Source organism: Melopsittacus undulatus, chromosome 5 (assembly GCF_012275295.1).
Source record: "Melopsittacus undulatus isolate bMelUnd1 chromosome 5, bMelUnd1.mat.Z, whole genome shotgun sequence".
Taxonomy (NCBI): Eukaryota; Metazoa; Chordata; class Aves; order Psittaciformes; family Psittaculidae; genus Melopsittacus; species Melopsittacus undulatus.
The window spans coordinates 47,250,601-47,370,097 of NC_047531.1; the positions used below are offsets into that span (position 1 = coordinate 47,250,601).

The following is a 119,497-nucleotide window of genomic DNA, read 5'->3' on the forward strand; positions in this document are numbered from 1 at the left end:
AGTGGAAGTCACAAAGAGAATAAATTCTTACATGTTGCATGAGAATCAATGACCAAGTGAAGATATCCAAGCTAGGAGCTTGCTGAGGGAAGGGCCCCAGTGCACATTTAATGGTTATTGTTCCAGTTTGGTATGCTGTCAAGCCAGCCAAACTGCAGATGGGTATCAGCCAGACGATCACTGTCTGTATAGTTTGGGCTCTGGGTGGACATAGGCAGAGGGACAGTGGGTACAAATTTATAGGAACTCACACTGCAGTCTTTCTGCTGCTCACTGTGACAACTTGCTTTCTAAATTCCCTAGAATACATTTTATTAAAGTAAAAATAAACAAAACCCCTACATACATCTGGTTTATGGAAAAAGAGAAAAAAGCAAGCACTGGGAAAGGGAATGAAAGAACACAGAGAAAAAGATTTTGTGACTAAGTGCTGGCTCAGAATTGTGAACAAAGGAACTGTTTCCTGCTGTTTCATTCCTGTTTGGTCCAAGAAAAGAGGGTTTCATGTACCTTCTTGTAAATAAAGCAGGGCTGCAGTAAGCAAATACAGGGCTCCATTATTAGCTTTTTTTTTTTTTGCCTCCTAAAGGAAACAGTCCTCAGAACATTTAAATTTGGCTAACTGTGCAAGTCAGAAAGGGATAATAGCTTTGTGAAGTGAACCAAAATGATCCCGACATTGCACAGACCTGGTGTATGTGCATTATCTTAACACTCCACTTGTGTTTATTTCATATGTGTTGTCACATCAGAGCTCTGACAAGGCTGGAGCTGAGTTTCCATTCCCCTGGAAACACTTAACCCTCCCAAGACTGACAGCTATGTCCAAATGAAAAGAGATGAGCCTAAACATCCTCTCCCATCCTCTCGACCTTTCCCTGTGCCTGCTGTCTCCTCCCACCCCACATTACAACTTCTAAGCTCTCCTGTCTTCCACTGGCATCCAAACTGCAGTACTGATGGCTCCAGAGCATTAAACTGGAGTCTAGGAAATTCCCAATTGCACTTTCAACTGTGAAATGTTAATGGCTAAAAACCTTTGGGTTCATTGACTTTCCCTTCTGATTTTGAACTTCCAAGAAAACAGATTTGTCTCTCCTAACATATAAAGTCTGTTCTCCCCCCACCCCATTTTGGTCTTGGTTTGGTTTTTTATAAATTGAAATTAAAATGGTCATCTAGCTAATGGTTTCTGGGGTCTGGGCTTTAGAAAAGCAGCATCCCAGATGAGAGATAAAGGTTGTGATAAGATTAAGACTGGCATCCTCTTTAGTACCCTGACTCTGAGGTTTCTGCTCTTGTCTCACCGTCTTCCCTAGTTGCCCAAGAGATTTTTTGACCTTCACCCTCACTGTGATGAAGAAGATTTCTGATGCAGAGAAAGAAAACTGTATATATCGAGTGCATCATGACACAATCCAAAAAGGAGTCACAGATTGGTTTGTTTTCTAAGTTGTCAATAACCTCGCCCAAATTTCCAGCTCCAAAACACTGATAACCTCATCTCAGATTTCAGATGTGCTTTGCCTGACTGATGCACTGGACACTGCCTGGTGACTTAAGTGTTAAGGAAGTTTCCTTTATTGAATTATATTCTCACTCTGTCCCTATCATCGTTCCCTGCCCCACACCCCCTCAGGATTTTATAACCTCCATGCTCTATTTTGGCTGGTGATGTCAGAGGCAGAGCAGTTACCATGGAGAAGAAAGGGACAGACTTCACTGAGATGGACACAAACATAGCCTAAATCTACGGCAAGCTTTGTGATTCATCAGCCAAATTGCGTGTCATCATTAATGGCTTGCAAAAGGGGTCATCAGTAATTTTTCATTTTAATGTATGTGGTGTTGGAGGAGTTTATTGAAAACTTCGTGAACGCCTGGCTGATGTTTACATCAGAAGAAGCCACAACACATGTTATTAATGAATAAGTGGGACAATATCAGGCACCATCTCAAGAATGGTTACAAGAACATGGCTTTAGAAACCAAGCTGGGGGGCTGGAGCTTTTCACTGAAAGCAAACACAATTACTCATTGCATACTAAGATCAATGTTGTAATGATGCACAGATAATGCAAGAAGCTCCTTAAATGGTGAGTAGAGAGCAAACCCAATGGCACTAGGTTGTACAAAGGCCATCTCCATGAGGATGCACTGATGCATTTTTAAATATTTCTGCTTTTCTTTCTGTTGTTAAGTTCATTTCTAATGCTTGGCTTACTTTTCTAATATTGCTTGTAATATGAAACATTCCACTCCTGCATAGCCCTCTTTTCTCAACAGCTCTTTAAACTTCTTCCTCATCCATTGCTCTAGGAACATTCTCATAAGGTGAAAGTTTCACAGTAGTCTTTGCTTGCATGAACGGGTAAGCTCAGTACCACGCAAGGCTATAGGAATATCAACTGGCTACAGAACACTGACATCCCATAAATTCACTGACCAAGTAAGTGTTTAAGATCACTGGAAAATCCTGTGTGTTACCTGGATTTGGGAAAAGCAGCTCAGAAACACCAAGAAACCCTTTTTTGGTCATAGAATTCAGCACTGAGATGCGCTGCAAAAATGTTCTATGAAAATAACTTTGCACGTTATTTCTTAGGAATAGGAAATATTCTCAGCTTATGAATACTGAATAATAATAACAACAGAGTTCAGAGTTATTTGTTTTCTCTGTTTCCTTTACGGCTGGGAGGTTTTTATCCTCATCACAAGGCTGCTGCGAGTATTTCTCTCTCTAGCATGCTAATAAAGAGGCTAAATTGAAACACCAAATTCAGTTCACAATCCAACACATGCAGAACAGCAACCAGTTCACTTGCCTATAATTTTTCAATGTTCTGAAAACTGTCAAATATAAAAATGCAGTTAAAATGACAGCAGTAACAACTCTCTGAATCTTGGTGAAAAATGCTCATTATTGCAGAGTCAAACTTCTCACTGAGGTGTGGTAGTAGCTATAACTGGGTTCTCCAGTGATTGTTAAACACAATCACCCAGAAGCATCTCCCAGCTCAGGAATTGCTGTAACCACTGATTTTTGGAAGGGTCCTCATGAGGCAAGACTACTCAGGATTTACCCTGCATGCTGTACTCTTCCTTATGCATGCAGAACTCTCTGCTGGAAGAGGCAAAGGGAAGATGGATCTTGGGCTACTTTTACCTTATTTCCACTGACACAAATCACATGATCCTCACCTGGAAATCATGATTCTTGTTTCTGTCACCACATTGGATGCACACAGGGAGAAGTATGGGTCTGCTAACAGGTATCCTTTTCATCTTGCAGCTCACTGCTATGAGTGCAACTGCTCTTTGACAGCTTATGTAGTTGTAATTGTGGTCATGGCTTCAGGATCCAGGATCCCAGAGAGCATTCTTCCATGAATATGGCTGTGCTGAGACTAGGATCAGTGCTGTTCCTAAAGACAGAGCAAGCACAATACACCAGTGAAAAGGGCTGAGAATCGTTGTCTGGAAGCTGCTACAACACTAGCATTAATATTACGATTATTTTTAGACAGTTTCACTCCATTTAATATTCAATACCAGCATCTTTTTAAGTCTGTGAGATTCATATTTGAGAACATTAATTTACAGGGTCAGTGTCATTCCTCTGCTAAATCTGGGGTTCTGCAATGTGGTAACACTTCCTTTTCCCTAAAGGTCCTGATCCTTCTCAACTGCACTTGTCCTCCACCATGAAAGAGTGAGTCCTGCTCAGGCAAGAAAGCATCATAGTATCCTTCAGAAACACATCCCATTCTGCTAGGGTAGAGAAAGGCAAAAGAACACCTTAATGAAATAATGAAAGACTCCCAGTTGTGCTGTAGTACAAAAGAATGTCTTGTTCTTTTTGAGATCCATGTGGGAAGCTTAAAATGAATTAGTTTGTTTTATGGATTTTTAACTTCACAGTCAAACAACCCCATGTATAACAAATCATCAGAATGGGGGATCCTGCCACAAATCTGCAGTTCAAAGACAAGAAATACATCTTTTTCCCCATTTATTTCCTTTTCTGATCCCCCATCTTCCAGCTAAGGGAGCACTCCTGCAGGGTGCTTTTTATTAAGCAAAACCCATTTGTTTTGATGTCTGGAACTCGGGGAAGCAGGAGTAAACATTCCCAGTGAAGCACCAATGTAAATCTATTTAACGACCTGAGTCTGCAATGACCAAACCACATCTTGTTCTCAAAAGCCACTCATATAACCAGACTGAGAGTGCACAGAGACTGTCTGGGAGCTGTTTTCAGAAGAAGAAGAAATGTTCTGTTCTGTTATCAGGGATGTCCCAGGAATATCCTGCTGAGAGGATGTTGTTTCCAAAGGGTGTCCTAAGTGCGTGCTTATGGAATGACCCTCTGTGCAAACTGGGAGAGACCTGGGATGCAGTATGGCAAAACACTTGTGGAAAGCCATATGAATTTTCCTTTAGCATGTTTAGAGAAGATCTGTTTTCTTCCTCCCAAGATGAATGTCATCACCAGTTTTAATTTCTGGTTTTGATGGAAAATGGGAAATCAAAAAGGATTTTTTTCTTTCTGAAATCCCAACATTTTTCTTTTCTCAATGACGAAGAAAACATTTGGAAGATGAAGGTTTGGAAAGAAAACCCCTGTTGTTTTCAGTTTGCTGACCAAGTTTGCCTACCAACAATTCAAAGACCCTTGCCTGTGCCCCCTTCATCCCATTTCTGCTGAAATCCACTCTCCTCAGGGTTAGATGTCACTGCCTGAAGCCTCTCATAGCAATGGCTCCCAAGATGATAGATTTGCAGTTGCCTCAAAACAAATCATCTGAAGACGGTCACTGCTACATGTCACAGCCTGCAGGCTCACCACAAATTGCCTTTAGCAAATCAAGTATAACCGACCTTTTTCTGAGTCATTTATTCCAGCGTACCTGTCGCTGCATGTTCCACTCTGCAGTACTGCAGGTGCATCCTGACAACCTCAGTACTTAGAGATAATGCTTCCCTCCTCCTTTCTGATTCCAGGTATTTATCAATATGCTTGCATCTCTTTCTGCTGCATTCTGCACGTTCCCCTGGACATGGGAGCTATTCTGCCACTGCCTTTGCACAACAATAGTGCTTTTGAGCTCAGGGCTGGGTGAAAACCAGTCCCAAGAGGAGGTGTTGGCCCTCCTTTCTTTTGGGATGGGAGGTATGTTGAACCCATTTTACCATTGAATCTCACATTGGCTGTTAGAAAACAGTCAAATGTGAAACCCAGATGAGAGCAGGGTCAAGCTAGAGGTCCTCAGGGATGCACACAAGAAGCAGGAGTGTAGCCTGCATTCTCCTGGGGCCCAAAAAAGGCTCTGCTGTAATTGCAAGGAGATGGTCTGTATCTAGTCCTACTACCTCTACCTGTGGATATCCTACCAGGGATATCATAGCATGCCTTACTGGAGAACAGATAGATACAGCTTTTAGGTGGAGAGCAGGTGTTCAGCAGTAGCCCATATCTCCTGGTAACCAATGTCCTTGTGTCTGAGGACTGGAGGTCCTTTGGTGCAGCGGACACCAGAGAGAAAGCATGTTCTTCAATGGCAGGATGTGCTTATCTTGATGGATGCTGCCACATTTTCCAACTTGGCCAAGCATGTGGCTGGCCAGCAGCTGGCATCTACTTACTGTGAGCATGCTGCCTCACTGGTGTCTCCTCTGCTTCCTCCCATAACAACACCACTCTTGTGCCCTTAGCTACTGTCTTTTCCTCTGGCATCTCTGCCATGTCCCATCCCTGATCTTCCTCCTTGATGTAGGATCCCCATGACCTTTCTCGTATTTCTGTCTGTGTAATTTGTGGCAACCACTAGCACCAAGCACCTAATCTCTCATCTGCCCTTCCTCCTTCTTTCTGGAACTGTCATCGATACTGCCTTCCCCTGTGTCCCATGGGTGCCAAAATCCGGTCTGACCTTCAACTCCCTTGTCCTTCTCCTCCTTCCCTGGCCTGATCATTAATTCCCACAGCTTCCAGGGGTGACAGGAACCTGTGGATTGGGGCTGGTTCTGCTCATGTGTACACACACTATAAATAGAGATTTGTGCCAACTGCTGAGACCAGAAAGCAGGGATTCATCCAGCCATGATCCCCTTTTTACAAAACAGATAAAGTGTGGTGAGAAATTGCAGCCAATCTCCTATTTTGGGATGTGGTAAAATGCAAGTCACTGGTTATTTATGCTGGTAGTGTTTTCAGCCAGCAGTTCTCAGGGGTCTTTGGGAACAAGAAGCTACAGTTTCCTTCAGCTGAGGAGCTAATGATTTATAACTTATAGATGAGTGCACACACACAAACTCTTGCGTGTACCAAAAGTGGCAAAACCCAAGCAACGCACCAAAACTGCAGGCAATCATATAGTCACACCTGCAGAAACCTTACTTAGAGTAGGACAGTGAGGAACTGTCAGAGGTAATGGCATGAGACCATCTCCACAAATCCACATCACCAGGCTTTGTCCTACAAGGCAGATACAGTCATTGCTAATCAGGTCCCCTCTGGACAGAGTGAGTCAACGCTGAGCAATAAATTATTAGGAAAACAACCACCATGGATCCACTGGGACTTCTCCAAGAAACCATTTCTGCTTCATTCCCACCGATCCAGCTTTACTCATCCCTACTAATGCAAGCTACACCCTCCCGGGAAAATACTAACACAGCATGAAACCAACCTTCACTCCTTATCTGAACACCCAACACAGACCCCACTCCCTGAAAGCCACTGGGGCAGGGTGACTGGTGCAGGCTGGGGTACACACCATCTACCTTCAGTGTCCTGTCCATCCTGTGATAACTGTGATACTCTTGTGCCATGCACAATAACAAAAATAACAAAACAAAATCGTGGGCAGGGATATACTTTAATTTCTGTAAATGGTGCTTGCCAGAAAAAGGTTTTTCCTTTTTAATTCTATAGAATTAAATTGAGAAGAGGCTTCTTTCCCTCTAAGTCTATTAAGTATGGGTCTCAGAAACATATTTAGTCCTCAGGGGGCAAAATAAAGCTCCTGAATGGGATTGCTGTAGGCTTGAGCACAAGCAAGTGCTCTTCTAGTAAACTGGAACAATCCCAAAGGTACTGATGATTATGGATCTGATAGAGTTTCTTACTCATGTAATTGTGGGATTAATCTTCAGGAAAACTACCATGGACATCAAACAAGTTCAGATCAAGGGCTCCATTTCAAGTAAATATTTTAAGTGACCTCATGTCCTTTCCATTTCTTCTTGCAGCCTTCTCCAGATCCCATGTTCATCTGCTGCTAAGTACTGTAACTTTCTATACATTGGCATGGCTCTGCACAAACAGTAGGTAAGAAGCAGAAATTAGACAGAGTAGCAGAGGACACTCCTATGAGGGACAAAGCTCATAGCCCTGTGGTCCCAAATAGCATTAGGAGGGCATCACTGCAAAGAGGAACCTGGCACCAGGCATGGAGCTGGTTCTCTCCCTTGAGTCTGCTGCAGATGTCAAGGCCAAGAGAACAGGCAGGTAGGGGACTGAAGGCTGTGGAGCTGTGGCTGAGCAGAGTGTGTCCTTATGAAACAGTCACTGCATCTCTCCGCTTGCCTCCTTGGAGCCAGCTGCGTGTTTTGTCTAAGGCCAATGTCTCATTTGAGCTGCTTGAGAAGAGGCACTGAGGAGCCCTTATTGTAAACGCCATACAGAAACACAAAGGAGAGAGCCCAGAGTAAAATATATTTCCATAATAAAACTGTCAAGGGGAAATGAGAGACTACAAACCTTTGCAACGCCAAGTAATTAAGTTAAGAACAGTGACGCCCTCCCCAAAGCACTTGGGATAAACCGTCTCCTCCATACTCTAATTGGAGATGAGCAGTTCAGGGTGAGATGTACATGTGGGGTATGTATCACCAGGGAGTAGGTGACCTAGGGAAGAGAGCCCAGGAGCTGCAGGGGTTGGGTACGTGGCTTGAGCTCCTGCCAAGGAGCACAGAAATCCCTGCTCCCCTGTGGGCTTCCCGATGCTCATTCCACAATCTCTCCAAATTAGGTCACTCCTATACAGCCTGCAAGTAACAGCAGCCAGCACTGGACCACCCAGGGCAACGGGGAGGAGGCTAACAAAGATGCAGCAGAAGGACAGTTGACATGATGCAAGGGTGGGTTGGGCAATAGAAGCATACACTCCAGTGGATGAGGGAAAACAAAAGGTCTTCATGGATGGTGGTAGAATATGATTTCTGAGCTGTGGCCCAGCCTAGGGTGGGAAGCCCTCATGGCATGATGCTTTGTGCAGGTACCCAGACCAGGCTTGCACATGGGGGTCCATTGGTGGCCTCGCTGCACCCACAGCATGGTGGGTCCCCAGTGGAGGTGTTTTCCTGCCATCAGAGAGCTGACTCTCCCAAAGGTGTTGGTTGGCTCTGCCCAGCTGAGAAAGCTGCCCCGCATGCTCAGCTCTCAGTAAGAGTTCAATGGCATGGTATGAAATGTGGTGTCAGGCCCCGGATTATTTCTCAGTTAAATACTAAGAATACCCGTCCTCCTATGAGCCATTTGGGACTCAGTCTTCTCAGGAGTCGACCGGTGGTTGCTTTCCATCTCACAGCCCTTTTCCTACCCATACTGCTTTTAACAGAGGGCTGGCTGCCTGAGGCAGCAAAGAATAACAGCAACAACCCACTGAAATACAGTTTTCCTCTCTCCTCCGGCTCTTTCCAGATTCTCAGGCCACAGGGAATCCTACCAAGTAGATGCCATATGAGAATAAAGGACTTTCTAGAGGAAATGGTGAGGAGCTCAAGCTCTGTACGTTCTTACAGACTCTTATAAGAGCTTGGTTCACCTTTAGGTTTGCAAAGACAGTCTGTCCAACAGGCACAGGTTTACCCTCAGGCTGGTTATTCCTCTTCCTCACTACAATTAGGAGAAAATGGAGAAAAATCCTAATGGAGAAAAATCATATTTGTCTCAGCTCACGGAGCTGAACAAAACAAGCTGTGGTCCCTGAAAGCCACTCACACACTTTAGGACTCAAAGGAAAGGCATGGATTACTGTGGGACTAGGAAAAAGGTTCATGTTTTTGAACAAATCACCTGCTGTCTCCAGCCCAGACACTGTGGAATGAGAGTGCACCAAATGAAACAGCGGATAAAATGCAGATGTGGAAACCAAGACAACCAAGAACCGATGGACTTTGTAACCCCAACAGATCAATACCAGAGCGGGCAGCCCAGAAAAACCCGCAGTCTCAAATAGTCCTCTGTTGGATTGAGAGCAGGAGCTACTTTCATTTCAGAAGTGCCGGAGCCGCTCACACGCCAGGTATAAAACATAAACACCAGACACTTGGCGCTGTGCAGCTACCTGACAAGGGCATTAAGTTGGTTGGACTTGCTTGAAGCACAGTCTTTTTATATTTTCAAAACACCAAGTTCCGTGCAAGTATTCCAGTTGCCATGGCAACGCGGTACATTTGTTCCTGGTGTCATTTCCCATCACAATTAGTTGGGCTTTTTCTTTTTTTCCCCTCCTAGAACTTTACCCAACTTCAAAACTTTGGTTGCTGAGGCAACGTCTCCCTTTAAAGGGAAGCCATCGGCTGTGCCCATCTGTGCTGAGGCAAGGGCTTGTCTTTGAAGACCGGCATGCTATGGCAAGGGAGGAGGTGTGAGGGAGCCTGAAAAGACACCCAGGGAAGCAGAGGGAGAGGAAGGAACTGTGCTGCAGAGGGGCAACACACGCCCTCGCATGAGGCAGGTGGGACAGGCTCCGAGTGGGAGGCTCCAGGCTTAGCATCAGTGAGCGAATGTGCCACATTACATCACCGGGCATATTAAATGCAGTCTCGGTGAGAAAACGCACTGCCTTCAATGCATCCTGTGCGGATCACATGGAGATGCATAGTCCTCACAAGACCTCTACAGGAAAGGAATTTGTCACTGGGCTTGTTTGACACAAGAAGTGACCGAGGTAGAGAGAGCTTGAATGAAATACTGAAGGTCACGTAGTAAATTAGTGGCTGATACAGGACTAAGCCCCTGGAGGTGTTGTGTTTCATTCGTAAGATCATCATTCCTCTGATGTTTAATTTACACTCAAACAGAAACCCATTTACCTTCTGCAGGGAAGCACTGCAATCACTTTTTCTCTCGCTAACATATTACAGTCCTCACCTCTGCTATTTGTCAATGTATTTGGCTGAAACACACTGAAGCAGGGACTCCTTTCTTTCCAGACAGTGAGGCTCAGATCCACATTCTTCCTGAAATCCTGCTGCAATAAACGTGATAGCCACCAACAATCATAACAGCTCTGAGCTGCTCTTTAATTGGGGTCATTCACACTTTCCTCTTGCCTGAAAGCATGGAAGGGACACAGCACCACCATCACTTGCCTGGCTATGAGTTCTAGCCAACTCATTAACACAGTGAGCAGCTTTGGGATGCAATAGAGTGTAGCATCTAGCAGAAAGAGCAGATGGGCTGTGGAGGGGGCCCCAGAGGGGTGGCTGGGTTAGCACTGAGCAGGAGCTGAGGAAATGCACAGGATGAGGCCATGCACACACCACAGGAAATGGGCACAGGGCAAGGATGAGAACAGGCAAGGGGCAAGGAGGGGACACTAGCATGGAGGTTAGCATGGCACACTGCTGCTTCTAGTGCAGGGGCTGAGAGTGGAACCTGGGAAATCAACGCTAGGAAGACTATCCTGCCACAAATTAGTATTAATTGCATGAAGAGGGAAATTAGCTTTCATTTCATTAAAGTTGCTGAGGAGACATAATTGAAGCAGCAGCAAATATAGATCAGCCAGGCAAAACTCTTCAGGGAGGATTTATTCACCATGGAGCAAGGGTGTTCCACACAAAGGGCGGGGATTCAGCCCACCGGGAGAGGAAGGATTGCAGCAGAAGAAAGGTGGGAAACCAAAAAAAAGCTATCAACAGAAGGAAAGGGGCATCATGGAGGTGAAGAGTCATGACACACGTTTGTCTGCCTTTTAAAGAGCAGAGGAGAGTTCAGGAGGATTAAAACATACTGTGGATGTGGCATTTGTAAGATGAAGGAAATCCTCATGAGCAGAGCCTGGGACTGAAGAAGCTGGATTTCATTCATGCTTCTTCGCTGTTAACCCTTGGGCACCTTGGACCGAGCCATGCTCTTCTTCTGTGCCCCATCTCCCTCCTCTGCAAGAGAGATGACCAGACTCCTCCACCACCAAAGGATCTGAAAGGGTAGATGTGTTACTGATTGCAAGGTGCCAAATCACTGCTGGGACTAGGAACCAGTTTAGAACTGAGGAGTCAGATTGCACAGGCATGGGTTACACAAAATCTCTCTCCTCCTGCCTCTCAGCAGCCCCTGTTAGCCTTGTATTCCTGCTGCTTCCACCAGCACCCATTGATATTCTCACATGGACTGCCTGCATGTCACTTGAACATGAGGGAGCCCACAAAAGTGACCAGAAACATCAGAGACACTAGCTTATTTAGAGCAATTTGGGCTGTACAGATTACACCTACCTCTTGCTGCTCACTGTGGAACACACAACAGAACCACTCGCATCCTTTCTTATGTAATCAGGTGGTAAACCTGCTTAAAACAGGTCAAAACAAATGTTTAAAACAAATTACCACTTCAGTAGGGGTTCTTCAAAGCCCTAGGTTATTGCAGTGCTTGTGAGCCAGCGTCCTTCCCAGCCTGGAGATGTGCACAGTAGGTGCTACTGAAAAGCAATGCTAATGAGTAGATACAAGGCTGGTACCAGGTATTGCTTGAGTGGGGGGCATGACTGATTCATTAAGCCAGCTCACCATGTCTCCACTTCGCAGCCTGTGTCTCAGCGCCCCAGTTCCACAGTGACGGTGACTCTGATGCCTGCCTATGGGTCACTGAATATTAGACTTTGATTTCTTTCCATTTCAGCGGTTCATAGCTGACTGCGTAAGCAGTCAGATACAAACCCATTGCCTGGATCACCACCTGCCTGTTCCGAATCTGGGTCACTGTGGCATTTAAAAACACAAACAGCCAACACAGCCCTGCCAGGCAGAGGTAAAGAAGGAAAGCAAACGTGGAGTGCTCTTGATGTCAAAAGAGAAACAGACAGACACAGGAGGCAGCAGGCATTGTCTTTTTCCTACATTTGATTGTCCTTGATGCTTCCTTCCCACAGGCATTGAATTTTAACTGCCTCTTCCACATTGATGGAAAAATGTCTTATGGTGATTGCATATCTGGCAGGGAACTCCCCAGTGACTGCAGCCTCCGCATCCCTGGACACTATTCTGCCCAAATGACCACAAAAGCAGCCTGAGGAGCAGCTCTCATGGTGCTAGCATTCCTCTGGTGATTTCCAGGGATTGCCCAAGTCCCTGGACTTCCCTTGCCTGGGCACTGACTACATTGAGGATTTTCCCTCAGTGGTCCAGGATGTCCAATAGCTTTGGCAACCCCACCTTATATCTAGCAGCATTTGCTGAGGTTATGAGACCCCAAGACACTCTCCCCTGAGCAATGCAGGATGTCCCAGGCACACAGATGAACCAGATGAAGGAGGCCTATAGCTCCTGATATACTCCAGCAGACAGCACAGTTTGAAGAAACTCTCAGGACCATCTTCCTGCTTGCTGATCCCAGTGTGAGGAGAGCAAGTCCTCTCCCATGCTCAGGCATCTGAGAATTGCCTGGGAGACTCTTATTCCCAAAGACAGGACATTCAGCAGCTGCTGGATGGCCCAGCAAACAAACAAGCAGCTTCTGCAAAACGTATCTGGACATCAGCCATATTAACCATGAGTGTTGCTCTCCCCCGTGGATACAACAGCTGCCCATTGGAATAAACAGGAAACCATTTTATCCTCTGAGGAGCAAGAAAGGTTAAGGGGTCATGACTGTAAATTGTTTGTCTCTGGGTTTGGGGCATGCAGCATGAGCCACAAACAAATAGGTCTTCTGCTTTTTCTCATAGAGCAGGGGGTCAAATGCTGGGCTTCTCCTTCTGAGCTGGTTCTCTGACCTAATGCTACCCTTTTCCCAGTGCAAGAGACAAAAGAGGAGAAGTCCTGGTTTCTCCATTGAAGTTTTGGAAAGCTGGACTCACAAGGATGGCAAACCTTCCTGTCTGGTGACAGTCTCTGCACTCCTGGTCAGACCATCAAACACCTCCTCATGGTGAAACACAGCTAGAAGATAACTGATAATGTTGTATGTGTACCTTATACTGATGCAAGGGTTTAGGATAGTGCTATTATATGTATGCTAGAAGACCTGTCAACTGCCACTCTAAAGACCTTATAAATACCTTGACCACTGTGTGTTCAACTCCTAGTGATATACTGAAGTTCATCTTTATGATCATTTGTGACAGAGTCCACACAGTACCAGGTGCAGTTTGAGACCTGACAGGCTCCATCAAGTGAAGGCTTTCCAGAAAGGAAAGATGCCTACGTCCCTATTTATAGATGCCTATTTATACTGCAGAGGTGCTGGATGCTGACGAGGACACAGCATGTGGCCAGCTGTGGATAGACCTGCTTTCCGCTCAGCAAGCATCTCATGGGTACATTGATCAAGGCAGGCAGGATAATGCTCCTGCTTTCATTCTGAAGAAGGCCAACAGCATCCCAGCCTGTACCAGCAATAGTGTGGCAGCAGGGCCAGGACTGTGATGATGCCCCTGTACTGGGCACTGGTGAGGCTGCACCTTGAATCTTGTGATCAGTTCTGGGCCTCTCACTACAAGAGAGACATTGAGGTGCTGGAGTGGGTCCAGAGAAGGGCAATGATGCTGGTGAAGGGTCTGGAGCACAAGTGTGATGGGGAATGGCTGGAGAAATTGGAGAAGAGAAGGCTCAGCAAGGACCTCATCGCTCTCTACAACGGCCTGAAAGGAGGATGGAGAGAGGTGGGGGTCAGTCTCTTCTCCCTGTTCTTCCCAATAAGACAAGAGGAAATGGCCTCAAGCTGTGCGAGGGGAGGTTCAGATTGGATATTGGGAACAATTTGTTCACAGAGAGGGTGCTCAGGCATTGGAACAGGCATTGGAAGAGGCATTGGAACGCCCAGGGAATGGTGGAATCACCGTCCCTGGAAGTGTTCACAAACCATGTAGATGAGTCCCTCAGTGCCGTGGGTTAGTGGTGGCCTTGGCAGTGCTGGGATAATGGTTGGACTTGATGATCTTAAAGGTCTTTTCCAACCTGGTTGATCCTATGAGGATCCAAAAGTCTGTGGTGCAAAAGACATATAAATCAGTGTTGCCTGGAATTTCTGGCCAGAGTTCTATGTGCTTTCTGGCCAGATTTACCACACAGGAAATCAGGATACAGGCCATTAGTTAGGCTTTCTAAAGGACTTGAAACTCGGTGTGAGACAGCCCTGCTCAGCAGACCACATCACAGGCACCCAGACCCATGGCACATGCACCATCCTGCAGGGTGATGTTATGGCAGCATGGCATTGCTGCACTATGGTCTTCCCCTCCAGACTTCTCCCTTCATCTCTTGGCACTGGCCAGAGCAAAGCACAAGGATTTCTTTGCATCTGGGAGATCACTTCTCAGTCTGGCGAACCTCTAGAACATGTTAGTGTCACTTGTATCAGCAGGTTAACTCTGACACTGCTATTGGGCTGCTGTTGTGTCAGGTACTACACAAAATGGTGGTAAGAGGCTATCTGCGCTCCAAAAAGGTTATTATCCAGAGCAGGCAAGAGGAAGACACTTGCTCAGCTGGCCCAGTAACTCAGTAGCAGAGAGGGGAAAGGAGCTGAGGCTTCCTTCGTCTGGGGTTGGCTCTTGGTGGATCAGCTCAGATCGTTTCTCACGTTGCCCTTATCTGCATATTCTATTAGCCCTTGTTTATCTCACACCCTTGAGCAACAGCCCTCAGGACTCTGCAGTTCGGCTTTGTTTTATTTTATGGGGGAAGTGACACAACATGCTCAGAGGTTAGGTTGCTGCATTGCAACAGCCCTCATCCTACACGGAGGTGGAAGAGATCCAAGCAGTGCAGATGTGATGACTCAGTTTTGCTGGATTTTACAATAGTGGAGCTCCAGTGACATTCCCACAGCGGCATTCTAATAAGCTTGGTGTACAAGAAGAGAATCAAACCTAGTGAAGCTGCCTCAAAATTAGCACCTAAAGCAAGCCTTCACCAAAGCCCTCCTCCTCCAATGCAGCACTGCAGCACACAAGGAAGGACGTGCACATCTCCCCAGTTTGAGACACCTTTGATGCAAAAACACCTGCTCAATCTAGTTGTCCTGACCCATTTTTGTAGTCAACAGAGAGAAAACAAATGCAGTTAGGGCACAGCTTGACTGGCTTCTTTTGAACTTTTAGTTTGGATAAAACAAAAGTGCTCACTTGCCTGTGGAAGACACAGAGAGTACCTTGCTCAAGACACAGCTCTTGATGCCTGGTCAGATGAACCCCAACCTAGCCCTCTCCTGGAGAACCAAAAAGGCTGGGAAGAGCCCAGTGCACTGAGTTTCTTTTGAGTGAGAAACTCCCTTCCTCTCACACAGATCTCATGCAGAATTACATGTAATCTGCAAGTTCTCTAGGGGATAATTCACTGGGGCAAGAGGTGGGTGGCTCCTATACCAGCCCAAGCTTTGAATCAAAGGCACCTGAGCATCCCTGGCAGCTGCCTGGCTTGGGGTGGTTACACTTCTCCAACTGTACTTCCCAAGAGGACAAGCAAAGGTTGGGGAATGGGCTTCCTGTGCCAGTGACATAGCACTAAGGTAAGGGACAAGGCCAAGTGGTAGGCTAGGTAAAGGAACGCTGTGCTGCTCAGATGGGAAGTGGCCAAGTCTGGCTGGTTTTGCTCTCTCTCTTAGCATCAGATTTGAGAACAGTGTTTTTGGTCATCTAAGGAGACTCTGTCCCAAATCTCAGCAAGCAAGAATCTCAGGAATGACAAAAAAGACACCTTCACCAGGAGGATGACCAATCCTTTACCCAGTATCTATCATTTGAGGAAATATCTGGTCACCTTCAGCAGGGGGACCATCAATCTTTTATCAAGTAGGTATCGCCAAGCATCCACCCAACTGAGAGCTGCTGTTCCTCACAAAGTTTCCACCTGCAGTGCAACATTCAAAACAAGCTATTAGTAATCAATGATCTCGAGTTCCAAGATAGTACAAGTTTCGCACATCAACACATTTCTTCTGATAAAGCTGCATACATTAGCTGCTAAATAATGTTGTTTGAAACTATACGTACGCTTACATAACCTTGTACCATATAATCAACACATTTCATAATACGAAGAGATCAATCATTCTGATCCCTGTCACAGAATTATACCTCTGCTATTTCATACCATGAAAACAACGAAAAATAACCCAACAAAAAGGATTTCCAACCTCCACACCTGCCGACACCCAGCACAGCTCCATGTACTGCGAGATGCTGGTTCCTTTCAAGCCTGTGAGAACCACATCACCACCTCTGGCAGACAGGAACTGACATCCAGCCATGAGCTTCTGCTCCAGCACAGAGCAAAGATCATGGAGAAAGCTGGGGGTATGTCTGTGGAGGGAAGGGTAGGGAACAAGAGGAGTGACGGAAACAGAGCCCTTGGCACTGTGTTTCCCTCCCCAGGACACTCTCTCCCTATCCAGCTCTTCTCCACTGCTGGGTTTTCTTACCAAGCCTGGGAACAGAGCTCCTAGCCTCCTCCAGAAGCAGCATTAAGAGCAGGCTGTGGGTACCGATTCCATATCTCACATCCCTATTTGTTTGCTGTTGCTGCACCTCTGGAAGAAAGACCGTAGATAGACAAGTACTGTCAGCATCTCCAAAGCAAGGACAGAGGTACTGTGGAAAGGTGGTAGGGGTGAGAGACCTGTAGGATTCGTTGCTACCATGCTACATGGGATGTGGCATGACACCATGCTGCTGCTTTGGGGCTGTGTTGACACTGCCCTAATGGGTCACCTCCTGATGCTGCAATATCAATATCAGGGAGGTTGTGAATGCTCCATCCCTGGCAGTGTTCAAGGCCAGGTTGGATGAAGCGTTGGGTGATATGGTTTAGTGTGAGGTGTCCCTGCCCATGGCAGGGGGGTTGGAACTAGATGACCTTAAGGTCCTTTCTAAACCTAACTATTCTATGATTCTATGATCAAATGCTTGATCAGGAGCACAGAAGCTTGTGAGAGGGGCAGGATGCTTTCAAAATGGACATTGACAGCTGTGGGAATTTCAGTCTCCAGGTGAGAATGTTGCCCTGTTATTTCCACATTCACTTATTCCTCCTCCATGGAGCAGCAGCTGACGGCAGCTGCATCCTTCTCTTATTCCAGCCCTGCCTCCCAATCAGGAAGCAGTTTGGGGAGAGATAGCATCTCATTTTCTTTATAAAGGGAAAAGAAGGGTGCCTGCTTTTGCCCCAGCATCGCCGGCTCCAAGAAGCACTGTGAGGTGCTTGGCACCTGTAGAAATACAGGGCAATAAAATTACTGGGGTGAGCTTTCTGGAGACTTATCCCTGCCTATCCTATGGAAGGCTTTGTGCCAGCCTCCTCTCCCCTCCAGCCCTCCACAAAAGTCAGTTCCTCTTGAAAAAACTGGAGGATAAAGAGCAGGATGCTGTTTCTCCAATATGCAATCACTCTCACCAGGGCCACCACTGCACCAGCCCCTCCCAACAGACCCCAAACCTTATAACCACCTCCAGCCACGTCAGTTCACTGTGCACCTCTCAGAACACTCAGACCAAAGCAGAGGGATGCTGTTGAACCCCACAGGTGTTGCAGTGGAACACAACCCTTGTGTGACATCTGCCAGGCTGGGTGCACCCTTCATCCCACCACCCAGCCCAAAGGGACCCCTTGGTTTCCCCTCTTTAAGGAGAAGGGAGCTCTGTGCACAGCCTCAGCCCAGCATCCTCAGTGCTCTGGTACCCTCTGCTGGCCCTGAACGTTTCTTTGCTAATGAAGCCTCTCCTGGGATCTTTCTCAGCCTGAAGGTCACTTGCAGACAGGGAGTGTTTTCACTTGCCTGCAGTGCCACACACTGCACTGTCTTCAGAATACCCTACCAGTGCTCTCACACATGCAAGCTGGCCCTGAGAGGACAAGGCCAAGGACCTACTCACACCTCACCTCTTCAGTGCCAACACTTCTTTGCTAGCAGTGACAAAAACTTGCAGCCTGACAAGTGCAAGGTCACACAGCAAACACAGAAGGGCAAGTGGCTGCAAAAGTCCACCCGGGGCTGACAGCCTAGAAAGGCTCCTAGCAAGTGGGAAACCCCTCCCCTGTGGCTATTGGCATAAGGAGGTGATAGAGCCTAGCTGGAGGAGAGTACACAGCTCTTGGGCATCACTCCATATTCCCATCCTCACTGGGGGAATCAGGGGGCTCTGCTGCTGCCTCCAGCAAGGCTTTCATGCAGCCCTTTACACTGCAGGGTAAAGCATTTGCTGCTGTAGCCCCTAGAGAGGAGGGATAAGCTAAAAGCAACTCTGAAGCAGGCAACAGCAGGGCATTTCCTTCACTGCTGCTGGCAGATAGGTAAGATGGCAGCAGCCTCCACGCAGTGATCAAGTAAGGTGCCTCTGAACCACTGAGCTCAGAAGGGCAGCCTGCACCAACAGGATTTATGCCTTTACAGACAGATCAAACACTGAGTGAGAAATCAGTTTCCGCCTTCCAGGCTGCTGGTGCTGCCCATAAGGCTATGCCCTGCCTCAAGGGGAGTCCCCAAGGTGAGCACTGGCCAACACAGGGTGAGCAGGCGGGATGCCTTTGCAACCAAAATCCTGCCCCACCTTTGAAGGTGAAAGTGAATATACCCTGGGCTACAAATAAGTTTTTATTTTAATACAAACTAAAAGCTTTTGGAGTTCAAAGAAACATCAGAGTGTACAGGGGAACCCTGACCACACCAAACCCTGCTTCAAGTGTGACAGGCTGTTTGGCTCCCCAAGGAAAAGCTTCTTCCAGGAGCCCCACAGGGCACTGTGCCCACACTTGGGCAGGCATCAGGCACCAGTGCTTCCCTCCCAGCATGTGGGATGGGGAGGTCACTTGATGCGGTAGAGGACTTTGCGTTGCATGCGGTGCTGGATCTCCCCACGCCGCATCATCAGCTGCAGCACCTTGTAGATGGCATGTTCTGGGTATTTCTGGAAAAGGAGAGAGGAGGGGAAGATGAGCCGGCAGGAAAAGCTCACCAGCACCCACAGGATGCTGCAGCCTGCCTGAAGCCTGGCTATGCCTCCCTGGAGGGATGCAGGACCCAGCAGCACCATGTGCTGATGCTCCCTTTTCACTATTCCAGTCTGATCACAGCCAGTGTCACACATCAAACAGTTCTGGTTTCAAGGGTAGGATCTCAGCCTTGGGGAACAGACTTCACTCCCCTGAGCAGCAGTCCGGGGTCCCTGGTTTCACAGCCCAACCACGCAGTCCCTGGCCTACCTGCCGCATGAAGTCTTGGACTATGCTGTGCTCCGACACCTGAGAGCCGATGGCGAAGCGGCGTTTGAGCTGCTTCTCTATGCGGGACAGCATCTCTTGGTCCTCCTGTGTTGTGAAGCCTTCTGCCCCTGGAAGGAAAGGCTGTGTGAGCTCTCTGTGGTACCCAGCTGTCACTCTTGAAGCCAGTGTGCCCATCTCCTGTGTCTCCCACCACATCTGCATGTTTCCAAGACTTGAGAGAACCCAGGAGCAAACCCACAATCAAAGGTGGTGAAGCTCCAAAGACACAGATGAACGTGGAGCAGACTGCTGGAGCTCCTTTCAAACCCTTTGTGCCACACTGCCCCTCAAGGAAACTGCCTCCAGCCCCACAGGGAAAGATGTTAGAGGACAAACAGGCTGGGGAATCACCTCCAGCAGTAGACTATAGCCTTTGGACCACAAAGAGCAAGACCATCCCTCCCTTGCTCATGACAGGTGGAGACCCTTGGTGTCATTTGCCATTGTGAGCCACAGCCCCTTGGCCATGATGGTGCCTTGCTGCCACAAGCATTCATAGAATCACAGAATAACAGGTTGGAAGGGACTTCAAGGATCACCTGGCCCAACCTTTCTTGGGAAAAGCACAAATTGCTTTGCCTTTGCTCAAAATATAGGTCCAGCGTGTGACTGGGGGTGGCTGGTAGCACTCCCTGCCCCCGGTCCAGGGGGGGGGAAGGGGAGCTCATCTCTCCTTGTCCTCAACAGCCAGGCCCAACATGTCCCTCCTGCACAGCTCATCTCCCCCTCACCTGCCAGGCTGCCCGACATGGCTGCATCAAGCGTGGACACCTGGAAGAGCCTCAAGGCCTCCTCAACATCTGCCTCCATGGCGAAGGGCTGAAGCTTCATCTTAGCCAAGGACTCAGCAATGCGCACGACGGCCTCCAGTTGCCTACAGCCAAAGATGTTCCGTTTCCTACTGGAGCTCCCAGGGGTCTCCTCCTTCCCCCCCGACACCCTGCCCACCACATCACCAGCTCCCTGGGCAGCACCACAGCGTTGCCCTGTTCAGAGAGCTCCCCCAGTACCCAGCACCCCACTAATCCACTTCCTGGGATACCCCAGGTGAGTCCCAGCGATACAACCCCAACCCTGAGGGTTCTGGTAGGACAAGGAGGGCAGTGTTGCTCACCGCACAGTGATGGGGATGCTGGAGCGGCGGTCGCTCTCCTGCTCGTGCTGGCGAGTGCCGCTCCGCATCAGGATGTAGCGGTTCTTCAGCTTCTCTGCCGCTGCCGCTGACAGCCGAGGGCCACATTTCCTGCAAGGTGGGATGGGAGCTGGAAGACAGCAGCACCACAGAGGGTTCCCCTGTGCAGGGGGTTCCCCGGGCACCCCTCGCTTCTTTGGTCCACGCTGTGGCACTGTTGCGAGCTGCTCTCGCTTCTCTTTTCTCAAGGCAGGCATTAAATAAGTTCATGCAGACAGAGTGCTTGCAAGCACAATTTGCTCCTCACCACTGCCTCCCACCGTGCAGCCCGGGCACTGCCAAGAAGTCACTCACATCCGACAGAAGGAGATGAGCTTCTTCAGCTTGTTCAGCTCAATCTCACCCTCCACGGCCTGGGTCTGCGTCAAGGCGCTCACATGTAAGGACATCACGTGCTTGGCCAGTGTCTACAAGAGCAGAAGTCAGGCAGGCAGCAGGAACCACGATCCCTCCCCCTCCCCAAAAAGCAGTACACCATGAGACCCAGCAGCACCCATACAGCCTGACCCACCATGTCTCGCTGTTCATTGTGCACATCCTTGACGATGAAGATCATGTCAAATCTGGACAGAATGGTGGGCATAAAATCAATGTTCTCCTCACCCTTGGTCTCATCCCAGCGCCCAAAGACAGAGTTGGCAGCTGCCAGCACTGAGCAGCGGGAGTTGAGTGTGGTTGTGATTCCTGCCTGTGGGCGGAAGGAGAAATGGATGGGGTCAAGACCACAGCCATCTCACAGCAGGGCTAGAAGGCTATTAAATCATAGTGAAAAGTCCAAAGCAGACTGCGAGGACTCATCTTCAACCACTTTTATTTAAATAAAACCCAGTTGTTCTGTAATGGCTCCTCCTTGGAGCGCAGTCAGCACAGGAACTACATCGGGCTGGACCCACAGGGCCTTCTGGAGGACTGGCTTCAGCTGACACTCGAGCACTGACTAGTTTCACTTAAAACCTCAGGTCAAGGGCAGGGACACACAAGACCCCACCCCATGTTTGCAATCTGAGCCAGAAACTGGGTGGCTGGGGCTCAGTCTCCTTGGGCAGCCTTGGTGGCAAAGCCCTGGGTACACAGGTAGCAGAGGCAAGAGGGACAGCAGAGGCAAGAGGGACAGCAGAGGCAGGTGCTGTTATCAGGGACTCAATAGCTAAGGGGTGAAACAGAGGAATCAGGAGGGAGCAGAGGTGCTACCAAAAGAAGTTGAGCAATAGTGATTAAGAGAAACTGTGATTTGAGAGATCAGGCACCAGGATGCCAGGCAGCCTCTGTAGAAGGGGTAGAGGAAAAGGAGGAAAAGAAGTGACTTTAGGCTCTGACATCAGTATAACTACTAAATCTGGAGCAGAAGACAGGCAGAGCAAAAGTAGCTCATTTCAGTCCTGCTGATGCTATCTGAGAGAAGACAACCCAAAGCCTACAGGTAGGGCTGAGAGGTCTCAGATCAAACAGTGACCATCAAAACCACCACCTGGACTCTGAAATGGCAAAAGTCTGGCAAAAGATGCATGACTATTGTCTCTCAGAATCCCACTCACAGCTCACCTTAGCTATGGAGATGGTCTGCTGCTCCATGGCCTCGTGAATGGCCACACGGTCATCCTCCCGCATCTTCCCATCCAAAGTGGGAGAAATGAGGTGAGGAGAAAAAGAAGTCAGCTTCAGTCACCTCCACCAGACCCCAGATACACACCCACTGATGCTGCCCCCCGAGGCGAAGCTCTGTGAGGACTTCTGCCCAAGAGCTCAGGGTGTAACCACAATTCCCTTGCAGCCCCATCCCCTGCCTTTCCCCTGCAGCTCTGGGCTCACCCAGGAGAAGCTGTCAGCCCCAGGACTCTCCCTCACAGGCAGTGTCTACCTTGTCGAACTCATCAATGCACACCACTCCTCCATCCGCCAGCACCATGGCTCCCCCCTCCATGAAGAAATTCCTGGAGGTAGGGTCCCGGACCACTGAGGCTGTCAAACCAGCAGCGCTGCTGCCCTTCCCAGAGGTGTACACCTAGTGGCATGTGGGACAAGGAAAGGGACAGCACATCAGCTGCTGCGGGACCCAGGAGCCCACTGCTCCAGCTAGAGGACAAAGCACCCCCAGCACCACAAAATCCAGCGGAAACACAAGGATCTCCAGGAAAACCCCTCAGCACATACAGGAAGCCGACAGCAGTGTATAGAGCCAGGCTATTGCCTAGCCCCAGGCCTCGGAACAAGCAGCTGTGATGCACCAGAGGGCTTGCAGACACACAAACACAAGTATTAAGTACAGAACAGGGAGTGATTCATTGTTTGGTGGTCTGCTGTATTAGGTTTGTTTCCCTCCGGAGGCAACAATGCAGTCAGAGGCTGAGTTTAATAGAGACTACAAGGAAACACAGATGAAAATATAATTTCATGCCTGGGCTCAGCCTGGAGTACCGTGCCTGAGATGCAGTCAACTTCATTTGTCCTGACCAGCCAGCATCTCCACTGATCAAATCTCAACAATAAACAACAGCACCAGTCACGTCTTTGGACGTCTGCAAATAGTCTGGCTCAGATCATAATGAAAGGCAACACCTGCTTCCTCTTCCCTCCTTTGTCCTGCACCCTGCACCCCATCTCTTCCAAGCCAGCACCAGAATTAACAGTTTACACCCCTGCCCAGGAAGCTGTGAATGTATGGGCAGGTATCTGCTGTGACCATGGTTTGGTCTTCCACGCTATGCAAGGAGCAAAAGGAAGAAACAAGTTGTGCTACAAGAGGGTCTCTCAAACCACCTACCCCAATGGGTGAACACTTCTCAACAAACTTCAGCAGCTGGGACTTGGCCGTGCCGGGGTCACCCAGCATCAGTAAGTTGATGTCTCCTCTGCGGGTCAGCCCATCCGGGAGCCTGGAGTGACAGCATGGGAGGAAGAGAGGGAGGGGAGATGGAGAGCCTTGATTTTGATAACCAAGCCCTGCTGATAACCAAGTGTCAGAAGACCATACGAGGGCTTTGTGCCATGAATGACACCCCTGCCACCACTCTCTCCAGCAGGCTGACTTCTCCCCACCTCTTGCGGGAGCCTCCAAACAAGAGGCAGGCAATGGCTTTCTTGATGTCGGTGCTGCCATAGATGGAGGGCGCGATGCTCTTGGCGATGGTCTCGTAGATGTTGGGCATGGCAGCAAGGTGACGAAGTTCCTCCTCCTCTTGAGGGGTTACCAAGCCAGCAAAGCTGTGTCCTGCACACAATGTTTGTGTGATGCAACAGTGAACAAATGGATGTTCTTTAAAGTAAATTACATTACTCCCCCCAAACACCCACTACCACCAAAACCCCTTCTTGAGATCATGCCAGTGGTGAAGGGTGGAGAGGGCAGGCAGTTGCTATCCCAACAAGGCAGGCTGTGTCCTTAGAGGCTAGTAGGGAAAAACAAGGATCTTGGCCTAAGCAGCTCTGGAGGAACCAGAGGGAGAATTACAGTCAGGACAATGTTTTCAGTACATAGCTCAAATTTAACCATCACTGCAGCCTGGATCCTCAGGGGTGGCTTAGCAGATTCCCACTAAGATCAATACGATAAAAGCAACTTAAATACCCTGAAGGACTCAGGCTGAAGCCTCCTCATTTAATATCACTGAGAAAAAGTGATATGACTACAGAGCATCCAGGGCAACTTAAACCCTTGAATCGGCTTGAACCTTCTGCTATACAAGCACCAGAGAAGGACCCAGTCTGTGACTGCATACAGTGCATGGTGAGGGACCACTGTGTTCAGAGAGGGGGGCTCTCCCAGCACCACACAGACCAGATGGGCACTAAAAGCAGCCCTCACCTGATCCTTCCGTGTCCACCTGGATGCCCACCACACGGATATAGGCGCTTCGGATGCCCACACCCACATTGTCACGGCCTTTGTTCTTGCTATGGGCAGATTTCTTGATGGAGTAGATGCCCATGACAGTGACCTTGTTCCCTGGGACAACTTTGTCACAGAGGTACCTAAGAGGAGGAAAGGGAAAGCAGAGAAGATGGCAGTGGGGGAAAGGATGGCCCCAGCAGGGTGAGGGTGGGGAGACTGCACTGGTACCTGTCACAGTAGAGCTGCAAGTGCCGGGGCATCTCCCCATGTGGCACAGCATCCGGAGACTCCTGCAGCTTCAGCACCTGGAAGTCCACGCACTTGCACTTATCTGGCATGATGAAATACGGGTCCAGCGGGCACTTTGGGCGGCCAGCTTGTTCTCTGTGCAGAGACACCAATGAGGGGAGGTTGCTGGCACTCCACAACCACCCTATGAGCACCCCTGAAGAGGGGACAGTGGTGACAAGAGCCCAGAGCAGCCACCCCTCCAAGCAGTGCCCACCAGGTGAAAAGGGCAGTCACATAAGGCTGAAGCAAAGGTTCACCAAGCCCTCTGTGTTGCCTTCAACAGCTGCCAAAAGCATGCACAACAACAAGCCAAAGACAGGCTGATATTTGTCTGAGTGCTTCCCCTGTCTCACCCCTGTCCCCTGCTAGCTAAAAGCAGGGAGGAAGGTAATTCGTTAATTACACAGAAGGTAACAGTATAGATTCAGTGACACAGCAGGGCATTTTTCTTTATAACCTCATGCACGAAACAAATGTTAAGTGGTTTCTAGTGAGAGAGCAATTAGCAATGTGACAAAGCTGCCATCAACCTTCCAGTCTCTCGAGACATATCTGCCTTGCTGAACTACAAGCTCTTTGAGACAAAAAGAACCTCCACGCCCTGTTACCATCTCAGTACATTACTACTGATGCCTGACCCCATGCAGGGCTTTCAGGGAAGGTAACAGGAGAGTGCAGATGCTCTTGTGCAGTCAAGGATCAGCAGCAAGGTGCTGTACAGACCACATACAAGAATGATCCCTATTCCAAAGGCCTCTCAAGCTGCATTAGAGTTAAGGCACAGAAAATAAATACTGGCAGGCATGAGCTTTAAGACATAACACAACAGGACTGGCTGGTATGAGAGCGGCAGCATAGCAGCAGCTCAATGCTCATGGGTCAAATGGACATCAAGAGCTATAAAGCAGGCTTTGATGGTTAGTAGCAAAGCCTTACTACAGATGGTAATGCGAGTCCCTGAGGAGGGGGAATGTGGAAGCAAGAAGTTTGTTTGAAAAAGATAAGAACTTAATAGGAAGTTAGGCCAGCAGCTCAGCACAGCATTATGGGGCAGCTGTTGGCAGGAATGAACCTTTAGGTACAACAGACAAAATGCACTAAAGATAAAAGGAACTCTCTGGACAACTTGCAGCACTGGTCATGTAGTGTCACCACCAGCATGACCACAGACAGCTGCTGGAGTTAAAACTTGTCAGTTTTAACTCCAGCAACTGGTTACAGCAAATGCCACGGGTACCCACAGGCACAAGGTCAACACGAAGGGAGGAGGCAGAGAGCAGTGCAGATGCTCCTGCATTATGCATCACAGAGCTGACTCTGCAGCACACATGGGATGGAAGGGAAGCAGGAGGAACGGGTGCAGTCTTTTTTAGCCCCCCCCCAGCCTGCCACACGCATCTCCTTGTTGGTCCTTACGTGTTGCATTTCCTGGGGAGAGCATAGCCCTCGAGGCCCGGGCGCACTGCAATGTTGGTGATGGTGTTGCGGCAGCTGCGGCACTGGATGGCTATTCTGGTGGCCTTGGGTCTCACAGGGGTTGCCGCTATTACAATCCCAGGGATCTTCACAAGGTGGGACATCTGGTCAGACTGAAAGGAAAAAGGTGAAGGGAAGGTGAGAAAGCCATCACTGGAGGATGGATGGGAAACTGAAGAAGTTAAAGAAACACAGTTCTTAGCTACAATTCCTGCACTTATGGGACTATGGTATCAGAACAAAAATGCCTGCACAATGTCAGTCTTCTGCTCTACAGCAGTAAAGGAATATTGCATGACTTAAGCCTGTGGATTTCGAAGCAGTACAGAAACAGGACAAAACACTGTGTAGAACATCACTAACAGCAATAATGTCCCTGCAACAGAAGCCAGCAATAAGTCCTTTGTAGTCACATTTAAGTTGCAGAGTATCCCTGCTTGTAAATTAGCGCACAACCCACATCCTGAACTATGTGCTCAAGTATCAAAAGCTTCCCTGCAATCACATCCCCACATAAGCAAGCTTTGCCACTCAGCTCAGTGTGGCAGCCCATTCCCCTCACCTTCAGGCTGCGGATGCTGGCTGCGTTGGCATCTGATTTCAACATCACTTGGATGTCTTGAAGAGTTTCCTCCCCTAAAGGACGAGGACGAGTGACTTCATCTGCGACTTCTTTTGCTGCTTCTTCAAACTACAGAGGTAACAACTAGGCTGTTACAGGTGTACTACAGTGTATCGTCAGGGCTGCTCTCCTGATGTGACAATGTCAGCACACCAGATTGCCCATCTCCCTCCTTACCAGCTGCAGGTGCTCTGCTGGCTGCTTGTACAGATAGTCAGCAAGATCTTCATCAAAGCTGGCCAAGTCTTCCATCTCCACCTCCACCCAGTACTGACTCAGGTTATAGTGCCGTTTAAGCTCATCCCTGGAAGGCAGTAAACTGTAAAGCTTGGCAGTGCAGAAACAACAGTTACCCGCAGCAACCTTATGACAAGCAGGCAGCAGAGAAGGCAGGTTCTGCACGGAGCCCTTGCTTTGGAAAGCAAACAGGAACAACCAGAAGAATGTAGGGGGACCTGAGCAAATCTCTCATGTAAAACCACTTTGAAATGTGACATAAGACAGGGACACCAGTGCTTACAGTGACTAATTGTTCACTAGAGTTACATGACCAGATAGACAACTAGAAAACTTCCACAGAGGATAACCTATTATACCTAAAATATGACTTTAAAGAATGAAGTAATAGCACAGCAGGCAATAATCTCTAAAAAGCCCAGGGTCCATGAAATTCAGAGATGAAAGGCCTGTCCCAGCCCTTGCATGACACATCTCCATGTTCTCTCACAGTTGTGTCTCCAAACTGCATAGGCAAAGAGATGGCCAACGCACTTTCATAGCCTCCAACGGAGCATACGGACAGCGCTGCACTGTTTTGAATGGATACAGACAATGGATACTAGACCAGCAAGCACTAGAACTTGAAGACAGACCTTGAATTTCATAGCTACATGCAGGCGTGGCAGTGCAGCTCCCTCTATTGCTACCTGTGCCACTTGCTAGCTGCCTAACAATGTGGCAGAACACCAGACCTCAGTTTTCCTAAAAGACTACATGGGAACATTTCCTATGCTGACAAAGAGCTATTTATGGTCTATGGGAAGAGAAAAGCTGACACATGTCACTGTATATCTGAGGTGCACACAGCAGGAGGGAAGTTAACAGCAGGCTGGGTGTCCCAAGAGGAGCGGCACCAAAGGAGAAAAGGGGTCAGGAGCACCTGTATTTGAAGGTGAAACCCGTCCGGTCCGTGCCCACCCGGTACTGCCGCAGGAACTCCTTGAACCGCCTCTGCAGCTGCGACTTCCGAATCTGCCCGTCGTCCGCAGACCCATCGCCCCCGAAACTGTCGCTGTAGTAAATGCCGGGCTCGTCAAAGCCGGACATGGCGACTGCTGCTGCCCTGAGGGGGGCGAGAGCCCACGATTAGCACCAAATACCCCCTTCTTCTTCTCCACCTCCTCCTCCCTCCCCTCCCCGCACCAAATGCCCCAGGGGATACCCTCCTCCCGACTCCACTGCCCCCGCCCTCCCCATGCCTCCCATGGCGCCCCGATCCCGAGCCGCACCTCGCTGATCGACAGAGCCGCCACCGACTTTTTCGCGGCAAAAGCAACTCGCGGCGGAAACGAAACCTCAGCCCCGCCGCTGTCGCCGCACACTCCGATTGGCCGGCCAGCAGAGCGCCGCCGCGGATTGGATCCCGCCCGTTCTCCCGCCCCGCCCCAAGGGGAAGAGCGCGGCCTTCCTCTGCCGCTGATTGGCCAGGGCACTCAGCCCTCTGCCTGCCCGGAGTAGTTTGGCGCGAAATCTGGGAGAGAAGGGCGGGGAGAAGCGAAATGGCGGGTGGGTGGGACCATCGTGGCGGTGATGGGAGGGGGGGAACGGGTGAAACCATTGCGACCGGAGGGAGCAGTTGGGTGCCCCCAGGCGGCCGGTGCGGCCATGGCCATGGGGGACAGAGCAGAGGCGAAACCTGCTGTGTGCGGTGGGAAGCACTGTGAGGGAATCACAGAGTCACAGGCTGGTTTGGGTTGGAAGGGACCTTAGAACTCATCCGGTTCCAACCCCCTGCCACAGGCAGGGACACCTTCCACCAGACCAGGTTGCTCCAAGCCCTGTCCAGTCTGGCCTTGAACACTGCCAGGGATGGGGCAGCCACAGGTTCTCTGGGCACCCTGTGCCAGCACCTCAGCACCCTCATAGTGAAGAATTTCTTCCCTATATCTAATGTAAAAGTCCCTCTGTCAGGTTAAAGCCATGCCCCTTGTCCTCTCACTACCTCCCCTCGTAACAAGTCCCTCTCCAGATTTCTTGTAGACCCCCCTTAGGCACTGGAAACTGCTCTAAAGTCTCCCTGGAGCCTTCTCTTCTCCAGGTTGAACAAGCCCAGCTCTCTCAGCCTGTCTTCATAAGAGAAAGCATCTTCATGTCCCACCTCTGGACTCGCTCTAGCAAATCGATGTCCTTTATCTATTCATAAAGATCATAGGCAAGTACAAGCAAAACTTTAGTCTTTGAAGACTTCTTTAGGCTCAGTGTGGAGTCCTTTAGTGTGTGACAGCATAATGACAGTGAGGTACTCAAAACACCATACCTCTTCTGCCATGAGCAGGGAGGGGATGATGTCAGTCTGAACCCAGATTTCCTAACCTCGAGGTCAAAGTTGCAATCCCTTTGGTTAGTGGAGGGAAGCTGAGTGCATTGGTAGAGTGCATTTCTGAGTGCATGGGCATTTGCTTGCATGTTTGGGATGTTTAGTTATTCAGCACGGTTGAACATCATGACTTGGTTGGGGTTGGTTAAAGGGACTGGATAGGCTGAACTTTGAGTAAGTTCTTATATTTAAATAGCTATCAAGCCACATGCCTGCTTTTCAAACATCTGACTATCTTTTTAGGAGCTATTTTTTCTACCAGGGGTTTCAGATGGGCCCAAGTAGAGAAGTGTTAAAGAGGATTTGGAAGGAATATAGAGCCTGAGAATACCCACCTGAATCAGCCCCTCTTTCCCACTGCTTATTCTCAGCATGACCTGCGCTCTGATGCTTGCTCTCTGAGCAGGTTCAGTGCTGGTCGTTAAAACAGATCATTAGGCATGTATGTCTTTGGAATTAAGGTCACAGCCGGAACAGGCAGTATCATGGAGACTGGTTGATCATGGAGGCTTTCTGGTAGAAAGAGTGGAAAGGCCTCTAAGGTGATAGATAATGGCCTTGTGGGTACCTGCACTGCAACCTCTCCTGCAGTGACTCCTGTGTTAGAAAACCCTCCAAAGCACATAGGTCCTATGGCTGTAAGAGTGGCTGGCCACAAAGCCATCCATCCAGAGCTGCCTCAGCAAAAGGGAAGGGAAAAACCTGTATGCATGGGCTGCTCCAGCAGTACTGTGTGTTTGGAGTGTCTTTAGCAATGTTGTGTGTGTGTGCTGAGACCTGGGAGGAAATTGGGTTGGTTTATTACCTAGGTGAGGGCATATGGTTGTGTGCTTGATGCATCCCATTTAGCTGCCTCATAGGATCGAAGCCGAACGTGTATTTCATTTCTGGGTGGTGAAAACACACTTGCTTTTCTGATGCTTGCAAAGGCAGTCTGGGAATGGAGCCCTTAGCTGGTAGTGGTCAGGGAGATCTGTCCTGGTTGAGGGTCCCCTCACCTATTGCTTTTAATAGCTCTTTCATATGCCTTCAATCCCTTAAAAATCCTTTGTACGCTCACAGACTTTTGTGCCATTTCTAGAAATAGAGAGCAGCGTGTAGGAGCTGCGAAACCTGCCCCAGCTTCTAACAGGTTATTGATAGCACCAAGTGGGAGAAGAGTCAGATTCTGATGATAGCTCCCACTTTTGTCTACTGTCATGGCTGTGGAGGCAGCAGCCCTGAAAAACTTGAAGGACAAAAGACACCTTCTTTCTTCCCAGGTAAGGCTTAAATAATAGGAAATACCAGGCCTGAAGAGTTTAAATTGAAGTTTATTATGTGTATAAATTACATCACCAGACAAGATAATGACAGTGTATCTTCAACAACCGTATTCTGCTTCTCTTTTAAAAACCAAAAATGATTGGAAAAAGGAATTAACAAAAGACCTATTCGTGTCATATAAAACAGTCTATAGCCCATGGGAGCCATGCGGCTCCACAGGAAAAGTGATCACAGTGTTATCTAACAGTATAAAACATCAAGCAAACAGAGCTCCAGGGAGCTTCATGTTTCTCAGGAGAGACAGATGTCAAAGCTGAGTTTCTGATCCTGTAAAAGTTTTTGCAGGCACTCTGTAAAGCAACAACAATTCTTGGCCATTGTTTTTAGCCCTTTCTACCCTTTGGTGATAAAGTTAGTCTCTGAGAAGAGCTCACACCAAGCACGAGGGAGACTTTGCCTGAACCCCCCTTACAGCACTCTGATTCTGGGGAGAAAATGTCTCCTAATATTAGTGGCAGAGCCGAGATCACAGTACCCAGTAGGGGAATTTCTTTCACAAAGACTGGGGAAGGTGGATTAGTTCAGGATGAGGGAAGGCACAAAGAGAAGGTGAAGCTCCTGGTCCATCACATGGCAAATAAGCCCACGGCAACTGTCATGGCTAGGAAGCTGAGTGCCAGGATCCACCGCACCAGGGGAGTGGTGGGCATCATGTCTGTGTGCCTCCTGTTTGTCCTCTCACTTTCTTTCCCAGGTGCTGGACCTAGATCAAATAGGGAGGGAAAAGAAAGGCACATGAGAAGAGGCTGAGGGAAGATGCTGCTGGTATGCCCACGCTTGCTGTCCCAGTGCTGGAGCTGCCAAGGGGAAGAGGAGGAAGGCCAGAGCCCACTTGGGCTGGGGGAAACAGCAGCAGCTGGTTCTGCTCTCCTGGGGTAGGGGAAGAAGGGAAGCAGCAGACCTGATGTGGAAACCACAAAGGCTCACAACTGCTCTGCATGCACATGAGTACCAACTTGTCTCCTTACAGCCATATAAATGCACTGCTGAGCTCCATCAAATCCCTGGTGTGTGCAAAAGATGGTCAAATACTTAAGCTGGTTTCTGTCCTACTTCTCACTGTTTAGTTGGTTAGGCATCTAATGGCCTTAAACAGTCCTCAGCACTCCAGACAATTTTCCCAGAATGGGACACCTCATCCAACACCAAACTTTTCAGAAAAATCGTACTTTTATGAGTGTGTTGGGAAAGGAGCAGCACAGTTTTGCAGAGAACTTTTACTGCCTTTCCCAAAGAAGTTGCTTTAAGCTTCGTTGCCTACAGATGCGCAGGATGAGGTTTGCTTCTCATTCTTTGCCATGGGAAAATGATGGCTTAGTCCAGCATGCACTGAAAGATTTCCCTTTTGGTTTCAGAATGGTCATAAGGGCTTCTTTATTTGAATCACATGTTATCAGGGAAACCACTCTCCTCTGTAAACACCTGAGCCTGCTCCTCACCCAGTAACAAGTCTGACTGTGTAAAGGGATTGCTTTGCTTGCTCAGGCTTTGCCCAGTTTGGGACTGACCCTTGTCAGGACTGGACCTTTCTCAGCTTTGCAGAACTGGTGGGCAGCCTGTTCATCCCCACTTCCCAGCTGGCTGCATTTCATCATCTGGATATAACCACAGCACATCTTCAGGAGAGTTTTAAGTGAATACTTGTAGAAGGTAGGAAAATCACAAGAAGGAGATTTAGTCTGAAAGGACAGGCCACTGGATAGGGCTGTGTGTCCAGAACGTTCTGTGAGCATCACAGCACCACAGCTGATCTGCTGGGTCCAAAAATCGCTGTCTCTGCTTCTGTGAACTCAAGGCTGGTTTTGACTGTGGTCAAAAGTCACCTTAAGCTCATTAAAACCTAACAGGAGGAGAGGGCAGTCTCTTCTTGTCAAGTTCCCTTATTGACTGGTTTTCTGGAGAGCCCACATGTGTCATCCTTGTTCTGACATGTCTAGAAACAGCTTTGCACACACAGTGCCTATCCTTGCACTACCTACTGATGGCTGGGGAAGACAGGACAAGCTCCTTTCTCAGTGGCTTTTACAAACAAGAACAGAGGGAGGGAGGAGAACAAAACCACAAGGGGCAATGTTAAACCCCTGCCCTTGGCAGTGTCTTACCGTGCTCGTGTGATTTGTTAATGTTTCTTGTGCGAAGTTCTGCCTTCAGCTGCGGAGGGTGACCGTTTTCCTGGCCCTTAGACACCAGCTCCTGCAGTGCCTCAAACACCTGAGAAGAAGGAACACTGTCTCATTATGTGGCCTCCTCTTTGTCTGCCCCTTTGCCCCTTGCCCCTGCCCTAGCCACTTTAGGATCTAGACGAAGACGCAACTCAGTCCAACTCTGGCGCTTTTTGCACAGCACATAATCTTCCTTTGGGATTAAGAGCATAGCTTTCAAACTCCTTGTTCACTTTACAGGTTCTCCCTGAAGCTTCCAGCTCCTTCCTTCTGATGGGAAGGAAAGCAAGGTACCTGTGCATCTGGTCAGCATTCACAGAGGACCTGTGGATCAGTACTACAGAAGTAGGACAGATAGGTGGTGATCCCTGCTCCAAGTATAAGCCTTTAATGGCACATGGAAAAGGCTAAGTTCAAACTTTAAGGGAGAGAGAACAGCTTTTCAGATACTAGGCTCCCAGGCTGGACAAGTGTAGCCATCCAGCCCTGACTAGCTTGCTGTAATCCACACCTTCCCATAAACTCCACAGCAGAAGTACCAGCTTTGCCTTTCCCCTGTGGCTATTATCTTATTTCACAGAGGGTGTGGGCAGGCAGGGCTGGATGTTTGTTACTCACTTGTATATTTAGCAAGAATGCTTTCTTGGCCTCCTCCAAGACTCTCTTCTTAGTGGCAAGATCCATCTCAAGGGCATTCATGCGGGAGCAGTAGAGCTGCTTGAACTTGGTGGCGTTGGAGACCCCATCGAAGGTGAAGAAAGCCAGCCCTTCCCCAGTGCTGGGCAGCTGGAGGGCCTTTTGGGCAATTTTCTTCAGCACCTGCCCCCCAGAGAGGTCTCCCAAATAGCGAGTGTAGGCATGGGCCACCAGGAGCTCTGGGTGGTTCTTGCCTACGTAGTGGAGCCTCTCAACGTATTTCCAAGTAGCATCAGGACATGGGATCTCATCCCTCCAGTTGCTACCATAGAAGTACTCCAGGTCTTGCTCCAGGGCAGCTTTCCGATGCAGCTCCGCTGGAAAGTACACGGGGGCATAAACTGGGTTGTCCTTGTTCTGTTCAATCTCTTCCTCCAGAGCAGAGTAGATGAAGTACAAGGATGCCGTAACCAGCTGAAAGAGAATGAAGAGGTGAGCTGTGGGTGTGTATATATGTCTTCTTCAGGTTTTAGGGACAAATCCTGCTAATGAAGAAGTTACTTATGAGCAACCCCAGTATGAGCCATGCACATCTGTGATTTATAGGTTTCCCATGTGTAAAACACAGCTTCAAGGTGCAGTAAGACACAATTCAGCCCTTCCCCTCCTGCTTGAGGCAGCATCAGGTAAGACCTACGTCCTTTCCAGCAGTCTTACCTGCTCTTAAAAGGTAACTTCACCATCAAGTTAAAGGCAGCTTGATGTAATGGAAACAAGAGCCCTGTTAAATCATGCCTGGTCTATTCTCTTCATCCCCTTGTTCAATAGAGAGGGTTATTCCCAAAGGTATATTTTCTACTGCATTGTTCAAATCTGAATGCTTTAGGATGTGGCTTCCCTTTGCATGGCCTTGTAAGATGATGACACACCCTATTTGTTTTTCAACATACTTGTCCTGTTGGCATCCCACCATCCTGGGAACTGAGGCACCATGCTCTCCTCATTCACACTTGCAAGAGGGGTTGCCCCAAGGAGACCAGATAAAAGGGGGCTGGAAGCACAGCCTGCCTCTGAAAGATGTCTTTGTGGAGGAGCACTGTCAGGCTGTGTTCTCCTTTCTATTTTGAAACCATTGTTGTTGTTGTTTTTCCCAGCTTACGCGATGCTTTCTTCCATCTGCCAGCTTTCCCACGTGGTGTAAGACAATCTAGCTGTGTACTTTCCTGTCCTGGGCATTCTGTTTTCAGGAGCTGTGTTCATATTTATACCTACACCACCCCTTCCTGACCCTGGAATTCCCTATCAGCTGCAAAGGGTGAAACACTGAGGTCTTGCAGTGAGTCAGGTTTGGGCAGGGGAGGGTTACATGGATGATGACAAGAGAGAAAGCAGGTCACTCTCCCACAAAGCAATCAGTTCTGCAGTAAAAGAGTTACCCTTTCAACTTGTTCCCACTGTGACAGCAAACAGGACTTTGATAAGCACACAGGCAGTGGCTTGGTTGGATATTTGGAAACAAATATTCAGATTCTGAGTCACGTATCAGGGCAGATACATGCGTGTGCCAAGAGAGTCAACAAAAATAGAGGATTTTAAACAGTAACGTGGTAGCCAGCTTACTGGGAAAGAATCAAACTACGGGAACACAGCCTAACAAATGGAGAAAATATAACATGCGTGTCTGCTTTCAGAGGCAGGTAGAGTTCTACTGGGAAACTTGGCTTCGGAAAGCTGTCATTACTTTTTCAAACCCACGTCACACCTCACTCCCCCGACAGCATGTAAATGTCTGCTACGGAATGGAGCTGTATTCCTGAGGGCCTGGTGTTTTATGTTCTTGCCAGCCTGTCTCAAAGTTCACTACCTAACCAGCGGTGCATTCCTAACAGCAGGAAGTCAGCACCTTAGATTACATTTGTGCCTGACCAAGTATCTTGAATGTGACCTGTCAGAAATAAGTTGTCTTTTTCCCACTCTGGTGGATTTATTTGCCAAGGAACAATTCAAACAACAAAGTAATTAAGACACAGGTTGGATCACCAGCTGTTACTTCCAAGACCACGCGTCACATCCTGTAGCCTCCCAGGAATTTCTGGCCCAGGTGTGTGCTTTGGTTTTGCTCATGGCTTTGTTATGTGGCTCAGATGCCAGGAAACAAGCACGTAGCCAGGTTAGGTGCAGACTAATATCTGCAAATGTTTTTTATCTCAGGAATACCAACAGGCTCCTACCTGTTAGTGTCAGACATGGTTTGCTCAAGTTCAGTCTGCCTTTGAGGTGTTACTGTTCATGAGCTCAGTTCTGGTATAACCCAAGTGACAACTGAAACATCACGAAGCTCAGTGCCAGAGATGATCCCCACATTCTTGCCATTCCACCATTATTTCTTGCTGTGGCTGCTTTGAGGGTTGCAAATTTAATATTCTCCCTCTTTTTGGCATTTCAGCCACTCAAGTATCTGCACACAGTCGTATCTCCATTAAGTACCATTGCCAGTAATTAACATGCAGGCTTTTATGAAGAAAAAGAAAAGCAACTGCATCAATCTCATCAACCTCTTTGTCTTTTCATCCTGCCTCAGCTTGGCTGTCCATGCTGATATGCACTATCCTGCCCCCCCTCCTGCAAGAGAGATCTCAGGGTGCTGGAGAAGATGAAGAGCATGCTTTGCACAGGAGATGCTGATACCAGACAGCTGTAATGCACAGGACTTCCTTCCTTGTGCCATCCCCATCCTCCCCCTGCACACTCTGTGTGATCTAACAGTGTATTTCCCGGCAAGGAAATCCCATTCCCAAGCAATGCTGCTATAAAATACCTTAAACTCGTGGAGAGACACCTGCCCTTTCTGAAAGTTCTTCATGAACGGTGTGTTCTCTGCCTGCTCGTGCACCTCCTTGGTAGCTTCCTTCAACAGTTCTGACAGGTCCTTGGACATGCTGGGAAGAGCAGCAAAACAGATGTCAGTGCTGTTGCTCTCCTCTGGCTAAACAGATCTTAGCTCTTTATGAGAGAAAAGAGTGAATAAGAGGATGGCAGAAATAGGAGCAGAGCATTCCCGAGAACCACGGATAGAAACCCGCATCCCAAACACTGTCCTGAGCAAGGAAAACTGACAGACTCCATCCAGAGGTGAAAGCAGGAGCATGCCATTCGCCACAGAGCAGAAACAAGAACAGCATGTCTAAAAGCAACGGAGAAACATAATACTCTTCCGGCAAAGAATTCCCTCTCGCTCCCGTCCCGCTCTCACCTTTCAGAGCTGTGCATCCCGGAAGTTTCCATGTTTATCCAAGTCGTTTCGCTCCTCCGCTTCCCTGCTCGCTTGTGCTTTCCTCCTTCCTTTGCTTCTGCTCCCAGGCTAGTGAAGCTCTGAGCTGGGCAGCCCAGCTCCTGCATCCAGCTTTATACTGGCAAGCCACGTGAGCAGCCAAACCACTGACCTCAGCGTGAGTACAAACTTCTTGCAACACAACTGCACTGCACTTCCCTTCCCAGCGTGGCTGGCAGCCTCCCCCCCGCCTGCAATCCCAAGGGACCAGAAGGAAGTCACATGATTCGCCTTGATAACTAAGCACAAACACAAGAGGATGTCCAGCAACTTCTCCTTCGAGGGTGCCTGTCTCTGTAACCCTTTCAGCGCAGTGCTCACGGCAGGCACAGCCCCAGTGCTGCAAGAGGTGTTTATTGTGCTGGGGACGGATGGGTTGGGCAACCAGGGCTAGTGCCTGAGGCAGGGAGAGTAGTCTCTTCTCCCTGTGTTTGAATTGAGTCCTATGGGATTTCACCCTGCCTGGGGAGCTAATGCAGCACAACTTGGGTATAAACATCTTACTCCCCATGACTGTACCTATTTATATTCAGAGAGTCAGGTAACATGGTATTTGTGGGTCATGGGATGGGGAGCACTACAGGTTAGGGAGCATGGCAGGGAGCACAGGAAGGACCCTGGGGCATGTACCTGTTGTGGGGACCGAGGGTAATGTGGCTGCAGTGGCACATACATGCACCAGCTCTAGTCTGCAAGCGCTAGAACTGCCCTTGCACAGTGCTGAGCACTGGGGAGTAAACCCTGTCACGTCACACAGAGACAGCATGGGTATGCCAGCACTGATGCACAGTAAAAGGCTTCCCAAACTTTCTTCCACATAGGCATAAATACCATCTGTGTTGTGTGGCCTGTGACCTGTGCGTTACCACTGCTGTGTGCAGGGTGATTTAGAATAACACTCCCAGAAGGCTGGGGTAACTGGTGCACTGAAAAAAATATCATACAAGGCTTGGGGGACACTGAGGAAGTCTGCAGAGACTTTTAAGGGTAAGTAATATCTCTGGTTTGGGGGTTGAACAAGGTACTTCTGCCCATAGCTGGCTGCTCTGCTGTTTTGTCTGGTGGTCTACAAGGCAGCAAGCGGATGAAGTGGGACCCTTCTTTTCCAGCTGTAGCTGTCCTGGGAGCAGCTGTACTTGGGAAAAGTACTTGGGAAAAGTTTTGTGCTCAACCCAAAGAGCTGGGCACTTAAAGCCACCATTCCCTTGATGCTGCGGGTGTCAGAAAGCCCTGTGCTGCAGCTGTGCAGGGTGGGGAGGCACAGCCTGGGGAGGAGGGAGAAGGACTGGGTCATCCTCTGTCCATCTGTCCCCATGCTCCTTGCACGTCTCCCTGTGACTGCACCTACACATGAACATAACTGGGTTAGGTGCTCCAGGATAGAAAGCTGTCCTGAAGGAAATATGCTTCCACACTTGTTTTTGCAGCTCTGGCAGACATCTGGCATGCAGTGCAGTGCTCAGGAAGGATTACTCAGCGCTTCCACCCTGACTCAGCCACACTTTTCCTGTCTTGCCTTGTCTTTTAAAGCACCAGTGCACACTAGCAAAAGCTATCACGTTCCACTCTTACCCCCATTTCATTGCAGGCAACTTGCTGCTGGCCTGCTTGCTTTTCTGTAAGGTAAAATAAATATATCAGGGCTGCACAGCAAGTACCTCTGGAAAACATTGATGCCATTTTTGGCCGCAGGGATGGCCACGAATGAACGTTTCCCTCTGGCATTGCTCCTTAAAGCTGACATTTTCTGTTCTTTTCAGTGAGTCCTACTCTGACACGGGAAGCTGAAGCACAGATTGAACTTGTTGCTCTGCTGGAGGGAAGTAGGAAATATATGAGAATATGAAAATGAATATATTATTCGTTGTATGAGATAATATGAAAATAAACCCAACCCTCCAGTCCTGTCTTTCACCTTTGTTATGCAGCTCTGGTAACACACCCAGTTCGTCCCCAAGGACTTTTCTGGTTGCTTTCAGGCCACTGCTTTTGTCCTCTGCCTGCCTCATTCCAAGAGGCTGCATGCTTGGAGGCCCTGTAAAGGAAGCATCCAAAAGGTCCTCCCTCTTCCTTCCCATCCAGGGTTATAGTACATGGGTGATGGTGTGTAGTCATGTCACTGCCTTTCCAGGTAAGATAATTATTCCCAGGAAGAAGTCCAGGCTTCTAACCTCTGTACATGGAGCCAGTTTACCCAGTTCTGGATCTTGTTGGGGCTTTACCTTCTCCTGGGCTGCTCACAAGAGATGAGGTCCCCACTGCAGCTCACCTCTGCTGTGAGCTTTTCCATAGGCACAGGCAAGCAAGCTGTTCTCCATCACTAGTTTATGCTGCCTCAACTCAGCTGATCAGGGTCACTTGGGATGGAGCAGCTGTGAGATGGGACCCAGTTTTCATAAAAGGCCCAAATGCCCTACAGCAAGATGGAAGGAGAACTGAAAGTGAGGTGTCATCATCTTTGCAGTCACTGGCTTGGGGCGTTTCTGGCTCCATCCAGTGCTTTGCAGAGAGGACTTGTATTGCTTCTCCTGTGCTGTTGCTACGTGCCGTGGGGAACATTAATAACGCTGAGTGTGCCAACATGCAGGCAGAGATTTGTGAGGACCCACCTCTTCCATGAACAGAACTTGGGAAGCTGGCACCAGAGGGTGATGCACAGGGAAGGAGGTGTGTGCTTTTACTGGAGGCAGCACACCGGTTCCCAGAGCAGCTCACTCCATGGAAAGCAGAGGCCAGCCCGCACCCAGGTCACTAGGGGATTCTGCTGGAATCTCATCCAAGCATCAGGCCTGTGGTCTCCACTGTACCTGCCAGAAGTCCTGCCACCTCCCACTCTTGCAGTGAGCTGTGGCTGTGTGGTGCCAGAAGTATTCATTGTGAGGGTGATGCCCCTGGGCATTTTCCTCGGGTATTTCTAGCAAAACTGAATGAAATAGCCTCAGGTGGGATATTTGTCGTTGTTCCTGCTGAGCTTTAAAGCCTCTGCACTACCAGAACTGAGGAAATACTTTATCAAGAAATGGTGTAAATCAATAGTTAACAACAACAGAAAGTTATTGAGGAGTCGGTTGGGGTAGGAAAGTGGGGGATTTTCTCCTCTTTATACAGTTAACAGCCTGTTCTGCCAATAGATCTGTGGTTACACAGGCAGTAACGGAGTGCAAAGTCAGCTCTCCTGAGCCCCCTGGAAAGCACTGACTGCTCCATGCTGGGCTCCAGCAGGCAGCTTCCTCTGCTTCTCCCTTTGGAATGCATCATCCGGTGAAACGAGCCTTTACCAGCAGGCTGGGAGGGGTTAATGCCTGTCTCGGACCATGACACAGCAAAACGCAGCTGCCCGGATTGCACATGGAAAGCTGACTCAGTAACTGGGAATTGCTGTGTAATCGCAGGGAAGGGGAAAAAAAGAAGTTGTGATGACCGCTTTAATAACTTGCTGAAGAAGGGAATCGGTGCTGGAGTATCCGGGGATACACTGTAGGTTAATTCATGTTTACCAAAGGGAGATTGCCCGGCCCTGGCAGAACTGACTGTGCTCACTGTGGTCAGTATCAAACAATCCACGTCTGGATCAACGGTAGAGGTGGAAAAAGGAAGGTCAGGAGTTCAGTGCACTGGAACACCTAACAGGAAGGGTCCTCCAGCCTGGCACTCCTGGTGCCATGGCTGTGCTGGGCAAACCCCATACATGGGAACCTGGAGACAGCCTGGTGGGAGATGGAGGTGCAGGGAAATTGATCAGGCATAAACGAGCCACCTTGATAGAAATAGGAGATGCAGATTACATGTTTCTATGGACATATGGATATATGTGTGCTGCAGCACATGGGAGATTTAGATTAGACATCAGGAAGAAGTTCTTCCTTGTGAGGGTGGTGGCCTTGAAGCCTTGATGGGGGCAGGGATCAACCGGTGCCCTGCTGAGAACTGGCTTTGGGAGCAAAGGGGGGTGTGTGGAAGGTGTGTTTGATTTTAGTGAACAAAAACCGCATTTGTGCAAATGTTTCAGCCTGTGCCTCCTCCTTTGTGTCAGTGTTACAGCCGTGTAAAACAAAGTCCTGGCTGTGAGACAGGACGGACTGGGAGGACTTGGGTTTGAAAATCACATGTGTGCAGTAAGGAGGACTTTGTACCACAGCTTACAGGGAAGAGGAAGAGATGGAGCTGGACACCAGGGTTTGCAAAGGGAATGAGACCCCAACCCCCTCCCCCCCACTTCAAGGCTCCCAAACCACCCCTGCTTGCTTCCCTGCCCTGGAGGTATAGAGTCACTCTCTTCCTCCTCCTGCATGGAGCTGTTTCTGGAGATTTCTCCCATTGTCCCAAGAAGCGGGACCAGGTCCAAGAGCAGCAGCTGCAATCAGCGCGCAGGAAACCGCCCCTTCATAAACAGCCTCATGTGGACCTTGCTCTGCCGTGACTCAGCAAAACAGCCCCCGACACAGCACGGAACCCTTACTCAGCACTGCGGGACGGCCCGCGCTGACCCTGACTCAGCAGGACGCCCACGCTGGGGAAGGAGTGACTCAGCGTTAGTGGGGTCTGGGGGCTCATGCAAGAGTGGGGGTGCTATGCAGGACGTGCAGCATCACCAGCAGCAGCAAAACACTGCCAGCCCCTTGTAGCTGCACCCGGCAGGCTGGGAAAGCTGGTGTTCCAGGCTGGGAAAGCTGTACTCCTCACTGACATGGGGACAGGGAGGGAACTGTGGTTATCTGCACTGGAACCAGGACAGTCATCCCTCCATAGAGGGAATCAAGTGAAGGAACACTGCTCTCTGGGTGCTGTATGGGCACCTGGCTTTGCCTGTCGTATCTCCAAATCCAGACGATAAGAGGGTGTGGGAATGAGTTTATTTTAGAGGCTGGCATGCAGGGAGTGCCGAATTTAAGTGGTTTACCCAAGGCCACACAGCATGTCTGTGGCACAGCCTGTGACCTTCCCTTCTCCCTCCCTTTATCATTGCCAAAGATAGCACCTGGCAGGCGGCACTGTATATACTTCCCCCCCACACACACTGCTGTTCTGAATGGGTGACGGCTACATGCTACCAAGAAGACCTAAGCCAAAGAAAGGTTATTATCAAGGGCAGGTATTTCTTCATTTAGGGGCAGAGTGGGCTCAGTGTTGGAGAGCCCAGTGCAACACAGTGACTGCAGCCACTAGTGCAAAAGAGCAAGAACATCCTCCTCCCCTTTTTGGGAAGGCTTTCCCTGGCATCCTGGGCACTGAGGAGCCAGGGTTGTCATCAGTGTGTGGCACAGATCTCCGTCCCCTGCACACTGCCTAACACAGTGGGACATTGAGACCATGGATGTGGTTCTTAACTTAATAATCATAGACTGGTTTGGGTTGGAAGGGACCTTAGAGCTCACCCAGTTCCAACCCCCTGCCATGGGCAGGGACACCTTCCACCAGACCAGGTTGCTCCAAGCCCTGTCCAGTCTGGCCTTGAACACTGCCAGGGATGGGGCAGCCACAGCTTTGGGCAACCTGTGCCAGTTGTTCCACCACTGATATCTCATAGGGAAGAATTTCTTCCTAATCTAAATCTCTCCTCTTCCAGTTTAAATCCATTCCCCCTTGTTCTATCCCTACCTGCCCCTGTAAAAAGTCTCTCTTCAGATTTCTTGTAGGCCCTCTTTAGGCACTGGAAGCTGCTCTAAGGTCTCTCTCTTCGCCAGGCTGAACAAGCACAGCTCTCTCAGCCTGTCTCCAGAGCAGAGGTGCTCCAGCCCTCGGAGCATCCTCCTGGCTTCCTTCTCTGCACTCACTAACAGTCACTAACAAGAGCATCTGGGCAACATGGGATTGGAATTAAAGCCTTCATCTGCCTGCTGGGGGCAGTCTGACAGAGGTAATAGGGATTTAAGGTGCGTGGAATGGGGTGAGCACCCCCTTATCTCTGCTGGTGACTGATGGTGGGAATTGCTGCACTGAAGGCAGAGGGGATGGCAGAGGCACTGCAGGCAGAGGATCACCCACACCCTGTGGACTGAAATCGTGCGAAGGAGCTCAGAGAAACTGGCATCTCCCTCCCTCTGAGGCTGTTCTGGTATTTAAGGCCTGTTTTTTTTTCTGGTCAAGGAGCTAAAAATACCACTGAAGTGCCTCACAGCAGCTTTCATAAACACAGATCTTCCTGCCGCTCTGTGCCGCCAAAAGAGCCTCCCCTAAAACCACAGGAAAGCTGTGTCCTTGCCTCACCCTACTCTCAAATACACCTAGTGCCTGATCCATGATTTGCTGCCAGGATTGTCCAGGAGAACACAGTGCCTGAAGATGGGAACATGCAGCTTCTCTGTGCTGGGTGGGATTACCAATTCTGAGCCCTTCTCCCTGGTTCTGTCCTTGCCAGGGCTTTTAAAACACTCCAGCATCCCCCAGCCAGGGGTCTCAGCAAAGACCATGGTCCAGCCCTGCAGAAACAGGGTTGAAGGCAGCACAGAATCAACTTCTGCACTTATGGAGTGATCCTGTCCCCTCTCACCCATCTCCATCCCTCTGACCGCTGGTGATCCCATTGGGATGGGGAAGTGAATCTGCCCACTCGTGCAGTGTGAACCTGCTGTGGTTACTGTGCACCCTCGCACACAAAGGATGTTGCAAGGACAATGGCAGGTCGGGAAGGGGAAGCTTTTGGTTCCAAGTACGTGTCTTTTGAGTCTCCATCACTGACACAAAGCAACAGAGACACTTGTTCACACAACACATGGCAGAGCTGCTGTGCGGGATGCTGTGGGTGCCCGAAAAGTGAGGGGAAAGCAGCCAAGTTAACAAAAGAGGAATCTCCCCAGAGCTACCAACCACCTTGGCATCAACCTGGTACAAGAGGTCACCTCTGTCTGCATGGTCTGGAAATGTCTTCATAAGGACAATAGAAAACCCAGACTGGCTGTCAACAACTCGTGGTTGTGACCACTGGCCACCTCCATTTGCTCGCTTCCAAGCACTGGGGTATCCACTTTTCCTGTCACATCTTTGCACGTTTTCCTAGCCTTCCTTTTTTTGTCTTTCTTCTCTTCTTGTGCTTCCATTTACTTATGCCCCCACAAGGGTAAATATAAGTTACCTACAGGAACAGTTTCCTTTCTCACAACCCCTCTCTCTGCTGCCCACTGGGTCCCCACCATACATCCCTTCACAGCATCTCTATCTGCCCTAAGCAGAACCACTAACAGTGATCTGAAGGGAAGTGGAAGTGGCTTTAATCCCATTTAGTGAAGGAAGGGAGAATTTCATTACCCGTATTAAGCTCTGAGGGAGTTTTGACATGGCAGAGCAGTATGAAAGTCCTGTGGGATGGAGAAAAGCCTTCCCAGACACTGCTGTGCTGATTTGTGAGATGATGCTGTGGGAAATCAGGAGGTATTTTTGTTAACTGCTCTTTAAAGCAAACGAAATCATATGCTATTTGGAGGCTGGTAGTAGGTAAAAGAGAAACTTGCATATTTTTGCCTCTAAGAACGCTGGTGTGCCAAAACCCACAGAACCCAAACATCATGGAAATTCACATTAACTTTCAGCATATATTTGATCTTTAGAGACGTGAAGCAACTCTGACCCAGTCCACAGAAGTTACGCCTTCCTTCAGCTTACATAGAAACAACTATTTTGGGTCATGCAAAAGAGCTGCTCGGGTCAGGATCCTGTTCCCAGCGTGGTTATTAATGGATATTTGGAGGCAGCGCAAGCACTCCTTCCCGTGCGGCCCCTGTGCAGTCCCAGTGCATGAATCCATGCTCTGGAGTGGTCGCTGTGTGAGCCCAAACTGCACTGGGATAATGGTCTCAGCATAATACTTGGAATGAGGAAAAGCTTTGTTTTGTTTTGCTTTGCTTTGTTTCCAGTGGTTGCACAGCGTGCTGAGCGGATCATTGCGATGCCAGCGGCTGTCCGCTGCAGTGGAGCTGGAGCTGGAGCTGGGTGTGTGAGGGACCACAGCCATCTGGTGGTCAGCAGCCAGCACGCAGCGTTTGTTCTTAGAACAGCAAGATGAGAAAAGGCTTTATAAAGGGGAAAGTGTGTAAAGGAGTTCTTTGTAATGCTGTCATCTTATTTTTTCCGCAGTCATAAAGCAGCTTTTGCTAGTGCCAAACGCCTGGCCTCTGCTTACAATAATCCCTTGCAGAGCTGGCAGGTTGGTTGTTTTTCCCCCAAGGTCCTCCTCAAAAGAAACCTTGCAATATGATCCAAGCTATCACCGGTATAACCTATAACAAGCATGCCAGTACTAATTTGGGCATGGAAAGATTCCATGGAGAGCATCCTTGTCCCCATTTTCATGTTTTCAGGTGTGTCATCCCTGTAGGACAATCTCTGCCCTGGGAGTCCCATAGGCTGGCTGTGTGGTGGGGAGGCCATGGGCTCGCTTGGAGGGACATGGATTTTCACTCCCTCGTCATCTCTTAAACCGACCCCACTTGGCAGCCACCAAAACCACTTCCCACATGTTCTCCCAGGACAGAAATAGCGGCGAGCCCATTCCCCTGTGCTCAGGTCTTCCTTGGAGATCGTCCCATCTCAGCTTTGCCAGCTCCTTTGCTGGCTGTTTGGGAAGGGAGGAAGCAAGGTGAGGGTGGAGAAAGGGTGCTTGATTTTCAGAGGTAGCCACAGGCAATTCACAGAGGGAGCTGGAGACACCGAGAACTTGAAGTGCTCTCTGAGGCATGAACTGGTGTTCAAAACATGGTGTGAATAGGCTGGTGTCCTTAGCAAATGCTGACTGGGCACCAGAAGCCCTCCCTTCCCAGCAGTCCAAGTCCAGGCCCTGACAAGAAGGTCTGGGTGTCAGAGACCTTGCTCCAGAGGCCATTCTGGCCCCACAGTTGCAAACCCCTCCAGCCTGGGCACCATCATGCCTCTGCTCTTGCTGCTTCTCTTGTAGGAGGTCCAGGAGGGAAGAGCATTTGGCCCCTTTGCCTTTTCTTCTTTGTTCTGTTTGTTGGGACTGGAAAGAGGGAAGCTGTAGAGGAAGCCCTCAGACCCTCGTGTCTTAGCTCACAGTCCCATCTCACCGGAGGGACCAGGCCTGGGGGGATGCTGTGCTGCCTGTAGCTCATGGGTCCTCATGGTCCCCTGACTTCGAGTGTCCTCCTGCGGGCCACATTCCCAGCACAGAGCCTTTGGTGCAAGCCCTGCGTGCTCTGGCTGGGCCAGGGGGGTACCTGCTCCCCAAGGGAGCTGTGTTCTGTCCTGGGCTTGCTGCAGGGGTGGCAGCAGAGGCCAGAGCCAGCGCTGTGTGTGCAAATCCAGCCTCTCCACCCAGGTTTCACTTCAGCATCTGCTGGGACAGGGATGCTTTGGAGGTTAAAAACAAAGATGATATTTCAGGAAGCTGTGAGCATGGTAAAAATGGACTTGTGACAGAGGTCTGCAGCTTTGCCAACCCAGTATTTACCTGTGCTTGCTGCATGAAACCCTCATAGAATCATAGAATGGTTTGGGTTGGAAAGGACCTTCAGATCATCTGGTTCCAATCCCTCTGCCATGGGCAGACACAGCTCATACAGCTGGTAAGGCAGGAGCTTGTGGCTCTTAGGCTGTTCCGCTCAGAAAGTGCTGTGCGTGCTTCATTCCATCTAAACCCTTCCTAGGTGAGGAACATGGGGTACCGTCCTGCTGCAGAACTGGCTGTGGGAGTAGCTCAGAGATGAAGCCACGACTGTTCAGTTTCAGGTAATCTCCAGCAGAGGCCTCTGCTGGGGCAGGACAGGCGGCTTTTAAGCTGGTTAGGCTGGGCTTTCCCCTCACCACCACCTCCAGAAGACAGCACGCAGACACACAATACCACCTGGTTCAGAAAGGAGGAAGGATCTCCCTGGTTCCTCACAGAGGCATTGGGAATACAATAGAATTGGAAATGGTGATTCATTTTTCCAGAGGACAAGATGTCCAAGGACAGTATGTGCTGTCTGGCTGGGAAAGCTGAAGTCACAAAGCCCTTTCCTGCCCCACAACTGCTTACAAAGGAGGAAACCCAGCACCATGCTCTTTCCAGCGCTGCTGCCACCAGCTGCAGACCAGCTTTGCTAATAGCTCATATCCTCAGGCATCAGCCTGCCTGAGGTTGGTGCAGCTGAGTACAGGCCTGGGGGAGAGGGAGGTGCTCATGTTTGAACAGAGGAGCTGTGGCTGCTCCATCCCTGGCAGTGTTCAAGGCCGGGTTGGACGGGGCTTGGAGCAACCTGGTCTAGTGGAAGGTGTCCCTGCCCATGGCAGGGGGTTGGAACTGGATGAGCTTTGAGGTTCTTTGCAACCCAAACCATTCTATGATTCTGTGATAATTTAACTCCTTCCTACAAGCCTAGGGTTCAAATGACAGTTTCAAGCTGTCCAACCTTCTTTTAAGAATCTTTCCTCCAGCTCCCATTCAACTGGACAAGGATGGCATGGGGACAACTGAGGACACCCTGTGGATACCAGGAAGCCCTTTCATAGCAACTGTATTTCTTGCATGTCTTTAAGTGACTTATGGGCTGCAGGGGGCGTATTTGGATCTGGTCACAAGGCAGAAAGGAGGGAGGTAGGTCGCCCTCTTGCTATTTTGGGATGGGCTGTAGTCACCCCACCAGTGAGCACCTGCCTTGGCTCGCAGCACCCTTGGGCCCCACACCATGCCTCTTCTCAGCACCACAGTGCCCTGGCCTTCTCATGGAGAGCAAATGTGGGTGCATGGTTGCACCCCTCCTCTCCCACACCAGGTCCTCCTGTCCCCACCACCAGCACTGAGAACACACACAGATCTCCAAGGGAGGCTCAAGACTTTGCTCCTTTAATGTGCAATAAAAAAGGCAACCCTCCTGAGCTTGACAAGAAACCCCACAAGCAGGAGCCCTGCGCCTGGCATCCTCCTCCCTGGCTGCCTTTATCATGGGGCAGCATGTGTGGTTACTCAGAAAGGTTCTCCTCCCCACGAGCAAAGGAGCTCCCGGCTGCTGCAGGGCTGCTTTGCTGGCATGAGATGACTGATGTCTCACTTCACCTCTGTGCCCACCAGCTGGACAAGTGATCCCAGCAACAATGTGGAGTAACAGTGTTGATGGAAGGGCCTCCTGCTTTAGGGAGCAGCACACACAGCTACCCTAAGGGAGTCTATAGCACTGGCCAGATCAGAGGCTCAGTGAGACGCCCCACACCATAGCATGATGTGGTGGAAGGCATCAGTGGATGTGAGAGAGGGAGGTGGGGTCTCACTGCGGAAAGAAGGGAGAAAAGTATAATAATGGGGGAATTAAATTAACTGCAAAGAGTTTGCTGAAGGCACATCCTACTCCACAGCAGACAGCCCTTCAGACAGCTGACAGCCTGGGGTACCGCTTGCAGCCCAAGCCCTGTGTGCAGCGAGGGCTTTGGTAACTGGCTGTCATGCAATAGAAACATTCTGGCTGTGGGCAGGATTATGAGTAAAATAATGGAGAGGAGGAGGAGAGGAAGAGAAGGGGTTGTGAGTGGGAAGGTGTTGCATACCACAAGCACTTGTGCAAGAGACTAGAGCGACAGGGCCCCTCTAACATTAGTGTTCCTCCTCTGCCACCTGTAATGCTTTGCATCCCCATGCTTTCCTGTTCTAACACTGTCAGGCAGGAGGGTGGACGGATGCGGGGAGGAAAGAGGCAGGCAGGAATGATTTCAGCCTCTCCTGCTTCTTGGGCAAGAGCTCTATCTACCCCACTGGAGAGGAGGATGGGCAGCTTCTTCGGCTTTGCCCACACTGTACCAAAAGAAAAGCCCACTGAACTCCCACACTCTCTAGCAGCTTTGAAACCCCCCTTCACAAGTACACTGTGTGGCATCCCTAAACACAATAAAGATTATCTGAAATCTTAAAGCAGCTTAAAAATAAAAACAACTCAAAGGGAAAACAGGAAGAGAGTGGAGGAAGGGGACAGAGTCCTTCCCCTGCTGGCCCCTGGTCAGAGGCAAGCAAAACAGCACACACAGCCTCTTGCTCCACAGCACACCAGTCCATAGCATTCACAAGGCAAACATAGCATCATCTTCCTTTGCTTGCTTCCGATGATGTCTGGCAGCAGGAGGGGAGACGGATGTCCCTGCCGAGGAGCTGGACAAAGTGGGCAGCCGGTCCGCAACTTTTGCTCGCTCTTCCAGGAACTTGTCAAACTCTGGGCAAGAGAAGAGCAGAGCATTAGAAAAGAGGGAGGTTTGTGGAAGAAACAAGGTTCTGCCAGGAACAGCTGGGGAAAAGGGTTGGCTTGTAAGTCTTACCTTCGCTAGTGACACCTTTTGCATCCTCTGACTCTCCCTAGGGAAGAAAGAGAAGGGCACGATTAGAAGCAAGGTAGACAAAGGCATCTCTATGTCTACATGGAGGCAGACAGGACAGCAATCCCCCTGCTTCGGCAGTACAGACATGTTAGAGTGGCCTTGAGCCTGATTCACTAGCTATGACTCCCAGAAGGCTCACTATACTGGTGTGGTATCCCAGACCCTATGTCCCTGGCCTTTCCTCCCCTGCTCCCTCTGAGCCAATTCAGCAGTGCCAACGCTGTTGTACAGTGCCTAAAATCCAGCCCTGCAGACAACTCTGGCAAGACTTCTGACTCCAGGGCAGCAGCCCCTCACTTACCACATCAGTGGAGAGCCACTTTTCTATGTCTTCCATGAAATTGGCTTGGGGAACCGGCACCTAGGACAGAAGGAAAAAGAGCTATGAGGCCAAGAAAAGAGGGGATGTTCCAGGAAACCCACCCTGCAAAAAGAAAACCCAACCCAAAAGCTAACTTTGTTCCACTGTTCAATCTGCTGAGGCCCTTCCCATTCTAGCCAGTGCCACTGCAAAGCTGTCCCAGCTACAAATGCCACCGCTCACCTGCTTCCTCTGCTTCATCCACACCCAAACACTTACAGCTTTCAGAATACATGCCAGTAAAAGCATCTGGGGTTTGGTGGCTGGCTCTGGGGTGTTAAGACTGGACCAGGCTTCCCATTGTGGCGAGGACTCACTAGGTGGAAGTCAGCTGCTTGTGTTAGGCAGCCAGAGAACAAGAGGTGTGCTTTTTCCCACACCTCTTCCCTTCTACAAACCAGTGACAAGCTGGTATCAAAGTCTATGAAGCTGAAGATACTGGATGTGCCAGGTCTGGCACACAATAAGGGGGAAAGACATCTGCCAAGAAGTGATTCCCATGGAGCACAGCAAAAAGACATCTTCCTAGTGGACAGAGATAACCTTGGAAGAAATCAAGTCTGATTCCAAACCCCAGATCCTTTTTCCTGCCACGAGCTCCTGAACAAAGCTGAGCAATGAGCAGCCCTTGACAGAGGCTCCACAAGCAGAAGCATGAGAGAGTTTGTGGGTAGTTATTTATTAGTGTCCCAGTACGTATAGCTCCCTTGATCTCAGGAGAACAGCAAGACCAAGAAAAAGAGCAATGCCTTCTTAACAAGGACAGGCAGTTTTCCCCAAACCAGGAAGCAGATAATTACCACAGCTGGCAGACGGATGAATGGGGATAGAAGAGGATGTGGGAGATTAGGGAAGTTTCGAAGCAAACTGGCTTTTTCTACCCAGAAAGGAAGTCTTTGGGGTAGAAGTACATTCAAGCCAACTGGACAGCATGTGTGGAAACTTCCTAAAGCAGACATCAGTTTGGGCAGTGCCCATTTCAGGAAGACAGGCTAACAAGTTTTGGAACTGGGAATGTGTCACATAACTGCAGGAATTCCTGTGCTGAAAGACCGAATTCAACAGCCAGAAGGCTCTAGCAATTTAGAGGAGGCCTTGAACAGGGTAAAAGCCAGAATGTTTTCCTCCAAATGGGGCAGCTCATTGTGAGCAGGAGAGGATGCAAAGGAAATGAATGGCAGCACGATGCCAGCAGCTTCCTCATGATAACACCAGCTACTGCCTCTGCCCCAGACACCCACCTCGAAACAGGCCATCCTCTAACTCAGAGTGGCACATGCTCTCTTGGCCTCAGAGCTCCTATGCTTTTTTCTTACAGTCATGTTTCCTTGAGGAAGAACTGAAACTCTGCCTGCTTCCTTCCCAACCCTGGTCTACTACTGGCCCAGACCAGGGTTGCTCCTTTTCAGTATGCAGCCTCTGCTGATGTTTGCTGTGCATCCTCATGTGCTGTGCCAGTGCCACTTCTAGTTGAGCAGCCCCAGCTTCCTTCCTCCTTCCTCCCTGCTGGCACTCCATGATCTCACCATTCCTTGCCGCATCATCCACTTAGTCAGCTGGGCTCCATCACTAGAGGCACCAGACTCCCCCTGCTTGAGAGACAGTCTGCACTGAAAGCTGCTATTGCAGAAGGTGAGGGAGAGAGAAGGCAGTGGGTTTAGGGGAGGGGAAAGAAAACACTAGTGCTGGTGGCCTACTTCTCTGTTTGCAGAGAGAAGGCAACTGGATTTGGAAACCTGCTGAAGTGGGGTAAAACATACATTTCCAGGTGGAAATTTCCCTGCAGATATAAGGAGGCCATCCTGTTACTGGCTAAGTCAATCCCAGACTTTCCATAGTTCCCCATCTCTGGGGTTTAAAGAATAAGGCATATAGCCTAGGTAGGAAATGCAGGTTGGTATAGACTGAGAGTCAGTTCTAGTACCAGTCAGTATAACATCAGTCAAGTTAAACACTTGAAGCTTTCCAAACAGCACATTTATTGCATTGGTGAGCAAGGAGAATACTTTTATTTCCAGTGGTACACTAAAAGCTCTGTGGCCACTTACCGTTCCTGTGTTCTGCTGCCGGGCATCCAGGGCACCAGCCAGTCCTTTGGAGGCTTGAGGATCTTCGTACTTCACCCTGAAAGCATGAAGTTAGATAAAATACAGGCTGATAAGATGCCTGAGTGAAGAGCAGGAACTCCTAAACATATATATTCTGTGCTTCTGACTGCACAACCTTTCAGTTCTCATCATTCTGCTCCCAAGAGCTTCTAGAAAGGTGTGCAAAACCCCCACCAGAGCTGAAGCCCATCACAAAACAGACTAAGCTACTCACTGTAATATCACAGTGGAATACCACAGCACAGCACTGGCACATGACAGGAGGACAACAAGGCAATATATGAAAACAACCATCCAACAGACTAAACCACAGACTTACAGAGCTAGGTGCATCAGTCATGACACTCATCTTCTCTGGGGTTGACTACAGAAGAGAGATAACTAACACAGACTGACCAGAATATTACAGCTACTTTAGAAAGGATTAGAGCAACAAGCCCCTGCATACTTGCCTACCTTCACAGACACAGACATAGCTCAAAAACAGTTCTTTAACTGATACTACTCAAGAACTCACTGGTCTATGCTACCTATATAGGATGTGAGACTGGATGATCAGAAGAGCCTAGTGTTGCTCCAAGATCTCAAAATTACAGCAACCCTTTTCCACACACAGGCATAATCTCCCTCACCCCATTTCTGTGTCCCCTCTAGGCTCTATCACACATGCTAACACCACACGTCACCATTTGATCCAAGCAGAGTGGAGAAAACAGTCTGTCCATGCTGGGAGAATGGAGCCTCTCCCAGAAACTCTCCGCAAGTCTCCTCTGCAGCTGCTCCCAGGACCCTTTCTGCAGATCCAGCAGACCATCAAGTGGAGCTGTTTCTGTTGGGAGCCACGGGCTTGGGCCACTGGCGCTCAAACTTCTCAAAGAAGTGCTCATCAGTGAAGGGGCCACTGTGGACAATTGCATCAAGGATGAAGTACAACGCTGCTATCATGCCACTGATGAGGAAGAATGGCAGGAAAGGCTTGAGGTGCTTCAAGCACTGCTTTGCTGAGACACACATGAAGCTTAGGGTGGGTCAGGAACAAACCCCAGCACCCCTGCCTGTGTCTTCTGCCAGCACGTCCTGTTTGGGAACAGCAGGGCAATGAGTCTGTTCAGATGCACTAAGAGCAGAGGCTGGGGAGTGAAATGTGAAGCCTGAGCCAGTCAGAGTAGAGGCTACTTGGCAGCAGTGCAAGTGAAGGCAGATGGAGGGCAGTGAGGAATAAATAGAAGATGTCTCGTTACTTGTGCAGAGATCATAAGCCTCAGTCTGTTAAGGATTGCGCCACATCAGAGAGGATATGATTCCAGCCATGTCCAGATCTCCCCCAGGCTCTAGCATTGAGCTCATACTAGTGGCTCAGATTTCAGGCCAAGACTGGGTGCTGTTGTGACCACTGATTTTGTCCTAGACTTCCTCTGTCCTCAGGCAGCACACCCCACAGTAAAAGTGGTGGGGAAACCCAGGGGCAAAACACATGAAGATGTGTGTCAGACAGGAACTTCCCCATCACTTTTACCAGAAACAGTCTGAGGAAGGATAATGAAAGGAGACATCCTTAAGAGATCTTAACTTGCTACTGTCCAGCTGCAGAAAAAGGCACTCCTGTGGACAGAGATCAGGAGCACAGGTCTTTGGGAGCTGGGGGCAGCTCTGTGCCTGTGGGCTTCACTGCTTGGAAACTGAAAGAGCGCAGTGGATGATTCTGACAGGCAAAACAGCACAAGGCCTCAGTCTCTCAAGCCAAAGAGACCAGAGAGCACAGCTCTTGTTGGTTCCTCCCAGAACAAGGATTCAGGAATCCACTCTTCACAGCAGAGACCTCTTCAGTCAAGGACCTTCAGTTCAACAGTACTATGGAGACCCAGATCTGAGTGCTTTACACCAGGTCTAAAACACATTATGGAGGAAGAAACGTCAGTCCCACTTACCAACAGGGAAGCTGAGGCACAGAGCAGTGCCCTGCCTTGCAAGCCACAACTGGCTGCATACTTCCTGCTCTCCAGTTCAATATTCTGTCTGTTAGGCTGCACTGATATTCAGCAATTCCCAAATTCAACATCAGCTCAGTCAGAGCACATGAGTTCAGAGACCGAGAAGAAAACTCAGCAAGTCCCACTCTACACCTTCATCACCAGACACTGAGTCTCCCTAGCATATGTCTCCAGACACAGAGAACCATTTTGCTCTCTGTGTGCCCAGGTGAAGGGGAGATGATGACAGCATGCAGAAGGACTGGGAACACAGAGGTCATCCTACAAACACTGTGCATCAGAAGAATGCATTTCTGTTGCATCCTTCTGTCTCCCAGGAGCTGGGTCACAGCCCCAGTTGCCTGAGTGCCCTTTGCCAGAAGGCAGGACAGGACCAAGCAGGCTGCTACACTCACTCTCTGCGCTGCTCAGCCAGCGAGCTGCCACGGGTCAGGGCAAACATGTCAAATTCTTCTTCCAGCTTGCCAGAGGTGTCGAGGGAGTGCAGCCCTGTGCTTACACTGCTTGAGCCCAGGTCTGTGGGAGAGAGAGCAGGGTGAGCAGGCAGCACAGAGCACTCAACAGGGGCCTGTGGGCTTAGAGGGTACTGGGTGGAAAGCAAGCATCAGAACTGGCTACACTGCTCTAGGCCCACTCTGCTGTATGCATATGTGTAGTGTTGGAACAGAAGCAGTTTCTCTGTATGCTGAGCAGATATTTTTAGCTTAATCTCAGGAGGCAGCAGCAGCAATTTTCTGTACTGATGCTGAAGGCCAGATATTCCTGACCATTTAAGACAACTCAGAGGGAATTGCTCCATAACCTGTGGAAGAGAATAACCTGTGCTTCTGGGCAAGCATCTTTGAGACAGGTGAGTGGATTTTCATGACTCAGGCATCATCTGAAAAACCATGACTTCAAAAATATCTCAACTGGCTTTGTAGAAAGTCCTGCCAATTTTCTGGAGCTGCAGCCAAAGCTTTACTGAATGTGTTTACAGCTAGCAAGAGCTTCAGGCAGTGCTATGTAGGCTGTTGGTATGTCTTGAAGAACCCTCAGGATTTCTCAGGCTGTCACATCCTGGGTCCTGAGCCCAAGACGTTCATGGCTGCCTTTCCCACACAGCTTAGCTCCTTTTCTTCTCCCAGACCTCAGCGGTCAGCCTGACACCACACAGCAAGAGAGGCAACTGCACTGCTGCTTGGCACTGCAGAGGGAGCAACTTTCTCCCCTGCTCTCCTGGAAGGCCCAATACTTAGCCACAGCCTAACACTGTGTCATGACCTGCACAGCATCAGGTGGATGCTGAGACATATGCTTGTGTGCCTTGGGGCATATACAAGTTTCTTCATGAGTTTATTAGTTGACAATACACCCTATTTCTCTAGGTTATTTTGTGAATGTGGCTAAATAATCTGGGGAGGTGATTCAAGGGCATGAAAGGATCCCCACAGCAGCACAGGAGGATTGGGGGGAAAACTGCACGGTAACTTACTCATTCCAGCCAGCTGAGAAGAGAGGTTGTTGGTGACTTCAGGCTGCCTCACTGCAGAAGGAGTACTGGGTCCCAGGTCAATCAGGCTACTCTCTGTCTCATTTGGTGCCTTTGAAGGGGAAAAAAAGCAGCAAGATGACAGGGAGTTTCTGAAGTTTGGACACCCTGACTCTTCAGTCCTAGCTCATTGACACTGCAGAAGGAAGCCATTCTCTACCCATCAGAAGATACCAGTTGTGAAGCCTCTCCTTGTGAAAAAGTGAACAGTGATCAGAGAGAATGGGCTAGGAATAGTGTCCCAGGGCAGAGTATGCCATGGTAGCTAGCCTCCCAGCTCTGCTGGATTCCAGAAAGTGGGGTAGATGCTTGCTGATTCAAAGGACAGGGCAATGCTCAGAGGACAAAGGGAGGTTCATATGGGAATTGGTCTTCTCAATGTTCAACACCAGAAAATCATAACTGCTGCTGATCTTCTCTTGCTCTTTGGGTGAGAGGAAGGCTCCCAGTGTTAGGGAGGGAAAGGCCTGAAGTGGGAACAGCAGTGTCCTGCACACCAGCATGGCCTGGTACAGCTGGGCTGGGAGAGAACAAGGGCAGATTGAACTTTTCTCCAATTCAGCAGGATACTGCCCAACCTGCAAGATGTAAACTGAGCTGCACAGAAGGGCAGTTGCTCCAAGTTACCTTTACTGGCTGTCCTGTCCGGAGGCGCTCAAACCTGCAAGAAAGATGACAGGATGTGTTTCAGTAGCATCTACTTGTTCACCCCCAACCAAAGAGATTTCTCATAAAGGCTTGGCACAGCCTGCCCCTTGCTACATACTAGGAAAGGAGGACCATGGCTTAGGGCCCAATTCTCCCCCAATACCAAAGACACCATAACAAGACCCTCAGAGTTGGTGTCTCCTGAGAAATGGTGTGAGGAAACTTCTGTGATCCTCCAGAGCTACTTTTAACCAAAATGGCTGAAACCCAGCTCTCCATCCAGATGCAGGGACTAACTTCTCCAGACTCCATCCTAGCTTAATAGATGGGTTTGATGAAATGGAAATAAAAAGAAAGGAGTGCTGATCCTCACCTGGAAAAGTCCTGTCTGTCCCTGTCTGCCTCAGAGCTAGAAACCCAGCTCTTTCCATGCAGTTCCTTCCTTCTTCTGGATTATGCTACAAGGACATCTTTATATTCCACCAGTAACTTACACAACAGTTTTTAAGGGATAGGAATAAATCAGCAAAAACTGGCCTTGTTCTCAAAGATGGATGATACAGACTGATACATCTTGAGTATTACACTCATGGGCAGATGAAAAGAGTGGGATAGAAGGTCATCAGAGGGGAGTAAACTCTTGTGGAAGATCAAAAGGAGAATGGATGACTCAGGGAAGTACAGACCAGTCAGTCTCACCTCTGTGCCTGGCAAAATCTGGGAGCAGATTCTCTTGGAAGGCATGCTAGGGCACATGAAAAACAACAAGGTGCTTGGTGACAGCCAGCATGGCTTCACTAGGGGGAAATCCTGCCTAACCATTTTGGTGGCCTTCTATGACGGGACTACATTTCTGATGGACAGGGGTGGAGCAGTTGACGTCATCTACCTGGACTTGTGCAAAGCGTTCGACACTGTCCCACATGACATCCTTGTCTCTAAATTGGAGAGACATCAATTTGATAGGTGGACCACTCAGTGGATAAAGAACTGGCTGGATGGCCACACACAAAGGGTTGTGGTCAACAGTTCAATGTCTGGCTGGAGATCAGTAACGAGTGGTGTCCCTCAGGGATAAGTGTTTAATATCTTTGTCGGTGACATGGACAGTGGGATTGAGTGCGCCCTCAGCAAGTTTGCCGATGACACTAAGCTGTGTGGTTGGGTTGATACACTGGAGGGAAGGAATGCCATTCAGAGGGACCTTGACATGCTTGTGAAGTGGGCTGATGCCAACCTCATGAAGTTTAACCATGCCAAGTGCAAGGTCCTACACTTGGGTCGGAGCAATCCCAGGCACAGCTACAGGTTGGGCAGAGAAGAGATTCAGAGCAGCCTCGCGGAGAAGGACTTGGGGGTGTTGGTCGATGAGAAAATGAACAAGAGACGGCTTCAGAGTGTGCTCACAGCCCAGAAAGCCAACCGTATCCTGGGCTGCATCAAGAGAAGTGTGACCAGCAGGTCAAAGGAGGTGATCCTGCCCTTCTACTCTGCTCTCATGAGACCTCACTTGGAGTATTGTGTGCAGTTCTGGTGTCCTCAACATAAAAAGGACATGGAACTGTTGGAACAAGTTCAGAGGAGGCCACGAGGATGATCAGGGGACTGGAGCACCTCCCATATGAAGACAGGCTGAGAAAGTTGGGTTTGTTCAGTCTGGAGAAGAGAAGGCTGCGTGGAGACCTCATAGCAGCATTCCAGTATCTGAAGGGGGCCTATAGGAATGACGGGGAGGGACTATTCATTAGGGACTGTAGTGATAGGACAAGGGGTAATGGGTTGAAACTTAAACAGCAGAGGTTTAGACTTGATATAAGGAAGAAATTCTTCACTGTTAGGGTGGTGAGGTACTGGAATGGGTTGCCCAGGGAGGTAGTGAATGCTCCATCCCTGGCAGTGTTCAAGACCAGGTTGGATGAAGCCTTGGGTGGCATGGTTTAGTGTGAGGTGTCCCTGTCCATGGCAGGGAGGTTGGAACTAGATGATCTTAAGGTCCTTTCCAACCCTAACTTTCTATGATTCTATAAAGTAGAGGAAGGAAGAGAGGTACCTTTCATGGCGTAGAAACATGTTGTTGAGGTTGTCATTGATGAGGAGCAGCTCCTCAGTGAGTTGTTCATGGAGAACACGGGGAATCAGCTCCAGAACACGCAGCTGCATGGCTCTGCATGTCCGATTCAGCTCCTGCTCACACCAAGGAGAAGTTACCACAAAGGTCAAGCTAAGGCTGAACACACTCACAGGTTTGGAAGTCTGACTGGGACAGAGCTCAAAAGCTACTGGGGTCTGTCAGCAAGTGTTGATGGGCAACAGGTACTGGTGTGAGATGTAAACTGAGTTTAAGCTTTACAGACCATACCTGTATGCTTCTTGTGTAACATTTCACCCAGAAAGAAAGGCCCTTAGGAACTACAAATCCCCATATGAGATGATTCTAGCCTCAACAGTGCGACTTCCCTTGTCTGTTAAAACTCCACTTTCCCCATTTCTCCCTTATACCATCATTCCCTGATAAGCCCCACACTAAACTCTCCAGTTGTTCCCCACGTCTATCATGTGTCATGCCTCAGTCCATCCAGTCATTGCTAAATCAAGCTGCATGTGCCAGCCATCCACCCTGCCAGTGTTCCTTACTTGCAGCAGCTCCAGGTCAGAAGGCTCAGCCTGGGTAGGTACCAGCTCCGTCAACATCTCTGACATGACCTTCATGTTCCCATTCACCACTTCCAACTCACTGCGCAGCTTCCCAACCTGCAAAAGGGAGGGCAAATGACAGCTCTGCCTGAGAAGACAAGGAAGATAGCTAAGGAAACTCTGAATGGCAGTGCACCGCTTGTGTGCATGTGTTCACAGAGCCAAGCAGGCACTGGGGAGCTCTTTTGTTACTATTAAGTTTAGCTCTCAGGAGCTCCTGGCAGAAGGAGCTCCATTATTTACCATCAAGTTCATTTGCTGGTTACAGATGTCAAGCCCTCACCTGAGATCTTAGGGCACTAGCCTAACCTTGATTTTTAATAACCATCACAGGCTGCTGTTATGATTCAGATTTCTCCCCAGCTAGCACCTCCTGTGTGGCAGGCATTCAAATAATTTCATTTCCAAAGCAGCGTAAAAGGCGGAAGGGAGAAATGAATTCCTATTCAAAAGGCAAGCCTTGGCCAAGTGTGCAGTTGAAGCTTTATCCCTCTGGTTTCACAAGCTACTAATGAGTGTCTTGAGAATGGTTTCTACCCTCTGTTCTGCAACATACCAACAGCTGGAGGTTTGAAGTCATATGAAGTCAGGGTGAGGAAGAAGAAAAGAGGATGGGAAACAAGTGAGAAAGCCCCGGCCTTCAGAAACCACATAGCCAGATAGGGTTCATTCATATTAAGTCAGCAGTAAGGCAAGATAAAGATGATAAGGAGGCATCTACTGAACAAGCTTTTGCTATACAGCACTCCAAAGACCTCACTCAAAACCTCTGTGTCTCAGTTCCTCACTTCCCTGTAGCCAGATCTTCCCTCTACCTGCCAGCAGCCCTGTCTTAGGAAAATATAACCACTCAATGTCTGTGGCATCCCAGCTCACCACTGTGGCCGCAACAGAGCTCTGGGGAGCTCTTGAGGGACTATCCGTTAGAGGAATGGCTCCGTGAGGACAGAGACTGAGGAAGGACCAAGACAGCAGTCCCAGAACAGTGTTTATGAAACAGCCCCCAAATGCAGGGAGAGTCAATAACACCATGAGGATCGTGTCCAACTCACCTGTTCTGGTGTGGGTGTGATGGGCGCATCACTGGACGTGCTTCTCCCGGCGGGCAGCGTGACAGGATGGAGGATGGACTCTATCTGCTGAGGGGAGTTGACCACAGGGGAGTTCTGTCCAGACTGGGAGTCAGAGCTGTACACAGTCTACACACAGAGGTAGGAAAAGTCACAGGCAGATTTTAGACACTCACAGCTGACAGGACAGTGGAATTAGCAGAGAAATGTTGATGGCAACTATCCATCTACTTTCAAAAGGTCTTTCAACAAAGAGGCTGTCCTGAAGCTTCTCACTCCCCAGAAGCCCTCTAAATTCAAGTTATAGTTCCTGAAGTCCCCCTCATAGCTCCAGAATAACAGTTGCCCTACACCCTTCTCTTCAGCAATGTTCCCATACCCTCTGTGGTGTGTGGATTGGTGACAGCATGTCCAGATCAGTCATGGGAAACTCCAGGCCTTTCCGTCTCAGGTCTTCATACACAGCAACAACACCAGTCAAGTCCGGTGAGCTGCGGAAGGCATCTGCCCAGGACTAGGGAGAAGGAGACAGTACAGCCCAATATGATTTATAGGAGTCTTCTGTGCAAACACCTAAAGACAAACACTGTCTGAACTGGCACAGATACTCATGCTTCTTGTCTCACCTGGATGAGGGTCAGCACCTTGTCATGCACTATGGCAGGTGGATTGTTCTTCGGCAGGATTGTTCTTACCAGGACACCTTCTACAAAGTCCTGGCTGGACACAAGGACGTGGAAGCGATGGCCACAGTTTTTGACGCATGTCTCCAGGACCTTCAAAAGCAATGAAGCATTAACTATAGACTTCTGTGTATGTATGCGTGTTTGCCTTGGTTTTAGGCACCTGTGTCTTTTCCAGCAGCATACCACAGAGCTGAGAAAGAGCCCTGACCACTCACCGTCAATGCCAGCATAACTTCATGGAAGTTCTTATTCCCTACAATTCTCTTCTTAATGGCTCGGAAGGCATCCTTGGGCCTGAAGGAGAAATCGAAGAAAGATCATCAGAAGGCTGAGACCCACCCACAGAGAGGCAAATCAGAACAGCCACTGGCTCTGGATGACTCAGGAGGTGAGCTTCCCCACCATGTTTTCAGGACAGCCTGAAGCAATGTCTAGCAAAGCAGCTTCTGCCCCTGGTTCTGCAAGAGGGGGTCCTGCTAATGAGTGCTGTTACTGAAATTGGAGGCCTCTGTGCTGATGTCTGCAACAACTCAGGGTGTTGAGGAGGCCAGGAGTGTACTGGCCTGCAGGACAGCATGGTTGCTATGGATGGGCACTAGCAGGCCAATGGGACAGCGGTGATGCCAAGACAGTACAGCTGTGTTATCAGGTACTCAAAACTGAAACAAGTGGCCACAGCTTGGGACTGAGGACTGTGGACAGAGTCAGGTGTATTTGCACTGTGAGGATAGCATAGAAAAGAATTGAGCAAAGATGTTTGGCTTTGTTCTCATACAACTGTGAAGCTGAAAAAGGGGCTTGCTAACTAGCAAGGAAACTTGCTAGTTTCCTCCTGGGCAAGGGTGAACCCTACATTTTTTATTGCACATAGCATCTTCCTTTTTCAATGCTGCTCTTTACATCTCCACTGTGACAAGGAGCAGCCCCCCTTGAATTCACTTGCAAATCCACAGCTAACAAGTCCATCAGATTTCTGAATGTCTTTCCATAGGGAAAGTGGGACAAGGCTTCCCCCACCCACTTTGCATATGTCTGAGTGACTATACATGGAAGTACCTGAGAAATGAACCCCAGCAGGACTTGCACACTCAGAAGACTGAATAGCAGCCTGAGATTTTCCTCTCTCCTCAGTCACCAGCCTGCAGATTTTTACATTCCCACAGGAAAGAAAGAGAGGGGTATGAAGGAGGAATAAACTGAAGTGGAAGAATTGTACATATGCCTTTGGAAGATGCGAGGCAGCCTGGCTTGAACTGAGGTTTTCCTGGGGACCCTGATGGACTGTTTGAATGGCTCCCAGCTCTCACAAAGATAATGGGGAAGTATCTGCTGTGACAGCTTTGCTGTCTCTCTAGGTCTCCCAGCAGAATCTTGTCTAAGGGACTGTTGGGAAAGCGAGCTTATTACCTCCACCAGTGCATGCTGCCACTGCAGTCTAGGGATGCAATGTTACAGGGTGTGCTGGGACCTGCTGCTGGATGTGCACCAGCTCCCTTACCCTTCTTCAGTCTCGTTAATGATGTCGCAGATCTCCATGTTGAGAGCCCAGTCCTCACTCCGCAGGGACCCATCAGTAGCTCTCTCTGGAAAACATAAACCAAGACAGAGCAAGGCTGAGAGCAGCCCTGGCACTCACAGGCTGCTCTTCACCTGTCGGAATACCCCAGAGCACAGCCTTCCTCTCCCTGGCTTCCATCATAAGAGGCAAGGAGGTAAATGCAGCTGCAAAGTCCGGGTCCCTAAGTGCTCCCCACTAGGTGTCACTACCGCAAAGCACATCCTGGCCCGTGTTGGCAAGGGTGGCTGTTCAAATTAGCCCATGCCACTCATGCTACCAACACACACACACTGTGTGATCCCTGGTGTCCCACACTTGAAGGAAAGGGGCTCAGCATGGCTTCAGCTCCACAACTGGAGAAAAGAGGGCTTATTTGTTTTGTTGCTGCAGGGCCAGAAACTGTGAGTTTAGTCGGCTTACACTGACACAGATCTAATGCCAATGGCACCACTCTTGCTTTGCACCAAATTAGGGAGACAAATCAACCCCCTTATTTGTACATGGGCCCTACAAAACCAAAACAAGCAAACAAACAGCCAAAGCAGGGCTCTCTCTTGTTTCACATTTACACCTCTTCCCTGAACTTCTGGCCTCTGGGGATTATGGACACAAGTGGACTGCAGGCTGATGCTGGAGCAATACTGTTTCAGCTTTGATTGTGTCCCCTTTAATTAGGAATTCCTCAGTCAACCCTGATGTTATTCAAGGCAGAGATTTGGGAAATGAGCAGCTATTACTGAGAGCACCAGCGTCTCCACCCTATAATCAGCCATGCCTTGGCCCCAGCCACATTGACTGACTGATGGATGCCTTCAGGGGCACCACCAGAGGCTGGGGAAGAGAGAACCTCCAGTGAGGGAGGCAGGGCCCAGGCACTCTCTAGACCACTGGAAAACATAGACATGCAGCAGATGGCAAACAGAGGACAAGAACCGTCCATCATAGCTCTCCCATCCTACAAAATGCCTGACCTAGCACCGGGGCAAGAGAATTAGAACTAGCCAGACCGGTTTAGCACCTACCAGGTGCTCTTCCAAAGAGCTCAGACTCAACAAGGTACTTAAAGAAGTGCCTGCATTTCCAAAACTGCTCTCCCTGCAAAACCTGGAGCTGGCCCTGGCTGCAGTGGGTCTTCTACCCCTTCAGAGAGGCCCTTCCTCTGCAGAGCTGCCTTTTGCTGCTTCTGACCAGGTAGCTAATGATCCCTTTGTGGGGATGAAATGAAATGCCCATTCAAACAGTAATGGGATAGGACCAAAACATAGAAGAAGATTTTTTAACTCCTGCCTGGGTAAGCACATCCTGTCCTGTTTCTAAGGGCCAGGCAGAGAGCTATTCACAGCACTGTGCAATGCAGCCTCTTACACATCTGTCCCTCCCGCAGATTATACATCACAGCATAAAATTACCTATCTGTCCCTTATCACAATCCAACTGCCACCTTTTCTGTTGGCTGCAGGATGTATTGACTGCACTGTGACTACACTGATTACATTGTGGCCACAGCCAGATACAAGAGGGCAAACAAGGGAAAGAGAGGGGCAGAACCTTCTTGAGTCTCTTTCACCTTTCTCAAGGTCTGGCTACTACTGTGATATCCTGAAGGCCCCTTGATTCAGCTGACCTTTTCTCACTTTGAGTATTAATTTTATGCAGGAATCCTGGCCTCTTGCAGAGCTAAGTTTCCTCAGTGAGGCACAGGGGGTAGCATCACATCGGGTGATGTGGTGGAGAATATATCCAGGGCAGTGGGCTATAGGGGAGCATATCTGAAGGAGACCTATAAGGTGGCAGAGAGGGACTTTCTATCAGGGATTGTAGTGATAGGACAAGGGGTAATGGGTTCTAACTTAAACAGGGGAAGTTGAGGTTAGATAAAAGGAGGAAGTTCTTTACTGTGAGGGTGGTGAGGCACTGGAATGGGTTGCCCAGGGAGGTTGTGAATGCTCCATCCCTGGCAGTGTTCAAGGCCGGGTTGGATGAAGCCTTGGTTGATATGGTTTAGTGTGAGGTGTCCCTGCCCATGGCAGGGGGATTGGAACTAGATGATCTCAAGGTCCTTTCCAACCCTAACTATTCTATGTTTCTATTCTATGCCTAGAATAATGAATGTGTGAAGTTGTTGCAAAGCATAGGGTTAAATATTTTCTGTCAGGGCTCCTTTGGGATCAGGACTCCATACAGTAGCAGAGCTCCAGGTTCCCTCCTGCTCTGGGACACCACCTGGCCAGGGGAGGCTGATGCGGGTCAGGTTGGTGTGATGGATTTGTGATGATCAGAAAGCCACTTGTGCTCTCATCTGACATCTCCTGATCATGACACATGTTGGTTTGAACCCCAGCCTAGCCAGAGGTTTCCCTGTACTGTTTGCTGCCTCTGGCAGTGAAGCACACAAATCAATCACACAGGGAATGCTCTGTTGAAAGGAAGTCCACATCCACTCTTCTCACCCCTGAAGAAATACATTACATATTACAGGAAAAATCCGACAATGCAGGAACGGGGCTGAGCCTGCTGGGAAGCTCTGAACTACAGGACAAACCAAGGATGAAACAAAACCTGCCTTTAACCATCAAGTCCTTGCTGTTCAAGTCTCCCCAACCTTCCTTGTGCTCATTTTCACCACACACAAACGCAAACTGAATCTACAAACACCCTTCCTCACTTCCCTGTGTTTGGTGGCACTCTGTAACCCACTCCCCACTACCCCCCCTTGTCCTCCAAACATACAGTCCTGCCGAGGTCAGACCACAGGTTTGCTTTTCAGGCAGGAATGCAAATAAACTATGCATGCTCTGCACCTGGTGGCCACTTAAGGGAAAATGGGGCTTCCTCAGAGGTGACACACACTGCGCTGCTGTTACCCTACAGCGCTGTGGTCATCCTGTTACTGTCATCCCTGTTCACAGGCTGGTCAATTAGGAACTGCAGGAAAGCAGCAAACCTGCACAGCAGAGACTCAAAAATACAAGCTAGAAGTGCAGTATTAGGGCACATGGAAAGCAGGAGCATGTTTCAATGACCATGGGGCATTTTCAAGGACAAAATGCTTGAATTTACCCAATATAGATTAAGACCTGGCCTAGCTAGCCTTGGGAGAGCTGGAGCTAATGCCCCTCAAATCCTCCTTGCTTGCTTGCTGTCCAAGCCTACTAAGATATGTTGGTGTTTTCCCTGAAATCCTGAACTTTACCCTTTTACTAATGCCTGCAGAAGGAAGGAAACAAAGTCTATTCATTAATCACATGAAGGATCAGGGTGGCTGGCCCCATTTCATCAGCTGTAATTAGCACATGAGCCCTCATGAAACCTGAGCCTGGGATGGCTGGGGACAGCAGCAAGTCCCTAAAACCAGAGAGCGCAGGAGGCAGGGCACGGCTGCCCACCCAGTGCTTTGCCTTGTGGGGCTCATCAGGCAGCCTCTACTTATGTGTGCAAACGAGAACTCCCCAGGGAGGAGGTTATCAGAGAGCTTATGAATGCCATCTCTCTCCAAGCCTGAAACCAAGTGGCTGTTGAATGTACAGGAGGCCCTTCCTGGGGCCACTTCAAAGCCACATTGTTTTGGCAGCCAGTGTGGCTCTCCGGGTGTGACAGCACTGGGGTTTGTCTGATTCCAGTCTGCTGCCTCACAAATTGCTCGGATTGCCCCAGGACCGCTGGGGACTGTGGTACAGGTTGTCCCAGAGCATCAGCTCTTTCCCTGCCTGGCATTTGATGTGATCCTGCTGACTGTAACTGGGTTATAAAAGTTAGGTGAGATCATAAGATAAGAACTCTGAGCGGGGCACAACTGACACAGCAGGGCTGTACTTTGTGCTGAGTGAATGTCACAGCTTTGCTTCTTGAGTTTATTGTTTCTGCCCTTGTGACAAGAGCGAGCTTGCTGTGGGACTGGCAATCCCACCCAGCTGTGCCTGCAGCATCACACTCACACTACAGTCAATAGCCTGGAGAAGTACAGGAGATAGGAACAGAAGATCCTGTTCCCTTTGCTCCCCATCACAGATCTGAAGCATGCATAACCAGCCAGGTGCTGTTCAGAAGCCTCTGACGTGCTCTGCCATAGCTTATCAGAGGCTGCCTGTCCCTCCTTCATGTCAAGCCCTTAACCAGCATTCCCTACAGTGCTCTGTCTCGCTGGCTTTCCATTCCTCAGCAAAGCACCAAGCATCTTCTCACCCATTTCAGGTGTTTGAGGGCACAAGCATTTTATTGCACGAGACAGTACAGGTTCAGCACAAAGTAACACAACAGTCCTTTCTCCCAACCTTCATTCAGTTCGTACTCTCCTGGGTCCAAATCAGCTTCCCATACAAAGAAGTCTCCTTCCTAAGCCTTGTGCTTTTGCTTGAGGAAACTTCAGCACCAGCTCAGTCAGGACTCCACCATTTAGCTGTCTTGCTCCTCCAAAGACAGAGGTGACAATGTGCTTCTAGAGAGAACAGAGATATGGCTCCAGACATAATTAGAGGATGGTGATGGACACAGGCTTGTGCTGCTGACATAGTGCTGTGGGTATTTGGGTCTCTGAACTTCTCTTGCTCCTTTCCTGTGACTCAGCTCATACTCCTGAGTATCAAAACAACCCCTCAGTTGCTGCCTTTGCCCTTTATCCTCCAGACAGAGTGGTGACAGCAAACAAGGCAGTACCCTTTTGAGAAGCAGTACCTTGCAGGGACCCATCTGGTTGTAATGAGAGCAGAGCGTTACTGACAACAGTTGCTGCCCACCAGCTCCCAAGGTCCCAACTCACAGATGGGTGCAAAGACACCTGTAAGCTCAGATCCAAATGGCTATTGGGATTTTTCTGGCATATTGTGCTGTATGTGCCCCTCTTCCTCACCCATGACCCTCTCTTACCTGCTCCCTCTCTACAGTCTCAACTTTTCCTGGTTCTCATGCTTAAAGTAACCCCCAACCATTAAAAAATCCTCTTCATCTCTGTGCTTACACCGTTACTTCTCTCTCTTGCTTGCCCTCACTCATTGAAATAATCCGTCTCTGTCCCTTTTGGTATTGCTGTAATTGCTAGTTATTCCAGACTTCCAGGGTCAGGAGAGAGCATTGCTGGTTTCCTCTCCATTCTCTCACTCAGAGCACCACCTTGAAATTAGACTTTCCATTTTGAAGTTTCTCTTTGCTCCTGGCTTGAGAAGGAGTAGATTTCCCTTGGGGGGGGGGGGGGGGGGGGGGGGGAAGGAGGAAGGGGGAAATCCAAACAATGATGCTGCAGCACCCTTTGGAAAACTTCCCACGGGCCAGAAGTACACTGTTTTAAAAAAACCCCACATACTCAAAAAACAAATACCAAAAATTATCCAAACAAACAAGTCTGTATTCATCTTACTTGGGAAATCACAGTCCAAAACCAGAACAGAGGCAGCTTTTGTGACTAAACCTCAGTACTGAGTGTAAGAAGTTAGAAAACCTACTCCTATGCAACTGTCTCATTCTGTGACTGATCATTGAGATTACCTGAGCATCGGTTTCCTTATCAGCAAAATAAATAGGACTTACTAGATTAACACTGATGAAGGAATTTGAGAACATCGCTGCAGTGTGCCACAGAGGATTGCATTTTTTGTTCCTCAGCCTTCACCTAAAGCTATTTTAGTCTTTATGTGCTCCATCAGGCATACATAACTTTGTCAAAGTCATTTACAAGGACACAGACAGCCCAAAGCAGAAGTGCTGTGCAAGTTTGGTGATCAGGCTCATGGGTTCAACATGCAGCTGTCACAGACCTACCAAACAAGTTTGGGTAAGTCATCTCTGTGTCCCAAATTAAACAGAGAAGATAGCATTTATCCATGTCCCCAGGATGTTGATAGGTGATGTTCAAAGGGAGAAAAACATCCATATTTTCAGTCTCCAGCTCTTTCATGTCTCCATACTGAGTTCCTTTCTCACTTTCTCCACCCCTTTGGACTCCCATAACCTAAAGTAACCCAAATCATCAACATCTCTCTACTGTCATACCTCTGATACTAACAACTTGAAAATCCTCTCTGACAACACTCTTGAAATACTTTTTTATTCTTTTCTGTTGTTTTTCTGTTGTTGTTGTTGCTTTAAAAACCCTTCTTTAACTGAAGCAAAGCCCAGAGGGAACCCACTTGCAATCTGTATTGATCAGAAGATTCAGAGGACAAGAAGGGATCTATGACAACTAAAGACAACTTCAGATTGCCTCTACTCAAACAGAAACATATCTGATGCAGTCACCGAGGGAATCAAAGAGCATTCATTCTGGAAAAGGAGAGACAGCTTGGCCTGGAAAGCATGATGAAACACGTGACATTCATCTGGGGAGATGTTAAAGATCATCTGAGGTTTTTGTTACAGGAAAACTTCCCTGGGGATCCTTCCCCGGGGATCCTTCCCCCACCTTGCTATAGTGTGTCTCACCCAACTCTCCCAACACTAGAGAGTGGCACACCACAGTGTCCCTGACCCATCATTTGGACAGAGCTCTTGGGGAGCCTCTAAAATAAGTGACACTTATAAAAGCATTACCTAAAGCAGATGCTTGCTCCCTTCCCACCCCAGTGCAGCAGCCTGTTCACCCATGCAGGAACACCAGAACCTACTGAATCAGGGACAAGATATTCACAGCGAGGAACAGAGGTCTGCATAAGCAACAAGAAACAAGATTAAGCAAGTGCATGCATTCATATACAGCTATTGCACGACTTGGAGAGTTTAAATGGGCAACATCGAAACACCCTTCAAGCACAACTTGCATGCACTTAGACAATGGGAGGAAAGATTCTGAGTATTTTAAGTGCTGCATCTCTATTTTGAGATCTGTGTAGCTGTTGACGCTCTTGTGCTTTCTAAGTATAGCATCTCTTTGCTCCACTTTATCAGGCTGTGCCCTTCTCCTGTGTTCATCTAGCTTACCTGAGCACAGGGACTAAGACACAGGCTGGACTCCTGATGATGATCCCATTGCTGGAGCTGGGAGCCCCATGAAGACGCCCGTAGCACAGGAGAGGTGTGCTCCACAGAGCCAGCGTTACCCACCCCTAGTCCCAGACGCCCATGCTGGGAGGTTCAGTGTGGGCAGCCCACCCCGGGGTGCCTGCATAGCTCAGGTGAGGAACACCGTTTGGGTGAGCTGCAGTGCTCCGGCAGCCCCCAGCTCGGTGATAGCCACCACCGACCACCCTGTCACCTCAGGGAGAGCAAACGCTATTCCCGCCTAGAATGCGACAGCAGCTCCCCCCGTGCCCCCCGATAGGACCCGGCGCCTTCCGCGAAGCCCCCGGCCGGGCATGGCCTCAAGCCAATCGCGGGCCTCGGCTCTACTGCAGGGGGGCGTGGTTCCAACAACGGGGCCGCGGCCCCTTTAAGTGCGGAAACTTCACCTCGCCACCTCAAGACCCCCTCGCGCCCGGATTGGCTGGAGGGGCCGCCGGCGGCACCGCCTCGGGCTGCGCATCCCCTATTGGTCTGAAGCACGCGTCAATCAGAGCGGGGTTCTCCCCTGATTGGCCCACTCCCCCCTCGGTCACGCCGCGAAGGCGGGTGCCGACGCTTCCCAGAGGAAGGGGTCCGGCGGGCGGGAGAGCACCCCCGGGGGCAGGGGCTCGGGAGAGCGGGGGGAGGGCGGAGGGGGCTCGGGGCCGCGGGGCTTACCGATGCGCTGCCCCACGGGCGAGCTGAAGGGGTTCCCCAGGAGAAAGTCCATCGCCGCCGCGCCGCGATCAGCTGACGCCGCCGCTGCTGCTCACGTGATCCGCGCTGCAGGCCGGGGCGGGCCCCTCAATGGGCCCCGCGGTGACGCCAGCGGCCGCCGCCCGGGTCCCGCACTGCCGCTCCCAGGGACGGGAGGGTCCGGCTGCCGAGGCACGCCCCTGTGCGGATGAGCCTGTGCTGATGGGTTAGGTTCCGTAACGCTGCGTTGGGGCGTACCGGCGCAACGGGTACGGGCTGGCAAGCGGGGCACCGCCTTCCGAGACGCCCTGCCTATGGAGCCACCGCCCCGCCCAAGTTGAAGCTGCAGCCGAGACACCCGGGCCCGGGAAACGGAGGGGGCTGCTGGTACCGGCGCACACGACCACACACGCGCACATTCGCTTGTGGTACCCTGTAGTGTACTCAACGCCGCGAACCCGAGCTGAGGCACGGTAGCACGGGAAGGAAAAGCCGCGGTGCCATGTGCAGTGTTTGGTGCCGGGTCTCCCTTCGGCAAGGTCCTCGTACAGCGGCAGTCCTGGAGCGGTGTTCTGACTGGTGCTCCTGGAAATGGAACAGCTTGCCTGCAAACTGAGTTTAAAGTTTAATTGGGATGCGTTGTGCTGAGGTACAGTAAATATTAGTAGTAACAACAACTGGCGAAAACACAGTGAATTCCAGAAATGAATGACAATACTCCAAATGTTACAAAAGAAAATTATATTGTAAGTACAGTACAAAAAAAAAAAACAACAAAACCAAAGTGTCTTTGTACAAGTGTAATCTGGATCAAACAGCAAGGAAATAACAAAAATATAAAAACCAAGTCTTGTCAAAGTTTTCCCTCTAGTAACAAATACCACAAGATACAGATTATACAAAGTGTACAAATTGCAATAAAAATACAATACACCAGGGTTGTGTGTGTGTATTTCATTTGTCAAAGAGGTTTGCTGTACAGATGACACAGCTAAAGCTGATCCCTTTCTGTTCCTTAGAGAACAGGTCTGTACCTTCACCAGAATGCTCTGTTGTGAAGGGCTGGAAACAGCCAGTGATTTTGTGTTGCTCCCAACAGCAGATGCTTTAGGACAGGCCTGGATCCGCAGTAGGATTGGGACTGCCTCCCTCCTGGGCCCTTCCCAATTCCAGGCTTACTGTGATTAGTCATTGTTAAAACATGTATGCTCTGGTGTGAAGCTTGAATTGAGAACGTGTACGGTGGTCTGAGAACCTTCTGCCTCCTCCACTGACTGAGAAAACCTAACACTGCACTGAGAAAAGCTCTGTAAGAGACAGACTACCTTGTACAGGCACAGCTGAGGAATACGTGGCAAAGAGGAATGGGAGGAAAAACCCTCCTGCACACCTGAGGATTTAATTTAAATGTGATCTGGGGCTTAGCCACAATGAGGAACAGCTTACTTTCAACTGCCTTGAAAAACAGAAGCTAGACTTCAGGCTGAAAGTAAAAAAGTGTTCCTCTCATTTAAAAACTTCTATAAGGCTGGAACGGCTACAGTTTCAGTTGTTCTACCTACCTTCACAAGGTAGCCTGTTTCTGTAAATGCTTTAAAACCTTCCTGGTGGTTTCCCTTGGCTTACTACTACACATATAGCTGATTCCTGCAGGAAGTGGGGTGAGGCAAACTTGATTTGTATTTTCCGCACACTGTTGGTGGAGGGAGGGATTTTTGCTTTTAAATTATGTGCATATATATATACACACATATATATAGAGAAATATACAGGATAAATTAAAATCTGTTACAGATATTGGTAAAAGTTAAATACATATGATGTGAACACCACATACATGTACACACAAACACATAAAAGCCTACATGATAACCAAGTGCTCTCCTGTGGGTCCTCTTCCAGAGAAGCAGAAAACCAAACACCAAGTATGTGGCTGGAAGGAAGGGGAGGTGGTCCACTCAACCCACATGTCCCTTACTCAGCCATAACTGCTTCAAACTGGTCACAGCTCACTGCCTCACAGCAGCACCATGGCTCTGTCAATACTGCTGGTGAAAGGGACGAGCAATCTCGGAAACCAAAATTGTCTGTTCACAAAAGAGGTGCAGGATGGGCAGAAGCAATCCAAGTTTTTCCCATCTGCTTCCATGCTCTTCTCCATCAAAGCAGGCTGACCATGCTCTGGAAAAAATCAGCAGGAGGTTCATTCTCTCAGGCCAATGCAGCTGGCTGGTATACCTTGCTAATGACAAATTGGATGCAAGTTCCCAAGAAGAGATTAAATTTGTTGTCATTTTCCACTGTACTTCAAATGCCAGCTGATGCTGACAACTTTCAGTTACTACTGACTGAAGAGGGGGTTAGATGAAGTGATCAAGAGGTAAAGACCTCTGTATCTTTGATCAGCTATCCAGCTTTCCCCTCAAGTGGCAGATTTTAAACTGAAAAACATTTAGAAACAGGGCTGGTGAAGAGTTCAGTTCTATTCCTTGGTTCAAAATATGTTACCATCTCTATCTGCCCAAAGAATAGCAGAATACTTCAAGCTGGGAGGGCTATCAGGAGGTCATCTAGTCTATCCCCCTGCTTCGAAAAAGTCCAACTACAGCAGGCTGCTCATTCAGTTTCTGAATATCATCAAGGATGAAGAGTCAACAACCAACCTGGGACATCTGTTTCAATGGCCCCTTCTCATGGTGACGTTTTTCTTCATATCAAGAAATCCATTCTCTGTCCACTTCCCCCATTAAACAGTCTGAATTTAAGGCGAGTATCTCAAAAGCTTTCTGAATTCTTTGTACAAAATACTTGGAGATTGGAGGACATTTCACCCATCAACACAAAAGGATTTTCTCAGCTTAACCTCACAACTTTGCATAAAACAGAAATCAAATAGTTACAATCCTATGTATACACTACACAGATACAAAACTTTAAAACCCTACACACGGAGCCCTTCAGGAGTGCCGGTGTAGTGCATATGTACACAAGTCAGTTATGTAGAGGTTGAGTACATCCCATGATCCTTTCCCATCAAAGTCCAGGCATGATGTAGGCGATGTTGTCTAGTGTGTTTGACTGGGAAAAGAAGGTCAGTATTTTTTAGTGTCAGGTAATGACTCAAAATCCTTACAAAATGACACAGACAAGGGTACTAAGCATGTTCACTTGCCTTACAAGTTTCATAAGATGAGACAACCCTATTTGTCTGGTCATCACTACCACTGCTAGGCTTATGTTCACTTTTTGCAAATGAAAGTTAACGTAACATAAAGGTAGCCTCAGTATTTGTAAGCACTTGGACACAATGAAAATACTTGAGGCTTTCCCTGAGTGACCTCTTCCTTACAAACCCTATAGTCTATCTCTGAATTTGAAACAACCCACATCGACCTTTTATCACATCAACCACAGGAAAGATCAGTGATAAGGATATAAGCAAAGTGATCAAAGTTTAGCACATAAGAAAACCCCAACATTACTTTACACTCACAAATCCTTTATGAAATTCTGTAGCATAAAAAAGAAAACCCTTAAACACACCCACTAACAGGGTGTCAGACAGGAAAAAGATGTGCCCTCCAGTTTTTATTGCAAAACATAACAGAATTCTGAGAATAATAGTCCTTCTTATGCAGATCAGAAAACAAGACCCAACAGTATATTATCTGTATGTCCTTCAAATGCAGTATTTCAGTTAGCTCAAGCCTGTGGCTGTATGGCTGAAGAAGGCCTTAGAAATACCAACTTTTAATTGCTGAGGATAGAGGAGCTAAAGCTGAACCGGTTGTGACTTTGGAATTCAACAATGCCACCTACTGACCGAAAAGATAAATAACATTCTACATGCAACAGGACCACTGGCAATTTTACCCGGCTTAAAACACCATTGTCGGTATGTATCTCATGGCAAAGATCAGAATACTTCATTTATTTTCAAGCCTGAATGCCAGTTTTCAGAAGTGAAGGATGAGTGCCTTAATCCACCTGAAGCGCTCCTAGTAACAATAAGATGATCAAATTTCCAATAAAGGCACCATTAGTCATGTGGTGTCTTTGCTCTGAATGCGTTTGGCAAGCAAGAAGGAAAAAAGTATAGGATGTTTTTCCATGGTTTAGGATGGGAACACCCCACTGAATCAGCTTTTGTGCAGACAGCCAGTTTGTGGGAGCTCACAGCCTAAAACTATCAACTTTTTTGCTATTGCTAATAGTCATTCTCAAAATGAATCAATGTTTTGGCTGCTCTGTTACAACATGCCAATTTATATTCCATTTTTTGTTGTTCTCTGCAAGATTTGTTTTTTACCTCTTAGCTTTTGCAGACTATATATTTACTTTTCATTTCTGCTCCTCTCCTTCACTGCTTTATTGATGTCTCCTGTTGGAGGTATGACTCCTAATTCCTTTTACACTGCTGCGATCTTAATCTATGTCCACATCATGCTATAGATGCCACAAGCTGTTGCTAAATCAGGGCTCAATGTTACGTGGAGTTTAAAGTGGGAAAGAACCTCTAGTTATGCAGTTCCTTAAAACAGAGGCTGTTTTACTTTCCTTAGAGAACATCACAGCCACATGTAAAAGGAATCACTCAATCACATTAGGAAGCCTGAGATCACAAGTTATTTGTTGTGCTACTAAAGGAAAAACAGATTGTGTCATACAAAGCAACTAGAAGATGAGTTTTACTTTTATGGAAAATAAGAGCTTTCATAGTTATATTTGTACAGATGCTTTTATTTGATTTGGATAGGTTGGTTCAGTCACTAAAACATGACCTACACACACTGCAATCAATGCTAAAATATTAGGCCAGTTGCCACTGGGAGAAAAAAAAATTGCACAGTATCACGTAACAGTAACCCCTGAGAGAATTTAAAGAAACATTCCTCTATAAAAGTGTATGACCAAGACAATTTTCCTATTGCTCTGGAATCATAATCGCATCATAAGACTGATGCATAAAAAGCTAGCTGGACTACTGAAATTACCAGTGCTAGAATGGAAATAACCACAAGGAACTCACCAAAATATGCTTTGGGCAGCCATTCAGCTCAGGTAGTTGTGTGGTCAAACATGTTAATGGGCCCAAAGCACAGATGATTGAATCTAAAAGTACTGACAAACTTCCTGAAACAGCCACCATTCCCTATAATGAGAGAAAAGAGACAGATGACTAGTGGAAATTATGGTTCCTTCACAACTGTATCACTTCTCATGCAGATACAGTATCTTCACTCTTGAGCAACTGATGCAGGAAAAAAACAGAAAACAACTGAAAGGGTCAGAAAGTTCCATAAAACATTTTAATTCCAGAATTTTTTGCAACGTCATTTCTTTGCCATTTCATACCATCTATTTTGTTAACTACACAAGTCCTAAAGACAATGGTTGGTTTATTATTAAATCTAAAGAAATGCCAAGTCTGTAACAAATGCTTTAGTCATTGACATTCTTTCAGGAAAGGGAATTTGCTTGTGTGCCTTTCTGTAAAAGGGGAGATTTTCCTTCAGTTGTTTCTTTGAAGAATGACCTTAATCATTCACACCAAAACCAAAATGCAAGAACATTTATTTCACTGCTGATAAAATAAGCAAGCACAGTGGCATGAAGTGATCGTACTAGCCATGAGATTATATTACATTATTTGAGCCAAATGTGTGTTCTCCTACTGGACTGAGTTCTGGAAGTGCACGTCTGTGTGTGTGCATGCACTGAATAGCTATCATCTAACAGTAGGTAAATGTTAAATATGACAGCTTCTACGTTACCAGGTAAGTTGAAACAATAGTAGCCCCTATCAAAGCACTGGCAATATGATACTGCCAGAAAACAATAGGACATACAAAAACCATCATGGTAAAGGCTGACAGTTTTCTAAGAAGCCTTGAGACTGTAATAGAAACTGGATGAGAGACAGGCAAACACAGCAAGGAAGTACCAGACCCAAGGCAAATATATAGTAAGAAAACACTGCTGAGTACCCTGAATTGCCTTCAGAGACATAGAGATGCAAAGGACTTGTCTGTCTTTGATGCCTAAGAAACACGGTGCTTTATTTCATGGAAATCAAAGAGCAATGCATCAGAGAAACAGGATGCGCCATCTCTAATTTCTCTTCCTAACACAGAAGCATTGGTTAAACTTGTAAGTAAAATAAAATAGTAATCTCCACCACAATCCTCTGTGTAGATTACATGATATCACTGCGACATTGCTGGTTACAGACTCACCTCTGTTTCTTGCAGTCTGTGTCCAATAAGGCTCAGAGATTCACCCAGCAACTGTAAGTGTGCAGCTACATCAATAGGTTCTGTCTCAGGGGCTTTGGCTGGTGAGGAAGGCACCACTACGGTGCTGGTGGGGGATTTCTTCTGAGGGGAAATCACTCCTGTTGGAGAAGCTGGATACAGACAAATTCAAATTCCATATTTTCTTCTTTAATTCTTTTACTTACAAGCCTATTTACTTAGTAAAGTTCAAATCTCACAGGCAACATTATCTTCCCTGTCCAAGAAAAAAGACCAGAGCAAATGAAGTGCAACAATTACCTTTTATTTTTGGTGCACCATCTGAAGATGATGCCTTTCTCTTCACAGTGGTAGCCTCTGCTTTATTCTGCTTGTGTTGGAGATACTGAGCTTTCTGTTTCCAGATCTGCAGTTACCATGGTACAAAAGACATATTCATAACATTAGGCAATTCTGCTACTTGATGCCAAGACCTGGAGGCAGAATGACGTTAAATAGCCAACTGGTAAGGCATGAGAAGAGAATGGATGACTTTATGATCACAAGGCCAGTATTTCTGTACTTTGGGGACACAGGTAGTATTTTTCTAGGTATGGTGGCAATGCCAGCATGTTTGGACCTCAGCACCTAGTTTATGGAAATTGGTTTACAAAAACATCTCATACACACTCACCAATTTATCCTTCTCAGGTAGCTGCTTCCACACTTCTGCCAGTTTTTTACTTAACTCTCCAAAATCTGGTAGAAGGAAAGAAGAAAACTGTTTAAAACAAATGTTTAAAACAAGTAATAGTATCATGAGGAGAACATAGGAAATTTCCTGGCCCATGCATATACATTTAGGAAGCAACCCATTCCACATCTAGAACTCTTCATGCTGACCAGTAAATGATTGCCAGTGTGGAATCCCAGTACTGTTAAAAATGAAAACAAGCTGATACTAGGAATATGAAGTCACACGTATATATACAGAAAGGTGACACATTGAAAGTAACTCTCTAAGAAAGAAAGAGCAATTTCTTCATCCAGATTCACAGCTTGGTTAAAATGCAATGAAATCAAGTAAAGAAATTCACTCCTGTCCCCTTTGCCACCTCTTATTCAAAGAAAACTGGCAGATTCTTTGCATGCTGCAAAATTAAAGAGGTCAGTATGAAACAGAGATGATATATTCTGCTAATTAATCCAACTGGTGTATGATCAAGAGAAGGCTGCATTATTGTCTCACCTATTCCAGGGTGCTCAGACACAATATTTGTACGATATTCCTTACAGAACACTTGATAGGCAGACATGTTTTTCTTCTTTGGCTAGTCAGAAAAAGAAAAAGAAACAAAGCTTTTTAATTATCATGAGACCTACTTAAATTAATTAAGAATTTTGCATTTACTGAAGAATTAAGGAAAGACATGGTGCTTAGATCAGAACCTAAAAAAGCAGTGTTTTACATGTTCTGGCTGAATGTGGTATTTATGTAAGCACAGGAACCAGCCAGAACCAGTCTTAGCACAAGGCTTATCTGACAACAATTCTGATCAATGCATTTCATTCATAATTTTCAACAACCTGATAGTCTAAATTCAGGATCAATACACATCTCTGTTAATGTATTGCAGTTCTAAAACTTCAAAACAAACAAAAAAAACCTGTCCCTCTATTCACAGTACTTATTACAGGTCTGTCAAAACAATTCAGTTGTCATCATGTTTTGTTTCATCCTTACAGAACACTTCAAATTGGCAGGAAAACAAACAATATAAGTATACTGACAGCAGAGGCATAAGCAGTTGCTGAGCTATCATCAGAGAAAACTTACCAAATAGAATAGAATAATGGCTGAACAACCTTGGGCCTATTTCTGGACACAAAGCAACTCTTATCTATCTGAATAAACTGCTTTTCCCCATTTATATATTTACACAATTAGTTTTATCACCTGTAATCTCATTCATACTCTATTATTTCTCCTAGTCACATTTTGATACACTAACCATGGAAAACTGAATTTATGGGTACAGAACAAAACTTGGAATGTGGCAGTCTGTAAGAATTAGAATTTCATTTGAATACAAGAGTGAATGGGTAGATGTCTTCACCTGCCAGGCTAGAGCTCAATTCCTTTTTATAGGAACTGTGATGATGGACTAGATCACTGGTCAAAAATACCATCTGGCAACAGGTAGAACCAGTTACCTTAGAAAATGGGGCAGTTGGGCTTTGTGCATAACCTGTACCAAGCAAATTAAGTATAACTTCTTTAAAGAACCTCTATGCCTGTGCCACAAAACCAGAATATTGTATATTATTATATATCATTACAAAGAGAAATCACAGTGGCTGGTACATTTTTCCCAACATGCTTCAGTGAAACCATAGATCCTGGTATTAGTTATCCTTCTATTTCAATTTAACATGCATTTGTAATGGAGTGCCTAATCACTATTACCCACCACCCAATTTCTATTTTTCCTTACTTTTTCTCTGTCTCTTTCTCTTTCTTTTTCTCTGTCTCTTTCTCTTTCCTTTTCTCTTTCTTTTTCTCTTTCATTTTCTCTTTCCTTTTCTCTTTCTCTTTGTCTTTCCTTTTCTCTTTCTCTTTCCTTTTCTTTTTCTCTTTCCTTTTCTTTTTCTCTTTCCTTTTCTTTTTCTCTTTCCTTTTCCCATTTCTCAGCTTTGTCTTTCTCCTTGTCTTCCTTTTTCCTTCTCTTCTCACTTTGACCATCTGAGTGGAAAACAGCAGGAGGAGGTGGAGGAAGAACATAGTGGGTACTGGGAGGAGGTGGTGGTGGTGATACTGTTACTTCAGAACTGTGCCCAGAACTCTTTCTAGACTTAGAATGCTTCTTCTCTCTGTGTTTCTCCTTGTCTTTTTTTTTCTTACTTTTTTTTGACTTCTTCTTCTTCTTGATTTCCCGGTAGGAGTCATCTATCACTAGCTCCCCAGCCTCCAACTCCCCACCAGAAGAGGAGCCAGATTCTGGTGGAGCCTCCATACCTGAAATCTCATACTCGCTCCCATGGTCCTCTGAATAAACAGAGGTGTCAGCACCAAAACTCTCAGAAGGTGGATGTGAGTCTGGAGGTGGCTTGTGCTTCTTCCGGGATGACTTCAGAAAGCTCTGCAGTTCATGACCCAGCAGGAATGAGCCTTGCTCATCTCGAGCTGATTTCTTTGAAGATTTCTTTGAAGCTGCTGGTGCTGAAGAGTAAGAAAAAGAGTCGTCATCTGCTGTGCTACTTTTCTCTTTTGGTGAAAGGATGAGCTTCATCTTCAAGCCATCAGGTTCACGAAGAGTAAGTGTCTCTGTGTTCACATAAAGAGGTTTCATTTTTTTAGATTTGTGGAAGCTACCATCATCCACTGAGTGCTCACCACTGCTCCCACTCAGCTTCTTCTTGGGGTGCTCCTTTTTGCTTTCAGAATGGCCAGAGGAAGAATAAGATGATTTTTCAGAGGTCTTCTTTGAAGACTTTGAGCTTGTGGCCAAAGGTGAGGTGATAGCCTTGAGTAAATCCATGGTTGTATCAGCTGAGGACGGGCTAGAAACTGCTTTTTTCTTCTTCTTTGATGGTAGATCCAGAGGCGTAACACCTGAAAAAGGTCAAAAGAAAGGTACATAAAGATGATTCCCTTAAAGACAGCACTACACTAGCATGAAGAACTGAAGAAGGAATAAGCAAGACATAATTGTAGTTGACAGATTTACACCCTGTCTTAAATGGAAGATCTCTGAAGCTTATAGCCAGCTCTATTTTATATATTCAGCAAAAGTAATACTATCTGCAAGTAAAATTAAATATTGTATTGCAGTAGGGAAAAAAAACCAAACCAAACAAAACCAAATGTCCAAAGGGAAGGAATAGTTTAGAAAACTGTAATTTTTCAATGTAAAGGGGGTGGAAGATCTTTACTCCAAACAGTGAAAACGTGTTAAGCTAGACTCTGAAAATATCATTGCCCAATCTTCTGCTGCCTGATGCTGATCAGCATCAAGATTCTGATTACTTCTCCTAAGACAGGTTGATGTACCCTCCCCCCATAAAGTGCTAACCACAAGGTTTGATGACATTGGTTTAACAGCATCCTTTCCTCAAAGTCATGATCTGTTAGCCCATTCTCCTGCTTGATTACTATCTCACCTCTGTAGCAGAACTCATCAGAGGAGTGCTTTTTCTTCTTTTTGTGAGGTTCTGTCCCTGGAGAACGCTCGCTGTCCTAGGATAAGAAGAATAAAGTTGCTGACAAACAAAAGGGAAATAATATAAGATTCACATGGACTACTGACACAGATAATAATTTGTAGGAGATATCAAGAGTTATTTGTACTATGGTAACATCAAGGAACCCTAGATATGAACCAGGATCATTATTATTCTAAGTGCTAAAACAAACACTTTCTAAGAGCCTTCAGTATAGGTTTAAGGTTAAGAGACAAAACCCATGGTAATACAAAAAATTGTATTAGACAGGATTCATTTCAGGACATCAGCCACCTAACCAGCACCAAGCTTTCTGTAGGCATTGCAGCACAATGGGGCTACAAGAAAATGGAAAGACAGATCTCTATATGGAGCTCTCACCAAGTACAAGGAGCAATGCACCAGAAAACTTGAAAAAGCACATTTGAAGGTGTTAAGAAATGGACAATAAAAGCCAGCACTTGGAGTTAAGCTGGTAAGTTGATAAAATACAGATATCTACCTCTTAATAAAGCTAAGAAATAACTGAGCAAGCACAGGCTGTCAAACCTTAAAAGATGAAGGTGAGCAGTTCATGTTTATTGTGCTGAAAAAGACAGAACAACTGAAAGGAGGAAGGTGAAAATTAAAATGATGGGCCAAAACCCTGTCCTTAATATGCCAGGCCACCCAATTATTATTTGTCTGAAAATGAAGCCCCTCTACAGAATTCCATCTAGAATTTCTTTTCCAGATTAAAAGAAAAATAATAAAAAAATTACCAGGTAGTCACCTTTGTGTAACAGCAGAAATTTTAACTCAAAGAAGAAGGTTTTGAAGAAGCTTAAGCTGCCACTAGGTGATTTCAGATTTAAGGCCCCTAAGAGGTCAATAGGGCAGGTTCATACCTCTCAAGAGCTACCATTTCAGCCTGTCTGCAGAATCAGGAAGACAACAGAGCATCAGTTAACATTATATACATCCTTTGCTCTTTATACAATGAAGAAGTCTAAAATCATGGCGGGGGGGGTGTTGGTGTGTAAAAGCTTATTCATGCTGTTTTACGACTTGCATAGTACTACATCAAGGGTAGGACAGGATCCTCCTGTCCCATTTTCTGAGGCCTGAAAAATCAAAATCAGTTGTAATTGGGCTTGACCCCCTCCTTTTCCCCTGGAAAGTTACTGAACAATACAGGACATGATTAGCTGCTCTTGCTGTCTTCAACATGCATTTCTATGTGAAAAAGAACAATAAACTCATCTGTCCCATTCCATCACTAGCTTTATATATATCCTTACACCTTTAACCTGTTCTGTGAGGGCTTCCTGACCTGAGTTGCTATCTCATCTTCCTCTTGCCGCAGATCCTTGTAAGAGCGCTTCTTCTCTCGCTGTATCCTGCCAGTTGCCAACCCATCATCAACACTCCGGTCACTCTCTAGGAACTCTGAGATTTACATGAAATGGGAAAGAACAAAAAAAAAAAGGAAGAAATTAAATACCCCATTAAGAAATGACAGACATATGGACTATGCACAGAATAGGAGAACAGTGGAGATTGCACAAAACACAGAGGCCTAAAAGATTACAATCTGTAGCCTCTGATGGGCTCAGTGCTTTAACACTGTAACTAACAGTAGTCACTCAGTATTTCACTTCTAACCCTTGTATATTTCCTCCTAAAGAGAGCTGGACCTAGAAATGTTACCATGACTAAACATATTCTTATCCCTGGTCTCCCATTCGCTTGATGTGGCAGAGAGAAGAATGGCTGCTGTGGCAGAATTCCCTGTAAAAATCAAGGTGTTTGCATTAGGAGATACCACCTATTTACTTCAAATTCTTATGCCAGTACTTTACACCTGCAAGTCAAGGGCTTGGGATCCTCCAACAACTTGGCCAGATTAAATTTAAGGGCTCCACAGCCCTATCCCACTCTAACTGCATGGCCTGGCAAGGACTGCAGAAGGTACCCCCTTTTCTATCAACTCACTCTGAGATTATAAAGCAGTCATACCTTCTTTCTTCTTGGAGTCATCATAAGCCATGGTGGTCCTGCAGGAGCCTGAGAATGTGTTGCCACGTCTGGGCTCTTTCCCCCGTTCCCATGTACAGGAAAAGGTCTGAGAAACAGAGAATAAAAATAACTCTCCCATGAAGAATCATGATGTAAAATGGAAAACTTCTTCTGAACCAAGTGAAGATTCTCTAGAAGACACTGGGAAAAGAGTCTACCTTCTGGTAGGTTGATGCTCACTCTTCAGGCTTGACAGAATATTTTTCTAAAATTAAATCAGCGGTTCTTCTTCTATTATTTTAAAGATATAAAATACCACCTCTTCCTTGGAAAATCTTCAAATCACTGAAGTAGTTTATTTACAAAACCAGGAAGAGGGTGAGAAGACAGCTGAATTAGATTTTCATGACACACAAAATTGTACCCAAACTTGTGTCAAACCGATTTTTTTGTCAGGAGCTACTGTAGCCAAGAGTGGGATGTTTAAAGAGACATTTCAAACACCTGAGTCTCAGGTGAAGTGAAAGAAGGAAACAGCTTAGAAATCATTGTACTACAAAAGAATTATTTCAAATCTAAGCGAAGAATTTCATGTTCTGTAGTGAAGGCGTCTTTCTGCTATGTTCCCCAACACTACCACTGCAGCCATTCTGAGTGCCAGCTTGAGAGAGGGAACAGAAGAAAGCACTCCTTTCACTTAGGCCTTTACAGCATCACAATCCCAGCTTTCAGGCCTCCTAGAACGATGTAATTCTGTTCCACAGTTGCTAGTATATAGCAGGACAGTGTCCTTATGGAACAGCTGCACTCTGGCTCTCTCAGAGTAAACAGTGACAGCTCTTCAGTCAGTGACTGGCATAACATGAAAAGATCAACCTGCTCAGAAGTAATTAAACTTTAACCGCACCTAAGTAATTTTGTATATTTGTGTGTATGTGCACACACAAAATCATAGAATGCTTTGGGCTGCAAGGGACCTTAAAGCTCACCCAGTTCCAACCCTCTGCCATGGGCAGGGACACCTTCCACTAGAGCAGGTTGCTCCAAGCCCTGTCCAACTTGGCCTTGAACACTTCCATGTATAAGCATTCAGCCACAGACCTTGTGGCTTGTTCAATCTTGCCAGTTACATGTGAATACCTTGATGGCAGGAAACTCTTGTATATCCCTGTGCTTATACATCCCTGTATGTATCCCAATTTTATAAATAAGTGGCTGAGACTGTACAACATATTAATCCTATAATGGTTACTCAAGTGAAACAATAAAGTTCCAACTAAATCATGCAGTTACATGGGAGGTACTTCTGTTTAAATTCATAGGAATACATGTAATTTCTTCAGGTTTTGTGAAACCATCTGCCACAAAACATTTTAAGACAGTATTCTGACTATGTATTATTGGTAGGTAGCACAATAATTTGTAGGCAGAATTTGTGTATATACATGAGAGCACTGCAATATGCATACACAACATAGCACTGCACTTTGGAATCAAAGAGCATTTTGCCACTTGCAGGCTCACAATCTTGAACCAGATCTTGTCAACATTTCACACTGTTGAGATGTGACAGGGACTTCTGTGGGAATACACCTGATACAAAAGCACTGTGCTCAACGGGATAAGGACTTCATCTAGATACCACTCAGCAAAACAAAGATGAAGTCAGTCATTGATGAATGGATGATATGGAGAAACCAAGATGGGTTTTTAGCTACTACTTTTTACTCTCTTTTTAAATCTTATCTGCTTGGTAGGTATAAAGGTTGATAGATAACACCTAAAGGGGCTTATAACCTAAGCCTCTAACCCTGCAAAGACAAAACTTAAGTAATATCATTATAAATCATAATTAGGTTCCCCTGCTTCAACTTCTTAGGTTTCAGCAGAAATCACACAGGTTCAGTGCACTCTCTCTCCACATCTCCCCCTGCTTAACGCTCACGCTAGCGGGATGAAGGCCAAGCATTGCTATTCCTCAAGCCCCCGAACTCACGGGGACTCCGGTCCCCGAAGGAGGCTCCACACCCCATTGGCGACCGGCAGCGGTGGGTGGGAACGAAGGGGCGGCGGTTCGAGCCGGGTTCCCTCGCCCCGTTTCCCGCCAGCGCTCCGGGGACCTGGAGGAGCAGCGGGGTCAGGCGGATCCCGCTGGGAATTCCGAGCGCAGCCAAGAGGATAAACACTGACACCGAACCCACCGCAGACCCGGGGCCCGACCTATCCAGCACCCCCGAAACAACACCCAGCACAGCCCCGCGCATGCGCGCCGCTCCTTCAGGGCTCAGCCCAGCCACCGCCCGCGCCCCTCCCGCCGCCTCCGTTTAAAGCGGACTCGGCCACTCCACTGCTGCTTGCCCGCGCGTCGTCCCACCTGAGCCGGCTCTGGCCTCACTCCAGCTTGCGGCTCCGTCCCTGCAGCAGGCCCGAGCGTGTCCCGGCGGTGAGGCCGTCAGCGGCGATAGGGCCCGCCGGTGGAGAGCCGCGGCCGCAGAGCAGGGAGGCGGCACAACCGCCTCACTTGGCGCTACCGCTTCCCGCCGCGCCGCCGCCGCCCGCGGCCGCCATCTTGGACAGGAACGCAAGGGACACCCACTCGGCGCCGCGGCCAGGGGGAGCCAACCGAGCGCCGAGAACCTTCAACGTGGCACCCGTGGCGGGGGGGGAAGAAGGCGGTGAGAGGGATTACCGAGCGCATGGATGGTCTGTCCGGACAGGCAGCGCCGTTTCGTGGGGTGTGCGTCGGGATGGATGCCTTAAGCTCACCCAGTTCCAACCCCCTGCCATGGGCAGGGACACCTCACACTAGACCAGGTTGCTCCGAGCCCCGTCCAACCTGGCCTTGAGCACTGCTAGGGATGGGGGGTTCACAGGTTCCTTGCGCAACCTGTTCCAGTGCCTCACCACCTTCACAGTGGAGTCAGGATAAGCCAGGGCTGAGGTAAATAAGCACGTCTGAACAGCACAGTTGAGGCTACTGCACGTGAAGGCATCATGTCACCCTTATGTTTATTCCAATCAACTGTCCAAAGGTAGAAGGCAAGAGAAAGGTAAAGTACCCCAAGCATCTTATGAAGTGCTCATTCATTACTGCAAATGATTAAAAAAAGGTGAGAAAGCTCAAGAAATGGCTTAGTCAGAAAAGACAAGTCGTTGTTTTTTTTTTCTTACCCACCAGGGCTAGTCTTTCTTAACTCTGACTGCTCAGGAAGTCCCTGTTCAACAAACCTCATTTAATTCCTGCCTTGTCCATGTTCTACGTGACTGCTTCAGCTATGGTCAGATAGATAAGGGATATTACTTTCAATATCTTGAATATTTCCAAACGAAAGGGGGTCATTGTCTTGCTTCTCCCAGTAATCTCTCAAAGTGTGTGTGAATAGCTCAGTGCTGGCATGGTTCTCTGAATAATAACTATATTTGAGAGACCCAAGTATTGATAACAACTCTATTGTCACTTGATTGCAGAGATTCAGTCCAACTTGGGAGGAAAGAAAGGAACAGAAGCTGACTGAGAAAGGAAGAAAAGAAATACCCTAAAACAGGGAGAGATGTGCAGCCAGACACAAGATAGCAGATCTCACGCATATCAACATCACCCTCTACCTCTTACTAGTCTCTTGGTGCTGCTATTCTGCTTGTAATTTTGCCACCTGCTTCCTTTCAGCAGGAAAACCAATTGCCTGTCCCTGTCTTCTGGAGATTGTGAAGGGAAGAAAGGAGTTCTCCCTAGTTTGGCTGCTTCTCCACTTCCCCTGATTTTGTGACCCTCATGCTCCCACACCAAAGTGTTCAGAAATGACTCGGGGAGCTTTAGCCATGTCTAGTTTCATGGCAGCTGTCCAGTAGTTAATTCAGTCCAGTCAGCGGGGCTCTGAAGCACCTACAGGTTTGTTAATGTTTCTGAAATTGTGAAGTCTGAAGAGGAAACCTGGGGAAATGTCCTGTGGATTCTTTGGACAAAGCTTCTTTCTTCCTTTTCTCCTGCTTGACTCCAAGATGAGCATTTGTTTGCAGGTTCCAGTGCAATTTCTGCTCTGCTTGCACTTAGAAAAATAGCAACAGGACATTGTGTGGAAAAGATGGCTCATTTAGTGCCTGTCACTGGTGCACTTCCGGGCACAGGAATAGCTCCAAGGCTTGCAGGGCTATATAACTTGGGAATTTATTGTCAAAAATTTAAGGAATTGAATCGACATCTGGGGCAACAAGAAAATCCTCATTTCTTCAACTGTCCTGGCTCTCTCATATGCAACATGGTGTCACTAGTAGAGAACTACTGTTACTCTCATATTCACAATGTGTATTTTTTTCTATTTTCAGGCAAGCCACTAATTGCCTTGTTATTCATTGTGCAGTCTTTTGTGTTGTATGATTTACTGTCAAGAGTCTTTTGTTAAGACATTCTTGTTTTGTTTTCAGGCTGTCTTTGGCATATCTCTCAGGTGGCATGCTAAGAAATCTGTTTCTGGCCAAAACCTCTCCCACTATCTGCTACTTTGTGGTTTGTTTGGCTTGTTTGTTGAAGTAGTATCAAAATAAGGGAGGGGGTGGGATGAGATCTGGTGCTGTGCATGGCTAATTGCTGTGGTCAGAGTACAGATAGGGAGGCCTAAAGAGCACAGTCATTTCTTAATATATCAATTATGGTAGTAGAAGGGAGAGACATCCTAGTAATGCCAGATTCATTGCAAGCTTTGCTGAAGGCAAGGGTTAGTGTTGGAATAGAGTAAGGAAAGAGAAGGTGAGCTGATGAAGTAAGTATCAGAACAAGTGGCTGATTATTGCTGTGGATGGGGATTTGGGAATGCCAGTCTCTCTTCTTTGCTGCATCTTGGGAAGCTTCAGGATTCTGAAGAATTTGTTCTCAGTAATGGCTCTTGTTAATGATGGGAAAGAATAATCATATTGGGGTTTGGTGTATTTGTGCTCCCCATAGGCTGCTGAGGAGGCCAAGGGATAGTGGGACTGGAAGGTTTCGTCGGAAGGACTGTCACCCTTCAGTAAAGGCTGGTCCCCACAGGTCTCTGGCTCACAGCAGAATCTGACCTCTCCCTGTACCTCCGGACTCTACAGAAAACCTAGGGGTTGATTTAGTCAAACCACCAAGGGAAGATCTCTCTTTACGGGTGCATCTCATAATGCCTGTAGTGCTAGGAGGGGTTCTGGGCCATGCAAGGGGCCAGTCTACTCTGCCACCACTGGTTCTTGGTTTAGGACTAGAATTAGTTCCTGCAAGTGCTGAAGCCTGGGAGCTCTCCCTTCTGGTACCTCTTGCAGGGTCTGTGTCTCTGCAATGAGTGCCTATCTTTGTGCTGACACATTACAGGGGATGTGTATATTGCTAATGTTGGTAGAGATTTAGATTTAGGAGTAGAATTTGGGGCTGTTCATCACAAAATCTTGCAAAACCTAAAGGCTTGTAGTGATAACTGCTCTCAGCAAACGTTATTCATTAATATTAGGCCAGATTTTCCTGCATCTGTGGCCAGGAAAGGCAAGGCTTTAGGGCAGGAACCATGAAAGCAAGGTGTGTATGACTATTTGTTTATTTGGGAGCGTGCACATAAGGACTTCATTACTGGGATAAGGGCTCTTGGAGCTACCAAACTGTAAGTGGAGTTGTTGCAATTTTGAGCCATTTTGTTGTTTTAAAGGTTTGATTATAGAAAATTTTGGAGGATACCTCAAGAGCTCCATCTGTAGCTAGATCTCACTCAAATTGCAGCAATCAGGTGAGGGTTCTTCCTAGTGAAGCCTAATGCCTTCTGGTCAGCCTAGCTGCAGCTATACCTGTCACCTATCATGGCTGGGAAAGGTTTTCCAGGGATACAGAGGAAAGTAATGGCTGGCATTAGAATCACAGAACAATTCAGGTAGGAAGGGACCTGTGTTCTGGAAAGCAGGGACCATACAGTTACTACTTCTTGCAAAGCTGAGCTGGGGGCTTGTGAAAGCAACACAAAATGATTATCCTTGTCCATTTTGCTGTGTGTGTTAGTCATGATGGTGGATGTGCAGCAAGGTTGTTTCCAGCTTTGCTGTGAGTATTTTGGCACTGTTCTAATTCAGATTCAATTCTAGTATCATACTTTGGGTCAGAACTAGGTTTCAAGGTAAGAAGGATTGAGGAGCTGCATTCCTAAATTTTGCACAATGCATGTGATTAGAATGAAGTAGTAGCCACAGAGGCTGATGGTTTCTGATATTTTTTTTCCCAGTTATAAACAGCTTATTACCAATACAGGGTTTCAATTGAGAGATTTGTTCTGGTTGCAGGCTTTACGTGCTGAAGCACCTTGGTTGTTGCAGTCCACAAAGTCTACAAAGAAAAGGATATAGCACTTACCAAAGTGGACTTTACTGCCTTCTGATTACATTGGACTGTCTTTAGGATCAGAATTAAGACAGTGATTATGGTGAAGGACTGGTTTGTTGCATTTTCCCTCTTTCTGGATTGTCAGAGAACCAAGTGGTTTCCTGTGGGCTGTGTGCAGACTGACAACTTTTCAGTCCAGGCTTAGTTTAAGGGGTATGTTTTGGTTTTGCTCCAGCAGGAATTGAGGTGCCATGTTTAGGCATGTGAAGACTTCCTAATGCTGGTACTAGGTAAATATAGGCTCTTGAGGGTTTTGTGCTTCTATATTAGTGAAGGTTCGTGATGATGGAAGTGACTGTGCCCAACATGAGATTTCCTCCTAGTATATCACTGTTGTGGAGGATCATGTTTGCATCAAAGTGAAGGGAAGGCAGACCTGGACATTGCATGGACATTGGTGGTGTGTTTATCTCATTTTGCTATCTGTGGGCAACTTGCTTATGAAAAAGATGGCAAAAATAAAGAAGCTAAAACCAGCTATTAAAAGAAGTAATACTATATTGTAGAGGAAAACCAAACCAGTCTGAAATAAAGAAAATTCATTCTCCTGTATAAAAACCTTTAATGTGATGCATCAACATGAGAGGCCAGTTTCAGGTAAGTCTGTGTTAAAGAGGATTGGGAAGAAGTGTTGGCTGCCAGATTACAAAATCTCCTTTACAAAATAAGGGATTTTGGCAACTTTCTCAGCATTCAAATCTTCCTCCAAATGGGTTGCCAAGGGAGGTAGTGAATGCTCCATCCCTGGCAGTGTTCAAGGCCAGATTGGACGAAGCCTTGGATGATATGGTTTAGTGTGAGGTGTCCCTGCCCATGGCAGGGGGGTTGGAACTAGATGATCTTAAGGTCCTTTCCAACCCTAACTATTCTATGATTCTATACAGTTCCAAATTGCCGTTTCCAGCCCCAGCACACAAACTCACGTCTTTGGAGATTTTATGCAAAACACAAGAGTCAGCAATGCAATTGAAATTTAACTTCTAGCAAACAGCAGCTTATCAGGGAAGTTATACTTCATAATTGTGAGCTGGTGTCATTGATGATGGGCTCTTAAGCAAAACAAAATGCTCTAGAGTCTGTATCTTTTCCTATCTGTCATTCCTCCATAGGAAAAGCTCCTAGTAAAATTCTACAGATGAAGAGAACAAATATCTTCCTTATGTCTTCCTATCATGCGAAAAGAGGAGCAATTTTAAGTTTCCTCTGCTAACAAATGGGGTACTTTGGGATTTCCAATTGTCATGCTCAGCATCCAGGTGAGGCAGTTTGCTCTAAACAAGCTTTCGAAACCCTAAAAAAGCTGTGGGAACAGCAGAGCTTTATAATGCAAAAGAGAAGTGGAAGGTAGCACATTCCCAAGTATTTTGAAATGTGCTTTTAACTCTCACTAGCTGGATTAGCTTAAACAATAGGAACTGAATTTGGGGGTTGGAACTAGGTAATCTTTAAGGTCCTTTCTAACCCAAACCGTTCTGTGTTCTAGATTCTGTTCATTGGCTGACACACTAGCATTGAGTTAAACACAGTGGGAAATCCAGGCACTGACAAAGGGGCAAGCTAGTATTGCTAAATGTGATAGACCTGTGGGTATCAAGTTGCTTTGGTCAGTGTTAAGCAGCAACATGTTTTTTTATCCCACAAGAAAAATACTCTTTTGTAGTGGAGGGTGCTAGTAATGATAGTAGAGATGCTTTGAATCACTCTATTTTTCCCTTACAACTTTTCACCTGTAATTGGGCAGGTAAAGAGGAAAGTGTTTGTAGTCTGAAAGCTGCCAGGTTCTTCTTAGCTGTTGTCTTGGAAATCAAATGTCTGCTCTGTGGGAGTGAGTGCAATAGATAGAGTGGCAATTACTGTGTCAGCTGAGGCTACCAAAACCAAGCTAATGATCTGTTTTTTGAGAATTAAGTTTTTCTCAGGGTATCTTTCAAGATATCACATTAAAGACTTGATGCAATTACTTTCAGCGAACCATTTATAAGTTTCTTATTGTGCAGGTGGATGTCTGTAAGCGCAAGAACTTAATGCTGCCTGTGCTAAAATCAGATGCCAACAGAGAATTTCTTAACAGAAAGAAAGATGCTAAAAGTCTGAGTGAGAAAGCTAACTTACAGGAGAAAAATCCCAAGTGTTTTTTTTCCTAATATCTATTTAGATGTGCTCTTAGGCAGAAGTTCTTCCCTGTGAGGGGAAAGCCACAAATTGCCCAGGGAAGCTGTGGCTGCCTCATCCCTGGCAGTGTTCAAGGCCAGATTGAACGGGGCTTGGAGCAACCTGGTCTAGTGGAAAGTGTCCCTGCCTGTGGCAGGCAGTTGAAACTGGACGGGTTTTAGGGTCCCTTCCAACCCAAACCAGTCTGTGATTCTATGTATAGCTCAAGGGAGACCATGCGGAGTTATTAGAGGTTGACTCTGTCCTTGTCACCATCCTGGTTTTCCTTAGTGTGCTTCCAACAAAAAGGGGAAGAGCCATCTGTGCAGTGAATGCCGGTTAGGTAGGAGCAAATGAAGGCTTTTGCCCAATTTGCAGGGTAATAAATGTGCTTAGGTGCACCCTACAACAGAAATTGTGATCGCTCTTGCCATTCTATCATAACAGACACCTCCAGAAATTATTCTGTTCCTGCTCTCTACTGTCCTGGCCATGTGTTGCTAATGCTGTGCTGCTTCCTAGCACTGCAATGGGTACAGCACCAATTCCTGCCTGCACTGCTCACTTCCTAAGGCTCAGACTGCTGAAGAGTTCACTGGTGAAAGCTGAGATGAGAACCAATTTTAGAGCTTCTTCTTTTACCTGAGAAGAAGAATCTTGTGCTCTATCTTCTCTATATTCCCGTCTTTCTCCTTTTTTTTCCAGGTTGTTTTGGCTGGCAGCACAGGATGACACATGAGCTGCCATTGGGAGCAATACACAATTTATCCAACATATTGGTGTGAGAGCAGGGAAAATGTAAGAAACATGATTTTCTCCACATATTAAGTTCTTTTTTCTGTATTGTAAACTTAAAAACTGTGTGTTGTATCCTGTAATCTTATCTGCCCTTGGTCTGTAGCAGTAGGATCTGTAAATGCAGAGGAAATGAACACTGCAGCTTTTATCAGAGAAATCTCTTTGGATTAGTTAAGTCATATGAGGAAGAGGTGTCTGTGAGGCAGATGAATAAAGACCTATTCCAAAGCCCCAAGGGAGGCAGCGGGAAGGCTCAGCTTTTACTTCAGAGGCTTAGCAGCATATGCTAAGCCTGCAGAGCAGCGAAATTCATTGCATTTTGTGGCTTTGTCATTAATGTATCAAGGCGCTTGGACTTGAATGTGTGATTATCTGTGTATTTGAAAAGTGCCAAAATACCTGGGTTGTTCTGTGGCCCATGGCCAGCTTGCATCCAGGAGCTGCATGAGTCTTCATTCAATTGAGTTGATAAGTCCTTGCAAAATGAGGCTGGAAAACATAGAATCACGGATTGGTTTGGGTTGGAAGGGACCTTAGAAATCAAAGACTGCAATTACCCTGCCCATACCACTTAAAAATCTGGCCTGGTTGGAATCTTATCAAGTACTTTGTCTTCAGACATCTTCATGACTGATTATTTAGCCTATATTATTTTTACTGTAGGAGATAGCAAGTTTTTTCAGTTGAGAAGGAAGAATTAAATTTTGGGTGCAAAAGCTCACAGCGAAACACTGTTTATCTGGGGTTTTTAAATCCAAAAGTCTCCTCCAAGGCAAAGCTCCTTTTACCATCTCTGTTCTATGTCCTTATGGGACAAAAGGGACAAGAGAATGGGCTATATTGATACATACTTGCTTCATGACTCTACATACAGTCAAATATTCTATTGATTTCAGGTGTGCATTCCTAAACAGCTGGAATGTATATAAATAGTAAGCTTGCAGCATCCGAAAGAGAACTGACCTGCTGTGCTATTGCTATCTTTAACAGATAAATTGTGGCTTTTAACTTAAGAGATGAAATGGACTCAATATTAGGCTTCAGGATAACCTTAGCAACAAGGTATTCTGCTGTTCAGAAGCCCATATGGAACAAATTTCATCTCTGAGAGGATTTCTCTGATTTCTGTAGATTTAAAGCAGGAATTAATTGGCCTCCCGGTGTTCCAAACCAGACAGGAGGTCAGCAGCCCAGTGATAAATTGGATAATGTGGTAATGCACGGTAAAATATATACAGAGTTTCAATGCCTTGATTTAATATTTCCTTTTACATCTACCATAGTTTGAGCTCAAGAAGTCGACAGGTTAATCATACTCAGCTCTCAAGGACTGAGTGTACTGTGTACACAGTTGCTCAGCTCATTGCTCACAGAGATACAAAAAAGTGAAGGCCATACTGTGTATTATATCTAAATTAAAGCCTTTTTCATTGCTCATACCAGAGTGAAGCTTCAGTTTTACATCCCAGTCTCACTTATTCTTAGGGTTTTATCTACTATTCTGCTGGCAAAACTTTTATTAGACAAACACAACCTTTTATTTCACAAGGAAGGGAAGTGCATCGATCTAACTTGATTGTTGCATCCGGCGCCCATTTAGTCTGCTGAAAAGGGGTGATTTTCTGTTCACAGGTCTGGCAGTGGTTATTTTGAAGAGTAGCAAAACAGTCCCTGATGTTGCCCTTCCGGCGTGGAATTGGCATTCTCTCTTTATAAGCATGACTTTTAAGGCCACGCAAAACAGAAATGCTCTGTGTGCTTTGCTCATGCTGCTTAATGCTTTCTCTTCCTCAGGGCCAAGATGAGCTGCTGCCACCACAAAGGCCACCTCACATGGGGAGTTGTGTATTACTTGCAGTGATTTACAGCCTCAAACACAACCACAAGCCTCTGTTTGTACCTTCTGTATGGGCTATAAGTGCTTTCTGGAAATTGCTTTAAATGCACCATCAGTGTGAGTATTCTTAATGCTCCAGGCCATCGGGATGGAGCATCATTGGAAGTTTAGGCTTGTCAGTTTAAAGCTTGATTTGAAAAGTCACCAGAAAAATAGTTTGTCGCATTGGTGCTTTCATACACCACTGGACAGTCTTTGTTTTCCGCTTGAGGCTCTCATGTTTATAGTGCTGATAATTCAATCTTCTAAATCCAACCCAGCAGATCACAAAAAATATTCAATGAATATTTATTCTTCCCTTTGTGAGAGCTTAATCTTCAAACTGCCACAAGCAGTTTCTTACTTTATCTGTGAAAAAACTGTCCCAGGACAATTTGAAATGGAGACTAATTCTGTTTAGAGAAGATGTTGCTGGCAGATTAGTCTGCCTGTGCAACCTAAGTATTGCAATGCCCACATAGCCTATGAGAAGACCTGTCAGATAGTGCTAGATTAAATGAAATTAATTAATTGAAGAGCTTTTCTGATTTGCAAACCACTCACCAAATTTCAGGGGTCTGCTTAAAATTTTTTCACAGTTTTCTGATGATTGTTTGGATTATTTTGAAAATATGAATAGCTCCCAACTGGTGTTGTACATTTTTATAGAGTGACAAGTGGGAAGATGGGGGCAAAATAACATTATCATTATCGTCATCAAATGCTTTTCAGATCAGCAGATCAGTAACATACCCATAGATCAGGTTATTTTCAGTCTATATTTTCTACCTGCTAGTGACTTCTTTTTTTTTTTAAACCTATTTTGAATTTCATCAGAATGAAAATGTTATTTTTAGTACTTCATGAAATGTCAAAATGTACACCTTTCATTTTCTAGTGAAGGTAACCTTATACAGCTGTATGCACGTGTTTATTCCTTCAGACCAAATAGCTGATGCATGTGGTAGTTTAACCCCTGAGCGTAAAACTAGTTTCACTTAGCAGTTAGAGGCTGCTGTAACTTGGGTCTGTTAGTTACAGCATCTGCCTTGCATACACAGTTATTTCTGCTCACTTGGTGTCAGAGAGAGGTGCAATGGGCAGGGAACAGAGAAACTGGGCTGGTTTTGCATGCAGAGCCAGCTCAACCACATCCTCACTGCTGCAAAAAAGCATAAATCACCTCAAAGAGATGCTACTTTGTAATGTGTTATTGAGCAGCATTCCTTGCAATTCAGAGAGCTCCATCTCCTCTAAAACTCACTAGTACAGATTAGTTCTTAGTGGATCTTAATGTAAAGCCTTAATAGCTGCCAGTTAGTATTTTCCTACTGGGGAGATTGAAAATAATTCTTATTAGATTGCAGAAATGCTTTTTGAAAACTTTCCCTTTTCTTGCCTTTCTGCTGGCATATCTTGTGTTTCTGCCTTTGAATTTACAGGTATTCCCTATGTCATTCCAACTGCTGCATGAATTCCCTACAGCTACGAGCTTATGGTTGGTATTGAGATGGGCTTTCCTTCTATTTCTGTTTCTCTTCTGTTTCTGTTTCCAGACTGACTTTCTTTCTGGAAAATGGACTTGTGCTGTTGGATACCTAATCTGCTGTTTGTGAGCAAGTCTTAATTATCTACTTCTTTCCTGTTTGCTTTTTGAAATAGGTATAATAAAACCAGTAACCTCTCCAGTATGTGTCTGGATTTCAGTACATGAAGCTTATGGGCGTTTTCTCATCTGCAGAAAGGTCACCCGAGGTGAGAAACATTTTCTGTACAAATACTGGGTTTTTTCCTCGCATATGTTAGATGTTTACTGAGGCTGTAATTCTGCTCCTGGTGCAGTGTGTGTCGGGTATCACCTACTGCTCCCATCTGGCATGTCCCGAGTCAGATTGTTGATCCACAGATTTCCAGCCTGTTTAGCTATGAAAGAGCAGAGATGTGCAAACAGGTGAAGCTCTTTCTCACCCCAGAACTGGTGTGGGGTGGTCAGGGTAGCAATGTTATTCAGTGTGTTTGTGGCAGTAAAGAGCTGAGCAAGATTCAAAGGGCTTCAAATTCTTAACAAGAACTTCCCAAACAGTAATTTTCCATTGGAAAATGTCAGGAGAGCTGCAACAGGGGACTCTGCGAGTGATCCCAGGTGGCTGCACATGGGGTGTTGTGAGCAATTTCTGCAAAATTAAGTTGGCTTTTACAGAGCAAATACTCTATTTACCAAAAATCTCTTCTGCTATAGAAATGGTCCTTGCTGAGTACTTTCAGTCTATTCCCTCCCACTGCTGTTGGCGTTCCCAGCTGGCAACAATACTGGGAGCCTTCACCAGGAGAAGCTGAAAGCTGACAACCCTTTTCCCACACTCAGTAGAGACTTTGTTGAGGCCTCTCTGGCCTCTAAAATGCAATGTCTGCAGAGATGAGGTGTGTCAGTGAGTTTTATTCCCAGAGAGGAGGAGTAATTTTGCATCCACACGCACACACAAGAGCCTTTTCTAGCAGGACATATGGACATGGATGTGCTAATGTGTTGTGATGTTGGTAACTAACTGCAATGAGTGACTGCTTTGTGGTTTTAATAAATGATTGCAATGGCAGATGACTGCAGGAGAGCTAGAAATGCTCTAACACCACAGAGCTTATTATCAGCCCTTCTCCAGGGACTTGACGTGAGGGGTTCAAAGCTAGGACAAAGCTGCTGTTTGTTCTCCTTCTGCAGTGTAAATTTTAACTGTTAGAGATTCCTCCAACATTAAAGGAACTAGGGAAATACATAGATGTCCTGTCTCCTGAGTGCTTCTGCAAGGAGGATGGCAGATTGTGATCTCTCCTTCAGAGAAGGTGTTGGTGCAGGTAGAGCTGGATCTTGACAGAGGGGTTAGAGCTGTTATAACACTAATCTTCATATGGCTAGAAAAGGGGCTATTTTTTTCAAAAAGTTATATTTTTTTCAGTGAAAATTACATCCCCCTTCTGACTAAACCTCCACCCCAAAAGAGAGAACGCATTAGGGTTTTTAAATTTATAGGTAACGTGTTGATTGTAAGGGAGAAACTTAAATTTATCCTAAAGCACAGATTTCCCCTCCACCAGATGAAATTCAAGCAATTCACTGCAATCAGCACCTCCATTATCTCTTCCTCACAGACTGCTCATTGCTGCTCTCCCCCCAGCATTACCTGGGTACCTTCAGCAGGCATAGCTGGTGTCTGATATCTCTTGTCTTTTATGGAGGAGTTGCTTGACAGTTGCACACAGTGTTGGCTTTGAAGGCTTTTTGCTGTTTTTTTTTTTTGATTGAGCAAGGAATTGAAATAATTGCAAGCTCTCAATAAGAGCAGCTTGCAAAACCAGGCTTCTGTGGAATACGTTTTTCTCTTGAAGTTAAAAGCATGTAAAGGAATTGATGTCTAATAGCATGTTAGAGGAAAACATCTTTATTTTAATTTGGTAAAGAAAAGCAAGCAATGGGAAAGCAAACAGAACACAGTCATCACTGCAGAGGATTTTGACATATTGCAGAATTCGCTTTTCTCCCTTGATACTCTGCTGGCTTTGGATCACTTCATTTTAATGACTTTTTTTTTCTCTAGCCAGTGACAAAATTACTTTCCCTCTCAATGTAATTCTACCAATTAGCATCTGTTTGGTTTTGTTGGTTTACATTAGTTTAATTTTTATAACATGGCTTTTACCTTATGGCAGAAATTTTAGCCATTTGCTTTTTAGCTTGAGCAGAATACGGGAGCAATAAGTGTCTAGAGGAAGGACCACGAATTTCTTGTGAAGGTTTCCAGATTTGCAGTGTGTTTGCACTAAGTTCTTTTGGAATCATTTCAGTATCGATGCCTGTGACAGGCTCTGTTTATTTTTCAAAGAATACAGGCAATGAAATGCTCAATTTCTGAGAAATGGCAAAATTGTCCCTTAATTCTTAGCAGTAAAGGGATGAGTTGTTGATACCAGCACTTAGTCCTACAGGTGCCATGTGTGAAAGAGGTGCCTAATGAGAAATGGTCCTTGCAGCCAAAGCTCATTTCAAGCAGCTCATTTCTGTAGCAAAAGAGATGGCTCAGTCCCAAAGCTTTGCAGTGGTGGGACAGCAGAATAAGCCAGCAGTGGTATCTGTAGTGAGAGGGTCCTGGGAGTTGCTGCTGATAGTGGTGTCCCCAGATCCCTGAACAAGCAATCAGGAACAGGGTGCATAACTCTGAAATTCCAGTCTTGCACTTGGTGCAGGAGGGATGTTTGCTAATAAGCAGCAGAAAATAGAGAAAGGAGAGCAGTTTTCTTTCAGTGTTGAAGTGCTGCAGCAAGAGGCAGGGCCTTTGTCAGTGTGGTTTTGCTTTGCCATCGCTTTGTGAAGACATTTTGGCTTTGTCACCAGCTCTTTGCTGCAATCTGTGCTTCTGTTGCAAGTCACACTTTCTAAGCAAGTGTCCTGAGCCTGGAGCTCCAGCACAGCACAGGAAGTTGTGGTCCAGTGAATGGATACCTGGAGCAGTGTTTTCCACTGCTTGGACAGAGCAAGCTTTACAATGGATTGGAAGCAAGTTATCTTCTGCAAATGTCGTGTTCATGCTGTAAGTCTTCCTCTTGCATCTTTCTTGGCTGTTAAAGTAGAGCAGCAGCAGCAGTGCCACAGAACAAACACAGGCCAAACAAGTGACAAAGGGCATGATTTACCATCTGTGGTGTCTGCTGATGGCTGGTGCTCCTGCAGTTCCTTGAGCAAATGACATGAAAGCCATTGTCAGCAAGACTCAGCTGTCAGTCTGTGCACTGCTGCACCTCAGGAGCTAAAGAAAGCAGGCAGTTCTGGCTTTGGGGGCATCTTTGCCATAACTGCCTTTCTTGACTGTTCATGGAAGGTCCATAGCATAGGATGGAAGAATATTTCTATTACTACATCAGTTTCTTAGACATGAGGATGAAAGTAAAGGGCCAAAAATGTGGTCTGAGCCCTTGGACAAGTTATGGGGACAGATGTGTCCTTCTCTTCATGGAGTCAGAGTGCTTGATAGCTTCAGAAGCACAAGTTGAGATGAGACATCCATTATTTCCTGTGTGGGTGGGAGAATTACTTCTCTGTGGCATTTCTTTGCTAGTCTGGCATGTGAGGCTGGAAAGTTGATTTCTTGTTAATCGAATTGCCAGGAGTGACAGATAGCATTTACCAGGTTTTCAATATCCGTGAGCATTGCCTACCAGTTTAGAGCAAAGAGACTTGTCTGGAGGCTTTTCCTCTGTCCCCAGAAAGGGCAAGTCTCTTCCAGCTCTTCTAAATGTCTATCTTGACCATGTCAGTCTGTGTTGTAAAGTCTGGAAGCTGTTGTACAGCAGAGAAGGATGGTGAGGAAGCACTGTGTGCTGCTCCATCTCTGCTGGGCCCTACCACAGCCTCCCAGAGCATGGCAGCTGTTGATTAAATCAAAGCTCAGGGGGAAGCTGCCAGCAAATGTGAATTACTTCAAGGCAGTATTAAGAGAGGGCTGTGTATCACGCATCGCTGGATGTTTGGTCACACTCACATGAATTCATACTTTTGGGAGGTGGTTGCTGTTGCTGCAGTCCTCAGAACAACCAATGATTCTACCATGGGATCCCGACCCCTGTCGGAAAGCTCAGTATTTGCAAACTGAGAGTGTTTATTAAACCCCAGCACAGGCAGTTTCGCAGTGTGTAAACCACATATGCTCCCTGGCTCCCCAGAATTCCTTTATTACAGTTGTGAAGAGGAAGCAGTAGCTGTGGGAATTTTTTCTTCCTCCTCCTTCCTTTAATTCTCTCCTTTCATAGAAATCATGTCTGTGGTCATCTTTGACACTGAAGACTGTAAGAAAGCTCCTTGCCCATGGTGGGGCACAGAGTTTTTAGAGTTTTCAGGCAGTTCTTTCTGGTTCTCAACTGCTGCTGCAAATTCAAACCAGAGCGATATATATATATATATATATATATATATATATATAAAATTATCTAAATATATATATATATATATATATATATAATGTCAGCATGTATATAGTGTTTAGTTCTGTTTAGTCCAAGCTGACATGAGAAACGTACTGATTCATCCCTGGAAACTGAAGCTTAATGATTAATTATTACTGTTACTATCAGCCTTTCTTTCTGCAACACCATCACTGTTAGGATGCTTTCATTGCTCTCCAGTTTAGCCCACCAAAGCCCCCAGATCTATTTTTGCACTAGTGTTACACAGTGCAACCCTATTTTGTGTTTTCATGTTTCGTTAGGCCACACTCCATGCAACACTGAGTCCTTGCTGATTTTGGACAATTTCTATCTATCTTTGAGCATGGGTATTGAGCCATCTTCTAAAGGTTGTGCTGTCCAAAGTAATTTTCATTACTTGCTCTTATAAGCTGTCAAATGATTTCAGGACTGAATCACTTCTATAGTGAAGAGGATCATTTTTGTGATCAATGCAATTTGAATCACAAGAAAAGAAAAAGCAGTACAAGCAATAATTATTTACTGGTAGGGTTGCCAGGGATTCAGAGAACCAGCTGCCTCCTCTGGTGCTGGGTTATGAATGTGCCTTTTGTATGGGGAAAGTGGGCAAGTGTTGGTAGCCGTGAGTCCAACTAGAAAGTGCACATCCGCACTCAGCACAGGCCAGTGTCTTGTGAAAGCAAACCACTTGATGGCATTTACTTCAGCACCCTTGTTCTCCAGTGGAATAAGAAGTACCAGCCTGAGCCAAACACTTAGGGGCATTTTTGTATCTTCTTTGCATTCAGTTTGGCAGGTTTGGGGAGTTTTTTGAGTGTTTTGCTGAACTGGGATAAACATAAGCATACAGTTACACTTTAAAATATTCTCAAAACATTGTTGAATCATTGGGAAGTACAAACTACATGTGAAGGACAAAGTTCTGGATGGAAGGGGTGAAGGAAGGGTGGGAAACCATTGTGGTGGAGTTTTCAAGCAAAGTGCAGCAGGGTCAGGCATCCATATTTCATAGACTCATAGAGTGTTTTGGGTTGGGAGGGACCTTTAAGATCATCTCATTTGACAGTCTCAGCCTGGATAAAATACACTGGTGAAATCAGAGCTGCTCTGGTAGCTTTTCTTCTCATTACTGCCCACGTGTTTTCCTTGTCTTCTGATCTTCAGAAAGGAACATCGTTTGAGATGACACAGCTTGAAAAGTTGTCAGTTTTCCTGAATTGTGGAAATATGTCATGATCTGAAAGGTGCTCCAGTTTACCTGAAGGAGGACTGTGCTAGGGAGTGACCTTCCCTGGTGCTTAGTCCTTACAGACCCTCATGGAATGAGACATGGCAACGCTCTAATCCTGTAGCAAATCTGTGTAAGACACTACCCTGTGCTCCTCACCCATTTCAGGATCCTCCCTGAGACACTTCCAAGGTTGCTTTCTGTATGTGCTAGGTTCTGTCAGACTGGATAGGCCCTAAAGGTACTCTGTCTCTGACTAGTACTGAAATTTTGTCTTTTTAGCTGACTTATATCCTCCATCCCCCTTGCCTCCCTGCCTCCACCCCTGCCCCAAAATAAATTGTGTTCCCCCCAAAAATGTATCACAAAGGCCATTTTTCATCCTTTATTTCTCATCTTTTCACACCTATTTATTTTTCTAGCTGCAACAATAATTGATATCACAGAATGAACAGGACAGGCAACCAGAAAGGGGAATAAATGGGATGTGGCTGAAGACACTTCCTTCTGGTCACTTGGGTCGAAACTGGTTGGAATTCCAAACATGCAGGCAGAAGCAACACAAGTGCAATCACAAGAAGACACAGGAACCAGTGAATTCAGTTCAAGTATTCAGACTGCACCTCCAATATTTCAGATTCACAGAAGAAAATGAATTAATGTTCTCCTCTTCATCAGTGAGTATCTGCAGTAATTGTATCCAAGTCAATAATCTCAGTTCTCTTTCTCTTTTAGTCACAGAAAATGGAAGGCTTTCCCATTTGAATGAGGTCCTTTCTCTATCCTGGTTCAAGAGCAGTCAGTCAGCACTCACTGCAGGGGAGCTGCCACTGGTTTAAACTGGTGACACAAAGGGCTGAATTCAGTTTCCTACTGATGTCAGACATTCAGATGTGCTGTGAGTTGTCTGTCTCCTTCAAAACAGTTGCCTATCTCCTTCTTGACATTGTTGTCAGAAAGGGCTGCTTACATAGCACAAACTTCACAAGATAAATAAACCCTGCCAGGCATATATCAATTAGGGCTTCACAGCATGTTTCACTTGATCCCATCACTGCAGGGCTCTTCTAAATCCTCCATTACCAAATCCTGCTGGTTATTCACCCAATTTCCTTTCTTGACTGTCTTCCCAGCCTCCTTCTCTCCATTTTGACAAGCTTGATCTTGGGGCATTTGGTCATTGGCAGCTGGCAGAATGGCATTGCCTTGGCCTTGCTGAGAGTAGAGCTCCCCGTGATCCATTTCCCTGAAGCAGAGCTGGAGTTTGGAGGCTGCCTGAAAGCCTCGGCGGAAGTTTTCATTAAAGAACCCGTAGATGATGGGGTTGACACTGCTGTTGAAAAAGGCCAGCCAGTGAGCAAAGGGGTAGATGTAAATGTTGATGATCTGCAGCTGCATGTCAGAAAGGTTGGCATAGTCTGTGAGCATCATCAGAGTCCACAGGGGAAGCCAGGACAGGGCGAAGAGCAGAGCCACAATAATGAGCATTTTGATGACTTTCTGTTTCTTCTTGGATCTGCTGTGCCGCTGCTCCTGGCTGTCTTTGCCCTCAATGGGCATCGCTGTGTTGCAGAGAGCCATGCTTATCCTGGCATACATGAGAACAAGGAGCGACAGGGGAGCCAGGTAGATGCTGGCAAACAGAACTGTTGTATAGATCTTCCTCATTCCTGGGTCAGGCCAGTCCTCCCGGCACCAGTACACAGGACGGGTTTCATTGCCATAGCCAAGGATGACCCTGAAATGCTTATCTTTTTGTACCTGTAGCATGACCACAGAAGGACACATGATGGTAATGGCCAGAATCCAGATGAGCACAATACTGGCGACTGCAGTTGCACTGGTCAGCTTCTGCTTGAATGGGTCAACAATGCGCCGGAACCTGCAGCAAAGGTATACGTGGAAAAGCCATTTAAAGAATGCTGAGACTAACAGGCAAGCCTACACATGCACTGAAATTGTATGGCTTCTAAAAACATAGATGGAATAATCTCCTCATCCTGCATGAACCAGTGGAATGGCGTTGAGTTGCTCTGTTCAAGAGCTGTGTGGTAAAAACAATATTAAAAAAGGGCACATTTACTATTAAAATTTCCTCATTTTAATCTCCATATCATAGAATCATAGAATGGTTTGGGTTGGAAGGGACTTTAAAGATCATCCAGTTCCAACCCCCCTGTCATGGGCAGGGGTGCCTTCTGCTAGTCCATGTTGCCCAAGCGCCTGTCCAACCTGGCCTTGAACACTGCCAGGGATGGAGCATTTACTACTTCTTTGGGCAGCCTGTTCCAGTGCCTCATCACCCTCACAGTAAAGAACTTCTTTCTTATACCTAACCTGAACTTCCCCTGTTTCAGTTTAAACCTGCTACCCCTTGTCCTGTCACTACAGTCCCTGATGAAGAGTCCCTGTCCAACACCTTTGGAGGGCCCCTTCAGATATGGGACAGCTGCTATGTATCAGCCTCCTGCTACTGCTACTTCACTGAACCAAAGTAGGTACTAGTGCCTCTGCTATATATCTTCATGGCTAAGGATCAGTCGAATTCTAGGCAGCCAGACATAGCCCATATTTAGCATCTTTAAGGGATACCAGGGGAGGAGCAAATTCCCATGGCTGCTCTTTAGACCCAGACACATTTTGATTTGCTTAATAGCCTTAGCAGTAAGATATATCCAGTTCATTGCATTCTTGTGTGGATTAATGAATCAGCCTCAGCCTGGCCAGAAGGAGATGGAAGGGGTAGTTTGCAGTCTCTGCACCATCTTACCTGTCTACAGCAATTGCAACTAGAGTGAAGACAGAGGCAGAAACAGAGACTCCTTGGACCATCCCACTCATCTTGCAAATCAGGCTCCCAAATGGCCATCCTGGAAGGAAATAGCAACTGAAATTTCCACCAGCTCACTGCAGCATTGTACTTGGACAAGTAACAGGAAACTTCCACCCCGGAGATAAGAAGTTTCTTTGTCTGTGTCAGGATCAGGGAAGAGGAGGTTTTGTAAACAAATGCTTTGTCAAACGCCTTGGGTGAGTTTCTGATGTTCCAAAAGCCAACAAACCAACATTTCATTGAGTCATAGAATTCCAGGTTGGAAGGGACCTCAAGGATCATCTGGTCCAACCTTTCTAGAAAAGCACGACCTAGACTAGACGTTCCAGCACCCTGTGCAGCCAAATCTTAGAAGTGTCCAGTGTTGGGGAATCCACCACTACCCCAGTGGATTTTCACTATGAGAACAATGGCTGTTCCCATTGTGAAAAATTTTCCACGTCCAGAAACATCCCATTAAACATCCCATTAAAAGGAGATCTCAAGACAAGGAAGAGAACTGACCAGCACAGTTGGTTGTTCCTGCATCTGGCTCTTAGCACCCTCTTTCTAAACATGTAATCTGGCAGTGGGAGAATCCCTTCTGAAAAAGAAGGGATGTGGAAGTCAGTGAAGAGAGCCCCAGTCAGGAGGTGGGTTAGATGCTTGTCTTTGTCATCTCTGACTTTCACTGACTTGAACTTGGCCTGGCAGTTCAGGGCCAGGTTGGATGGGGCTTGGAGCAACCTGGTCTAATGGAAGGTGTCCATGTCCTTGGCAGGGGGTTGGAACTCGATGAGTTTTAAGGTCCCTTCCAACCCATTCTGTGAACCCCCTTCACAGCCCACTCAGAAACATGCACCCGGCTCTCAGGACCTCAAGGTGAGCCCCTCCTTGAGGTCTTTCCACCACGGGGTACGAACCAGCGTACCTGCAATGATGTTGTCCAGGAGGGTGGTGGGCATGCAGAAGATTCCCACCAGCAAATCGCTGACAGCCAGGTTTAAGATGAAAATGTTTGTGACTGTACGCATACGTTTGCTCTTCAGCACAATAAAACAAACCACTCCGTTGCCAACCATACAGAGCAGGAAGATCAGGAGGTAAGAAATGATGAAGACAGCTGCCGCTGAAGGCTGATGAAGGTAGAAGTCCACATAGGAGACATTGCCTTCTAAGTAGAGGTACTTGTAAGTCCCATTATAATTCAGCATGTGAGGCCATTCGAACGGAGAGTTTGAGTCCATTTTCTTGCTCTTGTTTTAGTGTTCTTTAAAAGACATTTTAAAGAGGTCATTTTAGTGTGCTGGGAATTGATCTGAAGAAATATGACTAGTTTGGACATACTATGTGCTGAAAAACATGCTTATGTAGACTCCTCCCTCTGTGGCTTTTCAACAGGCCATGCTCTGAGCCTCCCTGGATAGGAGAAACAGTGACTAGACGAAATCTTTGTGAAGTGGCTCAGATCTTCTGCCTGAATGCATCCAAAGGCAATCCCCTTTGACTGAAAATGAAGTATTTTTGTGTACAGTTGGTTTGAGATCACAGTTGATCTCACTGCCCTGCCCACAAGCTGTGTAGATCAGGAGATGAGTCCGCAAACACCAAGGACCACGCCGTGTTTAAACACAGTGAGGTACAGGGTGTCTGGATTCATTTCCTTGGCTCTGCTACTGAATTCACATGGGACACTGGGGGACTGGTAATTTCTCCATGTTGCAGTTTTCCTGCTATGAAATGTGAGTAATACTTTTCTCAAAGGTTTATTTACACTGTCAAGTAAATTCCTGTATTTTATATTTTATTAGATGACTGTTGTCAAACACTACAAGGCTTTTCTAGCAGAGACTTGAAAAAGTCTGAACTTTCTTGATATTGAATCATCTGGGCTGGTGTGATGGCTTGAACATAAGGGACACAAGACTTCTTGTTTGCCTGGAGCTAAAAGAATGCATTTAAGGCAGGTACAGAATTTGCATGCCCCACACTGAATTACTTCCAAATTGAATTGTTTGAGATTAACTTCATAGACCACAATCTGTTTTCTTGTCCTGAAGAAACAGCAGGTTATAGCAGGTGCTGCACCAAAGTTCTAAATCAAATCTTCATGTGGCAAAATTCCAACATATGTATTATACAACTCACAAAGAGATGGTATCAGTCTACATAACAGGCCAGCATGGGCATCTGGACATTTACAGCTGATACCAGACAACTTAACTTGGAAACAGCATTCAAAAGGTTTTCCCACATTTATTTATTTTAACTACCAGAGGGAGATATCAAAAGAGGTAGAGGGATGAAGGAGTTCCTAACTTAAAAGAACAGCAGAATTAATTGGTGGCAGAAGGCATAAAATTAATGTATGGATGCCGGTACCTTTAGGACACTTAGAAATTCCTTAGAATAAATGGGATTTAAATTAAAGTACAAGCTACATCTCTTTTTACGAAAAGGAAGCTGGAGCAGGTCCTACTTTGTGCTGTTCAGTTTTCAGCTGCCCCCAGGTACCTGGTGACCAGGTGTGTGCTGTTTTTATCCCTATCTGTGGAGTAATGATGGAAGGTGACATTCTGTTGTCACTCTGTGTAGGGCAGCCCTTTCCCCAGGAAAAGGAAATGAGTATTAGGTGCCAATGACTGATAATATTTCTATTCCAATGTATTAAGTGCCAAACGCTTTAAATAGCCAAAGATCAGAGTGAACTGCTATGGGAAGTGTTTTAATGGCAGTTAGCATTTACTTTGCATACACATAGGATGAAGAGTATCAGCAGAATTCATAGGCAGATGTTTGACATTAATAACTTACTCTTGTTTCTTTAATCACAGCCCTGGATCTGCTTTATTGATTTCAGGAGATGCTGTGTCATTCAAACTCCATTTGAAGCTCAGCATCTCTCTGACAGAGCAACCAATCACAAGACTCTGGATAAAGTCAGGCCCTCTGCCCCTTCTCAGCCTCTAACAAAACTAAATGTGTATTTGCTTCTTTTGTTTTGGCTTCTCTGAGGTTCCACCTAAGTTCATGTTCTCGGTGTTCGTCTGCAAATAGAACACCCATTAATGCATTCAATCTTACTATTATTACTGTAAATTAGTACTAATTTTCTTCTGTAATCCTTTGCTTCCCAGGGGTCCTGCTTGAAGAATGACACTCCAGCAGATGAGACAGGTGGCTTTTTCCTTCCTTGCCTTCTGTAGATTGGCTTTTTGAGGGCTTTGAGCCCAGGAGCACAAACCCTTGTGGGTCAGTCTGTGCAATGGCAGTTCTCTAGCAAATTAATTATCTGCAGTTCTGTTCATTAGAACAACTGAAATGATGCCTTAACACACTAAAAGCAGGATGAATCATTTTAAAAATTGCTTTTTTGGATACAGCTCTTGGATTTTCTCTCTTTGTGTACCAACGTATCATAAAGCAACAGCTTTCAATCTCTTCAGGAATGAACTCTGGACTAGCTCTTGTTCCTAACTGATAAACAAGGAGCTGTAAGCAGCCTCAGAGCAAATCAGGAGCTGTGTCTGTTTGTCTTATGTGGTCTGACCCCTGTCACATTAATGAAATCTAGTGTCACTGTAGCAAACACAGTGAATTTGCTGTACGAATACCATAGCTTACAGGGAATAGAAAAGGTATCTGTATTTTTATTATATTGAAGCTGAGGGGGGAAAAGATTGGCTGGAAGGAGAAATGAAGGCAGTGCCTTGTGTTTTCACAATGTACTTGCCAGCTAACACAGGGATAAATAACTGAGAGAACAGAAGACAGAACCAGAAGTCATCTAAGAAAAGGGACAAAATGATGCAATGCGTAAATGAAACAAGATGATGAAGAAAAGTAATTTGCTTCCACGTGGCAATTTGATAAGGGCATGGCCTCCCCACTTCATTTAATGTACCAGAGGAAAATCTGCAAAGTAGCAAAGCCAGAGCCTGCACTAGTGAAAAGCTGCCCAGTACCACATTCTGGGATCTTAAACAGGATTCTGATACACTGGTGAAATCCCAGTAACAGCATCCAGATACAGATATATATATATATATATAAAGCCTCAGTGAGACCAGGACAATCCCATGCCACTGGGTATGGAAAATAAGGCTTTTATTTAGCAAAAATAGTTCAAGGTAATTATGAAGTGAATACAATTATTCTTAAGTTGGCCACATGGAAGAAATCCAGTAACCACTGGAACCAGGTTCATCTGTTTTTATCTTGATTTTTGTGTGCGTGAAATCTCATCACAGAATCCTTTAGAAAGTGAAACAGAGACAAGGAACCTTCGGAGACAAGAAGAACAGAAGCACGTCGTCACAGAAAAAGAGAATTCAGTGTGCTAAGTGTAAAAAATATGTTTTCTTTCCTTGCCCTGAGCTCTGTGCTCAGTAACGGGTCAGTTACAGCCATTTCTTGGAGATGTTGGAAAACGTTCTCTGGTCTGTTGAAACATTAGAAAATCCTGCTTGCAAAACGCAGCTGCTGAGGGACGGCAAAAATAGCACAAGCTCATTCTGTAAGTGTCTTAGAGATACAGAGGAGACCAATGCATGGATTGCCCTGTGCCTCAGTGGATCAGAAGATGCTATTGACCAAAACAAACTAGTTATTCTCACCCAAAAAAAAAAAGAAAAGTAAAAAGCTCAACTGTGACCCTTCCCACCTGTGTGAAGTGCTATCAGCAGCTACTTCTAACAATTAAGTAGGGCATATAAAGTAGCAGGAGACCAGAAAGTTGTCACAAGTTACCTCTGTCTTAAATAGATGTAATGTTTTTGGAGGAAACAATAGTTTGTCATAGATGTGATTGCTGGTTTAACCCGATGCAGACTTGGATCAAGTATGGAAAGCCAATAAGAAAGAGCAGAGGGCTCAAAAGTATGACGTACAGGGAAGTACTGTAAGATAAGGGGTCATGTAATCCAAAAGGTAGCATGTGGCAATATGTTCTCCCATTTTGCTGTATATTTTAGAAATACTTTATCATAGCATCACACATTCTATAGGATAGACATGAAGGATGGATGTCTGCAGTTCAGTGCGAGTGAGGCTCATCTGTGCTTTCTCTTCCAGACAAGAAGAGAGGCTTCAGTGCCAGCCAAACACTAGGATCCAGGTTGAGGCTCAAGTAATTGATGTACAGAGAGTGTCACTAACACACTGCAGGACCTGGGCTCAACAAGACACAGGCCAGACAGCCTTTTCCCCAGGTCTGGATGGCATGAGAGTACCATTGACTGCTTGGAAATTGCTTTGAGGTATGTTTTAACTTCATTTTGCTCTTAATGCCAGCTTCCCACCTAAGCGGAAGTTCTCAGGCTGTAGAATACAAGGCTTAACCTGCAAAGTACAAACTGAGGATACTTATGAGTTAAGGTAGTAGAGCTTTATTTTATTCACTTTTTCATACAAAATACAAAGGAAATTCTAATGTATGAAATACCTTGCAGTGTCTAATCTCAAAATAGTATACTTTTGGCTGTGAAAGAAAAGTCACACTAAAAACAGTAAGTTACCATAAGAATACATTTTCTTACTGCCATCAGCTTCCATGAGGAAAACCAAGTATCCAATAAGAATGAAATGTCTCATTTTTAACTGAGCAATGCCATGCTCTAAGGAGCACACAGAGCTCTTGTGAATGGACTTAAGCTGTTTCTCCTCCCCTAACAGCCATTTATCTGGGGAGTCTGATCTGGGCCTAAAGAAAGGATTTTGTCAAAGTATTATTTTTTTAAATATCTTGAACTTTTCCTTTCTTGTCTAGAGCCCCACACCCTATCCCCAGAACAATGGTAGTGGTAATATGGCTATAACAAATAAACCAAGACTTTGTTGCTGATTACTCACCCACTTAAGCTAAGAACCTGAAAAATTTCATCCAAAAGCCAAATCTCAAATGTAAATGCCTCCCCTGCCATCTTCAGATTTACAAGTTATGTTTCTCTAGAAGACAGAATTTTTTCCATCCTCCTCCATTTTTCTGACATTCAAATAATGACAGTTTTCATGCCCAACATTGATTTTTATCACCACGCTACACAAGGAAAAGTAAACCTGAAAATGTTCAATAGCAAACCTTTGCTCTAGCTAAAGGTTGTCTGCCATTTGCTATTAGTTGACCTTAAGCTGGCAGTGTATGAATTTTATCCTTTCAAGCACTGAATCATAGAATCATCCAAGTCCATTCCTAAGCCATGTCTTTCAGTGCCACATCTGCATGTGTTTTAAATACCTCCAGGGCTGCTGACTCTACTGCTTCCTTACACAACTGCAGAGCAAAAGATGTTTTTTAAGTGGGATGTGGATGTTAATTTTTTGGAATTAACCCCTTCCAGAAGTCCTACTCATGCAACACCATCGCTTAATCATTTCCATGAGGGCCTCACTTCCCCTCCATATATATGAATGGCAGGGAAAAACCACATGGGTTTGAAAAATTATTTAATAAGTTTAGAATGTCTGAACTGTTGACAAATTAGAGCTTGCTATCCTATTGCTTATCATTATGCTCCTATTTTTTTGCTTACTCAGCCTTTAAGCTTCTGAATTTACAGTTCTTCTAGTTGCATCATCACAAGCTGCTTTGAGTTTTGACTCAAACCTCAGCCAACTGTTCCCTGAAATCAGGTAAAAGTGAGATTTTCACACAGAAGCACACTTACCCAGCCACTTCATTAAGAAGTCTGGCAAGTCATAAGAGTTTAGCTCCCTTAGACCTGGAAATGGCTTTTTGTCATTGTCACAAGAAATCCCTCCAGACTGCTCATAACCCAAACATCATAATTTTGCATCTTAGTGGTTTTATTGCAACCAGAATCTCAGAAGTCTTTTTAGCCTTATACTCCTGGCTACCAGCAGAGCAAGAAATAAGAACAGTACTACCACTAATAACAGCAACACAAGGGAAAATAATCCTAAAGCACTCAGCTGAGTAGGAAACAGTGAAATTACATACACACTCCAGTAAGCACTTAGTGCTAAGTGATGTGGATTAAGCCCTAGGAACCGCGGAAAGATCACTGCTGAGCTTTTTTCAGCACTGAAGTTCTCACTAATGGGAGATGAGTCTCCTCAATTGCCACCTTCCAGCACAAGAGCTGTTTTATACCATCCCCAGTCCTTCAATATTGGCTGGATGGTAGGCACGAAACGGATTAATCTAATTTTACAGGCAGATTCAGGCTCTGCACATGAGCCACTCCCTGGCAGAACACACCAGTAGAGAAAAAAGCTATGTCACTTCGAGTATGGAAAGCAGACCAACTAATTGGAGAAGTAAGTAGAAGGTGTAATCATAGTTTAGGCAGAAGCTGCAAAGTGGGACAACCATCCCAGAGGAAGTACCTACAGAAGCTCCCATTCTGTGATGTGGGAAGATGCTGTTGATCCTAATAATGAAGTAAGGGTCCTAGGTAAATAATTACTCAACTTGCCCTGCTGTCAGCTACTCCAGGAGCCAGCATTACCATACAAGCCAACCCCAGACAGTGCTGGGAGCAGTGCAAGTCATTCAGGTCCCAGAACAGAACATTTGCTCAGGCTGCCAGAGCACTCCTTGGATCAGACATCTGAAACATGACTTGCACACACACTAAAAGAAGAACAAAACATGGCTATTAAGGATATAGCAAGGTTTTCATCTGCATAGTGCCATCTTTCTAGGAAGAGCTAGTAGTTTGTAGGAGGACTGTAGAATTATGGAGTGAACTTCTCCCATACCTTCCTGCTTTCTGACTGTTCACATTTACCAGCTTGGCACACTGTCATCTACACAGCTACATACAGATTGATTCACCAATTCTTTCTGTGAGTTGCTCTAATTATTTGAATCCATCTAGTACTCTCAACCTCTTACTGCCTCAGTTACTTTGTCATTATGCACCGAGCCATTAAAACCACTCCAGTTTCAACCCTCAACTTGATAACATGGATAGGTACCTCTAGAAGAGGTCAGAACTCATACATACTCCTACCTTACTGTGATGTAACCTGTGGGGTTCAAGCTGTCAAGCTACAGGTGGTTTTCTGTCCAGACATAGGCTGTTCCACAGTCATCCATGTCCCTTTTGCTCTGTTCTTTCCAGGTATGCTGCATCTTGTCAGGGATGAAGGAGAGAACATACAGCACTACTGACTGGGATGAACTCAGCTGGGTCAGTGACACTGTAAGCTGGTCCTGCTTTGTCATCTCTCCTTTCTGAGGATCCCTTTTGTCTCTTATTAACATTAACCATCATTTAATCAGGTTACCAGCATCCCAGACCCCAGTGAAAACAGCAACTGGAAACTACCCTTGCATTGCACCTATGGCAAGTTACCCATACATCTGCATTTTAGCTCTAAAGTTGGATTCTATTTTGCCCTTGCTCAGAGGTCTCCATTTCAATGGACCTGAGCTCACATATAGAACTTGGGTCCCTTCACTCCCCTGAAGCCAGCAGTGTTCAACAAGTGCTAGTTGAATCTCAAACTTGCCACAATGGCTGCAAACAGCATTTGCCTCTGTACTCAAAGTAGCTGATGCTGAAGAGTGTAGTGTATTTAATGGGTCATTAAGCTGTGCTCATCTTTCAGTTTAATGATGTTATTCAGTTAAATAACGTAAGGTCTGCCAGCCATATCATAACACTGCTACCAGTAGGTTGCTCAGGCATCCTGGGTTTATCAGCTGGAAGGCAACAGCCAAACAAGCACCCCTGGCCATGATTACCATGGTCACCTCATGGCTAGTGGCACTTTAGTGAAACTTTTAACCTCAGTATTTGAGTCTTCAGTCTCAGTGGCACTTGAAAACCAGCAGTACAGTAACTCTTCCGTTCTAAAGGTAGGTTTAATCATTACCTTCATGAGTGACAACTGCTTTTCTGTACTCTTGAGAGCTTTCACTTACCATGGCAGAAAGCTGGCATTCAAGACAGATGACCCTGTTCCCAGGAGAGGTCAGGCCAAAAGCTTCAAAACATCTTGTCTTTAGATTAAAATGTCATGGGGGAAGTTACTTATATCTATAAGGCCATCTATCACTATAGCATTGATTAATCACTTCTGGTTTAAGGGCACAAACACATCAAATACTGGCATCAGCTACTACCAACTGTTAAACTACTTCTAATTAGTGCCGTACTCACCCAGTACAAATGAAGTGCTGCTTTAAGTTTTCAGGAGTTGAGGGTGTTCATCAGATCAGTGGCTCAGGGCACAGATGTCCCTGTCAGACTCATCCTACCTACAGTTTACCCTTGAGATACCCCACTCCCACCAGCAGCAACAGCCAGGGCAGGCAGTCCCATTCTATTTTTTGCATGGCAATAGCTGCACCATACAGACATCCTCATCTAATAAGCAACTACAAGCTGAGGGTCAGTTTTCTCATGCACTATGATTCACATAGAAACTACCCATTACTATAGATTCAGGAACTCAGACCACAATTCACAACTAGAGCAGTGCCATGGAAGCAGCAGACTCAGCTCAATTATCTTACAGCTCTGTACCTGTTTTCTCCCCATCTTATTCCTCTCTTATAGAGCTCTGCCAGTTCATACAGCAGTAACAGCCACACCACCCCAGGCAGTTTGCCACCTGCTTGTCTCTTCACAGCCTCTTAAAAACTCTGGCAGTACCTTGGCCTTTGGCACTGCTGTATGGAGCCACACCATCAGCACCACCAGATTCAGCAAAAGAGCAAGTCCAGATGAACACAAAAATCCATGAGAGTGGCAGAAGGTCACCATATGAGGCTTGGCAAGATGTGGGCTGTAGCCTTGGACTGCTTGCCAAAGCACATGGTACATAAACTCAGCTTTTACCCTTCGAGAGACTGAGATTTCTGGGGAGCAAATAAGCTTCACAGAGATGCTCATTAAAACCACTATTAACGTCAACACAACCCAGAATTTATGATGTGCAGTAGGCATAAGGTAAACTAAGCCAGGATTTGGGACAGACAATAGCTGGAAGGGTGAACAGCCACACTGCTCCTCTGCCTCAAGCAGCAAGGACTGGAATCAAGTCTTCCTTACTAAAGATTCCCCTTCTGAGAGGGGCAGCAGCCCAGGCCTGTTGCTTTGGTTTGAGGTGACATCTCACATTCCATCATCGCAAGGGAGAACCATTTTTGAGGTTTTCACAGAGTTGCTTTGAATTAATTATCCTTTCTCCAGCAAAACACTTGAAACTTCTCCTGCTGCATTTCATCCTTTGCAGCCCCCAAATACAGTTCAGATTTAAAGCACAAGGTACTGCTCCTCTGTGCATAGAGTTAGATAACAAAAGGTACTTCAAGCTCCAAATAGTTTTATTCTACTGGTAGTTATCTGCTATTGATCTAAAAGCAAAGTAAGAACATGTAAAAATAAAAATTACAGAGTTGCCCCTTGGAGAAGTGTTCCAATTAACAAGAAGTTGTCCTTGACCTAAACCATCCATTGAAATACATCTTCAATGAGACTCTTCATGTTGATTCCCTTCATAATAACACTGAAATTGAGGTAGAATTATCCACTGTATCCCTGTGCATATTTGCCGTTTGATCTGGATCCAGTTCCACTGCTAGCATGGACTAGTAGAGATAGAGCCAACATAAAACTCACTCTAAAACACTGCACCTTCCTGCACCTTCATTCACAGCAAAATTAACATCACTCTGATGCCTGGCATAGAAGCCCCCAAGAGTCAGCAGGGGGACAGAGTTAACTGGCAGCATTTGACAACTGACATTTACAACATAGAATCATATAATAGTTAGGATTGGAAAGGACCTCAAGATCATCTAGTTCCAACCCCCCTGCCATGGACAGGGACACCTCACACTAAACCATATCACTCAAGGCTTCATCCAACCTGGTCTTGAACACTGCCAGGGATGGAGCATTCACAACCTCCCTGGGCAACCCATTCCAGTGCCTCACCACCCTAACAGTAAAGAATTTCTTCCTTAGATCCAGTCTAAACCTCTGCTGTTTAAGTTTCAACCCGTTACCCCTTGTCCCTACAGTCCCTAATGAATAGTCCCTCCCCAGCATCCCTATAGGCCCCCTTCAGATACTGGAAGGCTGCTATGAGGTCAACAGCTCTTTGTAGAGTCAATCAGGAAAAATCAAATCCTGTGACACCAGTGGCTCTACTCACCCCTCTTCCACAGGAGGGCTTGTAGTGGCAGCAGGCTTTCCTCTATGAAAACACAGAGCTCTGTACAGGGCTTAAACTGCCAGCCCATGTAGAATGGCATCTCCAGTAGCAGCAGCACCACTGATGCTTTCTCCCTTCATACACAGTCATCCCCACTGGCACAGGGGAGTTTTGTCCTTTGTATACCCAGCTTTTGAACTACAAAGCCATTTGGGTCCACAGCATTTACAGCCACCCCTTATCCACCCCCCAGGGCATGATGTGGTCAGGATTGCAGCCTTGCACCTCCCTAGCACCAAACTAAGCAGCACACAGGGCTCTGGTTATGAAGAGGCATAATTCAGAGCCCCACACAGGCAGTATTATGTCCCCAAGTCAACTGGGGCACCCCCAGCCCCACCTCAGAGCAGCAGGATCAGCATCCCACCTCATCTGCACACAAAACGTGTTGCTAACAAAGCACCTGCAGTTTTACCTCAGCTCCCGGCTACAGCAGGGAGAAACAGCCCAACCCAGGTTAACAGCAGCCCCCCACCCCAGTCAAACCAGAGACCCCCACTTACAGGTGCAAGAGCTCCACAGCAGCCCCTTCTTCAGTGCAGCAAGGAGGAAGGATGCAGCCCCAAGTGCAGCAGAGAGGAAAGAGAGACACCCTGCAGCTCCTGCCTGTTGCAGGGAGGAGGCAGATGAGGAAGGAGGGACTGGGCAGGACAGCCCAAAGCCCAGCTCCCAAGCCCTGGGGAAACCAGGCTGTTACCTGCAGCCACCAGCATCATGCACTGGAGAGGGACAACTGGTTGCACATCTGGGCTGGGTTTCTCAAATGTGTTCCTCTGCAAATCCTCCTACTTCTACTTTTTAAGGCATCACTTGGCCTTAGAAAACTTGTTCACAGGGTCAGGGACTAACTTACCAGCTCCCTGACATCCCTTCAGCCATTAGAGCTGAGGTACAACTCTTTAGAACCATCCCCAACATATTAAGCTCTCCCCAGCACAGCATGCAGCTCTCAGGCTCTCACCCTGCATGCTGAGCTACAGCATTTAGAGAAGACAAGGGGAGCTTTTTAGTCAGCAGCAGGAGCCACGAGGGGGCAGAACAGGCTGTATGGCCTTTGTATGTGGGATGACAGGTTTTGCCTTTCCTGTTCCTATCTCCCTCCTCAAAATCCAGACCCATAGCAGAGTTGGTAATAGTCATCCCACCATTATCACAGCAAGCCTTCTATCTCCACACACAGATTAAGGATAGAGGAAAGGAATCTCAGGAATGACAACGAGTGGCCCAGATCTTACTTAAGTCTCCACATTCAGATCAAGAACAGAAGCTCCAGGGCTCTGACTTGAACTGGAAAAAGTATCCTTACTTTTAGCAGGTCCCTTATAGTCCCCTTCCATAGGTACATGCTACCAGAAGAGCCCCTCTAATCTGAACTAGGCTTAAAAAGATAAGCAGCAGCTTGCCAGAGATCAGGACAAGAAGCTCAACCATTATGCTGTGAGCAGACTGAGCATTTCTACATGTAATCAATAGGACAAAAGCTAACGAGCACACCTTAAAAAGAACATGTTCCAGCCTTCTTGTATTAATCAATAGAAGCAAAATCCCCATGAAGTCACATACTGGTACCAGCTCAGGCAACACAGGCAAATGACAACAAAACCAGAAGACAAGCAAACCTAAACCTAAGGACAGCAGGAAACCAGAGATCACCCCTGCAGTACCTAAACAGGAGTCAAAGGCAGTCCAATAACACTACTGCATTCAAGACAAAAAGTAAATAGAGCTATAAAATATAAAAAACTAATAGAAAATGAAAGACCTGTAACATACCTCTTGGAAACAGGAAAAGTCCTTGACCTGAGCCAGTACAGAACTGGAGCCGATGGGGAAGAGTGTGTGGCTGGGGAGGCTCCAGGTGAGGCCATCAGGGTGATGGGACCTGCTGGGCACCCTGAAAACCTTGCTCAGCTACAGCTGGAACTGAGCAGCTCTGACATCTCCACGGCCATCTCCAAGTCAGGCTCCCCAGCCGGGCCCTCAGCACCTTGGAGTGACGGAGAAGCAGGAATAGCACCTCAAAGTGTCTTCTCAACAGTGACACAGAGGGAGGACAAGCGGTAAGATGCGACTGTGGGGTGCCAAGAGTCACCCTACACACTGTGGTCACTGGGATCTGTGGCATCAAATCTGATTGTGTGGGGAGGCCACTCCTTTGTTTTCTCATTAGAACAGGCAAATGATGGGCACAGACTATAAGCTGAATATTTACTGTTTGTTGCCTACTGCCCTGCACATGAATCCACAGCAGCTGAAATCAGAAAGACCCATTTAAAATAATACCTGTGGGAACAAGGGAGAAACATCTCCAGCTTTCCGAGATCCCAGACCCATTCCAAGCACATCAAGGGCAGTACCAGGCTGTCACCATTTGTGGCCAGCAGCATGGGATGGCTGAAAGAAGCCAGGAGGTCTCTGTGGGTTTTGTACAGGGACAGAAGCATCGATCTCAATCCTGGATCAGGCCAAGTCTGTGTCCTGGGTGAGTTGCTTGTGGGCGTGATGGGGTGAATGGCTCACAAAGTGTTAATGCATTGCTGGGCTATTTTGTGCTCTGATTTCTTCTCCTAATTTGACAGTCATTTAGTGCTGAGAGGAGAAGTTGCTGTGTAGGAGGTGAATTATGCTTGCAAGTAAAGACTTGGTTTTGTTCTTGCAGGGCCTGTGAAATTGCTGTTGTGTGGAGCATCATTGTAGATGCTTGTGATCACTCAAAGGAAAACAATCCCCTTTGCTTTGTGTTCTGGAGCAATCCTTCCCAAAATACATCCACCTCAGGATGAGTGATTCTGGGCTCTGTGTGGGCATGTATGAGTTGCAGCTTGACTGCTCTCTGCACTGCTCCAGCACAATGTCATGGGCACATGTGCCACCATGACACATGAGTGAGGACTGGCTGAGAGGGCAATGGCAGCCTGGGCAGGTCAGAGAGCAAAACTGGTATCAGACTTTGTCCTGAGCATAAGGCCAGGATTTAGTCACAGCAAGGATTTCTGGCTCTACATTCTGGGAGCTCATCCACCAGAAATACCAGGGAAGAAGGAAGCTCAGGGTTTATTCCCCCAAGGAACTCGGGTGGGAACTTAGGACAGCACAACATGAGGTGTTTCTGATGGAGGTGGTGGGTTTGTAAGCTGGATCACTAGAAAGGCTTCACCTGGAATAGTCTGTGTCAGTCACAGCCCACTCATTCAGAAGAGGTCAATTTAAAATGAATTCACAAAGATGCTGCTGAGGGATTGTAGGAATGTGCCCTTTGGAGGAGAGGAACTGCAAACAGCTTCCCAGTGGGCATGTGCTGTGGCAGGATCTCATTCTGGGCTCTCATTTGTCCTGTTCTGGGATCTCAGAGGTAAATACCAGGACACAGAACCAACATGTTTAGCTCCAGGAAAGTACTGAAAAGGCATGCAGTGGGTACAAGGTGGCACTCTATGCTCTCCTTTGTCCTGTGTGGCTCAACTGCCTGTTCTCTGCCTTGTATTAGATGCGAATTTGAAAGAAAATGGTTTTTGGCCATGGTAATTTTCTGCAGCCAGTGACAAAGCTGTAACTGGAGCTGGAGTCAGGCAGGTCACTCAGGGCTGGAAGGAAAATGGGCCCGGGGTGACTTTGCTGGTGTCTGTGGGGCCGGGACACGAGGGCAGCATTACTTCTAGAACCTGAGCACAGGAGCTCAGGTGGGCTCAGCAGCACAGGTTGGGATGTAAGATGCAGTGTGAGTGCAGAATGGCAGAGGAGTTCAATCTGAGACACCCAGGACCTTTGGCATTTCAGCTCAGCCCACCTGAATGTGGTGTTAACACCATGGTGCAGCCACAGGGGCTGTAGAGAGGCTGCAGCAGAGGTGCAAGGTGAGTCCTAGACACCTCTAAGCTCATCTCTAAAGATCCTGCCTCACAACAGCAGCCAGGATCCAGGCTGGGCAGTGCCCAAATCCCACTCCAGACACATTTCCAGCAGGAACAGCTCCTGTGGCTTTGAAAGGTTCAAGTTAATGTTGATTGGGGTGAGGGTTAGTTTCCGGCAACAGCTTCTGGAAATCCACCTGGAGAGGGTTTGGGTTGCGTGTTCATTCCTGCCTTGATGTCTCACTCTATTTCCCAAGATGCTTTACTGACTGACCATGGCTAGGAAGGGAATGACCACGTACAACATTGCTGAGGCTATGAAGAAGTGATGGTTTTGTCAAACTGGAGTTTAGAATTCCATGGAGCAAGGAATTCCTTCAAGCTCCCAGAACTCGAGAAGTAGAACTTCTGGATAAGAGGAAGGGTAACAACAAACTTCAGACAGAGAAGGAAGGTAGGTGTGATTTTGACAAGACCACTGTGTTGTCACACAGTGACAGCTGTGTTCCTACAGGAACTTGGTTCATGATAATACCAAAATCACCCCTCAGACACCAGACCCTTGCCCACAGAGACCCTTACTCATGGCACGTGTCATCCCCCCCGCGGGAACACGCACGTTGCTCTCCCCCGTTCCATACAAGAGGACCCCCCCCGTGCTCTGGACAGCCTGGAATGCTGGGACTGATGTTCCCGCAGCACCTCCCTGTGCTCCCCTTCCTCCGCTAGAGGGCGGCACCGCACCGCTCCCGCACCCTCCCCGCCGGCAGCCGGTCAGGGTCGGCTCCGTGCCGAGCGCCCCTGAGGCTGCAACAGGCGCCGGGGCTGCGGTACCGCTCGCAGCCGCCAGGGGTCACGGCGGCTCCGGAAAGGAAAGGGGGGTCCCGTCGTGCCACTGGCGAACGCCAGGCCCGGACAGGACCGCGGCTTGTGGGGGTGTCAGGACCCGGCGGGTCTGAGGGGCGAGGGCCGGGGGGTGGGGGGGGAGCAGTGTTCGGTGTCCCCTGTGGTGCAGTTAATGCTTTTTTGGTGCAGGTTTGGGATTTAAATCCAGCGAGCGCTGCTGGATCTGCCACATCCTGCAATGAGACACGTTCTCTGGGCTGCACCCCGAGCGTCTTCAACCCGACAAGCCAGGACAGCTTGGGCTGTGCAGGCTGGTCATTCCCGCACAGCTGGGAATGACACTGGAACACGCAGCCTGGATGAGTGCGGGGGTCTCCAAGTGTGTGTGTGAG

The 119,497-nt window shown here is 46.9% G+C and overlaps 5 protein-coding genes across 10 annotated transcripts; all 5 read right to left on the minus strand.

Annotated features, from left to right (window-relative positions):
• Positions 1-18,810: 18,810 nt before the first annotated feature.
• MCM5 (minichromosome maintenance complex component 5) lies at positions 18,811-28,488 on the minus strand. The gene is made up of 17 exons (XM_005150404.3): positions 28,410-28,488; positions 28,061-28,243; positions 27,079-27,205; positions 26,842-26,970; positions 26,220-26,392; positions 24,741-24,896; positions 24,486-24,652; positions 23,720-23,891; positions 23,445-23,556; positions 22,542-22,685; positions 22,226-22,291; positions 21,195-21,371; positions 20,978-21,090; positions 20,606-20,734; positions 20,223-20,365; positions 19,432-19,559; positions 18,811-19,136 (listed from the first exon to the last, which is right to left on the minus strand). The coding sequence occupies exons 2-17, from the start codon at positions 28,225-28,227 to the stop codon at positions 19,035-19,037; spliced, it is 2,205 nt and encodes a 734-aa protein (XP_005150461.2). The 5' UTR covers positions 28,228-28,243; positions 28,410-28,488; the 3' UTR covers positions 18,811-19,034.
• Positions 28,489-30,790: 2,302 nt separating this feature from the next.
• On the minus strand, positions 30,791-37,210 carry HMOX1 (heme oxygenase 1). Its single transcript, XM_005150405.4, has 5 exons — positions 36,875-37,210; positions 36,440-36,560; positions 33,604-34,095; positions 32,926-33,034; positions 30,791-31,526 (listed from the first exon to the last, which is right to left on the minus strand). Exons 1-5 carry the CDS (start codon positions 37,018-37,020, stop codon positions 31,390-31,392), a joined length of 1,005 nt encoding a protein of 334 aa, XP_005150462.3. The 5' UTR covers positions 37,021-37,210; the 3' UTR covers positions 30,791-31,389.
• Positions 37,211-47,698: 10,488 nt separating this feature from the next.
• Positions 47,699-69,750, minus strand: TOM1 (target of myb1 membrane trafficking protein). 4 transcript variants are annotated; one of them, XM_031050127.1, is made up of 16 exons: positions 69,532-69,750; positions 61,828-61,912; positions 60,545-60,623; positions 60,270-60,419; positions 60,023-60,157; positions 59,626-59,772; positions 58,514-58,630; positions 57,930-58,063; positions 55,859-55,892; positions 55,175-55,283; positions 54,096-54,216; positions 51,650-51,725; positions 51,128-51,193; positions 49,542-49,601; positions 49,181-49,217; positions 47,699-49,077 (listed from the first exon to the last, which is right to left on the minus strand). In XM_031050127.1, exons 1-16 carry the CDS (start codon positions 69,581-69,583, stop codon positions 48,929-48,931), a joined length of 1,551 nt encoding a protein of 516 aa, XP_030905987.1. In that variant the 5' UTR covers positions 69,584-69,750; the 3' UTR covers positions 47,699-48,928. The 4 variants fall into 4 exon arrangements, with proteins under 4 accessions (XP_030905987.1, XP_005150464.1, XP_030905988.1 ...); XM_005150406.3 differs by having other exon boundaries at positions 48,915-49,077; positions 51,128-51,190; XM_005150407.2 differs by lacking the exon at positions 51,128-51,193 and having other exon boundaries at positions 69,532-69,749.
• A 530-nt stretch (positions 69,751-70,280) lies between these two features.
• Positions 70,281-84,595, minus strand: HMGXB4 (HMG-box containing 4). 3 transcript variants are annotated; one of them, XM_031050125.2, is made up of 11 exons: positions 84,376-84,595; positions 82,002-82,107; positions 81,316-81,431; positions 79,944-80,019; positions 78,278-79,395; positions 77,032-77,113; positions 76,477-76,541; positions 76,104-76,209; positions 75,786-75,955; positions 74,579-74,701; positions 70,281-71,730 (listed from the first exon to the last, which is right to left on the minus strand). In XM_031050125.2, exons 2-11 carry the CDS (start codon positions 82,030-82,032, stop codon positions 71,710-71,712), a joined length of 1,908 nt encoding a protein of 635 aa, XP_030905985.1. In that variant the 5' UTR covers positions 82,033-82,107; positions 84,376-84,595; the 3' UTR covers positions 70,281-71,709. The 3 variants fall into 3 exon arrangements, with proteins under 3 accessions (XP_030905985.1, XP_030905984.1, XP_030905986.1); XM_031050124.2 differs by having other exon boundaries at positions 70,281-72,627; positions 84,376-84,594; XM_031050126.2 differs by lacking the exons at positions 82,002-82,107; positions 84,376-84,595 and adding an exon at positions 80,776-80,917 and having other exon boundaries at positions 70,281-72,627; positions 81,316-81,397.
• A 16,846-nt stretch (positions 84,596-101,441) lies between these two features.
• On the minus strand, positions 101,442-116,278 carry LOC101874875 (neuropeptide FF receptor 2). The gene is made up of 4 exons (XM_005150540.2): positions 116,182-116,278; positions 104,147-104,485; positions 103,174-103,273; positions 101,442-102,285 (listed from the first exon to the last, which is right to left on the minus strand). Exons 2-4 carry the CDS (start codon positions 104,460-104,462, stop codon positions 101,442-101,444), a joined length of 1,260 nt encoding a protein of 419 aa, XP_005150597.1. The 5' UTR covers positions 104,463-104,485; positions 116,182-116,278.
• Between the last annotated feature and the right edge of the window lie 3,219 nt (positions 116,279-119,497).

Excerpts from the sequence above, each read along its gene's own strand:
- MCM5 (XM_005150404.3), bottom strand. The coding sequence starts at position 28,227 with ATGTCCGGCTTTGACGAGCCCGGCATTTACTACAGCGACAGTTTCGGG. Across the intron at positions 24,653-24,740 it reads TTGCAGCTCTACTGTGACAG|GTACCTCTGTGACAAAGTTG; the intron begins GTACCAGTGCAG and ends TCCTCCTCTTAG. Across the intron at positions 21,372-22,225 it reads AGACCATCTCCATAGCTAAG|GCAGGAATCACAACCACACT; the intron begins GTGAGCTGTGAG and ends TTCCGCCCACAG.
- HMOX1 (XM_005150405.4), bottom strand. The coding sequence starts at position 37,020 with ATGCAGGAGCTGGGCTGCCCAGCTCAGAGCTTCACTAGCCTGGGAGCA. Across the intron at positions 36,561-36,874 it reads GGGATGCACAGCTCTGAAAG|CATGTCCAAGGACCTGTCAG; the intron begins GTGAGAGCGGGA and ends TGCTCTTCCCAG. Across the intron at positions 34,096-36,439 it reads TGTCTCTCCACGAGTTTAAG|CTGGTTACGGCATCCTTGTA; the intron begins GTATTTTATAGC and ends ATTCTCTTTCAG.
- TOM1 (XM_031050127.1), bottom strand. The coding sequence starts at position 69,583 with ATGGACTTTCTCCTGGGGAACCCCTTCAGCTCGCCCGTGGGGCAGCGC. Across the intron at positions 58,631-59,625 it reads TCACACCCACACCAGAACAG|GTTGGGAAGCTGCGCAGTGA; the intron begins GTGAGTTGGACA and ends TCCCTTTTGCAG. Across the intron at positions 58,064-58,513 it reads CTGACCTGGAGCTGCTGCAA|GAGCTGAATCGGACATGCAG; the intron begins GTAAGGAACACT and ends TGGTGTGAGCAG.
- HMGXB4 (XM_031050124.2), bottom strand. The coding sequence starts at position 82,032 with ATGGCTTATGATGACTCCAAGAAGAAAGAAG. Across the intron at positions 79,396-79,943 it reads TGATGAGTTCTGCTACAGAG|GTGTTACGCCTCTGGATCTA; the intron begins GTGAGATAGTAA and ends GACCTTTTTCAG. Across the intron at positions 76,210-76,476 it reads TACCTGAGAAGGATAAATTG|ATCTGGAAACAGAAAGCTCA; the intron begins GTGAGTGTGTAT and ends TGGTAACTGCAG.
- LOC101874875 (XM_005150540.2), bottom strand. The coding sequence starts at position 104,462 with ATGGACTCAAACTCTCCGTTCGAATGGCCTCACATGCTGAATTATAAT. Across the intron at positions 103,274-104,146 it reads CCTGGACAACATCATTGCAG|GATGGCCATTTGGGAGCCTG; the intron begins GTACGCTGGTTC and ends ATTTCCTTCCAG. Across the intron at positions 102,286-103,173 it reads GTTGCAATTGCTGTAGACAG|GTTCCGGCGCATTGTTGACC; the intron begins GTAAGATGGTGC and ends CCTTTGCTGCAG.